We start from the raw sequence: 140,049 nt of genomic DNA on the forward strand, positions 1-140,049 counted from the left end.
TTGGATTCGTGAAAACTTTTTTTATGGTTTTTGTAAGATTCTTTGTTTTGCTCTTTTTTGGGTGTAAGTAGTATTGTAGTGTGGTGTCTGTATGTGAAGAAAAATCTGAGTTGTTCTCTCTCCTGCTCTCGTGCTATTTCTGGGTTTTTTTCTTTTTGGCAATTGTTTATGTTTTGGGAGTTTGTAAGGTGGTGTAATAATGTTAATTGTAGCATTTTTATGTCTAAAGTATAGGTTGTGTATAGCTTATTAGTAGTATCAATTGCACGAATGGTTTTTGCTTTTTAGTCATTAGTGACAAAATAATTGAGTAGGCATAATAATATAACTTACAACTTGATGATGAATTGATGGAACATAAGGGATTTTTTGTCCCATTATTGAGAATTTGAATTGTTATATCAATTGATGAAACATAATGTTTTTTTTGGTTTGTGTTAACTGGTTCAGGTGTCGGGAAAATTTGTTGCAAAAGACGTTTCGTACAACAAAGGGGAGGGGAGTGCACAAAATAAGCATGAATAATATAACTCGTGTTTTTTTCCTTGTTATTTTTGCAATTGAATCTGGTATTTCGTTTGATTCTATTTCTCAATTGTGTAGATTAAACTAGAGGTGATCATGGCCCTGGCCGGACTTTAGCCAAAAAAAAGTGGTTCATTTCGGGCTAAAGCTGCCGGACGAGCCAAGGTTCAGGCCATAAAAAACGCGCCAAAGCCCCGTGTTTTGGACCAGGTTGAAATTTGGCCTATTTTTCCAAATCTAGGTGACTCGTAGCTCAAATTTTTTGCCCAAAAAATGGCCAGGTTGAAAAAACGTGCTCAAAACCCACCCAAAATCGGGTCGATCTCGCGGCCTGGGCTAATTTTAATCACCTCTAGATTAAACCTTTTGTTTGATAGGAGGAATTTTCTGCATCTTTGCATCAATGAAGTTAGTTTCTATGGGAAATATTTTCTTTTTTGAAGGTCCACTTATTTCTCCGAATCCAAAGATTCCACAAGGCAAAGGAGAAGGAGTTTCCAGAGATGCCCCGAGGAGATAAAGTGGATTGATTGCTCATATTTTCTTTCAACTAAGATTTGAAGTTTGTTTTTTGGAAAAAATGAGGCAAGGGCCCAAAATTTAGTTGCCTTAATACACACTCGAAAGATATGATCCATAATTTATTGATTTGAGGGACTAAGGAGATAAGCACCATTAGTGAGATTCATTGTTTAGTTTAAGTTTGTATTACAAGACATTATTTTCTACTAGATTTACTATGTATGAAAATTTTCATCGTAGGTTAACCTGGGAGTCATTTGGTTAAACTTAATAAGTTAGTTTCATACCAATCTTATGTTTGCGTGCTTTGTGTTTTTATTTGATTGTGTGTTGATGCGTAAGCATTGTTTATTACTCTTGCTTTCGTCAAGATAAATTTGACCCCTTTCTTTCTTATTCTTACATATACCATATATTTTAAGAAGTGAATATCGTATTTAGTGGTAGGGTACGACGAAAGAATACAAAAGGTAATTTCACTATATATTTTTTCAGATGCAAAACCTATAACAAGAATATTTTTTTATTCGTGCGGTGCGGTAGTTCTGAAAAGAAAGATTTCCTATATTTTCTTTCATCTCTACATTGACGTGCGCACCATGAGGATATTAAATGGGGGTAATATCTTTAATAAAGTGTTTTTTTTTAATCTTATGCCTTATGAAATAGGATAGACGAATCCATATTAATCTGCACGAGTTAAAAATATAGTCACTATTCACCTTATGGATTAATCTCTAAATAGGAGAGGAAAAAAACCTTAATTTTCTCTATTCTCTCTCGGTGCCTCCTCTTTTCCTCCTTTTGTTCCCTCCTACATTTTTTTGTCGGGATACCATTAAGGATTCAAATGGATGATAGATCATCCACCACCCGCTTAACCCGATTTTATCAAGTGGGTAAAAACCAGAAATAAACGGATGAAAAACGGGTGACGGGTGAGATTTTTTTCATCTGTCGCCCAATCCATCACCCACTTAACACACACCCATCATTCATATTACCAATTACACATGTTTTATTTGAATTTCGAACCCGATCCATTTTCATCTCCATCTCCAGCTGCCATGGATAACAAAAAGTACAGAGAAAAGAAAAGGAAATTTTCACCTGCTACCTATTATTCACAACACCTCAATCTTAACCACTCGCCCCATGACCTTATGGATTGGCTTTACTAGACAGGAATCCTTGGGAATCATTATCACTTTTTTTTTTTTGGTGAAAAGGGTATTGCATTAATAAAGCTTATAAATCAGTCCTGGCTATGAAATAGCCTCATACAATCAAGTTCCACAAGTGTTTCACAAAAACTAGGCATGATAGGAATGTCTCTAGTTTCATTAAGCATACAAGCATTCTTCCTACAATCTTTAGCCATTTCATCTGCCACCCCATTATGCTCCCGCCTCACGAATACGAACTGGGAAGTTTGAAACCTCTTTTGCCACTCCCTGCATTCATTTACAACATGACAATAAAAATCTCGACTAGAATAGTCCATATTCATCAACGTAATTGCCTGCTTATTATCAGAGATAATGGTGATATTGTTGAGGTACTCCTTATGCGCAAACCGTAACCCCTCCAGGATAGCTAAGAGCTCGGCCATTAGTACATCTTTAGCATATATAGATTTTTGAAATCCCCCTAGCCATTCTCCCTTATGATTACGCAACACACCTGCAATACCCGTTAAATAGCTCTTGGCAAGAAAAGAGGCGTCAACATGTATGTAGAAGCAAGTAGGATCATTAAAGATAATGTTTCCAGGTTGTGTTGGTTCCAAGTTAACAATTTTATAAGATGTAAGGAAATCTCGAGCTGCATAGATAGCTTTTCTAAGAGTACAGAGCGGTTGCGGCACATTTTGTTTTTGAAAATGAACAAATTACGGTTTTTCCAAATCTCATAACAAATAAAGGGGAATAAGGTTGCCCACTCAATGTTCTGACTTTCTTTATAGCACAATACATTCTCTCTTACCCATACATGATCATTGTCTTTCCACACAATTGGGGTGCAGCACACTCCCAGACACACTGAGCATGGTCACAATCCTTGATGGCATGATACGAGGACTCCTCTTGCCTATTACATATGGGACAAACCGGGGAGGGAACAATCATTATCACTTTGTTCACTCTAATAATCTAATTTGTCTTCACCTTCTTCTGTGGATGCTCTTTCAGGATAATTCTCAATGACAAATCTTTACACAGGGCTAAAACTTAGTAAGGAAGAATCAGAAAGCGTATCCAAAGTTGCTGTGAATCCTCACCGCCCTAACCTCGAACTCAGCTTCTATGAAGATTTTACATTACGCGGTATTCGAGTTCACCGAGTTGAACCAGAACTCATCGTTTGTTCTTTCAAGGTTCCTCCTCGACTCACTGTAAGTCAATAAAAATCCCATTTTATTTTCAATTATTATGGCCTGATTACAATTTACAGGATTTGAATTGGAAATGTATGAAATATGAAAGTGGTTGTACAATTCTTAGTTTCTTAGTAGATGCATCATATTGATTTTTTACGCTATTTAGATATCAATTTCGACCATCTTTAATTACTGATTTATAATGATAAATGTGTCATAGTTTTAATGGGTGATTGGTTAAGCTCAATGTATATTTTCAAAAATATTTTTCACAATTTTTAATAATATATAAGCAAGGGGATGTTTGGTTCATATAGTGATATGAGTTTGGAATCGGGAATGAAATCTAGCCGGTATAGGTTTGGAACTTGATACCTAATATCATATGTTTGGTTTTATTTGGAAATGAAATTTTATCTTCTATTTAATACCTAAATGTATTGGTATGAGTCAAATTTACCTCCCTCGGGTTTCTAAATCCCATACCTTATGGGTTTAAGGTATGAGTTTTAAATTTATCAAATTATTAAACAAACACTAAGTATGGGTTTTGCTTATTCTAAACTCATACCTTATACCAAAATTATATGACCAAACACTCCCTAAAGGTATTGATGGTCAAATATGTGCATCTTGCTAGTCAATATGATGTATCTATCAAGAACAGATGATAACAAGTCCTTTCAATTGACAATTGATGATTTCATGAATATCATAATATATGTCATAGATGCTATATCGTAAGTAAATATCTTGGGAAATCTATGAAGATAGAGTTAAGTCTTAACCAAAGAATAAATATTTTACTATCAATCACAAGTTTCGTGTTGGGCATAGTATTCATGCCGGAAATTATGATCAAAACTAAAAGTTTGAAATGAATGTAAATTTTGAAGTCCTTTGTGCTGCAGGATAGGAATGGAAATTTGGCTTCAGGCGCGATTGCAAGCCTTGTTGATGATATTGGTGCTGTTGTGATTTACAGAGAAGGCCTCCCAATGAATGTATCTGTCACCATGTCTATCTCTTATGTCTCAACTGCCAAGGTTGATGTATGTAAGCCTTCAATTTTAGATCTTCATGCTATTCGTTATACTTTGTGGATGCGAGCTAATTTAATTGGTAGAGTTTTGTGGGGGGTGGTACCGGAAACTTGGGATTGAGTGTTGCCTACAAATTACAATACTGTCCTTTGGGGCTCATTCTACAGAAAAGACTTGTTATTAATTGTACTTTGATTTGTTTTTGTAGGGATAATTTTGTGTCATTTTACTTCGTTATGAATGTTGTTAGTAAATGCTTGCTCCTAGAGCTTTTCATGGGCCATTTTGGCTCGGAATGTGATGTCCGATCCTTGTATAATCGAGCTGGAGTAGATCAGGTAAGTGGCCTAAGAGTAGAGTAATTTAAGTACATCAGGCTGCGACGCTGACTAATTAGGATGTCCAGATTAGTAATCCACTGCCCTACTTGGCCAAATGAGCCAAGTCAGACTTGATCAGCTCATTGTTCCTTGCTTTTGCTTATCATGGTTTAGTCTGGTGTAAAAGTCTAAAAGACAAACATGCAACTCAAAAGCTGCATGAAGGATAAGTGGGGTACTTTTTTCAAACCAAGATTCTGCATATGATCGGTTCTGGTCTGGCATTTGTAAATGTTTATTTTATCAGCTGAAAACTTGAAGTTGATGGTGGCATTCTAATGGAAGTACAACAGTATCTTTCCTTTTCTATTACTATGTGAATGCACATTACAATCTAGTGATGCCGTGGCTTGTGAGATGATTTGGGAGTTAGCAAACCTATTGTTTGTGCATTAATTGATGGATATTGTTATGAAAAATTAACTTACAGCGTGACAAAGTTAACTATAAAATAGGCAACTTTTCTCCCTTTTAAAGCATGTTCATGGATTTGAAGAACTCCTCCCCCCCCCCCCTGGTTTAGCGTGAGGTCAATACTTTTAAGGGATGGTAATGACTATGTGCTATGTGTAACCTCTCATGCGAATATGCAATGATGCGAAAGTGTAATGAACTAGCTTAAGGGAGAGGAGTAGCGTAGGCAACACAATACTAGCTGTAAGTAAGCTTTTAGATGAAGCTAGTCACTTAGACATGGAAATGCTATATAAGGAGAAGATCAGTGAGAGAGAAAGGGACATGAATATTATTGGGAGTTCTCTTTAGTTTTGTCTTTCACTTTGGGAGAGAACAAGCCTCTCAAAAGCTTGTACTATCTTTATTTCCAACTTCTATTGCAAATTTCTGCGCAATTTTCCAGTTCATTATAGAATGTCCATAGTAAATCATTTCCTATTTAAAGTGGATGTGTTTCTTCATTGACTTTTATACTGTATATGACCCCTTTTCGTGGTGTCAATGAATCATAGTGAAAACCGATGAAGAAAATACACTGTCAGGATATGGAGATACACATGAGAATTCATGTAATATCAAACAGAAATTCACAATTAGCACACCATTCATGAGTCCTAACCAGCTAGAGAATGGACAATCATTGCAAATTAGGATTTCTATATGCAACTAAAACTCCCATGACTTTGACAGGATGAGCTGGAGATAACCTCAAGGCTTTTGGGACAGAAAGGGGCTGTTTTTGGAACTAGTGTCTTGCTCAAGAATAAAGCTACTGGGGAGACTATAGCTGAAGGTCGACACACACTCTTTAGCAAACATGCTAGCAAAATTTGATTGGAACGCGTGTATGTTATTTCAGGGATTGGTAAGGTTGAAAGACATATTGATGGCGATGGTTAAACAAAGATTATGAGATCCTCCATTACATACACCCAATGTTGTTAAAATCGAGATTCTACTTTGAATCGAAAACAACCTTTAGAATCGAATCGTATAATCGAATCGTAGAATCGTAAGATTCTACAAACATGTATAATAAAGATATTGCACTCAATCTTTATTGAATATGCTAAAATTATAAGTTAAAAGACCTAAAAATTGGAAAAAAATAGTTGTTTACCCACTATATTGGCAATAACTAACAATATATATCTTTTATTTTCTTTGTTAGCATGATTTAAACTTGCGAGGTTTTTGCTAGTCAACAGAAATGTATAGAATCGTCTAGAATCGCGAATCGAATTGTCTACCATATTTTGAATCGTAAAATCGTAAGATTTTAAGATTTGAATCGCGATTTTAATAACTTTGCATACACCTTCAAGTGGAGTGTAGATGGCTCATCTCTTGGCAATCCAAATAAGGCTGGCATTGGAGGTGTTTTGAGAGACTTATGGCTCTTGTGGCATATTTTCATCACATATTGGGGGTTTGAGACTCAAATGAAGCAGAGTTCACGGCAATTATCTTCACCTTGAAACAATACTCTTGACATTTTTTTTGCTAAGAACCGACAATTGTCATTTAATCAGATTCTTATTTTCGGTACAAGATAAAAATGCATGACCATGGAATATAGGCTTCATCTGGAACAAAATTAACAATTTTGGACAATGTGTCGTTTCAATATACAAGGAAAAAAGTGAATAAAGTTGTAGTTCTTTGAACATAGAAAGTTGGTCAAGAGGATTTATTGGTCTTTGTTGTGCTTACCTTGTTTGTTTTTGTTGGTATTGTTTATATGATTTAGTTTTGCTTTTGAGCCATGTACAATGTCCAAATTAAAGCTTTTAAGTCTTAATTATTAAAAAAAGAAAGTATAAAGTTGCATTTGGCTCAATGCATATCTTTGAACTATTAAACTTGCATAAAGATTCCTAATATCAATATATCATGTAACATGTAATCATATGCCACGTGGCAATCAACCCTCCCACAAATTTGGCAAAGTAGGAGAGGTTGGGGAATTTAATAAAATAAGAATAAAAAATGTACTTCTATTAATTTTTCGGTTTTTTCACCAGGTACCCCTGTACTTTAACAAAATTCATGGGGTACCCCTAACTTTAAACTAATGCACAAGGTACCCTTATTATTTAAGTTAAATGCACCAAATACCCTTAATGACTAATGGTGTCAAGTTTCCGTTAGTCATTAGGGTTAATTAACTCCTCTAATCCTAATTAAACCCTAATTAAGCCCTAATTAACTAACTAAACCCTAACTCCATAACTTGAAACCCTAACCCCCAACCACCACGCACCCAACCACCACCACCTCCCTTCCTCTCCCCTAACCCACCACCCCTCCAACAACCCCAACCCCCCCCACCCAGCCCCCCTCCCCCTCGCCGGCAACCCCTCTCCGTCGCCGGCAACCACCTCTGATCCCTCTCGCGCCGCCTTGCCGACAAACCCCTGCAGCAAGCCTCATTCCCCCTTGATTTCCCCAACCCACCGCCATCCCCCAGCCCCAACCCCACGCCCACCCCCAACCCCACGCCCATCCCCAGCCCCGACAGCGTACCCCCCTCCCCTAGCAGCAACCACCACCATTCTTGATTTCAAAACCTGTTTTCAAAAATCAATTTCAAAAACAATTTCGAAATCATTTTCGAAAATCAATTTCGAAAACATTTTCGAAAATCAATTTCGAAAACATTTTCGAAATCAAGAACCATTTTCGAAAAGGTTTTTGAAAATGGTTTTCGAAAACCTTTTGCGAAAATTTGCAAAAACCTTTTGAAATCATTTTCGAAATTAGTTTTGAAATCAGTTTTTGAAATCAAGAAAAGCAATAAAGAAGAAGGAGAGAGAAATTAAGAACAACATTTGCGGGGGTGGGGGAAATCGACGGGAATGGGGGAGGGGATAGGGCTGCGAGGGATGGGGGAGGGTGGCTGTCGTGGGGGTGTGGGAGGGGAGGGGTGATGCGGGGGCTGGGGGGAAGGGCGGCTGCTGCGAAGGGTGGGTAAAGGAGGGGAGGGGTGTTACAGGTGGTGGTGAGTGGGTGAGGGAGGGGCTGGGGAAGGTAGAAGGGGGATGTAGTGGGTGGGTGGTAGTTAGGGTTAGGGTTTAGGTTGGGGGTGGGTGTGGAGGTGTTAGGGTTAGAAGGCTTAATTAGAGTTAGAGGGCTAATTAGGGTTAATGACTAACGGAAACTTAACGCCGTTAGTCATTAAGGGCATTTGGTGCATTTTATTGAAACAATAAGGGTACCTTGTGCATTAGTTTAAAGTTAGGGGTACCCCATGAATTTTGTTAAAGTACAGGGGTACCTGGTGAAAAAACCGTTAATTTTTTGATCGATTTATGTGTAGTTGGTAAGACGTAAGACGTGCACTAACACATACACAAATTCATATGAAGACAACCATACTCACGATAAACATAAAAGAGTAGATTATGTAAAAAAATAGAGATTACATGTTCATTTGACCTGTTATCCATGTACATCTATTCATTTGACTTATTATTTATTTACATTTCCCCACCATACTCTATGTACTAGCGTGTGCACCATTTTAAGTAGATGAACAATATTTTAAAAAAAAAATTAAAAAAAATTGAAAGATCCCGTAAAAAAAAAAAAAAATTGAGAAAAAAATTTCTGGTCTGGGACATGCTCGATATTTCTCAGTCTACAGAAGCAGTTGAAAGACTAGTATACAACGAGGGTTGTGCAATTTTGAGACTGAATTAATGGAGAGAGTAAAACATGTTTTAGATTTGAGTGAAGACGAGTCAGAAAGCGTTTCACGACTCAGTGTTAACCCGCACGAGTTCCAAGTGGGACCCAGTTTCTATGAGGATTTTGCTCTCAGGGGTATCCGAGTTGACCGAGTCGAACCTGGGTTCATCTCTTGTACCTTCAAGGTTCCTCCTCGTCTTACTGTAAGACCTTTTTTTTTTATCTTCTCTTTAACATCTAGTTATTCATTTTATTATTGTTAATTATTTTTTTGCTTAGATTCTTCAAATTAATTATTATTGTTAAATGAAACAAGTCAATTTCACAAGACATTGTTCTTTTATGTAATTGATACTACGAGTGGCATAAAACAGAACTGGACTGAATAGTGATATGTGACAGTAAAAGCATTGTCTAGAGCCGCACCGAACCAAATCGAACTGAAAATAAGATGGGGACTGGAGAGAATAGGCCCTAAGTCTTATGTCCCCAAAAGAATAGAGGGTTACTTTACTTGTAAGGATTTATGAATAATGATCTTTTAAAATATTTTGATTGGCTTCGAGAAGGATTTACAGATGTTGTAGGGGATATTTTCTACTCCTTTCGTTTTCTTTTGTTGTTCCTATTTGGAATTTTTTGTGAGAGGAAAATTGGTGAAAGAACTTTCGGAAATGGAGGGGGTACTTTGTTTATGGGTGCATTTCAATTTATAAAAGAAATGATTGAAAGTAAATTCATTTCTTAGCTTGGTGGGTTCAAATTGATGAATTCTATTTTTGAGTTTGTGGGTGCATTTCAAATGAGATACTTTGTTGGCTTTCTTCACATTTTGGGGTTTGAACAAATATGCTGAAGTAATGGATTACGATTTGAGAGGTTAAAATGGTACTATGATTGAAAGTTGTTACGATGCGGGACGTTTGGGTCTTAGAGAAACATTTAGTTAGAAATTGCTGATAATTGAATCCATAATGGGACATTTTTTGTTGTATGAAGGTCGTAGTGGATTATAGTTGGTGATTTATTGTTGTGGTGCTTATGATTTGACGAGTATCGTGTTGGTGTGTTCTCCTTTGAAGCCAAAGGACATTTTAGTGGCCATTTCTTCTTTCGTGCGGCTTTAATGGTGGTGGCAAATGTTGGCTTTGATGGTCATGATAACCCTGAATGGTGCTTGGATCTTGGTCATATTGTGTATATGATTCAGAATGTATGACAACGTTTGAGGCCATAAGCAATCATATATTTGAATTATATGGTTCATATCTAAGTGACTGGAATATCATGACCAGATTAATTAATGATGATTGAGGCAAATACAGTAGGATGAGCATGAAGGCTGTGGTGGGATGATTCAGGCCATAAACTAAGAAATATATGAATTAGTTTTGGTATATATCTGGCGCGCAGTGATATGTTTGATCATGTTGATTAAATATTGTTTTCTATGTCTAATATATGTTTTTCTGTGCATGTAATAAGTTGTTGCAGAACATAATGCAACAATATGAGAATGATAAGGGTCCAGCTTTAAATCTTTAATGGACATTTGGGACAACCATGAAGCATATAACTTTCTTCTTGATTATATAGTGCCTAGTTGCAATACGATTAATCTATGACAAGTGTTACCTTGGTCTTTTGATATCCCTTGCTTGACATGCTTGTCATGTGAGCTTCTCAGTGCTTCACTGCACTACCTAAGATATTATATATCCATCCATATTCAAATTTAATGTTAAGAGGTAAGATTAGAGGACACTCATCTAGCATGGCTTACACAGAGTTATGCTTATCTGCAGCTGAGCTATGTTATGTAATCATTGGCTTCAATATTCATGTTATGTGTCATGATACCTTTCATGAGATGCACCAATTTCCGTAGGTGCCAACTCTTATTCAATTTGTATGAACAACTTGTCGCAGGATCGAACTGGAAACCTGGCGGGTGGTGCAATCGCCAATCTCATTGACATAGTTGGTAATGCATTGATTTACAGAGTTGGAAGACCTATGAATGTGTCTATCGATATGTCGATTTCATATTTGTCAAATGCAAAGCTTGATGTAAGTAAGCATTGATTTACATGATATGCATGCTTCATTTGATGATGAATTGATGAATTGATGACTTGGTGATTTCAAGTGTGAATTTATGCATCTGAAAAAGATATCAAGCTTCGTAATATTACAAAAGTCCATTTGTTGTTCAAATTATGTTGCTCAAGGTCTAATATCTAAGATGATTATTTGGCTTATCTTTAACCAAGTATCTTTCTTTTTCAACTTTTGTACTTTTGAACATTTTCGATCTTAATATTGGCAGGATGAGTTGGAAGTTACGTCAAGACTGCTAGGGAAAATTGGAGCTGTTTCTGGAACTTCGGTTATCATCAAGAAGAAGGCTTCTGAAGAAATTGTTGCTGAAGGACGACATTCATTGTTTAGCAGACCTAAGAGTAAAATCTGATACTTATACCATGACTTTATTGTTCTTGCATGTGAAAGACTAGTCTTTTTATTCTAGATTCACAGTCATGACTGCAGTGGATCTCACCATGTGACTGATATGTGTAAATAAGGAGTCACTAATGAATCACAATATTTTTTTTCGATGGGAAAATGAATCATAAGTTCGGAATCAAATAAAATCTGGTTTTTGTATGTAGATGCTTTCTGACTGCTGTTGTCTGAGTGTTCAATAAAGCTTGGACAAAAAACACTGTTAGTTTTTTCTTTATATATATGCAGAATTTTGATGTCGAGTAGGTAACCATAAGTAAGATACGAACTTGTCCAAGTAGAGATTTTTGACCATGAAGTTTTAGGAAGGCATTATTCATGATACTTTATTTACTTCTGATGAAGTGATAAAATTTTGGCTTTATAATACTTTATCACATTTTCTCAAGCTAACCGGTGTGTACAGAATGAAAAACGCATTTATGGTACAGTCATAAAATCGAAGACAACCTAATCGGAAGGATGCTTTTTTTCATTTGTGTGTGAGATTTCTCCCCCCTTTTTTGCTGGGTATGTAAGGAGATGTAGAAGTTTAAAGATGCATCTTGTGTTTGGAAATCAGGTCCTAGGGGAGGGGGCGACAAGAATCTGAAGATTCAAGGTGTACTCCAGCTGAGCCGTGCCACTCCCTCCTTGGCTCATTGCTCTGTTTTGTTATGCTTTGAATTGTGTCCATCCCTAGCTTTGAATTGATGTGCTGATGTGTGAGTTCTGTTATGATTGTATGATGTGTCAATAAGGAGTTATATATTCGATGCTTATGTCAATTACCTAAATGATATTGTAGTAGTATATTTTTGAAGATGTTTGTTTGACTACTGCTGTTTTGATGTAGAAAGGAGGGAAATAATATTACTCCCATAATCCAGATTTGACCATCTTATTTTGACTAGTTATGGTCTTTGAAAACGATTTTAACCATAAATTTACATCAAATGATAGTTTATACTATTATGGAAGTACTACCTTATAATATTTTTACTCCAAAAGAAACCCAATAATTGTATGTTTGAATTGAGTGTACAATTTGAATTGTTATCAATTGCATCTTCTAAGCTTTCAATATTGACTTTTGATTGGGATACGATAATCTAATACATGAATTGATGAGCACAAACTTTTTACTCGAAGGAATATGTCAATTGTTATGTGAAAACTTCAGCATTATGGAAAGGCTAGAGAAGTCGAGAAGAACTTAAATAGGGTGAAGTGTAAACCCTTGTATATCCAAGCTATGCTCGTGTTCCATCTCAAAGTATTTGAAAGATTGGTAATTAACTTGCTAGTTTACGTGCATTTGTAAGTAATCTAATTTGAGGAATGATAAGTGACTATGCTTTATTGATGTTGTTCATCTTTAGAGGATATGGGTTGAAGAGGTTTGGCTAAAGCGGTGAGTAACCGCATCTCCCAGGGACCTTGGTGCTGGGTTCGATTTGGCATACTTCCCTCCCCCCGCTGGATTTATTTCTTGTATTCTATTGAGGTAGGATCTGCAAAAACTTTTAGAGGTTATGGGTCAAAATAATATCCCTGCATTCTTTTGCAGTACAATTTCTTTGAGTTATGCCGTTCATTGCACCATGCACTCATGACTCAACATGCCTACACTTGAGGTATGTGACCGGTGTGTGCATCGCATACCAACACATGTATTGCACACTAACGCAACTGTCTGTATGTGTCGATGCATGTAATGTGTTATTTGGCTGCTGAGAACATGCTTGCGTGCGGTTGCGAGCAACATTGCAAAAATGTACAAACAACCTGGGATGGTCTTTTGTACCTTCAAGATTCCTTGTTGCATCATTATAAGCTCAACCCTATTAACACTGAATTCGTATGAATATATTGTTTTTTTTGGCAAATTGTTGTACATCCAATATAGTTTTATCTGTATAAACATGTCATTCATTGTAGGACTATGCATTATTGGCTGTCGGTTCAATCGTTAGTAGCATTGACATTGACACATTGTTGGCAACATCTCCAAGATGAGAAAAAAAGTTTATAATCTCGAAGACCTTGTTTCAACATTTTGACATACATAAGGGTGTTGGTGTTTATCGTTAGAGAAAATCTTCTATGATCGATATGGGATTAGTACCCTTGTAAAGTCCCGATTTATTTCAGAGACGTGCTTTGTTCGCGTATCTAGAGAGCAGAGTATTTGAGGTTATCGACTTTCTTTCTGGAAGGGAAAGGGAAGCGGAACTAGTACTTGCTACTTAGGACTTAGGAGTATTAGTTAACAGATATTGTCACGATGATTGTCTGATGAGGTATCATATTTAGTTGTTATACATCCATATCAATAGACCTAAAGCTTGTAACTGGGAAAACGATTTGATGGAAAGTAGTTTGAGAAACTTCTTTATAAGCAGGTTTGAGAATTGCAGTATTTACTTTTTATTTCCATTTTAAGTGTTTGTTGACGTATGTTCGTATTTGGTTGAAATATTGGCAAAATGAGTGGGAGATCTTGAAAGGATCGCTTGTGAAATAAGTATTTTTTTATAGAAGAGTAAAAAGAAAAGCATTAGGAGATCTTCCACTGGAGGAGAATTTCTAATCGGTTACAATAGAGTAACAACATTACAAATATTAAGTGTAAAAAAAGAATCTATAAGATGACCAACATTAGCAATACAGTCAATCGCTCTGTTAGTTTCTCAGTGGACTTGAGAAATTTGCCAAGATTGGAATTGTTGTAGGAGACTCTCTATGTCTGAATATTTATTTGAATTGCGAAATATATGGAGCTAAATTTTTGGAGTTTGTATATTTTTTGGTAGTTCTATCGTACACGAAATTAATGCACAAACTCTTAGGTTCTTCCATGAACACGTAGAAGTTAGAACTATGTGCTCTTCAAGCTCATTTGTTTACACATTTTGTTATGTATTTTTGTTCAAATGAACAAAATGTAAAATGTGAGAGGGAGTACCTAGTTCTAGATGCTTTTAGGAGCATTTGTAGAAGCTTTGAAATTAATGAGAGGAAAGAAATTAGGAACATACTTCATATATGATTCAATCATGTGACCTCGAGGGGTCCCCAAATCCCGCTTACTTCTTCTCACGGATTCCCGAAATTCATCTTATCACGGATTTTCAAGAGGGTGAGTGAGGCAAGGGTAGCCTAAAAGAAATTTATCTTACCACATACTTTCGGTGCAAATACAGTTGGAGGCGACAATACATGCAATGCAATATCTTCCATAAGAGAAATACCATTGACTGTGTGTGACTAACCCCGCTTACTTCGTCTCTTTCTCTCTCCTCTACCAACTTCATCAACCAACCATGAGCTCCTCTCTTCAAACCTTCAGCAACAAACTACATTTCCACTCAATTTCACCTTCTCAAAACCCTAATTTCTTCTTCTCTTCAAGTTCTTTTCGCTTCTCCTCTCAATCAACTCCATCTTCAATCACCAAACGCTCGATTCTTCCTCCTTTCTTCGCCGGTGCTCCTTCTCCGATTTCGCCTGTAATCAAGCTCCGCCATGGATTTCCGCCGTTATTCGCCGGAAAATCTCGAATTTCTTCCGGAGATTCTAACTTGTTCGCCGAAGGAGGAGAGTCATTACAAGCGCCGAGTTTTCTGGAATTTTTGACGTCTGAGAGAGTGAAGGTAGTGATGATGCTTGCTTTAGCTCTCGCTCTTTGTAATGCTGATCGCGTTGTTATGTCCGTCGCCATTGTTCCTCTTTCTCTCTCTCATGGCTGGAGTCGCGCATTTGCAGGCGTTGTTCAGGTATATCATCTTTATTTTAAAGCTTTTGCTCTTTTGCATTTCCGATTCTGTTTTGAAATTATGTTATTTTTTCTAGATTATCTTGATTTTCTTGCTTGTTTAAAACTCTACATGTTTCAATTTAATGACTTATTCTTGTATATGTATGTTTTGCAACATAGATGATTTTTTTTTATTGGCATTACTTTCACTTGTGATAAATTGAGTAGTTTTGTTGCTGCTAATCATACAGCAAATTTACTTGGACAGTGTAAGTGTTTATGAAGTTTCTACGTTGATTAAATATGTGTGTTGAAATTGTTCTTGAGTTAAGAATTCTGCAGGTTTGATCAATTCGTATTTAATGTGTTACTGGATTCGCGTATGCATGTTGAATATTATCAGGAATTTTGTTTGGTAGCTTGTGACGAAGTTGAGCAACTTTCCAAAAAAAATTATAAGGCGCTGCTGAATTTTTGTTTTGTTATCATCTCAATTCTCATGATGTTATTGTGCATTCGGGAAGTCCCTCCGAAGACGGGATTGATAAATATCTGATTTGTGGCTCACCTAGGATATGGCTTTTGATAACATTGATTTTGCACTCCAGGAAAGCCAATATACTTATATACTTCCCTCCTTTTCTCAATACTTGCAACCGTTTGACTTTTGCATTTTTAATCTATTACCTTTGACTATAAACATTTATATAAAACAAAAATGCTATTGAGTAAGTTGTTGGATTAATCTCATGTGGATTTTCTAAATATCAACTTTTTTTTTATAATTTTTACTAATTGAAAAGTTTAGATATCAATGATCAAAAGTGCCTTCGCAAGCGTGAAAGTCAAACTGTTGCAAGTATTGAGAATTAGAGGAAGTACTATATATTGGTCATGGTATATGTATTGCTATTTAATTTTTCCAATGCAATTACTATTTGGCTTCTGGTACCATTTATCTAGAGAAAATTAGGTCAAGAATTAGAACATTATGATTCAAGTGCAAAATATTTCTAGTATGTGGCAATTTTATACAATACAAATTGAGTAAGTTGCTGTATAGACAAACAGATGCATGGTGAAATGCCCCCTAGTCCCCTACATAGCTACATCACCTTTATCTTTCACCATATTCTCGTTGGTCTTTGCATCTCAACAATTTCCTGATGCAAATAAATGAAGATTGGCTTGTGCGCCTAAAGATGTAAATTTGTGACCCAATCAGTGGAAATGACAAGGCCCGTGACTTGCTAGCATTGTTACGACAATAAAATTCAGAAAGAGCCTGATGATAGCAGTTTATGACAGGTTCAGGATGAAATTTTAGTAGAATTATAAGTACTTGCTTGTTTTTGCTGTTGCTGATCCAAGTTGCTGTTGTGGATGGCAGTCATCTTTCTTGTGGGGTTACCTTGTATCACCAATAGCCGGAGGAGCTCTTGTGGATTACTATGGCGGTAAAGTTATCATGGGATGGGGCGTTGCTTTGTGGTCCTTTGCCACATTTTTTACTCCCTGGGCAGCTGAAACGTCTCTCTGGGCTCTGCTTGCTATGCGAGCTATGCTTGGCATTGCAGAAGGTGTAGCTCTTCCTTCGATGAATAACATGATATCAAAGTATGGACACCATATCTATTCTTCATGATACAATATTCTCTTTGTCTCTTGATGCAGCCACTAACTTTATGATTGCTTTTCTTGTTTATGGCTTTGTGCCTCAATTATGTGATTGTGAATAGTTTTTTGAGCTTCATTGTCTGAACTCTGAACCCCTTTTTTCTAGATGGTTTCCTCGAACAGAACGATCAAGAGCTGTTGGAATAGCAATGGCTGGGTTTCAGCTGGGAAGTGTTATTGGACTAGTTCTTTCTCCTATCCTTATGTTTAATGCTGGTGTGTTTGGACCATTTGTGATATTTGGATTATTTGGATTTCTCTGGGTTGTGGTGTGGCTGTCTGCTACTTCCAGTATTCCAGAGAGAAGCCCTCAAATTTCTGAGTACGAACTAAATTACATACTAACAAAGAGGCAACAGTCTCTTCCATCCATTGCCGGTAAGACACATAAAGCTAAAGTGATCCCACCTTTCAAGCGACTGCTCTCTAAGCTTCCTACTTGGTCACTTATGGTTGCCAATGCGATGCATAGTTGGGTAATGATCTATTGATCTATATCTGATCCACTCCTCTTGAATTTGTATATATGTCAAGAATTGCTTTACCTAATACAGCAAAAATTATGTATCTTCTGCTGTATTGAGACACATTTTTTTTTGTTATTGTCAATTGTGCAGGGGTTCTTTGTTCTTCTTTCCTGGATGCCCTTATATTTTAACAGTGTGAGGAACAAATTTTTTCTTTCTTTGTGTGAAGTCACATGTGTGATTGGTTTTTGAATGGTTATGTGAACGTTTGTTGCAGGTATATCATGTTGATCTTAGACAAGCTGCATGGTTCAGTGCTGTTCCTTGGAGTATGATGGCTCTAGTGGGATATTTTGGAGGTGCTTGGTCAGATATGTTGATCCAGCATGGTTTAAGTGTCACTTTGACCCGAAAATTAATGCAGGTCAGCTCTTATCTATTTATAAATTCCAACCATTTGGTGTAAGTGACTTCCATATTCTTGATGTAATTTTTTTTTTAAAATCGAGTGCCTATTTTTCCTCCTTATCTAGTTGGTTAATCCTTTGGGACTTTTTTCAACTTTTGAAGTGAAGTTGCCACCCATTTGCGAGATCATATAAGGGTGGAGCGTTCAAATATATATATTTAATCATAAACGTTTTATGGTCGTTCTTACACTAATCTACTCTTTAAGGAGTTCAGTGTTCATAAAAAGGCATTCGTGCTCATGTATGTTTAGTGCCTAAAAGGATGGTGAATGACTCATTGATGAACGTGTATATACTAATGAAATTTATTCATGTTCTGTATTTGTGCTTCCACCAATCTACTCTAGGTTAAGGGAGGATTTGGTGTTCATAAACAGGCATTGGCCATGATGTATGTCCAAATGTTGAATGCCTAGAGGGATACCTGTGGTCAATGACTCAACTCGATTTGACATTTTTCGTGATCTTCCATTTCTGTTCATATAATATTTGCTGTGCATGCGAACATTTGGGTACGACCTTGTATATTGGTAAGATAAGCTTGGTGTTGGACAGCTCCATTTTGTTAAAACGTTATGTTGGTTTGAAGTGTGCCAATATTTTCTTTCCCCTTTGTCTTGCCATGTTCGATAAAATGTTACTCCCACGAAAAGTGTATCTTGAAACTGCACAGGAGTTGTATTCTGATGCGAGGATTTATGTATTCTTTATATTAGCAGTAATCCTGTTATAACTCGTCATATGAATCTGCGTTTCATTCTCTTGCTCTTTTTGTTTGATTTTATGGACTATCTTAAGCTGTCTAAAAACTAATGCATTGATCTCTTCATTGTGTGCAGTCCATAGGATTTATTGGCCCTGGCATTGCTCTAATTGGCCTGACTACAGCAGCTAGCCCCTTAATAGCTTCTGCTTGGCTTACATTAGCTCTTGGACTAAAGTCATTCAGTCATTCTGGTTTCCTTGTCAATATACAGGTTTGTTGCTTTTGAAACTAAATGCTGAGTTCACAGTGGCAATTTATGTGCTGAGATTTTATTTGACCTCTTATTCTTGCTCTCTTCTGATGCTAGGAAATTGCTCCACAATATACCGGCATATTACATGGTGAATTTTTTTTAAATATTATATTTTTGGTTTGATGCGTTACTTTGGAAATTTCAAGACTAAGTTGGCAAAACGTCATGATAAGAATATTACTCCCTCCGTTTTTTTAAATTGTTACACTTACACTTTTCACTCATGCCAATGCAAAACTTTGATGACATATATCTCTAGTTTTGTATTTGTAAAAATTATAAAAAGCACATATTAATAAAAACACATATTAAGAAGAATCTAACAAGATCACACATGTCTATGTTTTTATTCACGTATAAATTACAAACGATGGTCAAAGTGAAATTTTTGAATAGTGTAAAATGTCAAGGTGTGAAATTAAAAAAAAAAAAAAAAAACCTAGGTAGTATATCACAGTGGATTTCTGAATTCTAGTTTGACGGAGTCAATATCTTGACAGGGTTGGCAAATACAGCAGGAACTTTTGCTGCTATTCTGGGAACAGTTGGGGCTGGTTTTTTTGTTGAATGGTTTGGGTCTTTCAGAGGATTTATATGGCTGACATCATTCTTGTATTTTCTTGCCGCTTTGTTCTGGAATCTATATTCAACCGGAGAGCTAGTAGATTTCGATGCATCAAGTAAGTGTCATGCAGTTGTTTAATGATTTATTAAGCACCCTTAACATTCTAGTTTCTATATTCTCCCTGATAAGAATCTGTAGTGCTGTATTAATGTGTTGCTATGCAACAGTATACAATGGTTTAGTTTTTTCTGTATGTCGCATATGAAGCAAACAATTTAACTGTGGCACCTCAACTCAGAAGAAATAGACAGTTCAACTGCGGGCTGGATCGATATTTGTCATTACATTATGCTTTGCTTTCTTCACAGTAGCAATTTCACTCACCGGCATTTTCATTTCTTTGACGTACGCTGTAAATTCTTGGAATTGCAGGTTCATGAACCAGATTCCGTAGGAGTGGTAATACCAGTCTGTACATATTGTGGATCTAGCATAATACTACTACAATTGAAGAGGAATATCAAAAGTGATAAAAATAGGTTCGGCTGCATCTGTTTTCATCCCAAAGCACAGAATTGTCTGAATATCTCTTGTTGTAATTAATGAACATCATGTTGTACATGAGCAATTGTGTATAGCGCAGTAATAGCTGTATAAATAGACTAGAATGGTTATCAATAATGACCTTGTTTGTAAACTCCCCAGCAACGATATATAAATCACTGGGAATCGACAAAATGATCGAACCTACGAAGTTTTTTTTTGTTATTGGTTAAAAGTCGAATATAAATTAATTTTAAGTAATAATATTGCCAAAATAAAAGCCCTTGGAAAAGGATTATTCTCTCTCAAAGATTAATCACATTTTTCTCTCCGCAGCCCTTACCCCATCAGGTGAGATATATTAAATTTGGAGCTGGTATAATAATTAATGCTCTAACATTAAATTCAAAGGTTTGTTTTCACTTCTTTCATTTGTTCTTTCGTATTCTGGATTAAGGGAAGTGCACAATCAATAAACATATTTTACATTCAATATTCTTATATGAACATCGGAAATCTAGTGGTCTGAAATAGTTTTGAAATCAAAATTGCGAGTTTGTATTAATTTTCAACCGCTAGATCTTCATAATTATTTACGGTTTTTTCACCATATACCCCTGACTTTTTCTTTCACCATAATTATTAGGGGGGTTAATGACTAACGGACATTAAAGCCGTTAGTCATTAAGGGCAAGTTGATGTATTTTTCGATAAGTGAGGGGGTATATGATGAATTTGGAAACTTAAAAGGGTATACGGTGCAAAAAAAATTATCAAGGTATATGGTGAAAAAACCATTATATTTAATATGATCGCCTAATAAAATCATAGGACTATAGGAGTCATTATGTTATGTATTCAAAGAGAGACCCTACTTCTGGTGGCCCTTTTACCATTGAAGTTCTTGGTCCCTTGACAGAGCACCCCATTGACTTAGTCCATTACACTTGTCTACGAGTATTATACATTGCTGTTAGAACATAAATTAAGTCGACCTTTCAACATCTTTGACTAGCTGGAGCTATAACTTCTACAACTTGAAACTAGTTGGCTTTGAATTCAGGATTGATCTAGTCTCTTTTTCACCACATTATAATTATCTACCTAATTGTTGAATAATTACAACATCAAGTTATTAGTTAGTATATCCCCTTCTTCTAGATCCAATATCTTATTACCAGTTGAATTTTATTTAGTTGCGGATGAAGAAATCACCTGTACCTTCATCTAATAGCTTACATCAACAAAATATATCGAGCTCTAATTCTCAATATGGTCATGCTGGTAGTAATTCTATGATGCAAAATCAGAAACAGAAGTCGCTTTTATACAGACTTATAAGGAAGATTACTATAATTTTTACAGCTTTTGGTTCTAAATCAAAGAAGTCTGCTCCTGAAACTGACCAAACTTATGTAAATAAAAACTCAAATCAGATCCATAGCAACTCATGTAAGTACTCCTATATTCATTTTTTTTGTGTCTTCTCTGTTTTGTTTTGGGTAGTTGTAGATGATATATGGTTCATTGATTGTGATATCTGTGGCAATATGATGTTCATGTGGTGTTCTTGATACTGTCTGAAACAATATTGTGATGTATTAATGGATAAATCCTATGTTACTCGGACTTGTGGACTTATGTCGGACATGGGTACATGAGGCTATATCTATATCGAATTGTTGAGGATCCGACATGGGTAGTTGAGGTGAAATGTGTAGTTCGAGTAACGTAGGCAAATCCTATTGAGAATTTGAGATGATGGTGCTGGTTGGAGAATTGAGCTTAAGACTGGATTTAAAGTGATGTCTATCTGCTGTTTCAGCTGGGTTTTCCTCAGGAAGCAAAAATAGAGGGTCGTCGAATAGACAACCGAATTCGTTCAATTCAGCAGAGTCAGCAAGTGGAGAGGTTTATGGCTCATTGAATTTTACTCTTCAGGATATCAAGAAAGCTACCAAGAATTTCTCTCAAAATAACATTCTTGGAGATGGTGGTTTTGGGACGGTGTACAAGGGACAGCTGAAGGATGGAACCCTTGTTGCAATAAAACGTGCCAAAAAGGTAATATTATGAGCTCTGATGATCAGCAGACAACTCAGAAACTCTAATGTAAGAGCATGTGCATATTGACTTGCTTGATATGTTGCAGGACCTGTGTGACAAGCGCACTGCACAAGAATTCAAGAGCGAAATCCTGGCATACTCAAAGATTGAACATCTAAATTTGGTGAAGTTCTACGGATACCTGGAGCACCCAGAAGAAAAAATCATTGTGGTTGAGTATGTTAGTAATGGAACACTTTACGACCTTTTACATGGTAAGTCTTATGTCATTTGCCAAAAAGTCTTCATATTTTAGTGCTCCAGTATTCAACAGATCGAAAGTAATTGAAAGGAATTTAAGGATGGCTGTTAAACATGGATTAATGTGGTGCTATGGTGCTGAAAATCTTAGCAATATAGCTTGTATAGAGTTGAAAGTGAAAATTTAGCTGTTGAACTCTTGCAATTGCTTCTAAAACCTTCACAACGAACTTTTTATGATCTTTATAACTGTAATGCAGGTAATCGAGGACTAGTACTTGAGCTTGCTGAAAGACTGATAATTGCAATTGATGTAGCTCATGCAATCACATATCTACATAGTTATAACGGTATGTGCAAATCAAGCTCCAAAATAACAATATTTGCTGTTTGAAAGATAATATGTAACCTGATTTCTATCGAAAATTACATTTTGGAAACATTTTCTTCTGCTTAATTTTTGTATGAAACTAAATTGTTGAAGCTTTCAAGTTTCAAGTAATCTTAGTCAATGGACAATGAGATACTATTCAAGAAATTACAGAAACAGGATTTTAGTACCACTGTCTGTCATCCAATCTCTTTGGCTTTATCTATCGCCTGAGTGCTTACTGGATTAATTCCTTTTGTATGTTGCTCCTGTAATTCACAGATCCTCCCATCATCCATAGAGACATAAAAGCATCAAACATTCTCATCACAGAGAAATTTCGAGCTAAAGTAACAGACTTTGGGCTTGCACGAATGGTACCTGATGGTCAAGATGTTACCCACATCTCAACTCAGATCAAAGGGACAGCTGGATACTTGGATCCTGAATATATGAAGTCCTACCAGTTGACTGAAAAAAGCGATGTCTACTCCTTTGGTGTATTACTCGTGGAACTGGTGACAGGAAGAAATCCAATTGAACCTTTTAAAGGGGTCAAAGAGAGAGTAACCACAAGATGGGTGAGTCTCTTAATCACCTCTTAGAACTTCCTTGCTTTAAGTGACTTATGCAAACATAATAAACAGAACCCAACACAGTAGAGTTTTGATGTCATCGTGCAAATCTCTTGGCTCTGCTATATTTCGACTCCTCTTGTGTACTGTCAATCATTTAAAGATAGTGCTTCTATATTTGCACTAAATAACAGAATTATGAAGGAATAATAGTACTATAAATATCTGTCTCTGCATCCTACGATGTTCACTTGTAGTCTTTCATTCGAGTTTTTAGTTTAAAGGTTTCATTGAAGGTACTTTGGGCAGGTTAATAGTTTTACTTACTAAATATTACAAGTGGCTCAGTATTTTGGGACCTTCCTGAAATAAAAACATGGCATATTATTTAGGCATGGAGGGAGTAACATGATTCTTGAATAGGAATGCAAAAATAACTAGCCTCTCAGGTTCTAAAACTTATTTTCCTTCTTTATCCAAGCTCCTTTTATGGGTCACCCACAATATCACATTCATCTGGTTAATGCAGCTTGAATCAAAATAAATCTGACTTCTATCTAGCTAAATTCATGCATCACTAGATATGAGAACTGATCAATAGTCTATGCCCCTGAATGTGCATATGAGCTGTTGCACTTCACTCGAATTTCACATGAACCCATCACAATGGCTTTATGATAAAAGCAAAAGATATAAACTCAACTTCTTTGATTCAGTATATTAATTATCTTTCACTTACTTCATGTGATGAAATAAAGATGCTAAGATATTGTCTTTGTTCAGGCAATGAACAAACTAAGAGAAGGTATGCCGGTGTTGGTGATGGATCCTAGGCTGCACAGAAGTCCAGCGTCCATCAAGGTAATTGAGAAGATTCTATCACTCGCCCAAAAATGCACTGGACCTGTTAGAAATTCCAGACCAGCAATGAAGGATTGTGTTGAGACTTTATGGGATATTAGGAAGGAATTCAAAGAGGGAACTCAGTTAAATTACTCTGCCTCCCATAGATCGGTTGATTTACATGCAAGTGAAGCAAGAAAGATACGCCAAGAATCTTTGGGGATTGAAGGAGAGACCTACTCTTTTATGTCTGCTTAGTCAAATTGTAATAGGGTGTCTGGTCGAAACGTTGATGCATGACGTGATCTTATGTAAATTTTTTGAGCTCTCAGCTTCTAGTATATACTGTAGTCTATCTATTGCTGCTTGCAGAAAGGTTCAATTTGAGCAGCTATAATTTTTTTGATGTATAGATGATTTGATTTGAAATGTAATCTAATGGTACCGCTTGATATATGTTGAAATTTTGAGAAGATGGCCGCTTCCAGTAGTAGTAGTAGTTGTTGTTGAGACTATTTGGCTTTCAACATCTTGATATCTAAATTTTGGAATGAGTATGTGAGGAGGTTCTATAAATGCACAAAATTTGAAAGCCATCATTTTACCAATTCGCAATCTTACAGTTAGATGCATAGCATTTCTCGTTTGGTTGGTGGGGCAAGATATACGAGTGTCGTTAGGTCCCAATGCATAGTCACGAAACGTCCTCACCATTAGACTCATGGGACAAAATTTAGTGAAATAGCCATACACCTATTCTAAATAAACTGTAAATTTGAAGCCCTTTCTTTTAAGTTCATTAACTTATGCTTAGAGCTCATTTTGTGCTTTATTCTGAAGAACTCTGCTGAAACTCACTACCAAACCGACGTGTTTGTGTTTATATTTCGAAATGCAAGTACTAGTCTAATACCATGGTTCTTTAAGAAAATTTTAAGAAGGTCAGAGGACAACCTTTTGAATTTACATCCTTACCAGAAAGTAGTACATGTTACAGGGCATAGGGTGCAGGAAATTAAACATAAGAATAAACTTCAATTGGTACATCTGAAGATCAATCTTTCAGCAGCTCTTGTTCTCCAAACTCGAAATTCTCTCTTGGTGTTGTAGGAGTTTGAGGATCTTGCAGATTGTCAGCACATTCGGCTTTTGGCGACGAGAAGTCTAAACAAAGCCCTTGGATAAGCGCTTGTTCATACGAGGCAGACAAATCTTCAGAGGCAAACTGATGATACTCGACAAGTTGTCGAAGGCACTGGTTTTCCCTCGTTAAATTTGCGTTCTCAGTTGCTAGTCTTGATTTCTCAGCAAGTAGTGCCTCAAATTGAAGTCTCACCTATTACACAAGAAACAACACATTACAATCCCTCCATTAAAAATACAAGTATTTGACAGCAAAATACAAGTAGTTGGTAATTTACCAAATCATCATCATCAGGTCTAACTCCTTTACCAAATCCATCTCTAAGTCTTTGGTTTTCCTCCTCCAGCAGAGCACACCTCTCTTGCAGAAAACTCATATCAGATTTTACTGATTTTAGTTCCCTGGCAACTGAGGCCGATTTCGCTGCCATTGCTACTGCGAGCTGGAAGACAGACAATAATGCACAAAATCAGTTCATTATTAATACTGACACAAGTAGACTTAAAACTGAGGATGTCATCTCGCTTAATTGGTAAAGTCTAAGAACTCGATCAAATCCCATCTACATCAATGCGCTTAGTGGCACATATACACCAGGAAAAAAAATTGAAGAAGACTTAAACTGGCAAATTTAAAGAAATGCAAACAAACAAGGGAAAATATCTAGTACATTTTTAACTTTGTTTAGGTGGTTCATATCTGTTTGGTGCTTGTGCTTCTTTTTGTTGTCAGAATCAGAATCTTCTTCAGTAGAGTTGGAACAATCTTGAGCTTCAAGCTTTCTCTTCACCCCTTTTCTCTCTTCATCCTTAACCAACTTTTCCTCTACATTATCATCATCCACTGTTTCCGTCGTATCGTTACAGCTACTGTGGGTTATCTCTGTCACTGCTGATGGTGTTCCTAGCTCTCTCGCTCCCTATAACAATGTGAGTTTCAAGTTATCATTCATAACTTAATGAATCAACACGATGTTACTCCGACTTAGGTACCCATGTCGAACACAGGTACATGTCCAAGTGTTCAACTCGGTCATTTTAGCCTAAATAAAGTGACAAAGTGTCCACACTTATGTCGAGGATCCCACACAGGTACTTGAGGTAAAATAAAGACGCGGGATATGGGTATAGAAGGTACCTGAAGAGCAGTTTCGATATTGGCAGTAAGATGAAAGAGTGAAGTAGCAATAGAATCAAAACCTCTCATCAAAAGCAAAGAATCCGCCTTCAATTTCTTAGATGCTGCATTATTATCACTCTGTTCCAAAAAACACATAACAATTTACAAAATGAATACAGAAAAAAATACACAAAATTGAAACTATGAATAATAACTTACTGTCAATGGTGAAGAATTTGAAGAGGTGGGTATATCAGATTTTCGAGTTTCTAGAAGAGATTCAACTCTTTCATGTAAATTGCTCCAAAAACGTTTATCTGATTCTGGGGTTTGGCTAATTTGAACAAGGGGTGATGCTAAACTTGCCATTCACAAAATTGGATCCTAAAAAATGAAGATTTGTATTAATGTGTGAAGATTTGATGGGAAATTTCGTCAACTTGTTGAAATGAAGGTTGAATTGGAAGAATCTAGAGAGATAGAGAGAGAGTTGTATACAAAGATTAGCCGTTAGAGTGTTCTTTTTTCGGATCTTATAATTTAAATGTAGCTAAGGAAGTTACCGTTATTGAACACCAACCTTGGTGGAAATTGTCTCTTCTTTTCTTTTCTGTTTTCCTTTTGCCCTTTTCGTGACTTGAGTGATGGGCCTGGCCGGCATGAGGGTGGTTTAGCCTACTATAGACCATTTAATTTTGACTCGAGCCTGGTATAGAGTATGATGGGTCGACCCATTTCTTAGATTATTGTCGATATGACATGTGGCCTGTGGGATATATTGTGTTTAAATTACTCTTTAGATTTTAACACGAACTTGACACGACATGATTTTCTCTTGGCTTATTTCAAACTCGACATGATGCAGCATGAGGCCTGTTAACTTTGCACGATTCGAATTGTGCCGCAACTGTACTTTCACCTTTCAAATTGTTTTCCCCTTCCTAACAATAACTAGGACTGAACGTATGTTATTTATATAAAACACAATATTCAATAAATACTAATTTCTCTGTTTCTTTTAGTTTTTCTATTCTAGAAATTTTAGAGAACAAAAAGTCAATATAAGAATAAAACATAGAATTGAAGGGAGCATGAAATGCATACTTACACAATGCACAAGATAAACAACTCGAAATAGTGGTAAATGATAATCAAAAATTGTCTAAACCAAATCACCAAAAACTATTTAGCATTATGGTAGACAACATCAAATTGTATGTATTCTTTTACAATTCACATAATGGTCAATTATTAATATCAAATGTACAATATACTTGGGCTTGTTTTCCCCAACTTATTTTCAGTTCAGTTCAGCTCCAATCAGTTCAGTTCAGTTCAGTTGAATCAATTTTGAAAATCAAATTAATTTTAAATCGATATTTTAATAACTCAGAGCCATATTTCAATATCAAAAATTACAAAAGTGATTTTTTAATCTAATTAAGAAGTTCTATATTTTTATACTCTTCTAAATGAACACGGTTTTCTTTTAATATTTTGTCCCCTTTAATGATGCACGCCTTTACTGTTTTTCAAAATAACTTGAATGGACCGGATTCACAATAACTAATTGTGCACCGAAAATCATAGATATAGTCAGTTTTCATTTAAGACAGTTGGTTTTCATTTGATATGAGTTTTTATATGATATAATCACCTTTATATAGTCAGTTTTTGTATGATATACTTAATTTTTCAGACATTTAGTTTTCACAGTTGGTCTTGTAAGAGACCGTCTACTTTTAATTTAAAAGTAGGCGCGGCCCAAGCCCAATATTAAGAAGAGAATAGATCATATTTCTTAATATAGTGACTACTTTAATCTATTTAGTGACCATTTTAATCTATTTAGTGACCAGTTTAATCTATTAATTAATAACATTCTTTAATTCATTTAGTGACTGATTTAATCCATTTAGTGACTAGCTTAATCCATTTTGTAAGACTGACGGACTATTTTTAAAAATTGTTTGTTCTGATTCGAAATTTAGAAGGGAGATAAAAGAAGGAGAAGAGAATGGACGACTAGGATGGTGCAAGATACCTAAAAATAGTGTTAGGTTAGAGAGAAATTGAATGGGCTTCTTAGGAGAACGTAGGTTTGCATTGTCTAATTTTATATTAAAATTAGACCGTCTATTATAATAATTTGTGTAGTTTTCATAGGATATAGTCATTTTTTCTAATGTAGTCAGTTTTTGTATAATAAAGTCAGTTTATGTACACAATAAATTTATATTCAATCTATCTAAGAGCACAACCAATAATTATTATATAGTTTCTGATAATTAATTATTTTATTAGTTCATCACTCTTCCACCTACCCCACCATATTTTATCTCTCCTCCAGTTCTTTCCTTGCTCCTTTTTTTAGTCCATCATAAAGAATTGGACATCAATTTTTTGGCTTCTCTCTTCTAACAAACTAATACTACCTCCGTTTCAAATTAATAGTTACACTTACACTTTTCAAGCATGCCGATGCACTACTTTGAGCCTTTATATCTCTAACTTTGTATTTGTAAAAAATATAAAAAGTCGATATTCTAAAACTACATATCAAACGAATCAAACAAGACTCCACATGACTATATATTCTCTTAACCATAACTCACAAATGATAGTCAAAGGAAAATTTGTGAATAGTGTCAAAAGTAAAAGTGTAACTATTAATATGAAACGGATATAGTATTACTTTTATACTTTTTCTCCTCAAAACCCACAAGGAAGACAACGGCTGACTACGACTTTTTTTTTTTTACCCATTTTGATCCATGGGCAGGAAGCCTCCTATATTGCCGGGTGCAGGATCCAATATGCGCTTTCCTTGTTCCTATTTCACTCAAATAATTATCGTTTAGCGCGCTCTTTCACAAGCTCTCCACGTGTCTCTTCTCAGAAGATATCTTTAAAAAAAGGAAAAATGGATGAAAATACCCCCAACTTTGGCCGGTCCGCTTTTAATACTCCCAACTATGACTTATTTTTAAATACCCCCAACTATGGGGGTGGTACGCCAAAAATACCCCGCTTTCACCTGTGACCTGCTGTTTGGGTAAAAAGAACCCATTTCCCTCCCTTTGCTTTACCTACCCCATTAATGCGTAATTTTCGAAACTCAGTACATGAAGAACAGTTACTGTACTCCATCTATTCATCTGCTGAACAAGTTAGGAGATTTATCATCAACACACAAGTTTTGATCTTTGGGGGAAAATTCTGCCACCTAAGTCTGCCAGAGAGGTAAATCTTCATCTTTGTTCTTCAATTTTGGATTTTTTCTTTTCCGTTTTAATTTGTTAAATTTAGGGTAAATTGGTTTGTATTTGGTGTAAATTGGTTATTCTGCTTGTGTTGTTGTTGTTTATTGTAATTCTATTGATAATTTATCATGCATTACATTAGGTACCATGAAAAAAACCATTACTGATGACACCATAGTTACTGTTAAGTTTTGGCATGGTGGGACTTTTACTAAGAATAGTTTAGGAGTAACACAATATGTTGGGGTGAAGCAAGAACATTCCCTGTAGACGCAGATGAGTTATGTTGGTTTTATTTGGAGGAATTAGCAGAGAAGTGTGGAAACTACTCAAAGGTTGATGAAATATACTACCTTGTACCTGGTAGTAGTAGTTTTGAAGAAGGTTTGAGAAGGGTTAAATTTGATGATGAAGTGAGGGTGATGATTGATCTTGTACTTAAAAGCAGATGTATTGACTGCTATGTGGTCCATGTAGTTGATGTTCCTGATGTTGTGTTGTTGTTAGAGGGTGGATCACAACCCAGTGGAATGCCTAAGTGTAGTAGTGCTGGACCAGAAACTGAGCCCACAAACACCCAACAAATTAGGCCCAATAAATTGACTCCTAGGAGGCCTAAAGGTGGGCCAAAAAGGGTGGGAAACTTCAGCAAAGGAGAAAGTTCAGCTGCACATCTTTCCACCTCACAACAGTTAGAACCTCCACCAGAAAACTCCAAAAAATCTGCACCTACTGATCCTCCTCCATTTATTAACACTCCCTCATCTACTCCTTTGACTACACCTGAACCTAATACAGAAACTGAACATAGGACACAAACTGAACCTAGTACACAACCAAGTACAGAACCCTCTGATTACCATCTATGGTATGATGACAGACCTGACAGCCCCCTGACCTGGAGACAGTTGTTAGATGGCTATGAGACAGATGATGAGTGCACCAAAGATCCACAATATTATCCCACAGATGATGAAAGTGATAGTGAATTTGAAGAAGGTGAATTAGAGGAAGAGCATATTGAATTGAATGAAGAAGGTGAGGCAGTAATAGATGATTTAGATGACTATGAGACAGATGATGAGTGCACCAAAGATCCACAATATTATCCCACAGATGATGAAAGTGATAGTGAATTTGAAGAAGGTGAATTAGAGGAAGAGCATATTGAATTGAATGAAGATGGTGAGGCAGTAATGATGATTTTGAGATTCCTGAGTGTCTTGTGGAGCAACTTGATGGAGTAGGGGATGACACCAGTGATGATGAGTATTGGGAGTCAAGAAAGAGAGTGAGTGGTGGAATGAAAAAATCATTGGCATAGCAAATCAGTTACAAAGAGATGCTGCTACTGGAATTATGTAATCAAGGGGAAGGACAACAAACTGATCCAACAGGTGATGCTGACAAGGAGTTTCTCAGTGAGTATGAAGCTTCAGAGGATGAAAATCACACCCAGATGAAGATGAACAAGATGAAATCCTATCTAGGAAGAGGAGGGTGAGGGTTCCAGTTGTTGATGAGAGCACAGATTTCAGTAAACTAGTTTGGAAGGTGGGGATCAGGTTTGAAAATAGGGAGAAATTTAGGGATGCTGTTGTGAGATTTGCTATTGCACAGGGTAGGAATTTGACCATTAGTGTCAGTCACAAGAATAGGCAGCAGAGGTTGGGTGTTAAATGTGTTGATAAATGCCCTTTTAGGTTGTATGCTAGCTGGGACAGTAGGAGGGCTAGCTTTGTGGTTAAATCAGTTGTGGAGGAACATAGTTGTAATAGGAACATGGAGCTCAACAGACAGATGAAATCTTCCTGGGTTGCAACCCAGTTCTTAGAGGTTTTCAAAACAAGACCCCATTGGCCTGCAAAGGAGATTGTGGAAACAATTAGGAGGGCCTACAAAGTGCTTGTTAAGAGGGATTATGCCTACAAAGTTAAGGTTCATGCTCATAGGAAGCTACATGGCAGCATGAAGGAGCATTATGGTAAATTAGGTAGTTATTTAGAGCTCTTATACAAGCAAATCCACAGAGCATTTTCAAGATAACTACTGACCCAAGCAAGGCTGTGTTTCCTCCTGTTTTCCAGAGGTTTTTTGTCTGTTTTAATGGAATTTTACATGGCTGGTTAGCTGGTGGGAGGAAGGTGTTATGTGTTGATGGGTGTTTCATCAAGACATTTCTAGGAGGGATGCTACTTTCAGCAGTGGGTAGAGACTCCAATGATCAGATGTACCACTGGCATGGGCAGTGGTGGAAGGTGAGAACACTGCCAGTTGGGAGTGGTTCTTTTATGAGCTGAAGAAAGTACTATGGTGGAAATGGGTCAGATTTAACCCTGATTTCAGATGAGGCTCAGGTATGTTTTGAAATATTATCCAGCTCATCTATATTAAATAATAGTATTAGTAGTTGTATTATGTATGGCTAACATGTATCCTACTTATTTAACAGGCTATATTAGGAGGTGTTGCTAAAATCTTCCCACAAGCAGAGCACAGACACGTGCTAGGCATGTGTATGCCCATTGGCATAAGACATACAAGGGTGATGAAATGAAGCTGCTGTTTTGGAAAGCAGCAAAGTCCTACAATGAGGCTGATTTGGGAGATGCTCTGACAGAAATGGAGAAGGTAAACCCTGAATCTGTTGTTGCATTCAAGAAGTATAATCCTAAGGTGTTTTGTAGAGCACATTGTTAAGACACATACAAAATGTGATGTCATTGTTAATAACATGGCTGAAACTTTTAATGGGTATATTATACATGCTAGAGCAAAACACATTATTTTCATGCTTGAGGATATTAGGACTGCTTTAATGCAAAGGATGGTTACTAAAAGGCAGCAGATGGAGAAGAGTACAGCTAAGATTTGTCCAGGATACAAAGTAGGCTAGAAAAGGAGAAAGATGAGGCAGCAAATTGCACCCACTGCCATCTAGTGCTACTTATTTCAAGTAGCTCACAAAATGGACACCTTAACTGTGATCTGGAAAAAAAATCTTGTACTTGCAGAAAATGGGATTTAAGTGGTGTGCCCTGTTGTCATGGGTTGCTTGTATTTTCTTCCTCCACCATGAAGCTGAAGACTATGTTGATGAATGCTATAAAAGAGAAGCTTACCTGAAGATGTACTGTGGGGGAGTAAGTCCATTGACTGGAGAGAGACATTGGCTAAAGTGGACATGCCTTTGGACCCTCCTCCCATTAAGATTGGTCCAGGCAGGCCAAGGAAGAACAGGATCAAAGATCCTCATGAAGACCCTAAAAAAGTGGCAAATTGACTAAGCATGGAGTGGAGATGTCCTGTAGTGTGTGCAAGAACACAGGGGCACAACAAAAGAACATGCCCTGACAAGGGTAAGGCAGTGGAGCCAGTACCAAAAAGCCATGTGGCAGACCTAGGAAAGACAGCACTCAACCAATAAACACTGCCAGTTATGCCCCTCCTCCTTCACACCATGAAACCACTGCACAACCATCAAGGATTGGTAAAAATGGCAGGGTGGTTGGAAAAGGAAGAAAGAAAACACTGCTCCAAAAAAAAGGGTGAGTTCATCAACATTTGTCCTTAAATAAACCTACATTAACTAACCCTACCTGAACTAAGTATATTTGTGTCTGTGCAGATGCCACAGGGAGTTGGTGTCCTTTTTGATGGTCATGGCAACACTCTAATCAATGTGAGTTTTTGACAACTGCTTTCATTTTCATTGTATTGAGATATTATGCCACCTTAACTAACCTTACCTGAACTGACAATTAGGCTCCTGGACAGAGTGGTGGACCAAGAGTGGTTTCCCAAATAAGAAGTCAAGCTGAATTAACTCAAGGAAGTCAAGCTTCAAGCACCACAACACATCTCAATTTAGGAAGTTAAAATTGTTGTATCCCATGTTTTGACTTCTGTTTTGAGGTTCAAACTTAGTTAAAATTGTCTTGTATCCCACAACACTGCTTTTCATCTTTGTTTATGGTTGTGTATTGAACTTATATCTCTTAATGACATATTTGGTTATTTGTATTGCTTATTAGCTAAGTTGTGCTTTTGGTTATTTGTATTTCCTCAACACTGTGAAGTAGCAGAAAAGCAAAAATAGTTGACATACAAGATTCCAATAGAATTCATGTTGATTTCAAGATCATTCAAAAACTTACATCATTGTCTTTGCTGTCTATTACACAAAAAGGGCCAAAAGACCAGCAACACACAACTTAAACTTTACCCCAACCAAAATTCTACCCCAACTTCACATACATTACACCTTCCTACCCAACCAAAAAACTGCCTTCTCCTACAACTCCACATACATTACTTCAACAAGAACATAATTGCAAAAAAAACCCAAGACATGAACACAAACAACAACTTCTTCTCAGTGGTGTTGGATTTCAACTCATACAGAGTTTCAGTTGTGGCAATACCCATTTCCTCAACTTCATCCACCAACTTTTCCTGCTTCATTTTCAACTTCTTTATTTTCTCTCTCAGCAAAATATTCTGATCTTCAAGTTCTTGAATAAACCCATCCCTTACAAATATCCCATGTTGGAGTTCACCCACATCATCCAACTCATCTGCCCATTTGAAGAACCCACAGGTTGCCTGCCAAAATTAAACAAAAAAATTAAGTATGCAAACCTAATTAAATACAAAATCCACAAAATTCAAATACTTACAGGCCAATAAGCGCAGCCATAAAACCGTTTGCCTTTTGTTGGCCCTTCAACCCTAACAACCCTAATGGGCGCAATTTGTTGATGATAACACACCATCTGACCACCACTTTTCGACCTTGTGGACCTAGACCTGTAAGAAGAAGAGCCAGTTGTGGTGTTCGACGCCATTGAAGAACGCAGGAAGAGATATGAGTAGAGAGAGGAGTAGAGAGATGAGGAGAGATGTGAGCAGGGAGATGAGGAGAGATGTGTGGGGGTGGGATTTTAATGGAGAAAATAACGGTCAAAAATTAAATATGGACAGTTGGTCCATTAACCAGGTAATTTTAGGCACGCCTAAGGCACGTGCCTTTTTTTACCAGTTCTTCCGGTGGTAATAGGTCACCGGGGTATTTTTGGCGTACCACCCCATAGTTGGGGGTATTTAAAAATAAGTCATAGTTGGGAGTATTAAAAGCGGACCGGCCAAAGTTGGGGGTATTTTCATCCATTTTTCCTTAAAAAAATCATATCAGTATATACATTTTCTGATTCTCAGTTTACTCCACTCTCTCTCTCACACACTCTCAATTTCTCTCTCTTCAATCAATTCTCGTGAATTGAACCAACGGTAGAGCTTTGAAGCAATCAAAATTCGGAAGTTAGCGAAAAGAAGTCCATCAAATTCGTGCGATTTATTGTAAATTTTCTCACTTTCATTTCTAAAATTCAATCAAATTCTGCCAAAAAATTTCAGTTTGTCTGCTATTTCTCCTGTCATTTTCGTCAACTTTCTTTCGCATATTCCTTTTCTATCGCTCTCTAAATTATTCAAAAATATCTCTGCAAATTGCTACTTTTTTCACAATTTCTTGATAAATAATGCTTCTTCTTACTTGTTTTTAGGTTTTGTTTATCATCTTCTCATCGCTTGGTGCTTGATTTTCTGTGGAATTACTTGTAAGTTTCTTTTCTCCTTTAATTATTGTGAATTTTTGATTAATTTGATTATTGTTGTAGTAGTTAATTTTTGTTCATCTGCGTATTTGTAGAATATATTATAGTGTTTCAGTTCTGTTTATGTAGTAAAATTTTGCACGATAAAGAAAATGTAGTAAATTGCAATTAATAATATTTTTCATTTTAGTTTATGATGTAAGAATTTATAGTGTTGCGACATTATATATGTATATGTGATGAATTGCATAAATCGAAAAGTTAGCTTCCAATCTATGTAAGTACTACATAAGGTAGCCGATTTTTGCTGATGAAGCTGGAATTTTAGGAGCTTTTATTTGTATTTTGTACTTCATAAGTTCATATCACACTATTTTTGATTTTTGTTTAGTATAGTAGTTGTTTTTGTGTTACGGAAAAATTGCTAAGAATAATCTCGAATTTAGGCGGTCTTCTTTTCTTGTTAGTCCTAGGCATGAGTTATCACATAATAATGCGAAGTTTTCGTCAATTTTTTTGCAAAATGGTTCCTTTGGTTCCAAAGGAGTTGATGTTGCGACTTAACTTGCGAGTGCTTATATTAGATCATTTAGATGCTCTGGTCGCTTGCATTAGAGAAAAAATATAAGATACATTATCTCACGGAGATTCAAATTTGATACTGGTGAACACGAACCATCTTTGAAGTGAATGGTGCAAGCTTCACATTATGCCAAGAGAGCCTAGACTTGAGATAATTTAATCTTGCAATATTTCTCGTTTAAATTACTTCATCTCATCTAAAAATTTGTTTGTCACAATTTTTTTTGAATTCAAGCAAAAATTTCAGACCTTTTCTTGTAATTTGATGAGTGATAAGACTTTCACCTCCAAGTTTAATTCAGATGTCGCTTGCTTCCTTTCAAGAAAAATCCCTTGGTCTTCATCATTGATAATCAGAGAATAGTTGATTTATTAAAATAATATCTGGTTTGTATGAGATTTCATGTAGAGTCAATTGTTTGTAGGAGCATCTAACTGCTGCTAATGGGGACGGAGAAGTCCAATGGTGTGTCAAAGCATGAGATTTCTTCGGAATTTCCAGCTGAAGCACATCCTTTGTCTGAGGAACCAACTGAAATTGCATCCAACATCAACTACCACGCTCAGTTCAGCCCTCATTTCTCCCCTCTGAAGTTTGAGCCAGAACAGGCTTTTTATGCCACTGCTGAGAGTGTTCGAGATCGTCTTATTCAGGTTCCAAATTATTAGCATTCATGCTATCAATTTATTGGTAGAAAGATTATTAGCTTGCATTTTGGAGATGTTACATCTGTTCCTTATATTTGTCCGTGGAGAATAATTATTGCTAACAAATAGTACTTGAGAGCATATCATATTCAAAAAGTTGATTGTGGGGTTGCATACACTTTAACCTACTCCTGAATTCCTGCCCATGAATAGACAGAAGCCTTATTTTGTGAACTATGGTAATGCCTAATGGTATGTGATAGCATGAATTAGCAATATTAAAGTACGGGAGTTGGGGCTTAGGATTCTCTTTGTACTCGATACAAGTTCATGATTACCTGGGAAGGAAAATGGATATGTTCTCTTCGACACCAGTACGCTATTAGGCTTCAGTTGTTCTTAGAGGTACAATAAAATATTGAAGTATTTGGCTCCATTTCTTGGCAGATATTGAAAGGCAAAGAGGGGCTTATGTATAGCCATTTGGGTTAGGGTTACTTGTAGACATACATCTAGCTGACTGACGTGCCTTTTATATACTTGAATCAATCTCTGCAGCAATGGAATGAGACCTATTTACACTTTCACAAGGCTAATCCAAAGCAGACATACTATTTATCCATGGAGTATCTGCAAGGACGAGCTTTGACAAATGCTGTTGGAAACTTGAACATCCAAGATGCTTATGCGGATGCTCTGAATAAACTTGGACATCAGCTTGAGGAAATTGTTGAGCAGGTAATTAGATGGACAAATGTTGGTCTAATCATAGAGTTACAAAGACCCATAATATTATTGTAATTCCTACTGTTAAATGTGCCGAGTCAGTGGTGCCTATTTATGTCTCCCTGCTGTCTTCATGTGCTTCCCTGATTACTGCACTTCTGCAACATATGTTTGCCAGGTCTGATATTTATTCTATCTCTGCTCGATCACCCAACATTTGGATTCTGAAAATCTTAATTTTCCATTCAACAATGATGCTGATAACCATTGCTAAGTTGCATTGGAAAAATGTTATTCTGAAATATTTATGGTCGTTTTTTGTTACGTTCAATACTAACGCAACTAGCATACTGAGCTAATAGCAATGGTCTTTTCAGGAAAAAGATGCAGCTCTAGGAAATGGTGGCCTGGGGAGACTTGCTTCCTGCTTTCTGGATTCCATGGCTACGTTGAATCTTCCTGCGTGGGGATATGGTTTAAGATATAGATATGGCCTTTTCAAGCAGCAGATTACCAAGGAGGGCCAAGCCGAGTCCGCTGAAGATTGGCTTGAGGTTCTATCTAAACCTATTATATGTCATGAAACTTTTTCTTTTACCCTAGAAAGATATTATGAAACTAGTTTGAGAGGTCCTATCATCTACATTTTGCAGAAGTTCAGTCCTTGGGAGATTGTCAGGCATGATGTTGTGTATCCTGTCAGATTTTTTGGTCATGTTCAAGTCAATCCTGATGGATCGTAAGTGTCTCTTCAAAATGTTCATCCCATATTAATATAAATGTTTGGTGGGTATACAAATCCATTCATTATTAGCAACCCGAACTTCATCCTATCATGGTCACCTGCTGAATCAACTCAGTGTCATTACTTTCATCTTTCTATTTGTTCCTTGTCCTCATACATGAGCTTTCTCTTGTGCATTTCAGACGAAAATGGGTTGATGGGGAGGTTATTCAGGCTTTGGCATATGATGTTCCCATCCCAGGTTACAAGACCAAGAACACTATCAGTCTTCGTCTTTGGGAAGCAAAAGCTTGTGCTGAGGACTTCAATCTGTTTCAATTTAATGATGGACAATATGAATCTTCTGTCCAACTTCATTCCGGAGCCCAGCAGGTGAGTTGCATCAATACTGTGCAGGATTTTGTAGCTGTACTCATATAAAATTGCATAATTTAAAGTTTAATGTTTCATTTTTTCATTCTCAGATTTGTGCTGTTCTCTATCCTGGAGATGCTACAGAAAGTGGAAAGCTATTGCGTCTAAAGCAACAGTTCTTTTTATGTAGTGCTTCTCTTCAGGTTAACTCTAGGGTTTCTTCTATCGATTGATGTGCACTTCTGATCCTCATCCATATTATCTCTATTATATAAGCCAAGGGGGGAGCAACGGTTCCTCCGTGGAATATACTTAAATGCCCCTCACAACATAGATTATACATTCCTATTTTCCACCAAATAACCTTATGGCAGCTAATCAACACCAATCTCATGCATAAACTTGCCAAAACAAATAAAATCAATCAAAAGGATTGGTGTTGTAATTAACGTTCTTTATATAAGGGAATGGGGGAGCTATGGTGTCCCCCAATAAATTTACTTAATTGTCCCTTAGTAAATCAACTACTCTACCAAAAAAAAAAGATGAAAAGAAAATCAAATTCAAATATAGCATCAAAAAATTAACAAAAAAAATTATATCAATCAAATATTTGATTAATCAATACACAATCAAGTTGTAAATCAAAAAGGAAAATACAATCAATTAACAAAGTGAAATGATTTAATTAAAACAAAATACTTTGTTGATAAAAATATAAGAAATACTTAGTAAAATCTGCGTAACATTCTTTTAACGCTCATCAGTTTTAATTTTAAAATCTTAAAGGAAGTGTAAATAAAATAAATGATAAAAAACGAGTTTGGTTAAGTGATATAGGCTTAATCAACAAAATTAGCTAGCCCAAAAAACAAGTCTAATATTCAAATTTTACCTTTGTTTATGCTAAAAAAAGTTATAAATTATGTTCTAAAAAAATGAGGCACGCATCGCGTGCATAAATTGCTAGTCCTTAATATATGATGTTCAACTTTGCATGTAAACCTTGTGGGCCGTGGCTACGGAAAATGCTGATAGACAACATATAAGCTTGTGATGCACAGCCATATTTCTATTTGACTGAGTCCCGCTGACATTCTCCACTGCGAGCTTTGGGCTATTCCATCGAATGGGTATCTAGAGAGTAGCTCTTAAGATTTGTCTATAAGAAATTGGTCCATAAGCCCAATATTTCTGCTCGTCTTTTGCAGCATACTTCAAACTTCATAGCCAGAGCTTCTGTAAAGTCTGATAAAGCAGTTCTGATGAACCAATATTACCTGTGAAGTTAAAAGTGTAAGGCTGTACACCGGGGGGGGAGGGGGGGGGGTGAAATTTTGCTAGTCACTCTACTGTCATACCATTTTGTGGCACTCATGAATTTTGTCACGTACTTGTGTGATTTCTTTGGTATGTATGTTTGACCTCTTATCTACTGTTACAGGACATCATTTTCAGATTTAAAGAGAGGAATGACGGAAATGCACCACTTGAGTGGTCTAAATTCCCAAGCAAAGTTGCGGTTCAGCTTAATGATACACACCCCACACTTGCAATTCCAGAGCTTATGCGTTTGCTTATGGATGATGAAGGGCTTGGCTGGGATGAAGCTTGGGATGTGACAACCAGGTGATTTACAAAATTTATTTGAGTCATGTTGTTTTTCCATATCAAGTACACTGTTATATATGACAGTGAAGCTGACTACAAACAGGGCTATTGCTTACACAAACCACACGGTTCTTCCTGAAGCTCTGGAGAAGTGGTCACAATCTGTAATGTGGAAACTTCTCCCACGTCATATGGAGATTATATCTGAAATTGACAAGCGGGTAGGTCTTTTTGTTTCTCTTTTGTGATACTGGGCTACTAGCACGTGCAACTTTATTCTTTATAAAACAGGAAATTGATTGGCCTATGCATGTCATGTTTTGATGTTTTTACATATTTGTGTAACTGTCAATTTAGACCACAATGTCATAGATCCTTATTTGAAAAAAGAGAAAAGGGACTTATCATGAAGGATTAGTACGAAAAGAATATTTATTTGTGTTTGGTCAGCGAACTACAAGTTTAACAAGTGTCCTAAACTCCTAATGGAAATTGAGACATTTATCTGGAGTTGAATTATAAAATGCTACTTGTGGTTTCTTATTTTTTTCACAGTTTGTGGAGATGGTACATTCCACTAGGAATGATCTTGAGGACAAGGTCAACTCTATGTGCATCTTGGACAACAATCCTCAAAAACCAGTAGTACGCATGGCAAATCTGTGCGTGGTGTCTGCTCATACGGTGAGCTTTATCATCCAATCTACATTGTGAAAAGTCGGCAGAAAGTAGATAATTTAGGTTGATATGGATGAAGCCAACTGACTTCACCTGGTTCTGTCTGATATTGCAGGTGAATGGTGTGGCACAGCTGCACAGTGACATTTTAACATCAGAGTTATTTGCAGACTATGTCTCTATATGGCCTAACAAGTTCCAAAATAAGACAAATGGTATTACTCCTCGCCGGTGGCTCCGGTTTTGCAATTCAGAGCTAAGTAACATTATCACAAAATGGTTGGAAACTGATGAATGGGTTACTAATCTTGATCTCCTTGTTAATCTGCGCAAAGTAAGTAGTACACTACTACTTAATATTGGGTTGCTTATACCACCACTTGAACTCAACAGTATATGATGCTGAATTACATATATTGGTGAACAGTTTGCTGACAATGAGGATCTCCAAGCTGAGTGGGCTTCTGCCAAAATGGCAAACAAACAGCGCTTAGCACAATATATACATGAAATAACGGGTGTATGCATAGATCCAAATAGCCTTTTTGACATACAAGTCAAGCGAATTCATGAATACAAAAGACAACTATTAAACATCCTGGGTGCAGTTTACAGGTACAAGAAGTTGAAGGTATGGGCTTCTTGTCTTCTTACATCTCTCCTTCTGAACTGGTCAGTCTAAGATTCTTGTAACTTAAGCTTTTGAACACTTTGTCACTATTTTAGAGTGAGAACAGACTGCAATGATGATAAACATACCAATTACATGAATACGCTCTCTAGTTAATATGACATTGTTATTAAGGTTGCAAACTCTTAAATGCAATTATTCTTAGCAAGGTTGCTCATGACAGGAGATGAGTCCAGATGATCGTAGTAAAACAACACCCAGGACCATCATGATTGGTGGAAAGGCCTTTGCAACATACACAAATGCTAAAAGAATAGTGAAATTGGTAACTGATGTGGGAGCTGTGGTTAACACGGATCCAGAAGTCAACAATTATCTCAAGGTAATGAACACAAGAAATTCCATCTCTATTTTAGATTGCACTTTAAATGTAGAATTTCTGCTGATATCTCTGTCAACTTTTTTCATTGATATTTCTCCTATTGATTAAAACCACCTGCATTACTTTTAGGAATTGACAGTCAACACTAAATATTCATCATTGTCTAAGTGACCAGCTTGCTGATTTACTAATCCAGACTTAGCTTCATGGAAATTTTCTGAAGCTCGGTGAGAACAGAAGGGACAATTTGTTGTGCCTCTCCTATGCTTTTTAGTGAACAGCATTATCACATTTTGCAGTAATGCTGAAACTAAATAATATTACAATGTGTTGATAACATGTTGAAACAGGGCATGGCCCAAAAAAAAGAATCCAAGTTTATACATTCTCCATCGAGGCGAGAATTCTTAGATTGCAAGAGAAAACCTAACCAGTGTGAAGATATATGGAGACATGTAGGATAGAGGAATTAATTCTCCTGACTTGTGCAATTTGCAGTGTCAACCCATTTGTTACCAGAAATAGCATGTCCTCTCTATCTCACAATCGATCATATATTTTGTCAGTGTGTCCTCATTTATCGATGACCTTTTCAAGGCTCTTACTTATTATCTTTTTTTCATAATATTTCAGGTTGTTTTTGTTCCGAACTACAATGTTTCTGTCGCGGAAATGCTTATTCCTGGTAGTGAACTATCACAGCATATAAGTACTGCTGGCATGGAAGCCAGTGGAACAAGTAACATGAAGTTTGCCCTCAATGGATGCCTCATTATAGGAACATTGGATGGAGCTAATGTAGAAATCAGAGAGGAAATTGGAGAAGAGAATTTCTTTCTCTTCGGAGCAACGGCAGATGAAGTACCAAAGCTTCGCAAGGATAGAGAGAATGGACTGGTATCTAGACTACCCACTTTTTCGAACTTTTTGCTGGATCTTTGTACAGTCTATCTATATGCAAGCTGCGAGGAATCAAAGCATGATTGCTTATGACTTCCATCTTTAGACCATACCAATTACGTTTAGCTTTTAGTTTTTATCTTGCTCAGATGCACAAGTTTAATACTACCAAATACAGAACAAAGGAAAAATAAGTTCTATGAATATCATTCTTACTTCAAAAAATATATACTCGTATTGAATATTCTTCTTAGTTGAATAGTATCATGTTTAATGCCTTGTTTTTGACATGAATTTATGGTATTTTCGGTGCAGTTTAAACCAGATCCTCGATATGAAGAGGCTAAACAATATATAAGATCAGGAGCTTTTGGAAGCTATGACTATAATCCTCTCCTTGATTCTCTTGAAGGCAATTCTGGCTATGGCCGTGGAGACTATTTCCTCGTTGGTCATGACTTTCCAAGTTACATGGATGCACAGGCTAAAGTTGATGAAGCATACAAGTAAGATTGCTCAAGTATCTCAAGTACTTGTCATTTCAAAAACTTTGTTAACTTCCTGGTCATTTGTCTAAATTTGCCAAGAAAAATGGAATCTATCAAGTTGTAATATGCAACTGATGCAACCACTAATTTCACATGTTGTAAATATGATAGCTTCTTGAAATTGTGGATGCTAGCTAGTTGATTAAGTCTTACGGAAGCGGTACGAGGTTGCTACCCTTTGTGGCTCTTTATACAACCTAGAAAACAGATGTGCAATGCCTCCTACCTATTGAATAATTCGTATATTTGCTCGCCTTCATATGCCTACACAACCCTCACTAACTCGGGTACCATTAACTCACTAGAGCCTTGAGAGTAGAATAAACTTGCCCCAAATGCACAACCCTTCTCGTCCCTGTTGGTAATTATATTAAGTCTCCCTTCTCATCCCTGTTGGTAAGTATATTAAGTCTCCCTTCTCATCCCTGTTGGTAAGTATATTTAGTCTCCCTTCTCATCCCTGTTGGTAAGTATATTTAGTCTTGATATTTGTCACGAGTTTCACCTCTTGGCTAAGCCTTGCATTTCTAGACATCAAAGTGGCCGCAGTTGCCACCCCACAAACATGGTGCCTTTAGTTTCTTCCAATGTTTGAACGACTTCTTAGATTTGCTGAGGTAGTATTCTTCTCTGCAGAGATCGGAAAAAATGGATGAAGATGTCTATATTAAGCACCGCGGGAAGTGGCAAATTCAGCAGTGACCGAACAATTGCACAATATGCAAAGGAGATATGGAACATAGAAGAATGCCCTGTGCCAAATAAAAAGGTACATATCTGATTTTGCAATCACACTTTTTTTATCTACTTTCCCCAATGTTAATGAAATATCTGTATTACCCTGCAGGCATAGATTCCACTCAAGACATTTGTAGTGCAGCAAGTGGGAAACATAGCAGACCATGCATTTTGCAACAGTGTACCAAGATATAGACATATACATAACTCCAGAAACTGAAGTGAACTAAAATAATTTCGTTTACTAATTCTTCTACCGTCTACACGCTTGTTTCATTGTATAAGATTTTTGCTTTGATATGTCGTCCAATTTTTTTTGCTTGATCTACTGAATAAACCGAGCAAAGTCGCTTCAGCTCTGTAAGCTATATTCATCCGGCACACCACAATGTATAATAACATACATTATATGTTAATTGCATGGATCCCTGGTTTAGGCCTGTTCATCATGTGTTCATGTCACATTGAAGTGCGTATCAGAAAAAATCAGAATGTTTCGAGCTTACTCCCATTGTACATTCCATATAATTCTACATGTGCATCTCTGCTGGATAGGTGGATATAGAGATAAATATTGGCGGTCATTGTATTATTTTTTTTCACTGGTCAGATTAATATTGAAAAACACAAAAAGGAACAGAAAAAAAAAGACAGAAAAGAATTGCAGTGTATGCGCGGGCATAGACCATATCGAATTTAATACATTCAAGAACAATTCCAAACAGTCTACAAGATCGCAACTCGCAAACATAGGTTCTAATTCATGCAGTCAGACTATTACAGCACAGCGAAGAGTTTATTAGCAACTTGTGCCACAACACCAACTTTGGGCATATAACTAAGAGTAAGATGATATAGATTAGTGACTAGGTAGACGGTGAAGCAGACCGAGGACTAGCAGTTTTTGAAAGAGACCTAGATCTAGAGGGAGCACTGTGCCCTGAATAGCTTCTTGATGAGTGACTATCAGGAGATAGTCCGCGCTTCTGTGGTGAATTGGAGAGACTCCTTCTCGGGCTTCTTGATAAACTGCGAGAGCAGCTTCTCCTTGAGCTCTTCCTCAGTCTTGGTGAGCAGCTGCGGGAGTAGCTCCTCCGGAAGCTTTTCTTTGGCCGAGGTGAGCAACTCCTAGAGTAACTTCTCCTGGAGCTTCTCCTTGGCCTAGGTGAATAACTCCGAGAATAACTTCTCCTTGAGCTTCTCCTCGGCCTAGGTGAAAAACTCCGAGAGTAACTTCTCCTTGAGCTCCTCCTTGGCCTAGGCGAGTAACTACGAGAATAGCTCCTTCCCCTTGGTGTATAGCTTTGAGAACGACTTTGATGCCTTCTTCTGTAGTATCGCTCATCAGGAGAATAATCATAGCGCGAGCGACGTCGACTGATTGGTGATCCACTGTGGTATGGCGTGTGGGACCTCGAGCGTGACCGACGACTATGACGCCTATAGTAGGGAGAATATGATCTATCTCGCCTGATATAAGGAGAGTATGATCTCTCACGATCAGATGAATAACGAGACGAGCGCCTACTATAGGGTGAATAAGTAGGGGAACGGCGGCGACCTGAAAAGAATATATAAAAGAAACAGTTGGAAACAGATTACAAAGGTAAGGATAGTAAACTCTCTAGACAAACAGAAGGATCTTACTGCGAGATGTCTTTAGCCCCAGGTATTTTCCAGGCGTTGGTGTACGACCCCTTCTCCTTCGGGCCTGAAATAGACGATTGACCAATTGTTAGCTGGCATTTAATAAAGCTGGAACTCTACATGTATTCTCACTTAGAAGATTAAAGATTTGGGAAACAAGACTACATGGCAAAAGGACCCAAAAAATGTAAGCATTAAATAGTTAATAGCAGAGGTAATATCAACAGCAAAGAGAGAAATGCAGGGCATACAACCCTCTGATATTTAAGTCTGATATTTGATTTCCTTGATTGATTTGATATTTTTGAAGTTTGGAGAAGAGCTGCTACACACAGCTAACCTGTTGCTGCCACAAAAACTTCAGGCGACAAGAAGCAAACTAGTTTCAATCTTAAAGTGCCAACAGGAACAAATGCCAATCTTCATACAACCATAAGCTCTAAATAGTAGCAAGACATCCACAAAAATTTAAATGACGAAAGTACCGGAAATAATACCAATCTTTGCGAAATGCTGAAGCTCCGCTGATGTTTTATTTTATCAGTTGAGGGGGAAGGGCCAGAAAATGGGAAAAAGAAAGCACAAACCAAATTAATACCTTCTCAACAGTTATGACACGCCCTTCAAGTACAGAGCGGTCTAAATACTTGATGCAACGATCCGCCTCCTGAAGAGAAGACATGGTCACAAAACCAAATCCTCGTGATTCTTTGGTCCATGGATCAGTCACAAGGTGAACATCCTCCACCTAAAAATGTCAATCAATTGATGGAGACTCAGTGAAAATAGTAACAGATAATTCTGAAATCCGAAATCAACTATATCTAACTACAAAAAATAGCTTGCAGAATAATGTAGTACCACCTTTCCCTCACTTGAGAAATGCTTTTCAAGCTCCCTCTTAGTCACACGTGTTGACAGTCCAGTCACATAAAGGTTATTTCCAGGATTCTCTACGCTACTTTCACGACTCCTGCAACATCAGAAGCACAAGATATCAGGACCGTGGCTGCAAGAACAATTAATACTTAGATGGTACAACAAGAAAAAATTTGAAACCAAGCTACACTTCGTAAAAGAAGATCACCTTGATCGGCTCCTTGATGATGACCAGGATCTTGACAAGGATCTCGAGACAGAGCGAACGTATCGCCTGTATGGGGATGGGGATGGTGATCGAGATTCTCCCCTTGAGTATGCCATCTGCAACAACAATATGAATTAAGCATTAAGAGAGTAAAACACAGTAAGTTTGCAAGTGATTAAGTCTAGGACAGCACCAACCAAGCATCCGCGTATGTGTGTGTGTGTGTGGGGGGGGGTATAAACAAGCTCTTGCGTAGTTTCATAACCTGGCCAAAGTCTCCTTCAAGGAGGGCGGGACAGGAGGAGATAAAGCTCACATACAAGAAATATTTTTGATACCTCAATCTTTATCTTGTTACGAAGCACATTGGTTATTCAAATTCTAACCAAAAAATTCAACAAGTCAATTAGACTTCAAAAATCCCCACCACGCAAATCAATTTATGAAAGAATTCAGATCATACTTCACCACAAAAATTTACTGATGTACTCCAGCAAACTGTTGGGGTTTCAAATATATGCAAATTGAGCCACCACAAGGTGACAAGTGATCGGGTTCAACAATGAGATACTCTGTTCAGCCAACCAATAATAAGACCGAAAAAAAAGTTCCTGAAATAAGCAGAGTCGACATCCATATTTCAGGACAACGTTTCAAAACTATTAGTTAAATGAAGTTTTTGATTCAGCTATTAACTATTAACTTCTTGTATCCAATCTACCGTTTCTCGACAAAAACAGCGAATAATGAAAGCTCGTCAGCAAGTTCTATAGCAATAACAATACGTCAATACCATCACAAACCTCACTCACCTTTTAATGTTTCCTTCACCCGATTGAAGGTAGGAACAACCTTTAGATACTTCTATCCAAAATCATATGTTAAATTAATCCTACCAAAGATCAAACCCTAAATCTACCACCTTCATGTTCAAATCTTTTCAATATTAAGAAAATTTTACAGTCTTACCATCTCAACAAAAGTTCAGAATCAAATGAATCAATTTGAAAACATTAATTAATCCGAAGCTCGTAATCCAAGCTCATATACATGAATTGTTTCTCCTATGTTTCATAATAACAAAAAAACTGCGGGGGAAAAATATCTCAACATAAAAATTTATCAGGAAAAAAAGGGACACAACATACAAAACATATTTTCCTTTCTCTTACGTTTCACAACAACAAAAAGTGCTGGAAAAAAAAAAAATTCTCATAATCAAAATTTATCAGGAAAAAAAAAACTATACAACATACAAAACATATTATCCTTTCTCTGATGATAACATGCAATTATCCATAAATCAAGAAACGAATAAAGTATTGGTATAAACTATAGTTGAACGAATTCTAAAAAAAAAAAAAAAAAAAACAAAAAAAAAAATACTACACAAACAAAAGAACAGAATCAAACATGACATTTAAGAATCACGAGATACAAAACCTAAACGAGTAATTGATTCCTGAAAAATTATCCAGGAAAATTAACAGTATTATCGATGAAACAATCAATCAAAATCAACCTAAACAAGCAAAAAAAAAAAAAAAAAACTAGAATAAAAAATGAGACTAAAGAATCACGAGATACAAAACCTAAACGAGATATTGAAACCTGAAAAATCATCCAGGAAAATTAAGAGTACATTGATGAAACAATCAATCAAAATCAAAAAATTAACTCACCGAAACTGATCGATATATCTCAGGTGCGGTTTTTTTCAATCGAAAGCTGGTAATATGAATCTCTCTTTTTTCTCTGTCTCTTTCTCTCTCTCTTTCTCGAATGTTTTGTGTGGAAAACTGTAAAAGGGGAAACAGCTTATAAGGTGCCGGAAGGTTCTAGAGGATGAAGATGCGAACGTCAAATCCAGAAAGAAATTAATTATTTTGGACCGCTTGTTTTTCTTTTTTTTTCTTCTTTTTTCTTTTTCATAATCAATCACCATTTGACACGTTTACGGTTTTTTTATTCTTCGTATTTCGAGAGTCTTTTGTTTAAAACCTTTTCGATGTCCACTAAATTGAATTGAGCTGAACAAGGCACATATGTTGTTTGTCATGCCACGTCATTTTTTCAAGCTACAATAAATTTAAGCTACATACTACTCCAATGGCAAGCAACAACTAGTTTTAGCTTGAATGCGACCCACTTTGCCAACTAAGCTCTTATTCTTGCATATCATTGGTAATTTAACAAATGGGTCCCACCACTTTTAAAGCAAGCTATATAGCTTGGTTGAACAACATTGCTCACCCAAGCTATATGTTAAATATGGGCCTGGGCCGCACCCATCACAAGGAGAGAGAGTCCACTTCACAACACAAAGGAGATTCAAACTTAAAACCATATGGCAATAAGGGGAGTAACCCCTTTGCATTATAAAGTGAACTCATCTCTCTTATCTAATCAATGTGGGACACTCACATGTGGTGTGCGCTGTACATCATAGCTTCAACACTCCCCCTCACATGTGAGGTCCCTTTTTCAATTGGCCCAGAGTAATTAACGGACCCTCTGTGGGCCTGGCTCTGATACCATGTCAAAGGACCAACTCAACCAAAAGCTTAAGCTGATGGTTGAGGCCCCAAGAATAGATTTATACTCTATCATGCCCCCTCACGCAAGAGCCCTTTGGGCTTGAAGTGTGGATGCAACACAGGCCTCCCTCATACCTGGCGCGAAATATTCCACTGAGAAAGGAGGGGCGGATGAGATTCGAACTCGTGACCTTTTTGTCACGCTGGCTCTGATACCATGTTAAATATGGGCCTGGGCCGCACCCATCACAAGGAGAGATAGTCCACTTCACAACACAAAGGAGATTCAACCTTAAAACCATATGGCAATAAGGGGAGTAACCCCTTTGCATTATAAAGTGAACTCATCTCTCTTATCTAATCAATGTGGGACACTCACATGTGGTGTGCGCTATACATCATAGCTTCAACACTATATTACTTGTTTTACTCCAATGGTTGGGCTACTAGCTAGAAACTTTTATGAATTACAAGCGAGTCCTATTTTGCAACCATTGGAGATAAGTTTCTAGCTAGTAGTCCAACCATTGGAGTAAAACAAGCAATATAGCTTGGGTGAGCAATGTTGCTCAACCAAGCTATATAGCTTGCTTTAAAAGTGGTGGGACCCACTTGTTAAATTACCAATGATATGCAAGCTATAACTAGTTGTTGCTTGCCATTGGAGTAGTATGTAGCTTGAAAAGATGATGTGGCATGACAAGCAACATATGGTTGTTGCTTGCCATTGGAGATGCTATAATCATAATAAGAAAATAATCTTAATAATAAGACAAATACTAACAAACGTTTACGAGGCATTAGATAACACTAGTGCTGCTATTTGTAAATTGCTAAGTGTTGTTTGCTAACTTCTAACTGTTAACTGTTATTTTCTATTTGTTAACTGTTAATTGCTATTTGCTAACTATTATTTGTTAATTGATACTTGTTATTTGCTAATTGTAATTGTTAATTGCTATCTGCTATTATATTATTGCTAGTTGTGCACTACTAGGACATGTTCTTTTCGACATAAAACAACTAAACTGAATCGAACCGAATTAATCTTATTGCAATTAAGTTGAACTGAAGTTAACTAAAATAAATTAAATTATAACTAAGAAATGATAGTTGGAGCGGAACTGAACTGGTTGCAACTGAACTGATTGCAACTGAATTGAATTGCACTAAAAATAAGTTGAGGAGAACATGCCCTTAGTTGTTGTTTGCTAATTGTTAACTGCTAATTTTTGTTGTTAATTGTTATTTGCTCATTGTTGATTGTTATTTGCTAATTACTAGCTATTTGCTAACTACTAACTGCTAATTGCTGACAGCTACTTGCTATCTACTATCTACTAATTGTTATTTGCTAATTGTTAATTGCTAACTGCAATCGTTGATTGTTATTTGCTATTTGTTAATCGCTATTTGCTAATTGGTATTTGCTAACTGCTAATTGCTAATTATTTTTTTGTTATTTGCTAGTTTCTATTTGTTAATTGCTACTCCATCCGTTCCAAAACACTTTTTACACTTTCCTTTTTTATCTGTCTCATAATACTATTTGCACTTCTATTTTGAGATATGATCCAATATTATTAAATCATTCTACCGTTTTACTATTGGTACACATACTCTCTCCTCAAAATAAAATAATAACACTCATATTATCTACCAACTCTAACCGTGGCCCGCATTCTTTCTCCTTTAAGTAAAATAATACTATTTTTACTAACTACAAACTCCTACCACATCTATTTTCCAATAAAATAACAATTGATAACAAAACAACAACTTATCATCTAAAATACGTGCTTTCATAAGTGTCAAAAGTATTATGGGACGGAGGGAGTATTTGCTAACTACTTAATGTGAATTGCCAATTGCTAACTGTTATTTGCTAATTGCTATTCTATTTGCTAATTGGAGTATTCTTAGCCATATTAGCCATCCTAGTCTCAGAATAAAGGACTTTCTTTTAATAAAAAATATTGGTTTTTACTTGTTGGTGAAAATATAATGACGACAACTCTAAATTTTCATCAGGATTGGCGGTGGCATCATGAAATGAAAATTTTGAGTTTTGCAGCACTCATGATGCACTATCATTTGATGGTGTAGAGTATAAAATATATCTTGAGAGGAATTTTGTCACAACTCATAACTAGCTACAATAAATTTTCATTTGTTATACCTTTTTTTTAGCATGCAATTTGTTTCCATTAAAAATCTGAGTGCTTTAAATAACCCGTTCTTCAAACTTGGGAAGATTAATGATAATAGATGAACGATTTGATCTAAAATATCATTGTTACTTTTGATCAAATTGTTCTTCGAACTTAGGGGAAAGCAATGATATATGAAAAATTATTCATACTATTAGAAATCTGAGTGCTTTAAATTTGATTAGTTGTCTAATCCAATCATTAATTTATAAAATATGAAATAATAAAATCTCAATTAACAATGTAGTTATTTAAACAAATAATTTAGATTGCTTTTATAGTAAGATCTTGATTTAGAGTAGTTACATTGAATACAAAACTATTGTAACTAATTTCCTAACATTGAAATGTTTCCTTCAATATATAATCTTCCGTTTTTCCTACTTTGACTTTGTGTGATATTTCATATACTTCAATCTAACCACGCTTTTGTACTCATATTTATAGAAATTGCTATTATAGAATCATCATACAATTTGTATCGATGATATAATAGGGGGTGTTTGGTTCACTAGTTTTAGGTATGAGGTATGGGTTTGGAATGAACAAAACCCATACCTAGTGTTTGTTTAATTTCTTTCTAAATTTTAAACCCATACCTCAAACCCATAAGGTATGGGGTTTAGAAACCCATGGGGGGAGGTGGGTATGGCTCATACCTTACCTCTAGGTATCAAATAAACGAAGATTTTTCAATCCTAAATGAAACCAAACACAAGGTATTAAGTTTCAAACCCATACCACTTTGGTTTCATTCCTGATTCCAAACCCATACCATTATATGAACCAAACGCCCCCTTAAAGGTTTATTGGGCACAAGTTTTTGATATAGCGTTTAGTGTTTTGACTTATTGAAAAAAAAGGAAGTGTTTGGTTAAGTAGTGATAGAAGTAGTAGTGTTTTAGCAACGTTTGTCAAAAGTTATAATTGTAGTTTATGGAGTAGTATTTAGTTGTGTTTCATTTGAGTTTTTAACTAGTTATTATAAACAACTACTTTGAAAACTTTTTTTTTTACTGAAAATCAATATATTATACCGCTACTTTTGCAGCTGACACCTAAAAACTACACACCAACCACTAACAACTACCAGCGCAACTAACAACCACTCTCACAGCTAAAAACTATTACCAAAACTACCATTACCGAACACACCCTTAAGCACACACTTTTGCAAACAACTAATTCAAAAAACCAATACATATAACCAATACTTAGAGTCAGTCGCCACCAGCCAACCGCAAACGGCTTATTGCCAAACAACCCCTTTGTTTTGTTATAAAAAAAATCACAAACAAGGTTTAATTTATGTCATTAAAGAGCCCGCCAAACCAAAATCAAGGTCCCAAAAAGCAAAAGCTTCAGCCATTACAGATTTACAGCAGTAGTATACTTGAACACATCAAAAGAAAGAAAAAAAAACACAGAGAAACCATTAGAAGAAGAAGAAAGAGTGAGATGAATGGATAGAATACCAGTAGGAAACGATTTGGCATTTCGGGTCGGGCTTACGGGCCACAGCGGCCATCTTTATATCGAGCCGCTTCCTCCTGTTGAGGCCCATAATCCTCTTCGCGACCTACCTGATTTCGTTCTTGTTAGTTCTCTTCTCGCTCTTTTAGTTGAATTCATTTGTTCATTTTTATGTTGTTTTTTGTCCAGTTTCGTTTTAGTTGAAGCAATTAAGGTCATGATTTTTCTTTGTTACCTTTAATTAGAAATGGAATTTGGAATTATGAATTGTTTTTGGTTTAGGGTTTATAGATTGATAATGTTATGCAGCTTTGATTGAGTTATAAGTGTAGTGTAGAATTGAAATGTATATGATTTTGAGTTTACGCGGAAATTTAGAAGAATGTTTATTTATGGGGTATGAGGAGCTGTATGAGGTGAAAATCTCATGTATCGTTTATGTATGCGGAAATTTAGAAGAAAGTTACCATAGTTGTAAATGAATCGATGATTTTGTCATTTTGCATTGATGAATTTTGATGAAGAGGGTTTGTTGCGTCGTGAGAATTGAATGAGGTGAAAATCTCATGTATCGTTTATGTAGAGCGGCAGTTGGGGTGACTTAATTTGGTAATTTGTACAATGTTTATTTATGGGGTATGAATGCTAACAACTGGTTATTTGCCATTTATTTATGGGGTATGTATGCTAACAACTGGTTACTTGCCATTTATAAAATCGTGTTATTTTACTGTTGCAGCAACATGCTCTTGTTTGCATCATCTTTTTGATTGCCTTCAGAGTGTACTTACTCGTTAGGGATATGAATCTAGAGAAGAAGCTAATATTCTTCTTGACCGGTCGCTTTTTTGGCTAGTGTTCTTTTTAACATGAACCTGTTTGGCAAAACTAGCGTTTTTGTAGCTGTTAGCTGTTGTTGTAGCTGTTAGCGATCCGAGTAGCTGTTAGCTGCCAACTAGTAGCTGTTATATGTCAAAGTAGTAATTCAAAGTATAAGTGTTTGGTAATAGTAGCTGTTGGAATTGTTAAAGACAACATTAAACATTCATTTAGTGATAAAATTGACTTCAAAAATTTTATTGATTAAAATCTATATTTAAATGTTATGTCTTATTTTTCATAAGAAAAATAATGTATGCGACCCTTAGGACTTCATGGGGTAAAAATATTAGAATATAACTAAACAATATAAACACGGACGAAAGCGAGATTTTGTCATTTTAGAAGTATTTTGAATTTTTATTATAAGACCTTGGAGTGCATATTTCACATCTTAAAAAGCACCACATGAAAAAGAAGTAAATAACCCTTACGTAATGATAATATATTTATTTATTCATTTATTTATTTATAAGACTTTAGTAATGATGGTGATATATATTACATATATTATACAAGAGCTTACAACTAAGTAGAAGATTGGAGTACAAAATCATACACCAAGTGATGAGCTATAACTTTAAGGAATTTTTTTATTTAAAAAAAGAAAAAAGAAAAGCAACAACAACCAAACCTTATGAAATAGCAGTAGGCAAGAAGATTGTATTTGCACCGCTATTTACATGGATGAAACGTTACATAATGTAACGTTCTACCAAAGCTAATCAACCTCTAGTCCAACCTCTATCTGCTATTACAACCGCTACCTTACCAAACACTCACACAATTATCAAGTAGCAGTTTAACCACGTCCAACCTCTACCCACTACCTAAAATGCTAGTGCCAAACAGGGCCGAAATGTGGAGTCTCCCTGCCCCCCAAGCTTCAAATTTTAATGGGTGAAAATGGGAAACTTGTAGGGGCTGATTTCTTTGTGTAAACGAAGTATATAAGTTCAATCACTTGAGTTTAAATTGTGTGGAATGTGCAGTTATATTAGTATATCTTATTTGAACGAGTTGTACAGAAAAAGGGAACAAAAGTTTGTCAACAAGGTTAGTCATGGTATGAATAACTGTTGAACATGAGAACCGGTGAGGTTGTCGGACATAACTAACAGTTGTTCAGTGTTAATTATCTATGTAGAATTTCAATGAATGGATATGATAGAAACTGTACATGCTCAATTTTTATGCTCTTCCTCCACCCACTAATTGCAAAACACTAGTTTTTCTAATATGACAAACCAGGGGGAGGGAGTGTGAGACAATGATATATTATAGAGGTAGTGCTGAATTATTTGTTGAGCCTTTTATTTTTTGATGGTTAGTGTTTCACTTTGTGCTCCAACATCAACAGTCCGTTTCAGGAAATTTTAGGTTCCCATGTGCTGCCAAATGACTATGTCAAAACATTCATCGTGACGACTGCTTTTAACTCTTATCTATTTCAGCCACCTGCCTTTCCTGAGGAAACAAGCGAATCTATCAAGGAATTTATAGAGGAAAAGTATTTAACACCGCGATTGGACCCTGATGAGTTTTCTCCTGAAAAAGCTGGAAGGGACTGGGATTTTGACTGGTTCAGTAAGGCCAAAATACCCGTGGAGCCATCATTACCTCGGACAGCTGTGTTTCCTGAATGGGAGCTACCATTTAGGCGCTCAAAGCAAGGAAAATGGGAGCCTCGATCAGTGCAGGTGTGTCCTCAGTTCTGCTATACACTTGGATGGCAACTGCCACTACTTGTTTGTTTGTTTGTTTGTTTGTTTGTTGCTCTTTTTTATATATATATATATATGTAATTTGTATTTAGTAGAGGACCCTTGGTAAAATGCTGTATTTAGTAGAGGACACTTGGATGGCAACTGCCACTACCTGAATGGGAGCTACCCTTTTATATAAAATTTGTTCAATTATATCACGTGAATTTGGTTGGATTTAGTAGAGGACCCTTGATAAAATGCTGTAGGTGTTAACTAGAAGTATATCACTTGGCTTTTGTTAATACTGAGTTGTTTGTAATATAACATTGAAGTTTTTGTCCATTCTACTATAGCTGGAGATATCAGAACTGATTGCAGGAGCAGAGGACTCTGGTGCTTTCCCACGAATTACAGGACCTGCAAAGGACTTTGTGAGAGGGAGCATTAACAGTCGCCCTTTTCATCCAGGTGGGATAGAGGGATCTCAATCTTTGCCAAGGGTTGTACCTGATGGTGCTTTGAATGGTGATTGGATACGTGAGGTTCTTGAGGGTGGTCCGGCTGAGAAAGTTCCTCCAAGCTTTAAGCAAGGAATGGATCTGGGCAATCTCAAGGTAAGGTGATTGCAGACTGTTCGATAAGTTAATTACACATTTAGATGATACAACTTTAAGAAATATTTTCTTGCATATCAGGTTTTTAGAACATTTTGATCAAGATGTGAAATCAAGAAGGAAAAATGAAGAAATATTAAAGGGGAATAGGGGATAATAAAGTAGCAAAGGAGATTTTATCATTTTTCTCTCTCTTTTTGTTGGGAAGGGGGTTGATGCAGAATTATATTGTCTTACAAGTCTGTTTATTTTACTTAGTCTGTATGCTGGAATTGTTACTATTTTTAAGACCTATTTTTATGTACTAAATTTAGGCATATCCTTCTTCATGGAATGTGACTAAGTGCCAAGTTACTCCGAAGGCTGTATCAGATGAGAAGCAGGTCAGTTGATGCTCAATGTGCTGTCTTTGAATATTGGTTTTGGGAGTTTCAGAGTTCTCATGATATGGTCTTACTATTGAGTAGGCTTCATTTCCTCGTCTCCTTCTTCTTCCTTTTTTCCTTTTTTCCTTTTTTTTTTTTGGGGGGGGGGGGCGTAAGGGGGTGCAATTACTTGATTTTATTCAATTGAGACTATATGTCTTAGCAAACTTAGCGTTTTTCTTAATGGCATTCGAATGTGACTGATGCTTCATTTTCCTTTCTATATATAGAGTACACTGTCTCTGCAGTTTGATGACTTGTTCAAGAAAGCATGGGAAGATGATATTGCTGAAAACGATGTATCTGATGGTATATACATATGCTATTTCTGTCTCTTATTTCCTCAGTACAAAGTGGCTGTATCAGATGCCTGAATTTGAGTGCCTGTCATCAAAATATTGCTGTTATTCTGACCTCAAAAAAGATTTAATGGGGTTGGGGAAAATCTGATTTATAAAATATATAAACAAGAGACAAGGCATCACACTGTTTAACGGAAATCAGAACACATTTTATATACAAAGACTACAAGTGATGGGGTATCAGTTGAGCGCTGGAGCCGCAAATAAAATTAGAAATGAGATACACTAAAAAATCTAGCACCAAATTTTGTTGTCAAAAGCAAATAATGAAACTCTCTGAACATAATTATTTCTGTCACAACCGTCTAACCTTTTGCTTTTGGTGATTTTTCAAATGCTTGTCTCAAACTTTATGGTTTGTTGATGGAGATATCAGCTGTCTTTAGAGAAGTAGAAGAGAGGGGACCCTTATTATTCTTAAAAGAATTTTTTGACCTAGTTATGTGGGATAGACGAGAGATGATTTAACTAAAAGTTACAATCATCTACTCAAAATTTTTAGTTCTGAGCTTTGTGCTACTAGGCTTTGTGCCTCCATGATCGTATTAAATCTTCTTGCTAAACAACCTTTTTGGAATGAGTGTAAATAGCATGTCATATAGTAGATAACAGAGAAGCGTTGTATCGGATGAAAGAAAGTACTAACCTATTCCCTTTATCAACTTTTGTCTCTGTATGCATATGTGTGCGCATCTGACATACCTTCTCATCCTCTTCAGCCTTTGTCCTTTATCTGGGTCATCAGAGGGATGTAGGCATAGATAGAAGCACTCAGCTGCATTTTCTTTTGCCATTGATGTCTCCGCATTCCGCTGCCTATGTCCATTGTCAAGAAATGGTGCGAAAGTCACTATGAGGGCAATTTTTAGCTCCGGGCTACAACAGCTAATTCTAGTATCTCAAGAACCGTCTTGGACATATTATTCGTTACGGAGTATAATTTTGATCCATCAATCAATTGACCTTTTGAGTTAGGGTCTTAGGCAAACAGCTTCTTTGCATGGACATATGTAGGTATTGCTGTATATACATCTGAGCTCTTTTGCTAGTTGTAGGCTTTAGGTAAGGTACTGTTTTAATTGTATAGCATATTAAATTATTTAGAGCTTCAATATTACTGTCATGGAGAAATTCAGCGGTTGTGTGTTGTTGCACCTGTCCACTATTCACCATTCTTCTTTTGTGTTGATATGTTTGATTTCATTCTGGTCTTCCCACTCCACATGTACTAACAGGATTACTTTTATGTAAGGTCATGAATCAGAAGCTGATAACAATGAATCAGAAATACAAGTCACTGAAGTTGAAGTCGAAGGTGATATTCCAGATGTTGAACTATCGGAATTAGATAAAATTTTGTCAGTGGACTCTGCAGCATTGGATTTAAAGGCGGACGTAAAGCACGAAGAAGGTGACAAACAGCGTAAAGAGGTAACCTTTTGCCTGTCCTATATCGACCTGCAACTCAAATGCTATTCCTACATTGCAGATAAAGTTCTCTGTATATTTATGCTGCTCTAATGAGGATTCTATCTGCAGTCTTGGGCTATTCGTGAAAGCAACGATGGTATCGCAGATCGTTTTCATGAACTTGTTCCTGATATGGCTCTCGAGTTTCCATTCGAACTAGATAGGTTCCAGAAGGAGGTATTGCATGATCTATCATCTTTTCTTTTCATTGTTCTCTATATTGTATAGTAATTTTACTTGGCAGTCATCGTGAAAACAAGTTTTCTAGCATTGAATTGGTGTTTAAGAAGTCTTGTGTTTTCCGTTAATTTTAAGCATACTTGATCAGATTGTAGGATATGCTGTACATCTTTAGCTTTTATTCCACCTGTGCTTTTGATGATGTGACGTGTTGGGGATTACAGATCTCCCCTTGCATGTGTTCTTTCCACAGTCTCACTTTTAATTATATTATACGACCTCCGGTCTTTATTACATTACCTGTATTCCTTTTTGGGATGTCCCTTATTAGTTTACCCATTTCTTTTGTTTCTATTTTTGGAATGGGACCACTAACTTTCCATCACACATACATTCAACATTAACATAAAATAATAGTTTCTCTTTCCTTCTATGTCCCACAACATTGTTTCTCGTAAAACTTTGTGCAAAATAAACGGGTAAACTAATAAAGACCGGAGGGAGTATATGTTAAATTTGGGTTGGGAGAATGATTTTCTCCATATAATGGGTGACATCTCCTGAATCATATCTTTTTTTTTTTGGAGAAAGGTCTGATTGCAACTCCCAGTGGTTTATAATATAGTGAAAGTGTTTTATGCTCCAGACCCCTACAACTTACTCAAAAAGAGGAGAGCTGAGTTTGGATGATCTGTGGCATGTTGGTTGATTTTGAACCTGAACTCACACTTGCTCCATGGAGAGCTTTGTGGAAAGAAAAATTTAAGGGCCTAGAAATTCAAAGACACTATGATGGGTGTTTAGACAAGAAATTTTCAATCTGTCATGATCCTCATGGACACAGTTGTGATTTGAGTTTAATTCATCACTTACGTTGGTTGACCTCTTCAGCTCTTCTTCTAATATCCTACTTTGGCCTCTTCAGCTCTTCTTCTAATACGCTTGTTTGGCTTATTCAACTCTTCTTCGAAAAGCTATTTGTGCATTTAGGCAAAGTTTTCATTGTCAATTCTGGTCCTCATGGATACTTTAGTGTTGCTGAGTTCGATTCATATGTAAAAATGCACGTCTGGCCTTCTTTTTCTTTTCAGCTTGTCTTCAATAAGCTTTCCGTATAAGGAATAGCTTGCCTATCAGTTCTGAGTTCTGCCTTTAAAACTATATTGCCGGTTGCCTGTAGAAAATATAAAGACAGATCTGTACGCTGCCGTGACTTTACTTTTGGATCATCTTCTTGTGTGCTACTGTCTGTTGTAGCTTACCTCACTCTTAGGCTCAGATAATTTTATGGTATGGCTATATTATATTGTGGATGTTGTGATTTTTCTTGGCTCCTGCAATATAGATGTTGCGTCATCGCTTTGTGTAGAGTTTAGGCTGGTCCAAGAGCGGCAATATAAATATTATCTAGGTGCATTCGGGATGATGTTAAGTGACTTGCCTTCTTCTTTCTTTCCTGCTGTATTGCAGGCTATCTACTATCTTGAACGAGGGGATACGGTTTTTGTGGCAGCTCATACATCAGCTGGAAAGACAGTCGTTGCAGAGTATGCATTTGCATTGGCGTCAAAGGTATGTAATACTTTGTTCGAGGATTTTCTCCTGTTGCTCTTATCGAAGAAAGGAACTCCTTTTCTGGTCTGTCTTCTTTATGATTTTGATAGTGCTAGATGTGTCAACCCATACATCTGTGAAGTTCAGGCAGTTTTTTACTTTGTTGTGGTCACTTCTGTTTCATATTCCATGTTTCGACACTGATTAAGTTCTGCGTGCAGCATTGTACTAGAGCCGTGTACACAGCTCCAATTAAGACAATCAGCAATCAGAAATACAGAGATTTCTGTGGGAAATTTGATGTAGGTCTTCTTACTGGTGATATCAGCTTGAGGCCAGAGGCCTCCTGTCTCATCATGACTACTGAAATATTGAGGTCAATGTTGTACAGAGGTGCTGATATAATCCGGGACATAGAATGGGTAAGAGGGCATATTTTCTTGTGGTATTGTGCAAAAGTAGGAATGTTTCTTATCTGCATTAGGTGCTTATGTTCTTTCACTTGGATGGTTGGTGTTATAGGTCATATTTGATGAAGTGCATTATGTCAATGATGCCGAAAGAGGTGTTGTCTGGGAAGAAGTTATAATAATGCTTCCACGGCACATTAATTTTGTCCTCCTCTCTGCCACAGTAAGTATTGTTTCACAAGATCCTTTTTATCAATCAGGATGATCAGCTTGCTTAGCAGCATTCGTATTTAAATAGATATAATGCAAGATTAAAGAACATGTGTGATTAACTATTTTGTTAAATGTGCTATTTGTCGCTCGATACTGTTGCTGCTTTTCTTCTTCTTTATTAATAAAATGCATGCATGTATTGTATTATGATATATAATTGATTGCAGAATTTTATTCGGCCTTTCTAGTGTGCTTGCTATGAATTGGAGTATTATCTATATCCTGCTATTTGATCATCCTGAATAGGGATTACGGTAGGTAATATGGTGATGGGTGATTATGTTTTGTGTTACAGACTTATTAGTTGATTCTCCATTATTAGATAGATTATGTTTGTTATTGCGTTGAATTTTAGAAATTAGTTGGTGTTCATACTCGAGTTTTATAAAACCTTCTAGAGTCTTGAAGTCATTCAGTGCTTAGTCTAATTTTATGGATACAATAGAAGTCTGTATAATCGTGTTCCTTTTCTAAGTGCGATCGTGTTTCCCACCACTACTTTTCTTAGTCTATCTTTAACTAGATGGCAAAGGTCTGCCATTCGTGCACTAAGATAGCCATCTTATACACAAAGTCACAAACGTATGAAGCTTTGGGTACTGTGAATTATCGTAAGTGTTAGACAAACTTGAAAAAGTGGTACATTGCTCACAGGGAAGCAGTTGGATACAAGTCTCATTGAATGAAATTGAGAAGGAAAATTTCCAGAGACCCGCTTTGAGTTTTTCGTGTGCCACCGGATACCCTGAACTTTTGTGTTTTCCCTACATGTCTACCCTAGTCATTGTGGTTTTCTAGAAGACCCATGTAGGGGGATCTTTGGGTGTGGGTCTGTGCCTCTGTGGGATGTCATCTAAATTCCATGTCCATTTCTTTCTTTATATATCTAGCCATCTAGGTGCACCTTTTTCCTAAAAGCTTCATAGATATAAAATTTTCATGATAGTTTGGATGCGAAGGGAAAAATTTCATGACAAGAAATTAAGTGACATGCAATATTTTGAATAGGAATTGTGGTTGCAATCACTGATGGAGCAGTGGTTGCAGGATTTTTCAAGGATTATGCTCATCGTGACTTAAAGCTTTTAAATCACTAATTGATCTATATGGCGAAATTCTAAGTTCTCTAATATTTAATATCTTTTATTGCCCACTTCACCTGTAATAGTAAATACACTTCCAATACTTCCAACTTCCAACTTAATTTTTGAGCAAATTAGAGGTATAGAAACTTTTAAAAATAAAATTTGGAGTTTGAAGTCTTTGTATTATGTCATATGAAATAATGAACACTGGTGTATGGCTTGTAAGTTCTAATTGCTGATAGCATCACATACTCTTCTATATCAGATATCTGATGTTTTTGGAATCATGTTTCTCTTTACGTTAATAAATTTAGAACTCTGAGAAACATGTTTGTTGACTGTCTTTTGTGTTACAATGGCTGATTTTGTTTTGTGATGACTGCTGAATTATGTAATGACTTACATGCTACGTTTGTTTCCATAATTAGTGTAGTGCAAATATAGAATGAAGGGAAAATATTTGGTTGTTTGTGCCTTTTGACCCCTGATTTTTTTGTTTTTGTTTTGCAAAGGTTGTTAGCTACATTTAAATGTTCAGAAACATTCTTTTTACTAGAGTAAATTGGTTAGTGGTATGACTTGCATACTTTTGAGATCTCAAACCCAACCATGTGATTGGATCTGTGTGGATGGTTACGTTATATTATTGCACAAATGAAATTGATCCTTTTCTTTTCCAAGGATTAAAAAGGTTTTTATCTGATATCTGATATTCTGCTGATTATATTGCAAACTTAGATAGTAGATACACGTAACGGAGTATTGTCAGAATACACACATTCACTACTTGTTACAGTTGCCCTTTTTTTCAGCACCTTTAGAATTTTGATGTTTTTTGCAAGTGTTATCTTGTAGGTTCCAAATACAATAGAATTTGCCGACTGGATTGGCAGAACAAAGCAGAAGACCATCCGTGTTACTGGGTGAGAAGCTACTCTGTGATATTTATTCTTTGTATCAAAACATAAGGCACTCACAATTTTTACAAACAAACTTAGACTATATTTCTCCCAAATATAGTGATAAAATTACAGAAACAATACACTATCTGGAAGATTTAATTGCCAAACCTCATCCTAGAATAATATGGGTGCCTTATATGTTGAAATGAAGGAGTACCATATTATAGGGTATAATTTTTTTATGGTACTGGGATATCCTATCATGTTCTTTGGTTAGGAAAGATATTGCATAGAATTTTCTATCTTGTATCCCATATTATCATTTTAGCTTCCTTGACATATGTTTTATTTATGTTTTGGATATCAGGACCTCAAAGAGACCAGTCCCGTTGGAGCACTGCCTGTTTTACTCCGGAGAACTTTACAGAATTTGTGAGAACGACACTTTTCTAACTCAAGGTCTAAAAGCGGCCAAAGATGCACACAAGAAAAAGAATTCGAATACAGCCAGAAGTGGCTCTGTAATGCATTCAGGTCCTGCAGCAGGTTCTGGTGGAGCGAATGCTCAGAATCGTGATAATTCTTCCCGTGGGAGACAAAAGCATTCTGGGTCGCGCAATACGGGGAGCTTCTATGAGACAGGTTCAGGGAACTTTACTAGTGGAAGCCAGACCCATTTGGGCATGAGAAGATCAGATGCTTCTTTATGGTTGCAACTTGTCACCAAACTTTCAAAAAATTCACTTTTACCAGTAAGTGGTATTGTGTTGACAAAAGACGCAGATACTTGCGTCTTTAAAAATCCTTTTCCTCTTTTATTTTGCTGTTTTCCATTATGTCAAGATGTTTAGTATATTGTGAACAATGGTCTAGCAATAAGCAATGTCTTTAACCGGGGTGGGGGGAGTATTAGAGTTCAGAGATATGAAACAGTCAGTTATTTGCCATATTGAGTTCTTGTGACCTATTTTTTTTGTCATAATTGTGTTTGTATTCTCTCTCAATCCCTGATGTTACTTTCCATGATCTTTTTTTTGTTTTTAGGTTATCATATTTTGCTTTTCAAAGAACCGTTGTGATAGGTCGGCTGATAGTATGACAAGTATTGACCTCACAAGTAGTTCAGAAAAAAGTGAAATCCGTGTTTTCTGTGACAAAGCTTTTTCACGGCTGAAGGGGTCTGACAGAAACCTGCCTCAGGTTTATAAAGCTCTACTTTTGTTATTTTATAGCGTTGTTCAGAACTTCAGATACGTCTCAGTATCTGTATGTGTTTTAACTTTTTCACAGATTCTCAGAGTTCAAAGTCTTCTTCTTAGAGGAATCGGTATCCATCATGCTGGGCTTCTCCCGATTGTGAAAGAAGTTATTGAAATGCTTTTTTGCCGTGGTGTAATCAAGGTAGGTGGTTCTGTGGCCAGGCTTTTCTCAATTGGATGTTGATGATTACTCCTTGTATCGATGTTGTCTTCTACAAGCTGGTTGAGTAGAATTCGTGCATGAATATCTAGAAAGATTGTTTTTGGTTAATGTTGTTTAGATATAGGTTCAAAATTATTGTTAAGTTATTAGGTGCCTATAATTTCTGAACAGAGGATATCTAACCACACTATATTACATGGGGTGTTTTCTCTGTGTGTTTTATGAGAGTATCTCGAAGCTTGCAGAAATAATAACTAATCTATTCTTGAGAATTAATATTGAAGATTGTGCCTGGGCAATGGCTTCTTAACTTGGAGTTGCTCTTTTTTTGGTCCTCTTCTTTTCCTTTTGGGTGGTCTTTCCGGCTTCTTTTGAGGGTCTCTTGTCGTTCTGATGTATTCTATATATTTGGTGCTCAAAGAATTTTCTTGTCTACAATTTATCCCACCATTTCCCCATGTTCACATTGTTTTTTGAGCTGAAAATGGACGCAATTGAATCTCTTCCCAATCTTTTAGCGTTTTGAATGATCTTTCGGTATTATTGCGGCAAACTTTGATATGGGCCTTGAGATTTTAGTTTAGCAGGAGGCTGATGCCTGATGTTGCCTAATTTTTATTTCCATCCTTATTTTAGGTTTTATTTTCAACCGAGACATTTGCTATGGGTGTTAACGCTCCTGCCAGAACGGTGAGTTGCTTTGTTGAACTTATTATTATCATGCATTCTGGAATTTGCTGTTTATTTCTGATTTTTCGTTTCCCTCTTCAGACTTGCATATTCTGATCTGGCAGTACCTTTTATTTTATTAGTTACATTTACCAACAGCAGCACCCTTTTGCCAACAAGGTATTTTGATCACAAAGGAATGTTAACTTTTCAATTTGTAGAAATTTGACGTTCCACCATTCCTTTCTAATCTTCTTCTTCCTAACTTTCTCTCTCTCCCCCCTTCTGATCTGAACCTCTGTTGCATGACAGCATGAAAGCACCGAAATAACTCCCCACCCCCCTAAAGAAAAAAGGGGGAATAAGACAAATGCAGTGATGTTTATGTTATTCGGAAAGACATAGTTATTACTGCATTTGGCAGCAAGGGTTAAAACACATGCAGGGGTTACAATTTTCCCAAAGCCCTGTAATACGATGCTGCGTGAATGATATTTCTTCATGGTAATATTCTTTCACTTTCCTTGAAGAAGTGGGGGGACACTGGCTAAATAGCAATATCGTGACTTGATGCATAAGCTTTAATATGCATGCTCATACCCTCTCTGGTATTTACCTTGTACACTTTTATTTTTGCAGGTCAGAAAGTAAAATGTTCGTTTTTCTTTCAGTGAGTAACTGTATTAACTTTTGACAAGTCTCTCGAAAAAGAATCAAATAGATGATTCCTTTCCAATATTTATTGCAGGTGGTTTTTGATACTCTAAGAAAGTTTGATGGAAAAGAATATAGACAGATAATTCCGGGTGAATATACGCAAATGGCTGGCCGGGCAGGCAGAAGAGGGCTCGATAAATTTGGAACTGTTATCATAATGTGTCGTGATGATATTCTGGAAGAAAGAGATTTGAAACATGTCATTGTTGGACATCCCACCAGACTTGAATCTCAGTTCCGACTAACTTTTATTATGATTTTGCATCTACTCCGTGTTGAAGAATTGAAGGTGGGTCATAACAAGTATGACTATTGACTATAGAAATATTTCAGATTTGCAATGATGTGCATGAGATATTTAGTTGGTAATTTACAGATTAAGAATGAAAATTTTAGATAATCAAGAGGAGAAAGTGTTCTTTTACACCAGTGCTTTAATCATGCAGGGATGTATAAAATTCTTGTTTATAGATGGTCCATTTTTCGTTTATTTATGACCCAAAATAGTGACTTTCATAGCACCTCCACAATGGTGACTGCAACTCCAGTCCTGAAAAGAATCCAATTTCGTATCTATATTGTTTTGTGTAATTAAAGTTCACCTGTGTTGATTATCAATATACCAGTTAGTAAAGAAACATACATACGGACCTCGTTGTCTAAAACTTTCCGAATGGAAGAAGGTTTATTTTGTTAGAATTTATCATTGATTTCTTATTTTCCACTGTTATATCATGTCCTCTGTTGGTAATGTGAGTTCATACTTTCGGTGTTTATAATTGCAGGTAGAAGACATGTTAAAGAGAAGCTTTGCTGAATTTCATGCTCAGAAAAAACTTCCTGAAAAACAACAACTTCTGATGCTAAAGCTTGCACAGCCCACAAAAACAATTGAGTATGTTTCTTCCCATGTTGAGAATCCTACACTTTCTAAAAGTTGGATTTCACTTACAAACTTGCTTTCACTCAAGCTCTTGCCTGATCTGGAGGTGCTGACTGGCAGTCATTTAATCTCCAAGGTTAAAGGCGTTCGATTGAGAATATGACATTTAATAATTTAATAATCATGATGATTTGTAGATCATCTTTTTTACATGCCTTTGTCACTTTCTATATTCTAGGTATGTGCATACTCATACTTATAAAATTTTTGCTTGGAAACTGCAACATACCTATGATCCACAATTGGTGAAAGAACCTTGAAATTGCCTTTAGTTTCATGGACTAGGCTAGGTTTTCTTGTCCAATAATCATGGAAATTGAGAAATCAAGTGGAGGTAAAAGAACGTAAGAGTGTAAGTTGGTATGGTTAATATATAAGCTTATAAGGTACATTTCCACTCAAAAATAAATATATAAGGTACATTGGTTAAACCTATAAGATACATAACCTTAATATATACTTCCTCCTTTATTGGTACTTGCAATTTTGAAATGTGCATATGGACCAATTAGAGGAGAGAGATAGAAAGAGATTAAAAGAACTCAAATGTGCTAGGAGGGAGAAAGGAAGAATATATTGCCAAAAATGGAACCGTTGCAAGTAATAGGAAACTTCTTAAAATGGAAAATGTTGCAAGTATTAAAAAGCGGAGGAAGTAAATTATATTGGCTAAACTGATAATGTTTATAACCTTAATTTATAAGCTACATTGGTTGGACATATAAGGTACATCACCTTGATATGTAAGGTCCTTTGCTTAAACCTGTAAGTTAAATTACCTTGATATGTAATACATTGCTTAATCCTAAGGTACTTCACCTTGATTCATAAGGCACATTGGTTAAGCCTGTAAGGTACAGTTAACTTAAACTGTAAGGTATATTTCTTTAACCTTTCAGGTATCACCTTAATGTGTAAGGTAATTGTTTAAACCAATAAGATACATGATAACATCCGGATCTGGATCAGAGAATCAGATATCCGAATTCGATCAGGCATAGTGTTTAATTCCAAATTTGCACTTCTTTTAAGTTTTTATTTTTTATCTTTTTGTATTTTTTTATTTTCACGCAGGCACTTTTTAACTTTGCCATCACTAACCTCTATAATTTGATTGTGTGAACTGCCTCACAAGTCGTAGCTCATAAATATGAAGCTCTGAGCATGGATAACATTCTGAGTTTCTGACCAGCTGTTAGTTGCTAAAAGAGAAAGAAAAACACTAATATGGGTATCCGCCCTGACCTTTTGCATAAACTTGAACTTGATTCACTATCATTTATACGATTATTACCTACTTCCTTTACCAGTGTTTCTTACACTTCTAATAGGCCCTTCTGCTAAGGAACTTGAACTCCATCTTCCACCTTAAGTTTAGTGGTATTCTCCGGTGCACCTCTGCTAACTTCTTATTCACATAGGTATAGTTATTGAATAATGAGTTTATCTGCATTGGGTTATGTGGATATAGATTATTGTTATTCTTCTTTTTTGATTCATATATTAACTGGCCATAGATGGCTGTAAGATGGGCGGTTTGGGGGGGGGGGGATAATTGGATCTCAACCCACGAGGAAAGTTCGGTCATTTAGAATGACAACTGGGAGTACCCAGAAGAAATCCACCACCATACCCGAAACTTGAGGGTGATGAGAATCGAATCCCAACCTCTTGGATGGTGAGGAGCTATACCATTGAGCTCCCACATGATTCTCATGTGGATAGAAATTATGATGATTAGAGAATAACATCTCTCTCCAGCCTGCTCCCTCTCTCAGTAATGCCTGATACAGTTTCCTTGAGCAGGAATTTTAACTTGAACAGCTTTCTTTATATTTCAAAATATGTTGTTTTTGTAGATGCATAAAAGGTGAACCAGCTATTGAGGAATATTATGAAATGTATGCGGAGGCTGAAATGTATCTGAACCAGATAACGGAGGGTGTCATGCAGTCTCATGTCGCAAATCAATTTCTTGTGCCTGGAAGAGTGGTGGTTGTTAAATCTCAAACGGTGAGTTCTTAGTGAGAAAACACAGCTTCTTTCCCTTCAGCTTGGATTTCTCTTGTGTGACTGCAAATACAATGTCTGGTGTATTAGTTATATTGTTACAAATTGGAGTCTCAGTTAGAGGTTCATTTTTGTCTGTCGTCTTCTTTGATACTTTTAATCTGTGAGGTGAGCTCTTTGTTATCTTCTCATTCTACTCAGAGTAATGTCTGGTGTCCACTTCAGCTGTCTGTTCTGCTATGAACTAACAGAATATGTGAACAAAATGAAACAAGTAAATATTTGAGGAAATAGAGGCTATCGCGGATGGAAGTTGTGTGTATATTGAAAATTGAAACTCATTAGAATCTTGTCTTTGTTGTCCTCTTACATACCGTGTACTTCGTAAAGCTCTGACATTAATATGTCTAGAAATTTGGTGTTTGAGCTAAGAATGTACATGACCTTCCAAGAAAAGGGTCAAGAAAGCAAACCCGTCTCAATATCTATGATGAAATTGTCTGCTCTAACTTTTCAGTTTCATGTTGTTTTGCAGCTTTTGTTCTCTCTATTATAATATATGCGTCATTGCTTAATCTGTTTTCTCTGTCTATGATCTACAGTCTCAGGACCATTTACTTGGGGTGGTGGTGAAAGCACCTTCAGCCAGCATTAAGAAGTACATTATTTTGGTGCTGAAACCTGATTTGCCTCCAATAATGCAATCATCCTCTGGTAGTGGTGCAACCCTTGAGAAAGGAAGTAGCAAATCTGATGAAGGTTTTTTTGTGTTGCCTAAGTCAAAACGTGCCTTGGATGATGAATATTATTCTGCTGCCACTTCTCGCAAAGGATCTGGTGTAATCAACATTACATTGCCTTACCAGGGGGTGGCTGCTGGTGTGACTTATGAAGTTAGAGAAGTGGACAATAAAGAGTTTCTTTGCATCTGCAATTGCAAAATAAAGATTGACCAAGTTCGCCTTCTTGAAGACGTTAGTGCTGCTGCCTATTCAAAAACTGTTCAGCAGCTTTCTGATCTGAAATCCAGTGGGAGTAAATATCCTCCAGCGTTAGATCCTTTGAAGGGTATGACTCTGTTGTAATCATTTATGATACTGGAAGTTTGATCTTTCACTCACCTATTCCCTGATAGGGAAAGGTATATACTAAAGAGGAGGGGGTTTGACGTTGAAACAAAGAGCCATTCAGCAATGCAATTATGAGCCTTACGTTTGTTACTCTGTGATTCAGATCTGAAGCTGAAAGATGTGGATCTTGTTCAAGCGTACTACAAATGGAACAAGCTATTACAGAAAATGGTTGCGAACAAGTGCCATGGATGTATAAAATTGGATGAGCATATGAAGTTAGTTAAGGATATTTTCAAGCACAGAGAGGAAGTCAATGAGTTGAAGTTTCAAATGTCTGACAAAGCACTTCAACAAATGCCTGACTTTCAGGGTCGGGTATGACTGGTTAACTGTGAAATAGTTTTGGTTAACAAAGTCAACTGTTCATTGTATTCTTCTTTTTGCTGTGTATACAGATAGATGTTCTCAAGGCTATTGGTTGTATAGATGATGACCTTGTAGTTCAGATCAAAGGCCGTGTTGCTTGTGAAATGAACTCTGGAGAGGAACTTATATGCACCGAGTGTTTGTTGGAGAATCAGTTAGAGGACCTGGAACCAGAAGAAGCAGTTGCCGTAATGTCAGCATTTGTTTTTCAGCAGAAGAATACTTCTGAGCCTTCATTAACACCCAAGCTATCTGCTGCAGTACAAAAGTAAGCATCTTCTTTGCTCATTCAGTCACCACCTTGTATACTTCTATGTTGTATCCTGTATGTATTAGGTTCCAGTTTAGATCAAGATTGATGGGGTAGGAAGGGGTGGTCTCAGCGGGATGGCTTATCAGATTTGATGCATGGAGTGATGGTTCATGGGAAGGAGAGAGAGAGAGAATGTGTCTCTGTGATAGAGCTGGCAATTTGGGTCAACGGGTTGGGTTCAAGTTGTTTTGGATCGTGGTCAACATATAATATACTAACCTCTGATTTTTAAATAAGTGCAACACTTTGACTTTCACGCTTGCCGACGCACAACTTTGACCATTAATATCTCTAATTATGTATTTGTTAAAGTTATAAAAAGTTGATATCATGGAAATATTCATTATAACAAATCCAATATCATTTTATATGATCATTTTTGTTTCTATTACTAGTAAAAAATTACAGTCAAAGTGAGGTGTGTGAATAGTACAAAAGTCAAAGTGTTGCACTTAAAAGGAAATAGAGGAAGTATATCATAAATAATGTGAAACATAAGATTATCACAAAATATGATAAATAAGTCAAATGGAGTTGATTTTAGGGTTGTTCCATGGGATTAAGAAAGGAAGGTGTCCCTTACACTGTTACTGCTGGTTAAGGGTTTTTTTTTTTTACTTCTCATAATAGTGTACACCTTATAACAATCTTTTTGCTTAAATACTCAAATTGATCTGTGTATATTCTTATATCCTTGGATTGATTTTTATATTAAAACTTCCTTTTGCAGATTATATGATACTGCTATCAGACTAGGGGAATTACAGGCAAACTTTCAACTCCCAGTAAGCCCTGAGGAGTATGCTCGAGAAAATCTCAAGTTTGGTCTTGTTGAAGTGGTTTATGAATGGGCAAAGGTAAATATTATTCTGTTGATGAGATTTTTGCTAGATGCTTCATTGCATGCTTCCTTTAGAGGCTGAACTTCTGACATATGTTGGTGGCAGGGCACAGAGTTTGCTGATATATGTGAGCTAACCGATGTTCCTGAGGGGTTGATAGTGAGGACCATTGTCCGACTTGATGAAACATGTCGAGAATTCAGAAATGCTGCGGCTATTATGGGAAACTCTGCTTTGTACAAAAAAATGGAAGCTGCTTCGAACGCTATAAAGCGAGACATCGTCTTTGCAGCTAGCTTGTACATCACAGGAGTTTAGCTATGTCATGTCACACTGGTATGATCTACTGACGTATCTAATTGACATGTATAGGAAGAAGTTGCTCTCTTGTTGAGTGTTTATGCCAAATTCTGATCAGGCAGAACTTAGCTGAGGATCTACAGCTAATGGAGATGCAATAACAAGGGATGCTAGCTACGAAATTAAAAGATGATGCAAAGAGAAAACAGAGACACCAAGAAATGGTGACGCGGAAAATCCCAAGAGGAGGGTAAAAACCGCGGGTGGAATTGAGTCCACCAATCCACTATGTAGGAAGATTACAACTTATAGCTAGCAGCTAGCAGCTTGTAGCTTATACTAAATACACTTGTTGATATTTGTGAAAGTAAATGGAAGTGTTCTAATGTAAGCAATGTTTATGAACTGCCTTTCCCCCAATACTTCTACTCCTATTTATATCCATACATTTATTGTAACGTTGCTTTACATGTTTACGTTGCATAACTAATCTCCTAATAGTGCCATGATCTCCTAATATCAAGGAGTATCTCCACTTCTGCTTAATGACTTTGTCAACCCTATTTTGTAGGCGCAACAGCATTATTTGACTTGATCTTGATCAGTATCCAATGCTCTTTGAATCAAATTTATTCAACTCCCTTCGTTTCCTTGCTGTAGCTGCTACCTGATAACTTCTAGCTGGGACGGATGCTATATCCTGCAGATTCAGCTTAGCAAATTTTTAGGACATAACAATTGCCCCAACTTGTGATGCCAACCTAGGCGCAACTGAGTTAAAATCGCAAGTTACCAATCAAAAACAAACTGTTAGCAAAAGGACTTAAGATTTAAACAAACTGGTATTTCAAAATTTTTCAATCTGAGGAATTAAAACGTGTGAAGATAATAACTTTTACTCTAAAAGATAAATCCCTTTAATCCGCTGAAAAGATAATTTTCTTGGGAAAAGAAAAAATTCATCAGATTAATGATTACTTATCAACAGCTAAAAGATAATTTTTCACGCATCAATAAATTTTTATCCGTTAGCCCAAACTACCGTTGAGCTACCTATTTAAAGGACTCCTCCTCTTTTCCTGAACTTCACTTTATTTTCTAGCGACTTCGTCTCCTTCTCAGGTAAAGCTTCTTTCTCTTTCTTTCTTCCTCAAGAACTCTGTAGATTTTTTCTTCCTTTCTAATGGGTAGAGCCATAGATGACGTTGCTTCGTCTGTCACTGAGAGAGATATCGAGGTGCTTAAGGTCCTGGGGGGCTTCCCTGAAAATGCTCAGATTATCCTCCCTACTCCCACATGCAGGCCCGAAACCTGCCCTGAAGATTACATTTGTTATTACGAGCACCCTTTTTACCTAGGATACAATTACACCTTTTCCCCCCTCACTAGATCTTTCATGGAAGTTTTGCACCTTTCCTCCTGGCCAGCTGATGCCAGCTTTTTGGAAAACCTGCCTAACCTTAGAAGCCCTAACTAAGAATGGCATAATCCTTTCTCTCTAAACGAACTACTGACTGCCTATAGCGTTAGAAAATCGGGTAAGGGTTTCATCACTTTTAGGGCTAAGGCTCCCTTCCCCCCATTAATAGAAGGTACAATTGCATCAGACTCTATTTGGAAAACTAGGTATTTTTTTGTAGTGAAAGATTCGCTGGGCGAAGCTGGGGGCCCTCTAGTTGGGGGTTGGTCTACTAAAGGTACCTAACTGTCCCATTTGTGCTTTGTTTCTAAAAATGAATTAACTAGGTTCTTACCTTGTTTCTCTTGCAGGTCTTGGCCCTATTATCTCCCAGATTCCTGAACAAGCTGAAAGGTTACCTGAATTGCTCAAGTTTCCTGTTGAGGAACGCACCTTCGCAGCTCCTACCGAGGTTCTACCCTTAGATTCCAGAGCATCTTCTCGCACTAACTCGATGTCGACAGGTAATTTTGATTTTTGGTGCAGATTATACTTTGCTCACAACTCTTAGATATTAGGCCAACTAATTTTTCTCATTCACGCAGCTCCAGCAAGATCCAGTAACTTATCCGACGAGGATGCAATGGACAGGCTCAAGAACAGGAAGAGATCAGCTGCTTCTTCTGGGCAGTCTCAGATTGAAAGAGTTCCTCGCAAGAATCTACGCTCATCCTCCATCCCAAGCACCATTGACATCACGACTGATTCTCCTAGGGATGAGGTCCTTGTGAGCTTTCCTGCTGACTTTCTAGCTGAAGAAGGTCTAGAAGGTGGGATCTGGCCTGCAGCTGACAAGCTCGTATTCCCGGCTGCACAAAAGAGGTTAAAGGGACAGGACCCTGAGGTCATCCTGAACCATGCTGTCCAGCTATCCCTACACGTTAGTAACATCTTTTGACCTACTTTAAATCAAGAAAATGATTAATGCTGCTTATACTTATGATTTTTATCGCTTCGCCAGCTTTCCCAGAGTTGCATAGCTGCCAGGGACAGCTTGCGGACTGTTGCTACCCTTCAGGATAAGGTGGCTCGTCTGCAAAAGGACAATTTGAGCCACCAAGCTAAGCTGGAGAGGGAGAAACAATCCCGGTTGGATGCTGAGAGCAAGCTAGCTGCTGAACAAAAATTGATGGAGAAAGAGAGGCTGGAAAAAGATGAGAAGATAGCTGAGGCGGAGAAGGAAAATGCACGCCTGGCTGCAGCTGTAAGAGAAGCAGAGGAGAGGGCTTTAGACATCCAAGCTGAAGCAAAAATTATCGAAACTGCGAAGCTAGCTTTCCTGATTAAGTTCAAGAACTAGATGACAAGGGTGTCAATTTCTACATTGACAGATTCCTCAAGCTGGATTCTATGACCTGCTCTGGAAGCTTTAGCTACAGGTGGCAAAACAAATGATCGGAGAAGTCTACAGCTGAATCCCTCCTTCTCTCAACCAGCCAGAAGGGTGTTATTCTTGGTGACAAGGACAAGGTTGCTGGCGATGACGCCAGCGTGATCTCTTAATTTCTTCAATACTTTCGTTAGCTTTTCTTTTGGAACAATTTAGTTTTAATTAGCTTGGATACTTTTACCATTGCCTATGGGGGAATGTGTTTTTGTAAGAACATATTTCTTTCAGCAATTTAATCGTTTGAACTTATGTCTTTGCCTTTTGATCTTAGCTATTGATACTTTGATGAGTACTTAAGTTACATGCATGCTTTGTTCTTAGATATTAGAACAACATATTTACCTGGGGTAAGGTTGTTCAACTTAGGTTGGGCCCGTTTCCTTGGTGCTACGACCACTCAGCTACGTTTGGGTGAACTAACCCTTAGCTGCTTGATGCTGGTGCTACGACCTTGCAGCTGGATCTCGAAATTCCAGCTACCCACCTGGGTGCTGCAACCCCTTGCGTTTACCTGCGTATGAAGTGGACTTTAGATGGCTTGCTGCTACGAGCATAAAATACTTAAGTCGTTAGACAAATTAAGTGGTTGTTTACCTGGTGGACCAATGCTTTGTGCAAAGCAGTGGTTGCCTTTAGAGATTCTGGCGTCTTTGGCCCGATAGTAACCTGGTAGGTGCCCCAGGTTAGAAATGATATAGCTTAAGGTGAGAAGCGTTCCAGCTTCTAGGTATTGCTTTTCCATCTTTAGTAGTTAGACGATAAGCTCCTTTTCCAACTACTTGATCGATTAGATAGGGGCCTTCCCAGCTGATCCCTAATTACCGCATTGACTTCTTGGGTATTCTGGAAAACTTTCCTTAGAACCCAATCTCCTACCTTGAATACTTTAGCTTTGACATTCTTGTTGAAGCTACGAGCCACTATTTGTTGTTGTGCAGCCATTCGTACTAATGCATTATCTCGCAATTCTTCGATGGAATCTAGGTCGTAGCTAAGCTCTTTGTCGTTGGCTTCAGGAGTCATCAATCCATATCTAGCTGTAGGGACAGCTACTTCCGCAGGTAGTACCGCCTCGCATCCATACACAAGTGAAAAAGGAGTTCTTCCTGTGGCGCCTCTTGGTGTTGTTCTGTTTGCCCACAGCACCTTAGGTAGCTCTTACCCATCTTCCCTTCTTAGCTTTTAGGCGCCTCTTGATGCCATTGATAATTACTTTATTGCTGGACTCAGCTTGTCCGTTAGCTTGCGGATATCTAGGTGTGGAAGTTATCAAGCTGATGTTCCATTCGTGACAGAATTGCCTTGTCTTGTCACTTATGAATTGTGATCCATTATCACAAATGATTTCGCTGGGTACTCCGAATCTGCAGATAATGTTAGTATGCAAAAAGGATATTACTTCTTTATCTCTCACCTGCTGGAATGCCCCAGCTTCGATCCATTTAGAGAAGTAGTCCGTGAGTGCTAACATGAAAACTTTTTGCCCTGGAGCTACAGGCAATTTCCCCACAATGTCCATGCCCCACCTCATGAAAGGCCAGGGTGTTAAGGTGGGGTGCAATATCTCAGCTGGCTGATGTGTCATGCCTGCGTGTTTTTGGCAGCTTTCGCATTTTTGCACATACTTCTTAGCATCAGCACGCATGGTTGGCCAATAATACCCGTATGCTAGGATTTTGTTTGATAAGCTTCTTCCAGCTGCATGAGACCCACATTCACCTTCGTGGAATTCCTTGAGGGTGGGCTCCCATTGGTCTTTGTCTAAGCACCTTTGTAATAGATCGTAGCTGGCGCAAGCTCTTTTGAATAGAGTGCCGAAATAACATGATATCTTGTGGCTTTCATTCGCAGCTTCCTAGCTTCCAGCTTATCTTCTGGCAAGATGCCCCTCTCCAGAAAATCGATGATTGGCTGGGTCCAGCTGTGCTTCCTGCCTGGTTGTCATCTGATTGCACCATGTTTACCTCTTTGCTGATAGCTGGCTCAGCTAGGTGGGCTATAGGTATTGATTTGAAATCGCATTTTCTGAGTGCTGATCCGAGGTTAGCTAGGGCGTCTGCCTTGGTATTCTGGTCCCTTGGGATCTGTTTATGCTGAACTCTTCGAATAACTTGGCTTTGTCTTTGGCTAGCTCTAGGTAAGAGGCCATTTTAGAATCTTTAGCTGCGTACTCTCCATTTACCTGGCTTACTATTAGCAACGAATCACTGAAGACACGCAAACTGTTAGCTTTTAAATCATGTGCTAGTGTCATACCTGCTATTAAGGCCTCATATTCAGCTTCATTGTTGGTAGCTTTAAAATCGCAGCAGATAGCGCGTACTATCATGTCCCCTTGTGGCGACTTTAGCACTATACCTAGACCATCCCTCTGAAGTTTGAAGATCCATCTACATACAGCTGCCATGAGCCTGATTTACCTACTTTGTTAACTGGCGCACTTCTTCTTCAGCGGTAGCAGCTAAGTCAGGGCTAAAGTCTGCCACAAAGTCAGCTAGGGCTTGCGATTTTATAGCTGTCCTGGGTAGATACCTAATGTCATGTGCACTCAGGGATATGGCCCATTTGGCCATTCTCCCTGAATGCTCAGGTTTTCGTAATACTGCTTTGATGGGGTAATTAGTCATAACATGAATGGGGTGAGACTCAAAATAGTGCCTCACTTACGAGATGCCATATATAAAGCTAATACTAACTTTTCAAGTGATGTGTACCTGGTTTCAGCATCCAGCAAGGATTTGCTAACGTAATAAACTGGGAGTTGTTGATTTTCAGCTTCCCTGGCTAGTACCGCACTTACCGCTTTGCTGCTAACAGCTAGATACAGCTGGAGAGTCTCTCCTGTGGTGGCTTTGATAGAGGGGAGGTTGAGCCAGGTAGGCCTTCAGATCCTGCAATGCAGCTTCATGCTCATCTGTCCAGTTGAATCCTTTATTCTTTTTTAGCACGTTGTAAAAAAGTGGCACTTGTCGGATGATCTGGATATGAATCTGTTCAGTGCAGCTACCCTTCCGTCAGCTTCTGGACCTCTTTCAGGTTTCGCGGTGACTGATGTTGATTAGTGCTTGCACTTGGCTGGGATTGGCTTCTATTCCTCGCTGGGTGACTATGTAGCCCAAAAACTTGCCTGCTGGGACACCAAGGAACACTTGCTAGGATTGAGCTTCATCCCATACTTCTTTAAGACTTCAAAGGTTTCTTGCAGGTGGTCCACATGATCCTCTGCTTTCTTTGTTTTGACCAGCATGTCATCTATATAGACTTCCATCGTGTCCCCCAGCTGCTTCTCGAACATCTTGTTGACTAGCCGCTGGTAGGTGGCACCCGCATTTTTTAGCCCAAAGGGCATTACCTTGTAACAATAGATGCCTCTTTCAGTCATGAAGGCGGTCTTTTCTTGGTCTGCAGGATCCATTAGTATCTGATTGTAACCTGAGTACGCATCTAGGAAGTTAGCCTTTCATGGCCAGCTGTAGCGTCCACTAATGCATCAATATGTGGCAGCGGGAATGGATCTTTGGGCACGCCTTATTGAGATCTGTAAAATCGATGCACACCCGCCATTTGCCATTTTTCTTTCCAACAACCACCACGTTAGCTAGCCAATCGGGATATTTGACTTCTCGGATTTTGCCAGCTTTGAGTAGCTTGTCCACCTCCTCGTTGACTATCAATTTTCTTTCTGGAGCAAACTTCCTTCTTTTCTGCTTCACGGGCTTTGAGTTGGGATCGACGTTTAGCTTATGGGTGATGATGTCAGGCTCAATGCCTACCATGTCTTCATGGCTCCATGCAAAACAGCTTACATTTTTCTTTAAGAATTCAATAATCGCTGCTTTCCTCAGCTGGAGGGATGCCCCAATCTGCACGGTCTGCTCTGGCTTTGCTGGGTCCAACGCCACTTCATCTACATCTTGATCTGTTGGCTTGGCTGGCGCTGGACCTTGCTGTAATTGCTAGATAGATTCCTTTTTTGCTTTTAGAGATATGCTATAGCATTCCCTAGCCAGCTTGCGATCGCCCCTGATTTCTTGTACTCCCCACTTGGTAGGGAATTTAATAGTCTGGTGATAGGTGGAAGGTACAGCTCGCATTTTGTGGATCCATGGTGTCCCCATTATGATGTTGTATGCTGAGGGACAATCTACCACATTGAACCTGGTTTGGAGGTTGACTCCTTTTGCATAGGTGGCAATACGATTTCTCCGAGCGTTGTAGCTGGCTCGCCATTGAACCCGAACAGAACGGTTGCTTTCCTGAGGATATCAGCTTCCTGCAGCCCCATGCTTTCTAGAGCACTTTTGAAAATGATATTAGCTGAGCTGCCATTGTCTATCAGGACTCGCTTCATGAGGCAATTGCTGACGGTGAGAGACACGACGAGGCCGTCATGATTATCAGCTTCTTCATCTCCATCTTCTTCGTCGAAGCTGATGGTCATGCTTCTGAGCTTTTTCTCTTCAGCACTCCTCAGCGGGCTAGGTGCATTTTGGAACCTTCTCGAGCAAACTCTTGGCTGCAGAGTATGTTAGTCCACATATTTCTGAACCTCCAGAGATAGAATTGATTACCTTATCGTGAGGGGCTCAGGTGGCGGACGAGGCTGTTGCTGGCTGGGGCCAGCTTTATCTTCTTGCTGCCCCTTTTTCCCATCAAGTGCTCGAGATAGCCCTTCTTGAGCAGCCATGCCACCTCCTTTTTGAGAGCATTGCATTCTTCTGTTCGATGGCCATGGTCGCCATGGTAGCTACACCACTTGGTGGTGTCCTTCTCGCTGTCTGGTCTGTCGTTTTGCGAGGCCACCTAACTGTGGTTCCCAGCTTTTCTAATGCGTTTACTACGCCTCCTGCATCCACGTTAAAACAGTAGGAAGCAATGGAAGGGTAATCATGTTAGATGTTTACCTGTGGCCTTGCTGGCTACGTTATTACTTTCGCGCTTCTGATATGGTGATGGCGCCAATCAGTCTTCTTCTGGTTCTGGGATTTCCGATCATAGCTAGGCTCGCTTACGTACCTGGACGCCTCGTCTCCTCGACACGTATCTCAGCCATAGCTCTGGCCCTGACCTCTTCGAATGTGCCACATGGGTACCTGGTCAATTCATAATACAATCTAGATTTATAGGTTAGTCCTCTCCTGAATGCTTCGATAGCTGTGGGAACATCCAGGTTCTTGACAGAGATCATTTCCTTGTTGAATCGATCTAGGTACTGCCTCACAGCTTCATTGGCTTTCTGGGTGATGCGGTACAAGTCGCCGGTGTGCTTCTCTAGGATTCTGCTGCTTGCAAACTGCATATAAAACTTGTTAATTAAAGCAGCAAAATTTTGAATGCTACCTGGCTTAAGACTTATCAGCCATTGTAAAGCAGGTCCAGATAGGGTGGCCCCGAAGGACTTGCACATGGTGGCTTCTAGCAGATGCTCAGGAATGGACAGAGTCCACATCTTCTGTTTATATTGAGCCACATGGTCATAGGGATCCGCAGCTCCATCATACAGCTTGTGAGGCTGGGTCACGTTGATCTTTTTGGGAATCCTGGCTCTTGCGATTTCTTCCACGAAGGGGGATTGGGCGTAGCCATCAGGAGATTCTTCAGCCACAGGGGTAGGTGCTCCAGGTAGCTTCGTCAGCATGCGAAGTATTTTCCTGTTCTGAGATTCTAGGAGCGCCATTTTCCTGGCTGTGGGATCAGCTTCATCTGCTTCATCGTCGGATCTAGCTGCTCCATCTTCACCTTCGCTGGCCTCGGAATCTTCGAGATTAAGCGCTTTAGGAATTATGTTCCGGATACGCTGTTTGGGTGTTTTGTTACTTTTGACAGAGTCCAACTCTTTCTGAGGCTGTCAATGGTCTGCTGGGCCTCAGATTGAGTGCGGTGAAGGTCCTCTGAGCCTTCAGCAAAGCCGCTTTCATTGCCTCAGCAGAATCGTCAGCCATTTCAAAGTTGGGTTGAAGTGTTTCTTTTGGGATTTTGATGAGAGTTTAGCTGTAGAGCCCCACGGTGGGCGCCAAACTGTTTATGCCAAATTCTGATCAGGCAGAACTTAGCTGAGGATCTACAGCTAATGGAGATGCAATAACAAGATGCTAGCTACGAAATTAAAGAGATGCAAGAGAAACAGAACACCAAGAAATGGTGACGCGGAAAACCCCAAGAAGAGGGTAAAAACCGCGGGTGGAATTGAGTCCACCAATCCACTATGTAGGAAGATTACAACTTATAGCTAGCAGCTAGCAGCTTGTAGCTTATACTAAATACACTTGTGAATATTTGTGAAAGTAAATGGAAGTGTTCTAATGTAAGCAATGTTAATGAACTGCCTTTCCCCAATACTTCTACTCCTATTTATATCCATACATTTATTGTAACGTTGCTTTACATGTTTACGTTGCATAACTAATCTCCTAATATGATGCCATGATCTCCTAATATCAAGGAGTATCTCCACTTCTGCTTAATGACTTTGTCAACCCTATTTTGTAGGCGCAACAGCATTATTTGACTTGATCTTGATCAGTATCCAATGCTCTTTGAATCAAATTTATTCAACTCCCTTCGTTCCTGCTTGCTGTAGCTGCTACCTGATAACTTCTAGCTGGGACGGATCTATATCCTGCAGATTCAGCTTAGCAAGATTTTTAGGACATAACATTGAGTTGTACATTAATGAAATTATTAGATGGAATTATCAGAAGATTCATTTTTGTTTCTTGGTAAATGGATGATAATTTGTCAATACACTAGAATGAAATAAATTTAATTTTGTCAATTCCCTATGATGAGAATATTACTAGAATAGCCATGGTATTGTTTAACTAGTCACTCCTATCTAGACTCAATACATACTAGAATTTATGTCGTCCTAAAGTAATACTCGCTATGTTCTTATTTGGTAGTTACACTTTTCCTTTCATGCTTACCCGTGTAAATTTTTGAGCATTCATATATTTAGTTATGTATCCGTAAAAATATAAAAAGTTTATTTTGAAAATATACAATATCAATGCAAGGTGAATCAATTAAGATCTCAAATGATTATTTTTCTACGTATAATACACCAATGATGGTCAAAGTAGCGAACGTTAATAGTGTTAAAATACCAATTATAACTTCTTAAAAACGCCGGGGGAGGACGAGAGATGGGGAGTAGATTGTTTTCAAGATTAACTTAACTTGATTTTTCCATATTACCCTTGATGATAGAATTCTAATGGCAGATTGCATTTGGACAAAATTGCGACAGAGACGTGTTTCCTCCATTCCACTATTATTGCAACATCACCCTTGGCATAACTTAAGAAAGTCAAGTTTTTTTTTTATTCATAGGAGCCACGAAGGCAGTACAAAGTCCACAACACTTCAATCTTAACCACTAGGCTAAGACATCCTTGGTACTTAAGAAAGTCAAGTAAAGAGGAGAGAGATTAAAGTAGATAAAAAAAAGTGGAACTCATATGGTAGGAGAAAAATAGAGTCAAGAAGTTACCAGATATGAGAAATGTTGCAATTAAAGTGAATTTTCCATCAAAAATATTAGCTAACACAATGAGGTGTATCATGGAAATTTACTCAATTCCTCAAAATTGACCCTTGATCAGATGTGACTTATCAGATCTTGCGAATAAAATCTCATGATGAGCTACTTGAAGGTAGTCTGCCAATAAATTTTTCACTTATATTTTGCAACTAGTAGCAAAAATGGCCATACTAAGAATTTTTATTTCATACAGTGGTTGTCTAAATCAGAAAATCATACTAATTCAATCTTTTACAAGAACTCTTTAGTAGCAGCAACTTCTTGAGCTCAAGTGATGAATAAGTTCTGATCTTCGACTTAACTGTCGCTTCGGTTCGGCTTGTCAGAAACAAGAGTGGCCTGTTTTCAGTTCCAATTCTGCTATTTAGAACTCTATAAATAAACAGTTAATAATATGCTTGAAATAAGGTATGTTTGGCTCAAATTTCTGAGGTTACCTGATCATCTGCAGATGGTATCCAGTCATTAGTTGCTGGATTTCCCTTGCTAGAAGCATGATGAGTAAGGTCTGTATCAGGGGAAATGTAGTATTTTTCCCCATTGTCATTTTCCATCTTGATGAACCCTTTTCCTGTCTGTAAATGTTCATATTTATCAGTTAATACTAAGAACTACTCGCTCTGTGCCATAATGTTATCGCATCTTTGTTTTTTCGATATCTTCAATACATGTAGACTCTTGAAATTCTCAATTACTTATTAGTAAAACTAAAATCAAAAGGTCATACTTCCTCCGTTTCATATTACTCGCTACACTTTTCAATTCACGGACTCCTAGGCAATATTTGGAGAAGAAAGAGATAGAGAGTAAAAAGAAACGGGATCCATGTGAGAGGAGAGAGAGAGTTTATTGGACAAAAAGGATGTGTAGCAAGTAATGTGAAACTTCCCATAATAGAAAGTGTAGCGAGTATTTTAAAACGGAGGAAGTATTTTACAAAAACACAAGGAAGCGAATTTTATAAGACCACTTTACTTATTTTACTCTTGTACGTATATTATCCACCATATACATTCAAAGTTTTTAAACTTTTATCAACTGAAAGAATAAAGGAAAAGAACATAATGTAACGACTAACTAGGGTGTTTCTTATTCTGAAAGTCGAAATTCAATCTGATTCAATCCAAATTTCAAATCTATTTGTTATAGAGCTAGATGATTCCGAAATAAATTGATAAAAAAAATCTATTACCGAAATTCCAATTATAGGTTACAAATAGAAATAACGCACCATCTAAAAGTCACATACCGTGTGATGTTGTTTATCCACACAATTTAGATCCTTGTAATAATCTGTCTCTGTAAACTCCTCACTCACTTGGCTTCCATCGTTAACCTCCTGTTTGCAACAACAACAACAACAAGATATTAAGGTGGCAAATTTTTTGTAAAACTATAATACATGATACTATCATAATTTTTTTTGATTAGGAAAGATAATTGGTACGAATACCAATCTCTGTTAGGCTACTAGCCTGCAGGAAAACACCAGCTCAGATGTACTCCACTAAGCTACCACCTCTCCTTCATACATGATACTACTATCATAATACTAGTATGCATTATACTCTCCGCCAAAACATTATACATTAGTGTAATTTAAACTAGCAACGTGACAACTATATTCGGACAAAACTTTGACGATCAAGCACCTGAGGATCATTTTCAAGCCGTTGAAACTCGACGTATTCCGGGATTAAGGTAGCAGTGTTGTTAGCATCAACATAATTGGAAGAATACTCGCTTCTTTGAGGCTTAGTGTGACGTTTTGGTGCTAATCCATCAAAATGTTCCTTGGTTTCTTCGGCTATTTTCTCTTCTTCCTCTTTACTCAAGTGTGTATCACTTCTATTTGGCCTGCTTGAAGACTCCATTCTCTGTCTCTCTCTTGAAAAGATAAATGATTTTATGATATGATACAAGTATGATGAAATAAGATAAGGTTCAAGGACTATATAATTGTAAGGAAGATATTTTGGATGGAGTTATGAAAATATCAAGGAACAACTTGTTGGAAGAAATTTATTTCAATGAAATGAAGTGAATAAGATGTCATTGTACGAGTGGCTGGCTTTGTTCATTGTTAAGTTTGGTTGGTGGGGTGGGGGTGATCTTGCTCTTTGTATCAGTCACGATCTTTGGTCCCATGTCTTCATGGTGATGATTTTGTGTGCTTGTTTTACATTTGATCGTTGTAAAGGAGGGATGATATTGATAGGAGATCAATATGGAAGGCAATTTTGTCATTTCGAATATTTTTTGGAGATAGATTGGAAAGTTAAAGCGACACTTTGAAAATCTTAGGAGTCGCATTTATATATAGGAGCGTAATGTAGAGGGCAATCTAGTTGTTTTAGTGATGATATTTAAAAAGTTCTAAAAAATTATATCTTCAACGTGTTCATAGTAGTTGAAGGTATGCTTAGGTTCTTGACCAAGTGAAAACCCATATGCTACTCGTAAGCATTAGTATGATTAGTAGGGCTATTACGGAGTTTTTAACACTCCAATAGAGCTAATGATAATATTGTCCATATTTTAATGGTTATTTTACAACATGGTTGCTAAACGCAGCTTCACTTTACTAACGTAGCCTTAAAAAAAACCCAAAAAACCCTTATTATCATATTCTTTCTAAAAAAAACCCTTTTTCTCTCTAAAAATATTCTCCTCCTCTCTAACTGTTATATAAAAAACTTCATCGAAGATCTACAAATTTTAATTTGATATTCAATGGACCATAATTTTGACCTAATCGAATTTCAATCTGATGTAAGTTGTGAATTTTTTTTCGTAATTATGATGCAGGTTGTGAATTTCTTTTCGCAGATTCAAGTTGTAAATTTTTTTTCGTAATGTCTGTTTCGTGTAGACTACACGAAACAGATGATTCCGTTTCGTGTAATTACACGAAACAATTGATTCTGTTTCGTGTGGACTATACGAAACAGATGATTCTGTTTCGTGTGGACTACATTCTGTTTCGTGCAATCTGCACGAAACAATTGGATCTGTTTCGTGCCACCTTGCACGAAATACCAGTATTCCCTTCGAAATTCTGAAAGAAAGTTGGACGAAATTAAAAAAACTTATTCGCTTGATATTGAACCCGAAATGGTATAAGATCTAGTCATTTATCAATTTTCCAACATTTTCGAAAAGATTGAAGAGCTTGGAAACGAATTTGGGGTATAATGGTGGACGAATTTGTGAAATTTCGTGAACCAGAAATCTTCGAAGAGGAAGAGGGTGATGAGAGAGGAGAGGAAGAGGAAGAAATGAGTTCTGAGTGAATAAGGGTAATTTTGGAATTTAGATGGGTTGTACATGGTAAATGAAAGTTGCATTTAGCAACCCCCTTTTACAATGACGGGTTTCAAAAATGAAAATGAAAATCAAGAGTTTTAACAAAAAAGTTTGATTGCATGAAAGTGTATGCGAGTTTGGTAAAGCATTCACGAGTTGCTTTATTTTTGCTAGAGATGGCCAATAGTGCGAGCCAATCCAGTCCAATCTATCTCGTGGGTCGTGTGGGTTGGGCCCATGAAAAGCCCGATCCAGCTCAACTCGAACCGTGAAATTGGTGGGTAGGTCGTGGGGCAGATTTTTGTAGCCCAACTCATCCCACTAAATCCTGCTACTAAAACCTCTCAGCCCAGACCACGAAACCGGTCCAGCTCGATCGATGAAACGGACCAGTTCAGGCCAAGTAAATATTCAACTAAATTGTGTATATTTTAATCGAATTGTATATATTTTGACCAAATTGCATACTTATATTATAATTCAATCAAATTCAAAAATAATGATATTATTCATTAAAATTGTATATATTTTAATTCATTTTAAAGGTTTTATGTAACAATAATGAAAAAATTCAATGATTTAATAATTTTGAAAAAAAAAAATCATGTCGGCCTGCTAAGCCCACGAAATGCCAGAATCACTTCGCGAACCGTGAAAATCTATAAGAGATCGGTGTGGGCCAAGATTTTTCAACCCATGAACCAGCCCGCCCAAACCATGAAATCCCAGCCCAGCCCACTACGACCCGTGGCTCGGCCCACCCAGCCCGCACTAGTGGCCATCACTAATTTCTTCCCCTGTCCCTTAAGGTACCAGCTGATAGAATTAGGTCCGCTTGTTCCTGCTCGATAAGGGTCATAACTCGATCCGGCAATTTCATTAGACCTCGAATGCACAAGCAAGACGAATCTCTTTATATACGCAATTTCGAATAGCGTAGCGTAAGAAAGGTGCATTAACGGTTAATATGTTGTAACCACTTTTACTTTTTTGTTGTTTCGCAATCTCCAGGGAATGATACCCTATAGCTTTACTGTTACAAGTCAATAGGAAATGATATCGAACACCCTGGCTGCCTTCTTCAAATCTAAATAGCCTCACTTTTCGCCTTGGCTCGGAGCATAGGTGGAAGCCAGTCGAAAGAACAATGAATAGAATTCTCTGCCATTAGATTACCTTCAATGAATTGACTTAGATCTTCTTAAGATCGATCTGTCTGAATTGCCTCAAAATGCCACCAAACCACCCATTTAAAATTTTGTGGTGCAACCACGGAGTGGCCCCGAAACAGTCGTAAAAGTTGTTCTTATACCCGTTCAAAATCGTGGAAGTCCTTAATATACCATCCCATGTCCTCTCGAGACATCCCACGAAATTCGGTGCACGGGTGTCGGGGACGTCTAAAACTTTGACTTATAGCCTTCAATTTTGAACCGTTTTAAGGCTCCTCCGGGCCCAGTCACATTTTTCGTCGAAAACCTTTCTACCGAGTGCGGCACAAATTATAATGCATCCCGGGTGTTTCACACCATCTGAATTGCCCCAGAATGCCATCAAACCACCCATTTATGATTTTGTGGTGCAGCCACGGAATGGCCCCGAAACGGTCGTAAAAGTTGTTCTTATGTCCGTTCAAAGTCGTGGAAGTCCTTAATATACCATCCCATGTCCCCTCGAGCTATCTCACGTCATTCGGTGCACGGGTCCCGATGACGTCTAAAACTGTGACTTAGCCTTTAATTTTGGCTGTTTTAGGGCTCCTCTGGGTCCAGTCATATTTTTAAGTGAAAACCTTTCTATGGGGTGCGACACGACTTATAATGCATTTCGGGTGCTTCGCACCATCTGAATTGCCTCAGAATGCAACCAAACTACCCATTAATTATTTTTGTCGTGCAACCATAGAATAACCCTGAAACAGTCGTAAAAGTTGTTCTTATACCTGTTCAAGGCCATGGAAGTCTTTAATATACCATCCCATTTTCCCTAGAGGCATGCCACAACATTCCGTGACCGGGTCTCGGGGACTTCTAAAATCGTAACTTAGAGCCATCAATTTTGACCATTTTAGGGCTCCTCCGGGCCCCGTCATATTTTTCGCCGAAAACTTTCCTATGAGGTACGACACGACTTATAATGTATCCCAGGTGCTTCGCACCATCTGAATTGCCCAAGAATGCTACCAAACGACTCTTTTATTATTTTTTCGTGCAGCCACGGAATGGCCCAAAACGGTCGTAAACGTTGTTTTTATGCCTGTTCAAAGTCATGGAAGTCCTTGATATACCATCTCATTTCCCCTCAAGGAATCCCACAAGATTCGGTGCACGGGTTCCGAGGCCTTCTAAAACCGTGACTATGGGGTGCGACACGAATTATAATGCATCCCGGGTGCTTTGCACCATCTGAATTGCCTCATAATGCAACCAAACCAACCATTAATTATTTTGTCGTGCAGCCACAGAATAATAACCCCGAAACGATCGTAAAAGTTGTTCTTATACCCGTTCAAGATCATGGAATTTTGACTTATAGCCTTGAATTTTGACCGTTTTAGGACTCCTCCTAACCCAGACATATTTTTCGCCGAAAACCTTCCTATAGGGTGCGGCACGAATTATAATGCATCCCGTGTGCTTCGTGATATGTCACATATATATATAGTTTTTAGATGCATTTTGATTGCATTTAGAACTCCTTTTAGAGCATTTAGGTGTATAATGGAATGAATTACGTAAGTTGTGCTCTACTACTCCCCGTTTGCGTGTTTTGATCATTTTCAGGTTACTTTGATGCAAATTGATTATGATTACCTAAGATCAAGCCTATTAATCATTGAAGATGAAGATATCTTGCACAAGGATCACAATGCATCATTTCGGGACAATTTCGAGTTAGAATGAAGCAAAGAGTTGGTGAAAGAAGTGTCAAAACTGACACTTGTTCACTATTTTGATCATAACTTTTGATAGAAAATTGATAATCAAGAAATTCCAGTTGGGTTGGAAACTAGACTTCAAGGGCTTTCCAATGATAGGTCACACGCCCAAATCCGACTTCTGGTTTGAGAGATACAGCCTTCGCAAGTTGACGCAAAATTGCAGTTTCTTCGCCCGGTCGACCGGGCGGATCCGCCCGACCGGGCGAAATCAAAATTTCTCTACAATGCAAGGCAAATTAGCCCGGTCAACCGGGCGAGAAAAGAGCCAAAATCGTTTACGCGCCCGACCGGGCGGATTTCGCCCGGTTGACCGGGCGGAATTTTTCCTTCGTCGTAAGTTTGCGATCACCGTCGCCCGACCGGGCGGATTTCGCCCGGTCGACCGGGCGGACTCTCAGGACGCGATTTTTCGGGTTTTTTAGCCGGTTTTGTATTTAGTATAAATAGGTTTTTAGTATTTTCGGGGAACCTATCTTATTTTCTACGTTTTTTAGGGCCAAACACTTAGTTTATTCTCTCTACTTTTGTTGAACTTTTACATTGGAAGATTATATAGATCGTCGATTTCCTTTTCCATCGTTCTTCAATCATTTGGTATTCTTCTCTACTTAGTTTAATTTCATGAATTCTTTTACTTTGATTATGTTTATCGTTTTCAATATCATCATGAGTGAGTAGTCTATTTCTAGGGTTTAGAGAGGGAAGCCATGTTTATACCTTTTTTATTGTGATTTGATGTTCTTCAATAATTGGATTGAATTAGAATAATTCCTATTGATTTGTTATACTTGCTTAATTCATGTAATTGCGCAATATCATGAGTTATGTTTAGCTAATAAGAATTAGAATCGAAAGATCATATTCATTAGAGGCTTATTACAATAGGTAGATTTGATTATGTTGAGCGACCGTACTGGCATATGTTAATCTAGGAGTTGTTAATGCCTGACCAAGGATTAGCGAAATACTTCATTTATTCGAACCTCAATCCAAGTGTTGTTGAACTTCATTATATTGATTAAACTGGTATAAGCATGGTGGACCGATCGATTGCCCTAGGTTTTTAATTATTTGATAAATTTCCATTTTTCTGCGTTCTAGTTTGTTCTAGTTTAGTTATTAATTCCTCAATTATTTTTCCTCTCTGGAAGTAGTTAGATAATTGAACATAAATCTGTAGAACTCCTCTCCCTGTGGATCGACCCGTATTTGCCAGTTTCTGCTAAACAGACACCGTGCACTTGCGGTATATTTTAAAACACATCACTTCGCACCATCTGAATTTGATAAATCAATTTTATATATAGTTTTTAGGCATATTTATGTTGCATTTTTAATGCATATTGATTTATATAGCTGCATTTTAGTTGCTATTAACCTGGATTATCTATTTTGGATGAATTGAATAATTCTTGTAAAAGGAGTTGATGAATGGTTGCTTTTGATCGATGAATTTATGTTCGTGGTTTATTCTCTTGTTCATTATAATCATATTAAGTGAAGTAGCTTCCATGAGGATCGCGGCATATCTCTCGAGAGTAAATTTGAGTTGAAAACGAAGAAATGCGTTAATTCCGAAGTGATAAAAACCGACACATGTTCACTCTTTAGATCATAACTTAAATTCTACAAATTGGATGGAAGTGATTCAAGTTGCGTTGGAAACTAGACTTGAAGATCTTCGCAACGATAAGTCACACGCCTATAGACGATGCCTAGAACGCAAGATACAGCTAGGGATGACAATATGGCGGGTCTGGGAAGGGTCCACCTGGACCCAGACCCGTTTATTTTTCAAAGATTTAGACCCGCCCCAGATCCTTTGGGTCTAGATTTTTCAGACCCATATCCAGATCCGTTGGGTCTAGATTTTTCTTCACATTTTTGAATGTATGTAATTAAAAATTTCGCCCTAATATATATAGGTTCCTGTATCCATGAGTAATGCATTCTCTAAACAAAATTTTAAGAATTAACTCATAAAATATTAAAAGGTTACAACTTACAAAGTTACAAGTCTTAGATGGAGTTACAATACTAACGAGTTCACAAGATCACAACTCATAAAACCTTAGAGTTTAGGTGAAAAAAAATTTCTAATATGTAAATGGGTCAGTGGGGCGCGTCTGGGTGTAGCATATGTGGACACGAACTCAAACCTGACTTATGCTCTCAGGGACCCAAACCCGACCCAGATCCATTGGGTCTGAAATTTCTGGACCCAGACCCTGATAAATGGGTCGGGTCTGGGACCCATTGCCATCTCTAGATACAGCCATCGAAAGTTGACCTTATGAATCTGCCTGCGAACCAGTGCCCAACGAGAGCTTCTTCATTTGTGCCTGAATTTATGATTTTGTGGTGCAACCACGGAGTGGCATGAAATGGTTGTAAAAGTTATTGTTAGGCCCATTCAAAGTTGTGGAAGTCCATAATATACCATCCCATGTCATCTTGAGGCATCCCACGACATTCGGTGCACGGGTCTCGGGGACGTCTAAAACGTGATTTATAGCATTCAATTTTGACCGTTTAAGGGTCCTCCGGGCCCAGTCATATTTTTCGCCGAAAACCTCCTATGGGGAGCGGCACGAATTATAATGCATCCCAGGTGCTTCCCACCATCTGAATTTCCCCAATATGCCCTTAAACCACCCATTTATGATTTTGTGGTGCAGCCACGAAATGGCTCCGAAACGGTTGTAAAAGTTGTTCTTATGCCCATTCAAAGTCGTGGGAGTTTTTAATATACCATCCCATGTCCCCTCGAGCCATCTCACAGCATTCAGTGCACGGGTCTGGGGACGTCTAAAGTCGTGACTTGGCCTTCAATTTTGACCGTTGTACAGCTCCTCCGGGCCTAGTCATATTTTTCGCCGAAAACCTTCTTATGGTGAGCGGCACGAACTATAATGCATACCGGGTGTTTCGCACCATCTAAATTGCCCCAGATGCAACCAAATGACCCATTTATTATTTTATCGTGCACCCGCGGAATGGCCCCAAATCGGTCGTAAACGGTGTTCTTATGCCTGTTCAAAGTCGTGGAAGTCCTTGATATACCATCCCATTTCCCCTTGAGGCATCCCATGACATTCGGTGCACGGGTTCCGAGGACGACTAAAACCGTGACTTGTAGCCTTCAATTTTGACCATTTTAGGGCTTCTCCGGGCCCGCTCATATTTTTCGTCGAAACCTTCCTATGGGTTATAACACGACTTACAATGCATCTCGGGTGTTTCGCATCATCTAAATTGCATCAGAATGCCACCAAACGACCAATTTTTTATTTTGTCGTGCAACTGCAGAATAACCCCGAAACGGTCGTAAAAGTTGTTCTTATGCTCGTTCAAAGTAGCGAAAGTCCTTAAAAAACCATCTCATGTTCCCTCTAGCATCCCACGGCATGCGGTGCACAGGTCCCGGAGACGTTTAAAACCGTGACTTATAACCTTCAATTTTGACCGTTTAAGGAATCCTCCGGGACCGCTCACATTTTTTACCGAAAACCTTCCTAAAAAGTGTGGCACAACTTATATTGAATCCTGGTGCCTCGCACCATCTGAATTGTCCCAGAAGGCCATCAAACGACCTATTTATGATTTTCTCGTGCACCCACATAATGGCCCAAAAACAGTTGTAAAAGTTGTTCTTATGTTCGTTCAAAGTCGTGGAAGTTCTTAATATACTATACCATGTCCCTCGAGCAATCCCACGACATTCGGTGCACAGGTGTCGGAGACATCTAAAACCGTGACTTACAACCTTCAATTTTGACCGTTTAAAGGCTCTTCCGGGCCCAATCATATTTTTCCCCGAAAACCTTCCTATGGGGTGCGACACGACTTATAATGCATCCCGGGTGATTCGCACCATCTGAATTGCCTCAGAATGCCACCAGACCACCCATTAATTAGTTTTTCGTGCACCCACGGAATAACCCCGAAACGGTCGTAAAAGTTGTTTTTATGTCCGTTCAAGGTCGTGGAAGTCTTTAATATACCATACCATTTCCCCTCGAGGCATCCCACGACATTCTGTACACGGGTCCTGGGACGTCTAAAACCGTGACTTATATATAGCCTTCAATTTTGACCGTTCTAAGCCTCCTCCGGGCCCACTCATATTTTCGCCGAAAACCTTCTTATGAGTTGCGGCACGACTTACAATGCATCTCGGGTGTTTTGCACCATTGGAATTGCCTCAGAATGCCACCAAACGACCAATTTATTATTTTGTCGTGCAACCACGGAATAACCCTAAAACGGTCGTAAAAGTTGTTCTTATGCCCGTTCAAAGTAGTGGAAGTCCTTAATATATCATCTCATGTCCCCTTGAGGCATCCCATGGCATGCGGTGCACAGGTGCTGGGGACGTCTAAAATTGTGACTTATAACCTTCAATTTTGACCATTTTAGGGTTCCTCCGGACCCGCTCATATTTTTCGCTGAAAACGTTCCCTTGGATGCGGCACGACTTATAATGCATCCCAGTTGCTTTGCAACATATGTATTGCCCCAAAATGCCACCAAACCACCCATTTATGATTGTGTGGTACAACCACGTAATGGCCCCAAAACAGTCGTAAAGGTTGTTCTTATGCCCGTTAAAAGTCATGGAAGTCCTTGATATACCATCCCATTTCCACTCGAGGCATCCAACGATATTCGGTGCACGGGTCCAGAGGACTTCTAAAATCATGACTTATAGCCTTCAATTTTGACCGTTTTAGGACACCTACAGGCCCGATTTTATTTTTCGTTGAAAACCTACCTATGGAGTGCGACACGACTTATAATTCATCCCATGTGCTTTGCACCATATGAATTGCATCAGAATGCCACCAGACCAACCATTAATTATTTTGTCGTGCACCCACTGAATAACCCCGCAATAATCGTAAAAGCTCTTCTTATGTCCGTTCAAGGTCGTGCAAGTCCTTAATATACCATCCCATTTCTGCTAGAGGCATCCCATGATATTCTGTACACGTTCCCCGGGACGTCTAAAATCGTGACTTATAACCTTCAATTTTGACCGTTTTAGGACTCCTTCGGGATCAATCATACTTTTTGCCGAAAACCTTGTTATAGGGTACGACACGACTTATAATGCATCACAAGTGATCAGCACCATCTGAATTACCCCAAAATGCCACTAAACACCCCAATTATTATTTTGTCGTGTAGCCACGGAGTGTCCCCAAAACGATCATAAAAGGTGTTCTTATGCCTGTTCAAAGTCGTGGAAGTCCTTGATATACCATCCCATTTCCCTCGAGGCATCCCACGACATTTGGTGCACGGGTTCGAGGACGTCTAAAATCGTGACTTATAGCCTTCATTTTTTACCGTTTTAGGGCTCCTCCAGGTCCGGTCATATTTTTCGCCGAAAACGTCTCTATCGGGCGCGGCGGGACTTATAATGCATCCCAAGTGGTTCGCACCATTGGAATTGCCTCAGAATGTCATCAAACCACCCATTTGTGATTTTGTGGTGCAACCACATAATAGCCTCGAAAGGGTCGTAAAAGATGTTCTTATGCCCGTTCAAAGTCATGAAAATCCTTAATATACCATCCCGTGTCCCCTCGAGGCATCCCACGGCATTCGGTGCATGCGTTCCGGGGACGTCCAAAACCGTGACTTATAGACTTCAATTTTGACCGTTTTAGGGCTCCTCCGGGCCCGGTCATATTTTTCACCGAAAACCTTCCTATGGGGTCGGCACAAGTTATAATGAATCATGGGTGCTTCAAATCATCTGAATTTCCCCACAATGCCAACAAACCACCCATTTATGATTTTGTGGTGCTGGCACAAAATGGCCCTGAAACGGTCGTAAAACTTATTTTATCCCCGTTCAAAGTCATGGAAGTCCTTAATATAATATCACATGTCCCCTCAAGGCATCCCACGACATTCGGTGCACGGGTCCCAGGGACGTCTAAAACTGTGACTATAGCCTTCAATTTTGACCGTATTATCGCTAATCCGGGCTGAGTCATATTTTTCGCCAAAAACCTTCCTATGGGGTGCAGCACGACTTATAATGCATCCGGGGTGATTCGCACCATCTGAATTGCCCAGAATGCCACCAAACGACCAATTTATTAGTTTGTCGTGCAACTACGGAATAACCTCGAAACGGTCGTAAAAGATGTTCTTAGGCCCGTTCTAAGTCGTGAAAATCCTTAATATACCATCCTATGTCCCCTCGAGGCATCCCACGACATTCGGTGCACGGGTCCTGGAGACGTCTAATACCGTGACTTATAGCCTTCAATTTTGACCGCTTTAGGGATGCTCCGGACCCAGTCAGATTTTTCGCCAAAAACCTTCCTATAGGGTGCAACACGACTTATAATGCATCCCGAGTGCTTTTCACCATCTGAATTGTCTCAGAATGCCACCAAACGACCAATTTATTATTTTGTCGTGCAACTACGGAATAACCTCGAAACGATCGTAAAAGATGTTCTTATGTCCGTTCTAAGTCGTGAAAGTCCTTAATATACCATCCCATGTCCCCTCAAGGCATACCACGACATTCGGTTCGTGCGTCCCGGATACGTCTAAAACCGCGACTTATAACCTTCAATTTTGACCGTTTTAGGGCTCCTCCTGGCCCGATCATATTTTTCGTCGAAAACCTTTCTATGGGGTCGGCATAACTTATAATGAATCCTGGGTGTTTCGCACCATCTGAATTGCCCCAGAATGCCATCAAACCAGCCATTTATGATTTTGTGGTGCTAGCACGGAATGGCCCCGAAACGGTCGTAAAAGTTGTTCTTATGCCGGTTTAAAGTCGTGGAATGCCTTAATATACCATCCCATGTCCCCTCGAGACATCCCACGGCATTCGGTGCACGAGTATCGGGGACGTCTAAAACCGTGACATAGCTTTCAATTTTGACCGTTTTCGGGCTCCTCTGGGCCCCGTCATATTTTTGGCCGAAAACCATTCTATGGGTGCGACGCAACTTATAATGCATCCTGGCTTATTCGCACCATATTAATTGCCCAGAATGCCACCAAACCACCCATTTATTATTTTGTCGTGCAACTACGGAATAACCTCGAAATGGTCGTAAAAGATGTTCTGATGCCCGTTCTAAGTCGTGAAAGTCCTTAATATACCATCGCATGTCCCCTCAAGGCATCCCATGGCATTCGGTGCACGCGTCCCGAGGACATCTCAAACCGTGACTTATAGCCATCAATTTTGACCGTTTTAAGGCTCCTCCGGGCCCGGTCATATTTTTCGTCGAAAACTTTTCTATGGGGTCGGCACAACTTATAATGAATCTCGGGTGCTTTGCACCATCTGAATTGCCCCAAAATACGTGTAAACAACCTATTTATGATTTTGTGGTGTAGTTACGAAATGTCATCGAAATGGTCGTAAAAGTTGTTTTTATGCATGTTGAAAGTTGTGGAAGTCTTTAATATACCATTTCATGTCCCCTCGAAAAATCCCACGGCATTCGGTGCATGGGTCCCTTGGGACGTCTAAAACCGTGACTTATAGCCTTCAATTTTAACCATTTTAGGGCTCCTCTGGACCCGGTCATATTTTTGGCCGAAAACCTTCCTATGGAGTGCAGCACGACTTCTAATGGCTCCCAGGTATTTCGCACCATGTGAATTGCCTTAAAATGCCTATAAACAACCCATTTATGATTTTGTGGTGTAGTTACGAAATGTCCTCGAAATGGTCGTAAACGTTTTTGTATGCCCGTTCAAAGTCGTGGAAGTCTTTGATATACTATCTTGTGTCCTCTCGTGGCATCCCACGACATTTGGTGCACGCTCCGGGGACGTCTAAAATTGTGACTTGTAGCCTTTCATTTTCACCGTTTTAGAGCTCCTTCGGGTTCGGTTACATTTTTCGCTAAAACCCTTCCTATGGGGTGCGACATGACTTACAATGCATCCAGAGTGCTTCGCACCATCTAAATTGCCCCAAAATGCCATCAAACCACCCATTTATGATTTTGTGGTGCAGCCACGGAATGGCCCGAAACGGTCGTAAAATTTGTTTTACGCCCGTTCAAAATTGTGGAAGTCCTTAATATACCATCCCATGTCCCCTCGAGGCATCCCACGGCATTCGGTGCACGGGTCTCGTGGACGTCTAAAACCGTGACTTACAGCCTTCAATTTTTACAGTTTTAGGGCTCCTCCGGGCCTCGTCATATTTTTCGCTGAAAACCTTCCTATGGGGTGCGACACGACTTATAATGCATCCCAGTGCACATCTGAATTGCCCAGAATGCCACCAAACGACCAATTTATTTTTGTCGTGCGGCCACGGAATTTCCCCGAAACGGTTGTAAGTTGTTCTTATGCCAGCTCAAAGTCGTGGAAGTCCTTAATATATAATTTCATGTCACCTCGTGGTATCTCACGGCATTTGATGCACGAGTCTCAAGGACCTCTAAAATTGTGACTAATAGCCTTCAATCTTGACAGTTTTAAGGCTCCTACGGGGCCGGTCATATTTTTCGCCGAAAACCTTCCTATGAGGTGCGACACGACTTATTATGCATCTCAGCCTTGAATTTCGGCTTTTTAGGACTCCTCTAGGTCTGGTCATATTTTCGCCGAAAATCTTCCTATGGGGTGCTGCACAACTTATAATCCATCGCAGGTGCTTCGCACCCTCTGCATTGCCCCTAAACCACTTATTTATGATCTTGTGGTGCAACCACGGAATGGCCCGAAAACGGTCGTAAAAACTGCTCTTATGCCCGTTCAAACCCTGGGGGTCCTTAATATAACCTCCCATGTCCTCATGAGGCATCTTACAAAATTCGGTGCACTGACCCAATGACGTCCAAAAACGTGACTTATAAAGTGGTCAAGGAAGTATAAATTATAGCAATTGCGCTTAGAGTATAAATGAAAGGAGTGAAACAAAGTGAAAAGACTCATACGTTAAATTCATAATTATTGTGAATATGAAGCTCTCATATAAAGATAATATTGGATTTTCTCTTGGAAGCGCAATCGTTTTGACTCTGGAATATGGTAGTCTCATTCCTAAGGGCAATGTATATTCAAGCATTCAAAGGTACTCTCCCGTGCCGATAAGTATGAAAACTTGAGAGTGACTGTTGTCACCCTCACCCGTCTCCAGGATGATCTAGTCACAGGTTTTCACTTCTCAGTGAGTGAAAGATTTTTCCTTGGTCAATACGTTCATAAAGGTGCACAGCAGCACGAGTTTTATCCATAATTAGGCGTGGCCCCCTGCGCGAGCCTTATTTTAAAAGTCAAGCTTTGGCTCCCTAAAGACTAAAGAAATGGATAGGGGGGCTTCTGCAACAGGCTATGCCACCCGAGTAAGGGGAGAGTCCAGCTGCATCCTTTTAATGGATGAACTTGATGAACGTAGTGATTTTTGTTGCCAGCGCTTTCCCGAGCCGAGCCGAAATTCTTGCAAAAGACAGAGTTATCTTTCTCTTTTCAACCCATTTCATGAATAAAATGTGACCAATTGGTTAACCAACAAAACGACTTGTTACAAATAATATCTTGTTGCATCGAAACATATAAATGTTGACTAATCTGGCTTGCATGGAACGATTCCAGTTATTTTTGCCCCCGCCCCTTTCTCGTACCCAAAAAGGCAGAGAAAGAGGGAAGATGCTTTTTGGCCAATAGCTACATAAACACATATTACATTTTGTCCTTGTTGATTGACCCTCATTACAGCTTGCGATGTGTCGTACAAAAAATGAGCAATTGAGATATTTTGCAACCACGGACAAAATGCATAACTCAAATGAAGCTAAATTTCACCTTCAAGTGCAACTCCACATTTTAAGAATTTTTGGACAACAAGGGAGCGCCAAGAGATCCTTCGCAGAAGGGCTCTTATCTTAGTGGTCCACACCTGAGTTACATGAAAAAGGATCCATGTACAGTTACAATATAGACATGAAATTTTGAAAGGAAAAAAAAAAAAACAGATGCAATTTTTATAAAAAGTAATTACATAACATGTTTTCTAATCATCTGAAACATAATCAATATATGTTTATATCAAATATAAACATGCCCCCCAACAAGAACTGTCTTACACAAGAATCGAACTTTTCATCACACCTGAATTCCAATGTATTGTTCAGATACTGAGTTGCATATCTGTTTTCTTGAGAAGAGGCCAGAGAAATATGATCAGGTGTACATGTTAAGGATAATTAGAACATTTCGCTTCCTGTTGTCAACCCAATTAGGCAAACAAACTTCTAAAATTAAAGATGCTTTAACTTGGGATGATGACCTTAGTAGTCTCAGGGCACATAATTACAAGCTCTAGATGTAATTAGCCAAAAAAAGCTTTCATAATAACATGACAGGCTAAAGATTAAGCCTTTGAGTTTGTTGAATTGCTAATATTGCTTATCTACTTGCTAGTCGCTATGCAGCAGTTTGTCATAGGCAACTCAAGATGCTTGTTTCATACTATACAAAAGCCATCTACAAGAGCAATCAATTACATATTAACAAAAGAGGAGAAATTACCAAGATTAAAGCGCCAAACGTCATGAAACAAGCATCTCCTGTAGTGTTAGATGCAAAAGACCAACTTCAAACACCATCAGCAAGCAATCTCATCATATTTTGCCATTTATCTTTCAGATCAATCTCTGTTCTATCCTGAAATATGTCCTCAAAAATTATGCTGGATTTCTTTCCATTTTCCTTTACCAAACTTTCTTACCCCAGTTGAATAGAACGCACCCTCAATGTGTCTACTTCCAAGTGGAGTCCAGAAGTTCCTCTCTCGCCTTAATGAAAATTTAAAGTCTTCATGCTTCTCTAGCAGGACACGAGGGTTGAACCTCTGCACAAATTACCGAACAAGCCCCATCCGACACAAATGTAGAGCTAGAACCATTGGGCTCCATTAGACTCAGCTTATGTTCTTGCTGCTTTTCTGGATCATGAGTCTCATTGCATCGGGGATCTCCTGTGAGCTTGTCAAACATATTCTGATTGAGCTCTCTAGGTGCAAGTACTCTTGATTGTGCCTGGATTAATGTCATCACAGATGACCAAGACTCAACTATTTGAGAAGGATGGAGACATTGAGTAAGACATTGCATTTAAATACTCTTCTAATTTCGAAGCCCATATTTATAAGAGAAAATAAATATACAATTGATTGCATTAATGCAGCCAAATAAACGCACTCAGGTCATATTAAAATATTCTCAAAACTTGATACAAAGCCTTTTGTTGAATCTTACCTCCACCGATTGTAGAGTTCAATCGAGATCATTCGTATACTGTTAGATATGTGTTGCATGTCAATTGGGCAGAGGAGTGCATGTGGTTAGGGAAGCACCATGAATGCAAATTACGCAATAGAAACACCACATATTAGATTTTCATTTTCTTTATTATTACATTGGTGCAATATGAATATGCCAAAGTGTCTGCAAAGCTTCAAGAAGAGGATCTGCCATAATAGCGTGCAGTTCACTAAAACTGCTTTTAATAGCTTCTTGCACCGTACATTTCAGGTGGTGCACGTATCTTACAACCTTTCTGGTTTTCTACCAAGATTCCATACTCATGTTTTCCGCTTTTGTAAATGACAGGCTATGAGCTGTTTGAGAAGCACCAGGACAAGGATCACTCACAGAGTGTTGCAGTAGCACGAAATTGGATTGAAGAACTTCTTCCGTTGTATTAGTAAGGATGAGGATGTAGACACGTAGTTGGCCATGTTTATGGAGTCCTCTACATCCTCATCATCCGCATATAGATCACTGGGTAGGATCTGAACAACAGCCAATAACATAATTAGGGGACGTTTGCTTTATGAAGGGGAAAGGGAAAGGGTTTAAAATTGTTGTTTGGGTAGAAAACCCCATCTCCTTTTCTTACCATTGCACCACCATATATCCACTTCCTCCTCTTTCTCAAGTTCCGCCGGCCACCACCCTTCCCCTCACCACCTGCCGCTGCCTCCTTAAGGCAGTCCATGACCACCGTGGCACCCCCTTGTACCACCACCCCCTCCTTTCTTTTCCTTCTCCACCACAATTAGATATGAAATTTGAGGTTTTAGAGGTCAAATTCGACCATTTTCACTCACTTTCGACTTTGATGTAGTGAGATTCATTAGATTGTTGAGGTAATTAAAGGGGTAGAGTAGTGAGTAGTGACTATATAGGGAATGAAATAGTAGTAACACAAAGGTCATGTTACTCCATTCATATTCAATATTGTACATAATAAAAGAATTTCTGAAAAGTGGACATCACATCCAAGGAAAAAGATGTCAAGACTTTTATAACTAATGAGCATGTACTTCGACAAAATCACAAACGCTCTATTAGACTAAACTCATCGTCCCCCACCCCAAGAAAAAGATAAAAGGCTGTAAGAAGTAAGAACTAAGAAGAAAGGGGGAAAAAATGCAGCTGGAGCAGAGACAGAACCAGCATCATAGCTGATAGAGCCTCGCATAGCACTCGCAATCCTTGAATGTGTCGTGTTCTGAATTTACTATCAGTTTAGGGGTTTTTAAATAGTACAAAATTGACATGGAAACTCAGATTATTACTTTACACCTCAACAAATTGGTCGAATCATTTCCAATTCAGATTAAATGTATTTTGCACTTTCTGTCTGTATAAGTGTACAGTTAGTTGGCTGGTGAAGTTCATATATTATCAAAACTTACCAACACAGGTCAGTCATTCCATTAAAGCAACAGGGCATTGCCCCCTCCATTTATATATAAATCGATGATATAGTATAGTAGTACTATCCAAGGAACCAAAGATATTTCAAAATACGAAAACTACTTGATTTTCTTAGCATCCTAAGCTTGTAATTTAACTTCTCTAATTACACTCCAAACAAGCTACTTTACCTCTTTAAGACGATTCCTCCGCCTGTATCCTAATGCAGGCGTATGAATTTTCCATTATTGTTTTACAACGTAAGTCACCCTACAAAACCAATGCACTATATAATACTTCAGTCCACGTCTGCCCTAATTTTCACTTAATATGGCTACTTTGTGCAGTTCCAATACAACATATATCAATCAACTAAACGAAAAGTCTAATGTGTCAGCTACAACCTTAAGCGCCCAAAATTAAAAGGCAAAGCGAATAACTTAATATGCATAAAGTTAACTAAAAATTCAATAGCACCATCCAAGAAAAATAATTTAGAAAAATTAAGCAAAATCTACCTGAAGTAGCAACCAGTTTACAACAAGGCAAATTCGAAGCCATCAAACTTCATTCCTTCTCATGTCTTCCAAACAAATAACTATAAACAATCAAACTAATATGCAAGATATATGCACAAAATTTCAATAACACGAGTACACGACCCAAAATAACAGCAATTACACAACAATTGAACAAATTATACCTTTAATGGCAAGAAAAAAAATTTAGAAAAATTAAGCAAAATCTACCTGAGGTAGCAACCAGTTTAGAACAAGGCAAATTCGAAGACATCAAACTTCATTCCTTCTCATGTCTTCCAAACAAATAACTATAAACAATCAAACTAATATGCAAGATATATGCACAAAAATTCAATAACACGAGTACACGACCCAAAATAACAGCAATTACCCAACAATTGAACAAATTATACCTTTGTCAAATATTAGGTTAAGCTTAGCTTTCATATCATCATAATGTGCAATATATACAAGAGAGATATTAGGAAACCCTTACAATAAGGAAACAAACTATCCTTTCCTAAATATCTTAACAATATTGCCGATAATATCTCTAACACCCCCCCTCAAGTTGGAGCATGGAGGTCACAAATGCCCAACTTGGAAAGTAAAAACTCAAATTGCATCTTCCCAAGTGCTTTGGTGAAAACATCAGCTAGTTGAGCAATAGTAGGGACATAAGAGGGAGCGATAATGCCCTCCTGAATAGCATCACGCAGAAAGTGACAGTCGACTTCTATATGTTTAGTTCGTTCATGAAAGACAGGGTTGTGAGCAATATGAAGAGTCGATTGACTATCGCAAAAGAGAGGGATAGCCTTAGGATGATGCACGCCGAGGCTCAACAAGAGACCCTTAAGCCATTTGAGCTCACAAGTAACAGATGCCATAGAACGATATTCCGCCTCTGCAGATGAACGAGAAACAGTATGCTGTTTCTTGGTCTTCCAAGAGATAGGGGAAGAGCCAAGAAAAACTAACCAGCCAGTGAGGGACCGACGAGTAAGGGGACAGGCCGCCCAGTCAGAATCACACCATCCTTGAAGAGACAAATCACAATCAGAAGCTAGGAGAATGCCTTGACCCGGACAACCTTTAAGATAGCGCACAATACGGTGCGCGCCATCCAAATGAGTCTGCGTAGGAGCATGCATAAATTGAGACAAAACATGAACTGCATAAGTGAGGTCAGGGCGAGTAACAGCTAGGTAAATCAAGCGGCCCATGAGACGCCGATAAGGCTCTGGATCGGCAAGGAGAGGACCGTCGTCGCGACCGAAATGATGGTTCTGCTCAATGGGGGTGGCGGCAGGCTTCGAGCCAAGTAAGCCGGATTCGGCAACAATATCGAGGGCATATTTCCTTTGACACAAGAAAATACCGGAAGAGCTACGGGCAACCTCAAGACCCAGAAAATACTTGAGAACGCCGAGATCCTTCATATGAAAGCAAGTACCCAAATAGTCTTTAAAGGCTTGAATAGCAGCGGAATCATTACCAGAGAGAATAAGATCATCGACATAAACCAGAACATTAATCTGTACACCCGACTTAGTATATGTAAACAGAGAATAATCAGAGTAGGACTGACAAAAACCATAAGTTTTGAGTGCAGAGATCAGTTTTGCAAACCAGCAACGAGGGGCTTGTTTCAAGCCATAGAGAGATTTGCGTAGTCTGCAAACCATATTCGAAGAGGGAGACTGAAAACCGGGGGGAAGCTTCATGTAAACTTCCTCGCTGAGATCACCATGAAGAAAGGCATTGTGAACATCCATCTGATGCAACTCCCAATTCTTGGAGGCAGCAATAGCTAGAAAAGCCCGGACAGTAACCATCTTGGCGACCGGAGCAAAGGTCTCAGTATAATCAAGACCCTCAGTTTGATGATTACCGAATACCACCAGACGAGCCTTAAACCGCTCAATACTCCCATCAGAGTTGTATTTAATTTTGTACACCCATTTGCTCCCAAGAGCCTTTTTACCTGCAGGGAGAGGTTCCATAGTCCATGTGCCATTTTTTTCAAGAGCAGAAATTTCATTAGTCATAGCCTGTTGCCATTCAGGATGTCGCATAGCCTCTTTGAAAGAGTGAGGTTCGGTACCTGCAGTGATAGCCGCCAAGAAGTGGCGGTGTTTCATAGAGAACTTGTCACAACTAACGTAATGTGCTATAGGAAATGGCGTACCTGAGGAAGCTGACGGAGAAGGCGAAGAGAGAGATGGACTTAAGGAACCGGTGGGAGCACTAGAAGCCAGAGTGGTGCAAGTAATAAAATCCTTCAAGCGAGTGGAGGGCACCTTAGCCCTCATACCGCGACCCAAAACCGAGGTAGCATCACTCGAAGACTCGGGCGGCCCAGCCGAGGGCGAGGCAGCAGGTGGCCCATCATTGGGCGGGGCTGTAGGAGACCCAGCAGTGGGCGTGGCAGCAGGTGGCCCAGCTGGGGGCGGAGAGGAAGCAGGCGGCTCGGCCGCAGGTGTGTCGGGGCCCGAATCAACATCGACGGGAGCAAGGTAGGCATCCCAATCAAGGCAAGGAGTCGAGATATCAATAGGAGCAGCAGTAGACTCAGGTTAGGAGCCGAATAGGGAAAAACATCTTCAATAAATTTCACATCCCGGGACACAAAATACTGACGAGACTCCAGATCATACAATAACCAACCTTTTTTAGCAAATGGATACCCCACAAAAACACACTGCCGACTACGTCTAGCAAACTTATCACCCTTAGAACGTTGATTGTGAGCAAAACACAAGCAACCAAACACCTTCAAATCATCAAAATGAGGGGAGACACCGAAAAGAAGCTCATAAGGGGTTTTCTTATTAAGCAACATGGAGGGGGTACGATTAATAAGATGGGCAGCAGCTAAGGTACATTCACCCCAAAAATCAATAGGAAGATGAGCTTGGAAGCGTAGAGCGCGAGCAACATTAAGGATATGTTGATGCTTGCGTTCTACCCTGCCATTTTGCTGAGGGGTGCCTACACATGATTTCTGAAAAATAATTCCCATAGTCTCAAAAAATGGCTCAAGACACAAAAACTCTGTGCCATTATCACTACGCACAATCTTAATCTCCTGAGAAAATTGACGTTTAATCATAGCAATGAAAGACATGAATAAACGCAAAACTTCAGTTTTATCAACCATTAAATAAATCCATACAGCACGGGAATAATCATCAACCAAAGTCAAAAAATACCGAGAACCACAAGAAGAAGGTGTTGAATAAGGACCCCACAAATCACAATGAACCATCTCAAAAATCCGAGAGGCTTTATTGTCACTCAAAGAAAAACTACACTTAGGCTGCTTAGCTTTATGACAAACGACACATCCTTTATCTAAATGAGGGGTAGAAGAAACAAAAGGTAGTAACTTCACCACAGCCTCAGAAGGGTGCCCCAATCGCGAGTGCCACAGAGCCAAAGTCGAAGCCTCAGAGCTAGAAATAGAAACCGCAAGAGCAGAATGTTGTTGCCGAAAATAATATAGTCCATCCCGTCTCTCACCCGTTCCAATCAGCGCCCTCGAATGAAGGTCCTGAATAGCACAAATGTTAGTGGAAAAAGTGACAAAACAAGATAACGCATCACTAAGCTGAGTGACAGAAATCAAATTACACTGCAGATTAGGAACATATAATACATCGTTTAAGACAAGAGTGGCACTCAAATGAACATTGCCGGAGCTCGTAGCAAGAACCGTAGCCCCGTTAGGGAGACCCACAGGACAATCAACAATAGACTTAATATTACGGAGATGAGAAAGATCACCCGTGACATGATGTGAGCAACCAGTATCAATAATCCATGAAGAAAGCACAAACTTACCACTTAGACGATTAGTCGGAGTAGTAGAAGAGTTACCAAAGGTAGCAAACAAAGCTTGCCACTGTTCTGGAGTTATGGCGGGGATAGGGCTGCTCGGACCCGGAGCAGGAGTAGGTTCGGCAGGCGTGGCATTAGCACGAACAGGACCGCGACCGCGGCTAGTAGAGGCAGGTGGTGTGGGGTTGCGACCACGGCCACGAGAGATGTTATTTTCAGCTTTGTTGCCATATCTTTCATACCACCAATCAGGAGTCCCATGAAGAGAGAAACAGGTGGAGTCATCATGACCCGTTTTATGGCAATGAGAACAAGTGAGACCGGATTTGTCCGGACGGGCGGAGGACCCAGCCCCCCCTCGGCCACGGCCATTCGCGCGAGAATCAGTGCGCACCGCGAAACCGAGGACCTCGGGTTTTTCATCCTTGATGCGAGTGAACCCCCGAACACGTTCCTCTTGTGAAACTTGTTGATAAGCTTTATTAAGCGTAGGTAACGGATCATGAGACAAGATAGAGGAACGAAGAGTGCCATAGTAGTCTGAATATAAGCCGAAAAGAAATTGATGAAGTTGATCATTGTCGCGGCGTTTAAGAAGGGCCGGACCGAGATCACCACACTGACACACAAGGGGAGGTTCATGCAAAGCTAATTCATCCCATAAAACCTTCAATTTGCCATAATAAGTGGCCACAGGCATAGTCTTAGATTGCTCACAACGGATAATATCGGATTTAAGTTGATGAATTCTAGGCCCATTAACGACAGAATAACGTTCATGAAGGTCATCCCACAAAACTTTCGCATTATCATAATAGGAGAGAGTTGAACTTACCTCGGGATCAATAGTATTCGTGATCCACGAGACGAGCATGTAGTGAATAGTGTTCCAGTCATCCTCGGTACACGGCGGCGTAGGAGCGGTGAGAGTGCCGTCAAGAAAGCCAAATTTCCGGCGAGAGCACAGGGCAATACGAATAGCACGGGCCCAAGAATCGAAGTTATCGGATTTGAGACGCATGGGAGTGATGAAGTCCCCTGGGCGATCCTGTGGGCCGAGAAAAAACGGAGAGTTTATGGTGATTTTGGTGGCGCCAGCCGGTGGCGGGGTGGCGTCGTCGCCGGCCATGAGGCGACGGCAGTAGGTAAAAAAAATTGGTTTAGGGTTTGGAAAAGAGATTGGCTCTTGATACCATGTCAAATATTAGGTTATGTAGCTCAGGGAGCTTCTGTTATCTCTCTGGTGTCTGTTATAGCTTTTCACTTTCTGTTATTACTCAATGATGAGCTGTCATAAAGTTGTTAGAGTTAGTTTTAGTTTGTTACAATTAGCTTCTCCTACACTCTAAACTTTCTCTCTTGTATATATAGTTCTTCTATGTGTTTCTCAGATTAAAAAAACACATTTCTGCTCCTAAATGTTTCTTTCTTTTCTGTGAGATAAACTTGAATATCTCAACATGGTATCAGAGCTTCAGGCTTATATCTGATCATTTTTTGATCTTTGATGATTGATTGCAATCATTGTTAATCTGAAATCAAGACAAATTCCAGAATTTTTCTGTTTCTTTTGATCTAAATCAACGATTTAAGTTGATTTTCTTACATTTTTTGTCCAAATTCGATTCAAATCAACAATCTAAAGTTGATTGTTCTTGAAATTTTCGTCTGATTTCATCCTAAATTCCGCAAATACAACAGTTCAATCTGTTCTTAAAACTCTTCTGAATCACTTCTTGATCTTCAATTCTTTGAAAATGACAGAAACTTCACAAAACTCAGTTTCACAGCCTCAGAATAGCCTTGTAGGTTATACTGATAAATATTTTTTAGGATCAGGAGATCAACCTGATCAGAATCTTGGAGCTCATAAACTCAATGGTGATAATTTCCTTACATGGAATCGAGGTATTAGATTAGCATTAGGTGCTAAAAATAAACTGACATTCATTGATGGTAAGACTGTCAGACCTCCATCAGATTCAGTAGAATTACAGAAGTGGTTGAGGAATGATTACATGATTCAATCATGGTTATTGAATTCAATGGACAAAATCATAGCTGAAGGATTCATATTACAGCAATCTACACAACAATTATATGAAGAAATTGTTGAGAGGTATGGCCAATCTAATGCACCTCAATTCTTTGAATTACATAAACAACTTTCTTCAATTCAACAAGGATCTGATTCTATTGTGCAATATTATTCAAAATTGAAAAGAGTTTGGGATGAAATACAATTGTTAGATGGATTTCCTGATTGTGATTGTGGAGCTTTAGATAAATGTTCTTGTGGTATTCTGAAAAAGGTTCTTAGTGCTGATCAAAAACAGAAGTTAATACAACTTCTTGTTGGTTTAGATAGGGGTTATGACACAGTCACTAATAATATACTCAGTATGGATCCTTTGCCAAATGTTAATCGTGCATATTATATGTTACTACAAGTTGAAAGGCAGAATAGACTCACTATTCAGCAAGATTCTTCACTTCAAACCAGTGCTTTTGTTTCCATGAAACAATCATCCTTTCAAAACAACACCTCTCATGTTCATCCTTCCACTGACAAAAGAGATGGTAAAAGGTTTAAATATGATAAAAACCTTAGAAAATGTGACTATTACAAGAAGAATGGTCACACTATGGACCAGTGCTTCAAATTGACTGGAGTATATCCTGAGTGGTTTCTCAACATGAAGAATAAGTCTACTGCTTCTGGTTCTGCTCCTAAGATGGCTGCTCATGTTAGTGATACTGCTGGAGGGAATTTGTTTAGTGATACACCACTAGACCTTCCTACTCATCCTTCCACTTCACCATCTCAAGTTGATTCTGCCTTAGTCCAAGCTGTTTATAAAGAGATGATGAAAATGGTTCAAACTCATGGTCCAGCTTCAGACCTTCATTCATCTGTGAATTTTGCAGGTATTCTTACTGCTTCCACAGTTAATTCAGTATCTCTTTTTACTGATAAAATGGCTTGGATAGTTGACACTGGTGCTACAGATCATATGATCTGGGATATAGCTTTATTTGCTTCTTATAGCACTTTATCTACTCCTGTTAAAGTTGGATTACCTGATGGTTCCACCAAATTTGTTACTATATCTGGTACTGTTAATCTTACAGACAAGATCATTCTTCAACATGTTCTTTTAATCCCACATTTTACTCATAACCTCTTATCTGTCAGTAAACTTTTGTCTCAAAATCATTTAATTGCTTTATTCACTGCTTCTTCATATCATTTACAGGACCCTACCACTAAAGAAATTCAGGCTAGTGGATATCAACAGGCTGGCTTATACAAGTTCAGTTCTGTTTCTTCTTTGAATTCTGCTGTTAATACATCTTCTTTGTCACATACTAGCAATCATGTTAGCACTACTCTTCCTACACTTAGTATTTTACATGCTAGGTTAGGTCATTTGTCTGTTCAGAAGATGTCAAAGTTGTCTATACCACATAAACATAATAATACAGCAGATTTCTCTTGTGAACCTTGTATTTTTGCCAAATCTCATAATTCTTTTTTCCTATTTCTATTTCTCATGCTGGTGCTCTTTTTCAATTAGTCCATGTGGATCTTTGGGGTCCTTACAGACATTCTTCTTTATCAGGAGCTAATTATTTCCTTACTATTCTTGATGATTTTTCAAGAACTACTTGGACTCATTTGGTTTCTACCAAACTCAAGTCCCTAAATTAATGACTGAATTCATAGCTTATGTTGAAAATCAGTTTAACACTTCTATTAAGATCATTAGAAGTGATAATGGTACTGAAATTTTTCAAGAAGTTTGCACTAACTTGTTTGCTAGCAAAGGTATATTGCATCAAAGAAGTTTACCTGGCAAGCCTCAGCAGAATGGTAGAGTGGAAAGGAAGCATAGGCATTTGCTTGAAACAGCCAGGGCCATCAAGTTTCATGCTGCTCTTCCTAATAAGTTTTGGGGAGAATGCCTATTAGCTTCTACATACTTGATCAACTTGATGCCTTCTTCTGTTTTACAGTGGAAAACCATATGAGTGTTTAATGCAACATGTTCCCTCTTATGATCATTTGAGAGTCCTTGGATGTTTGTGTTATGCTTCCTACAAATCCTCTGATAAATTTGCACCTAGGGCAAGAAAGTGTGTTTTCCTAGGCTATCCCTATGGTCAAAAAGGTTATAAACTTTTTGATCTTGAAACTCACAAATTGTTTGTCAGTAGAGATGTTCTTTTTCAAGAACATATTTTTCCTTATAAAGAAGTTTCTTCTTCTCTTGATGTTTCTTCAACCTCATCTCCTCCTAAGTTGGTTAGTCCTTCTATTCATGATGATGATATCCCTACTTTCTTTCACCTTCTTCCTCTACTTTACCTGTCACTTCTGTTTCTCCTTCACTGCCTTCAATTTCACCTATTTCTAATTCTAGGCCTGTTACTTCTACAGAATCTACTTCTGTTATTTCTTCTCCTCCTTCTATTTCTACTCATCCTCCTACTGTTTCTCCTATCATAAGAAGGTCTACTAGACCTCATATTCCTTCTACTAAGTTTAAAGACTTTGTTGTTCCTACCTCTATTGTTCCTTCTACTAATTCTCTTTCTTCTTCTTCAATGCTTACTCTTGCCCTGAATTATCTCATTTACCTCATTCTCATCTTGCTAGCTTAGCTAATGTTCTCTCTCATATTGAGCCTTCTTCTTATGCTCAAGCTAAAAATGATCCTAGATGGGTAGATGCTATGGATAAGGAGATTGAGGCACTTGAGAAGAATGGTACATGGACAATTGTTGATCTACCTCCTAATGTCAAACCCATTGGCTGTAAGTGGGTTTTTAAAACAAAATTTAATCCTGATGGTTCTGTTGAAAGGTGCAAAGGTAGGCTGGTTGCCAGGGGAGATAGGCAAATCAAGGGTAAAGATTTTAAACACACATTTAGTCCAGTTGCTAAATTCACAACTGTTAGGACTATTCTTGCTGTTGCTGCTGCATGTAACATGGAATTGCATCAATTAGACATTAATAATGCTTTCCTACATGGGTTTATTGAAGAAGATTTTACATGACACCTCCTTTGGGTTACAAGAAGTTAAACCAGGTCAGGTATGCAAGTTACAGAGGTCTTTGTATGGTTTAAGACAGGCATCTAGGCAGTGGAACTTGGAGTTAACTAAGTTTCTTCTCAAACTTGGTTTTCAGCAATCCAAGTATGATTATTCAATGTTCACTTTGCATTCTGGTGATAGTTACACAATTGTTGTAGCCTATGTTGATGATCTTCTAGTTGCTGGAACACATCTTGCTTCTATCCAAACTTTGAAATCACAACTTCATGCTGAATTCACTATTAAAGACTTAGGCCCTTTAAAGTACTTCTTGGGGATAGAAGTAACTCGAGATTCTTCTGGTATTCTCCTCAATCAAAGGAAGTATATCTTAGATCTTCTTCACAATACTTCCATGACTGATTGCAAGATTGCAGATTGTCCTTTTCCTCCAGGACTCAAGCTTAGCAAACATGATGGTGCTCTTATGACAGATCCTGAATGCTATAGAAGGATCATTGGCAAGCTTTTATATTTGAACATGACAAGACCTGACATCTCTTTTGCTGTTCAGCAACTTAGTCAGTTCTTATGTGCTCCTAGAGTTTCACACTTTCTTGCTGCTCAACATGTTCTTAGATACCTCAAGGGCACCTTACATCATGGTTTGTTTTATTCTGCTGATACTACACTACAAGTTCATGCCTACTGTGATGCAGACTGGGGTAATTGCATTGATTCTGCTAGATCATTAACTGGCTACTGTGTGTTCCTTGGTACTTCACTTATTTCTTGGAAAACCAAGAAACAGAAAGTTGTTTCTAAGAGTTCTACAGAAGCTGAGTATAGAAGTATGAGCCACACTACCAGTGAACTCACTTGGGTTTCCAATTTGCTGTCTGATCTTAAAATTGTTATTCCTACTCCAGTTCCTTTGTTTTGTGATAACAAAGCAGCTCAGCATATTGCAGCTAACCCTTGCTTACATGAGAGGACAAAACATCTTCACATTGATGTTCATTATATCAGGGAGAATGTTGAATCTGGTTTCATTGCTACACACCATGTTAGTTCTCATATGCAGCTAGCTGATCTTTTAACCAAGTCTCTTGGTGCTTCTCATCATAAATTATTATCCTTCAAGCTTGGCCTTGTTTCTTCCTCTTCTCCAAGTCCAGCTTGAGAGGGGGCTGTAGCTCAGGGAGCTTCTGTTATCTCTCTGGTGTCTGTTATAGCTTTTCACTTTCTGTTATTACTCAATGATGAGCTGTCATAAAGTTGTTAGAGTTAGTTTTAGTTTGTTACAATTAGCTTCTCCTACACTCTAAACTTTCTCTCTTGTATATATAGTTCTTCTAGTGCTGTAATCTTCTCTCAGATTAAAAAAACACATTTCTGCTCCTAAATGTTTCTTTCTTTTCTGTGAGATAAACTTGAATATCTCAACAGGTTAAGCTTAGCTTTCATATCATCATAATGTGCAATATATACAAGAGAGATATTAGGAAACCCTTACAATAAGGAAACAAACTATCCTTTCCTAAATATCTTAACAATATTGCCGATAATATCTCTAACAACCTTTAATGGCAAGAAAAATAATTTAGAAAAATTAAGCAAAATCTACCTGAGGTAGCAACCAGTTTAGAACAAGGCAAATTCGAAGCCATCAAACTTCATTCCTTCTCATTGTCTTTCAAACAAATCACTATTAAAAAATCAAACTAATGTGCAAGATATAGGCACAAAAATTCAATAACACGAGTACACGACCCAAAATAACAGCAATTACCCAACAATTGAACAAATTATACCTTTAATGGCAACAAAATTGATACAAGGAAGTCTCTCCACCTCGTCCCCCGCCAATTCGATAAAGGAAGATCCCACAATCATCCAAGCTTCCTTCATATAAGCCTGAAAACTTTCAAAAGACTCATTTCTAGCGTTCCTCATCAAAATCTTCTTAACAAACACTCGAATCAGAAATGGCAGTCTCAATATCAGCCTACTAACGGTTATATTTTCCGCTGATTTCAAAACCTTCGTTTCACAAACCCTAGTTGTCTGCACACTCTCCACTACTTCGAGGCAATCTTCATTTTCCTCCATATTTTCCTCCAAAAATCTTACCGTACGATCAGCAGGAATCGCACAGTAAGCTTCTTTCATGGAACTCGATGCCGTTTTCCCCTTTCTATGATCAATTCGTCGATAATTTCCAGAATTTCGAGAACATTCTAGGAGATGGAACCATTTGATTTCGTCTCTGGTTCAATTTTTCGCAACAATAACATCTTGCTCAAGAAGTAATCGTTGTCATAGAGAGAAGAAAGTGCGCCATTGATGATTTTCTCGTTAATTCGTGTTTGCAGAAAAATTTGGGGGGTACAATTTGAGATTTTTGTGCCCATTTCATCGCAGAAGAGAGAACCCTATAGATTGAATTTAAAAGGAAATCTGATTATAGTCTCAAAAGTGGAGTGCTTTTTTGAAGAGTTTCAACTTCGATGACGGAAATATGGGGGCGGGAAAGCGTCTTATACTACTAATCAACGAGTTGTATATGCCATGTCGCGATGCGTCCGTCAACAACCTTATGAAATGAATGTACATATTTATTTTAATCTTAAATTATTTTGGTAGTGAGGTAAATTATTGAGGTTTTTTTGTACATGTTATTATCTTTCTAAATTGAAAATAATCGATTTTTTAACAGTTCAATACCGTCGATGAAAAATTTGGTCGATGATTAAATAATTTCTTGTAAGCGGCTTTATTATAGTTCTTTAACGATTGTAAATATTAATAAACAATATTGTTTTGAGCTTTGTAAATACGGAGTATTATGTTGTCAGGATATATCGCTAACTTTTATTTCTATTGAAGATTCTAATTAATTTCGTGAATTGATTGTGTCAATCTGTTTTGTCAAATTACTAATGATGATTTCATATTACATTTTTGACTTATTTTATATGGCAAGTTGCATTAATTCTCATTTTTTTATTTTTTATAAAAATAAAACATTGTTTTAATTTATTAGAGGGTGTTTTGATCATTTCAAAGGGGACACCACACCTCCTCCTAAAACTTATAAAATAGAGATTAACTCAATACCATTAATTATTCTCAATTCATTTTGTTTTGTTATTACAATAATTCTACAATCATAAAAGGGTTTACATTATAGTTGAACTACTTGTCAAAAAAATATATAATTAACCTAAAACTTCATCCTAAACTAAAGAAGATGAAATTAGATAATCACAATTAACAATCCATTTAATTGTATAATTTCCTTCATGGTGAACATGATTCATAAATAATATGTGCTTTGTAAATCCAACATATCACCTATGAATTATTGTGTGTCATCCACAGGTGTAAAGATGGGCCTAATCAAGGCCCAAGGGGTTTCAAAAGGAACACTTGGCCACCTTCATGTTCATAAGTTACCACTATTACTAATTATGAACGCTTGAGGTCGAATCAGACTCAAGCTCAACTCAACTTGTAAACTAGTGAGAAACTCAAATACTCAATTTTCAAGCAAAAAAAAAAACAAAATACCTAAACCTAGCATATTATCTACCTTAAAGGTGCTAATAAGATGAGACACTTACGAGCTATTAAAGATTGGCTTGATAAAAAATCTACTTAGTTAAAATCTAACTTAAGTATACTCGACTCAACTCGAGTTCGACTTAAAATGCTAACAAGTTGAGTTGAGCTATCAAATTTAAACTCGACTCTTATTAATTACACACCCCTGATCACAATCAGTGAAAAGCTATACTTTGGAATTTTTTCCTTCAATAATGCCAAAAAGGGGATTAATTCCCAAAATGTGCCACAAAAAATTTTATTTCCCTGCGTACCGTCCACGTAGGACGGCACGCGAAAAAAAGTTTTTTTTTGTTTTAACGGAGGTAAACCGCTACTCGGAGTAGCGGTTTACTTCAAAAAAAACCGCTACTCCGAGTAGCGATTCATTCACATACACCGCTACTCAGAGTAGCGGTTTTAATGAATGAACCGCTACTCAGAGTAGCGGTTTTAATGAATGAACCGCTACTCGGAGTAGCGGTTTTGTTCCCCGGGTCCAAGACACCTGTAAACCGCTACTCGGAGTAGCGGTTTTGTACCCATTACACAACTCACTGCATTGTTTCCACATAACTGGCCAAGTGCCAGAAAGTCAAAAAAAATCCAGCAATCTCAAACAAGCATCCAACCTGCAATTCCAGCAATTCCAAACAATTATCCAACCTCCAATTTTAACATTATCCAACCTGCAATTCCAGCAATTCCAAACAATTATCCAACCTCCAATTTCAACATTATCCAACCTGCAATTCCAGCACCAAATTCCATTCAACAACACCAAATATAAGCCACACATTGATCACCCATCACCAAGTTCATACACATTCAAATGTATGTAAAAAAATTTTAGTTACAAGTTAGATTGAGAAAATAATGTTAACTAACTACATAAACAATAAATGAAACTGCTAAAACCCTCTTTTCTTCTTTTGTGAAGGTGTAGATGAGCTAGGTGTGGTCTCATGAGTCTCTGCAATGGCATCAAGAGAAGGGGGAGTAGTGTCAAAACGTCGTCGATAGGCCCTCTGACTGACTGGAGGTGAAAGCAAAGCTGTCGTGGTAGATATATGGGCAGCAGACGTAGAAGATGTAGAAGTCGATGTATATCCAGCAGAAGTAGGCACGCCCTGTACGATGTGGCCATGTCCAGCTCGGCCAACAGCATCAACACACAGTCCCCTCATAGTCTGCAATGTCTGCGCATACAACTCACGCACCATATCTGGAGGCAATGACTCAGAAGCCTCTAGTACAGTACCGCACCTATGAGCAATATCAGATAAAGTATGTGCCTGAATAGAAAGAAAAAAATACATATTATATAGTTGTATAAATAAATAAAAGTGCAACTAAAAATCAGTGAACTTACCAGTATTATATCTGCAGACGCAGGCTGATAATGTGTAGAAGGTGGTCGCCTCGATGGATTCGTCAGGCGTAATCTCGTGATGCGACGAAACCATATCATATACTCCTCAATGGCATGAGTACGACCACTAAAAGGAGTGCCCAAACTATGTGTCCCTCGCGCTCACCCAATGTGCAATGTAAGGTCGATGTCTGAGCGGATAGTTCTTGTTCTTCGACCTCCGATCTATGGCATGAAGTGTTGTGCTCGTATCAGAAGGTGCTGGAATCGTCTGCTCGAATCCAAACTGGCGCATAACTCGACCAGGGAAATGGAACTCTATAATGTCGAAACAGATAAGTGGGGCCACTGTGCGCCATACATGTCGATCAGCTCGACATATAGCAGGTAACAACGCCAGTCTCGCATCAGTATATGGCTGCCAAGTCATCTACAAAAAATAGAATCTTACAAATATTAGGCAAAAGAATAGTCTACCAATGTATATAAGTTAGGCAAGTACGAGCCTATGTACCTGCTCGTCCGTCTGATGGTCAAGTGCATCCCTGTAGTAAGGAAGCCCACCTGCTGTGTGGGACCTAGTGATGTGTACTCGAAGCCAACTGAAAAGAAATATACGTTATTATCCATGAGAAAAATGAAACTAAATAATGTCAACAAATGTGAGACATTGAATATTACCTGACAGCTAAGGGGTCAAGCCCCGGAACATGCTGGGAGCCTAAAATAGGAACGGCCTCGTCAAACTGTGGAGGTGGGTCCCGCACCCTCGAAATCCGAGGTCTGCCAATGTGTATGTGCTCCCATGCCCAAACCTGTAACAACAACACAGAGCCACCTAACTCCCTCGCACCCTTCTGTGATGCCCGACATAGCTGCCGATACAGGTTTGCAAGGGTCGCACTACCCCCAACTATATGTCCCTGCTACGTCGAGATCAGCTAAAAGTGGGAGATAAAGAACCTGGACTGCATCTCCACTCTTGTCGGCAAAAAGAATGGACCCCATCAACGCAAGAATGTAAGCCTGGGCAAATCGTTGTACAGTCACCTCATCAGCATCATTCGGCAACAAGAAAAAATGTTGCCGAAGCCATGTCAATCTCAAAGACGAACCCTGTAGAACTTTGGGCTCGTTCTCGGGTGTGTTGGGCCAAATCCCTAACAACTCGAGAACTAATGTAGCCCAGTTACCCTCGCCTCGACCAGTAACAGGTGCCCCGTGCACTCTAAGTCCAAGGATAACAGCGACATCCTCCAAAGTAATCGTCGCCTCCCCAACAGTCAAATGAAATGTAGGGTCTCCTGCCTCCATCGCTCCACTAATGCCGTCAGAAGTGGTCTATCAATCTCCAAACCTCCCCCTACCAAACGATGTATGCCGAGAAAACCAGCACGCTCGACATACCGAAGAACCCTATCGTGAATCTCCCAGTCAAGATAGAGACTGTGATGATGCAACCGACACGATAGTACCGTGTCCGCTACTCCCCTCCAGTCCGATGCTGGTCCTGGAGGGTGAGAACGCTGCGATCAGTGGGGCCGGGAAAGATGGACTGCGCCATCAGACCTAATAAGAAAAAAAAATATATACCGGTTAGTAACACAATGACGACTATGAAAATAATATAAATTTATGAAATTTAAAAAATATGAAAACATTTACCCAAATGTTCCTTCACCGTTCTTATTAGGACATCTTTGCTTATTGTGTCCTGAAACCTTACAAATGCTACATCTATATTTGCCAGACCTATCAGCTGCATCCATTTCATTTTGTATTCGAGTGGACCGTGGACGTCCAGCTCCACGTTTTAGCCTCTCATCAGCTATAATTCTCGGACCATCATATGGAGAACAATTATGCATATCAGGCACATATTTTCCCGACATCGGATATCTCATAAACAATTTCAGTTCCACATACATACGATCACATCCAACAACGTCATATACCCTATTCAGAATCTCTTGAAACATCATACTGGAATTGATGAACAAAAACTTTTTCCTTCCACCTCTATACACAATATCAACATCATTTTGAGATAATTCACCATTCCAATAAAGGTATAGAGGATATTTAGGTTGTTCCATATTCTACATACAAAAAACATAATGTTTAATTAAGTTATTCTTATTCTACATATTCAAACAATATGAACACTATTTTTCACCTATACTAGTAGTATTTACAACATAAACACAACAATTCATGCAAAATCAACCATCACAAAATGCTCAAATCCATTTTTAACCAACCAACAACTAAATTATACTAATCAAGCAACTAAACAATATGCTAATAACCTTCGAATTATACTAATCACCTTCCAATTATACTAACCTTCCAATTGATACAAAATCAACCATCACAATATCCTAAATTTTTAATCATCAACAACTAAATTATACTAATCAAACTAAACAATTTCCATCTAACAGTTACAAACCTAAAATACATAACAAATATGGCATGCTAAACAAATTAAATTAAAAAAAAAAAACAAAAAAGAAAACAAAAAAAAATACTCACAAAGATGGCTGTGGTCAGAAGAGAGAGAGGGAGAAGTGACGGAATCCGGTGAGGTGGTGCGCTGTCGTCGGAAGAGAGAGAGGGAGAAGTGACGGACTGTCGTCGGAAGCGAGCTCCGGTCGCCGTGTGCGGTGAGGCTCGTGCGGCGCTGTCGTCGGAAGAGAGAGAGGGAGAAGTGAGTGTGAGAGAATTTTTTTTTCGAACGTTAGTTGACAGGCTAAAGTCGTATCACCTTATCAAAAGTAATCCTAAGTCCTCTAACAAACAGTAGTCAGGGAAGTAGGGTCGAATCCACAGAGAAACAGTGTTCTTTTCCTAATTGTCAGTCAAATCTAGAGTATAGGAACGAGTGTTTGTGTGTAATTATACTAAACTAAACTATAACTAATTCAAGAATTATCAATAATAAAAAGGTCTAGGGCATAGGTTCACCAATGATCAATAATTTGGGATGAAACACTAAAATCAACAATTAATAATGCAGTTAAACAGATTGATTCGCTCTCTCAAGTCTAAATCAAGCATAGAACGATATTAACAGGCTCTCGCAATTTATTAACACCAATTCTACCTATTGAAACTAGCCTTAATATCAAGTTTATACCTCTCGGCGCATAACCTAATATTGCAACACTATAACAATCAAATCTGGCCAAATTGGATTGAATAGACATAAAAACATTCAATAGGAATCAACATGCATCAATAAAAATCAATACTTTAATAAACATCCCTTCCTAATTGATCATGGATCCCCCTAAACCCTAGAAATAGACTACTCAATCATAATTGGGGAAAACATATTCATAATTAAATAAGCAAACATGAATTAATATAAAGGATTGAATAGAATAAGAAAGAAGAGAAATAATACCAATTGTAGAACCAATCTTGCAAAAATCAAAGCTTCTATTGAAAATTCAATGTAAATGGAGAAAAAGCAAAACTAGGGTTCTTCAATAATTGAGAGAAAAAGAAAATAATCTTTATGAATTAATGACGGAAAAACAAAATAGAAAATAAGATAGGAAATAATAATATTCCCTTGAGTCTTTATACCTTTCTATTTCCTAAAACAACTAGAAAAATAGAGTCAATTCGTCAAAAGATAAAGCCTTATTCGACTAGGAAACCCGGAATAATCCGCGGCCGCGGATTTTCGGGCTGCAAAACAGCGTCAACTTGCAAAGACCATATCTCCCAAACTAGAAGTCGTATCGGGGCGTGTAATATACCGTTGGAAAGCTCTTCAAGTCTAGTTTCCAACCCCACTGGAATCACGAATTCCGATCTCTGGATAATAGTTATGATCAAAAGAGTGCACATGACTCAATTTCCATACTTCTTTTAATACGTTTCCGCTATGTTTGAGTTGCAATCCGACTTGAAGATGCCCTTTGGACTTCTCATTTGACTTAGCTCCTTCCTAGATGCTTCTCATGCTTAAGCTTATCCAATAATACTCCAATTGTGTTCTCAATACCTGAAAACTATCAAAAACACCGAAAACAACACAAGAGTAATATCTTCTCAACTTAAGTAACTATGCAATTATGGACTAAATGCAACTAAATGATCCTAAAATGCAACCTAAATGCATCATGAAATGCCTATATTAATATGACTCATCAAACTCCCCCAAGCTAAACTGTTGCTTGTCCTCAAGCAATCAAACAATAGACACGGGAAGAAAATGATAACCTACAATATGGGACTAAAACAGGGTCAAGCACACAATCCAAAACACGAGAGATATCAATCCTACATGAACCAAGCATCGAGTATCAATGAAACAAAGCCGCATAGCACGTCATGTGACCAATCAACTCAACAATCTTACCACAGACCCTTTCCCCCAAGCTGGACTTAACAACACTTGACAGACCTCACTATAGGTATGTGAATAATACTCTCTTGTGTTTAGGGCGAAAATCAATGACACTCAATGATCTCAACCTATATATATCAACTCAGAAGAAGCAATACTCTTTAACTTTGACCTTTTGACTCACTTTCAACACGAAAAATGTAACACACAAAGATCAAGAGGACTTTCAAGGGTTGTAATGAGGCTAGGGTTAAGGGTATGGATCATATTTTGGGAAATGTGGTGGAAAAGCCAAGAAGGGAGCAAATATCAATGTAAAACGGCCTAACAAGGCATTCATCACAACTTCATATAACACCATCATTACCACAATATCTTTCATGCATAGAACCCATATATAATCTTTTCACTTTTCTTTCAAAATATGTTCACTTTCTTTGTTCTTTCATTTCTTTTTCTTCACTCTTTTTCATATTGCCAAAATCTCTTTGCACCACATTCAAATTGATGAAAGCTCATTAATAACACTTTCCTTCAACATAACCATGCATTAACTACATCCATGTAATACAGTATGACCAAAACTAACACTTGCTCCCCCAAGCTAGGCTTGGGACAATAATCAAATGAGTTCGGGTTTAATATGGGTGTAAGTAGCAAGCAAGGGTCAAGAAAGCTCAGCGGGGCTAGAGACGGGAAATATGTGAACAAAAAGAACTCTGGAGCTAAAATCGTGAAATGAACGCTCAATCATATCAAATAGTGTACACAATCAAGTATCAAGGACGTACCAGGTCAAAATCAAGATCAATACATCAACTGAGGAACTAATCACTCATGAAAGAACATAACTGACACAGATTCGTCAGTTTATTAGGCACAGAAGCTCACATGGGTCAATTTTGTCTGCACAGTAAAGTTAAAGCCAGCCAGAGAGATCAAACAGTCTTACCACAACCAATCAATCGTATCACAATTATGCTATGAAGAATCATGAAACCACTGTACAACAAAGCTGTAGAGCTGTAGTAGAGATATCCACAAAATTCTCGAAGGTGTGCCAACAATAGTCCCATAGATGAAAACTATAATGAAATGAGCTAGCTAAAATGCAACTATGATGCAACTAAGAAGCAGTACATTTTTTGGTTACACGTAAACTCCCACTCCTAAAAGCAGTACAAACCGTGCAACATCCTATGAAAGCAATGAAATCTACACTAAAAAGCCATAAAAGATAGAATATTCCTCCCCCAAGCTAGAATTTGCAGTGTCCTCACTGCATAGACTAGTTTAGAAAAAGAATCAGAACCAACCCCGACAATCATCCAACACCAAAGTCTCCCACTAACAACCATAACACATCACAAAACCATACACAAACCCAATAATCTAAAAATTCAATCAATGGTGCAAAAGATTCTCACAAGAGGCATTAAAACAAAATTCAAGCGAGTAGAAGTGAGAATAAATGCTTACTACCCAATTAATGGGGAAGAGGCAAATATGCGCAAAATCCATGTCGTAATGCTTCACAAAGACGAACTTGAATCTAGTTGGTGCGCAAATAAGGAACATTGGGTTGCTGGTGGTCCGCCGAATAGGAGGGGAACAGGAGTGATTGGGTTTTGCGGCTGTTGCTGGTGGGAGGTCAAGAGGACGGGTTGACCGTCGGCGAAGCTGTGCGGGCAGGAGACGCGAGGGGGGGTGGTGCTGAAAGTTTGTGAGGGCGAGAGGGGTGGTCACAGCGCCGGCAGGTGTGGGGCTGTGAGGAGTTCGAAAGGCGAGAGGGAGGCGTCGCGTCGCCGGCGGGTCGGGGGTGGTCGGAGGGTCGCCGGTCGTCGGATGCTGGTGAGAGAGGTCGAGAGGGTGGGGGTGTTGTTGGTTTTTTTTTTTGTTTTGTTTTATGTTTTGGTTTGGGGTTGGGCGAATGGTATTTGGACCCTCGAAATCCCGCGGGCGCGGGTTATACCCCGCGGGCTGGCAGAGTGTTTGTGATGTGGGGGGGATTGGTGCTGCGGGCGCGGGTTTTCGGATGGGGGCGCAGGCTGTACCCCGCGGGCGCGGGTTTTACCCCGCGGGCTGGCAGAACAGTGGTGAGGGAGTGGTCGTGGCTGGCCGCGGGCGCTGTTTTACCCCGCGGGCGGAGAAAAAAGGGTGATAGTGGAGCCAAATTCCCGCGGGCGCATGTTGGAGCTTGTGCTTTCACCTATAGTCAAAAATTATACACCAAAACACTAAACAACACTTGTTAGCATGGTTAGTCTAATAAAAAATGAAGCTTGAATTCAAGTGAATTCAAAAACTAAAAGAAACTACGAAAAAAACTAACTAAACTAAAAAAAAAAGAAACGAATTCAAGTGAATTCAAAAACACAAAAATAAAAATAAATTGAATTCAAGTAAATTCAATATGCAAATATTTTTGTTCTTTTCTTTTGTTTAGAGAAATGAAGAGTAAAAAGAAAAGAAAAAAAAAAAAAGAGTTAGAGATTCGGGTTGCCTCCCGAATAGCGCTGGTTTATGCAGGTCCCGCACGACCGTTTACCTCTACATTACACACAGATTGATCGAACCTCTTTACATGTTGGCATCCATCAAGGTCGAATTCTTCACTTTCGAGCATCTTCTCAATAGCAGCTACCTCATTGCTCCATATACTGCCATCACCTGTGAAGACTCAAGACAAAGTACCGCCTCCAAGGGGTCTCTATAGAGAGCTTGGGGCATGTTATCATGGCAAATTACATCAACCACATCAATACTCCAACACTTTTCCTCTAGCATAGGACTTTTCAAAGCAGTGCTTAGATTAAAAGTGACCTCATCATCTCCAACAGATAGTGTAAGCTTACCATTTTTCACATCAATGACGGCACCTGCAGTTGAAGGAATGGCCACCCAAAATGATTGGAATTTGCCTATCTTCCTCCATATCAAGTACAACAAAGTCCACGGGAATAAAAAATTTACCTACTCTAACAGGTACATCCTCTAAAATACCTAGGGGGTATTTAACAGAACGGTCAGCCATTTGTAGAGTAATATTGGTAACTTTCAAACTTCCCATATTCAATTTTGAGGAACAGACAATGGCATAACACTCACACTAGCCCCCAAATCACATAAAGCTTTTCAATGAACAAACTACCAATGTGACAAGGTATAGAGAAACTACCAGGGTCTTTTAATTTTGGTGGAGATTTATTTTGTAAAATGGCACTACATTCTTCAGTAAAAGCAACTGTCTCCACCTCGTTAAAAGCCCTTTTCCTAGTCAAGATATCTTTCATAAATTTAGCATAAGCAGGCACTTGAGTAATTAATTCCGTGAAAGGAACTGTTACCTGAAGATTCTTGACGACTTCCAAAAACTTACCAAATTGCTTGTCCAGCTTACTCTTGAGGTGACGATTGGGGAAAGGAAGTTTGATAGGAGGAATCTCAATAGCAGGCTTTTTGGCTTCATTGGTCTCTTCATGTTCAGTGGCTTGCTGAGAGTTCTCCTTGTCATTTGTAGCTTCAGCTGGGACCTGTTCCTCATCATTTTTCACCTCAAAGTATCATCAATAGGCATGGGTGGTCCATTGTAGTGAGAACCACTTCGGAGAGTGATGGCATTTGCCGAATCTGTAGGCTGAACAGGTTGTGCTGGAAGAGCACCTTGTTGTCGAGTGGATTCGAAGTAGCCAATTGTGCCAACTGATTCTCCAACATCTTATTGTGAGCAAGAATGGACTCAATTTGTGCCTTGTCAGCTTGTCGATCCTTTTGCATTTGTAGCATCATGTTTCTCATCTCAACCATCATTGGATCGGCAGGAGGTGCTTGTTGAGATGGATTGAAAGGTGGTCTAGAGAAACCAGGAGGGTGTTGGGAGGTGGTTGGTAGTATCTTGGTTCAATTGTTGTGCTTGTGGTTGTGGTGCAGGAGGATTCAGGACATTAGTGCTCTTGTAAGACAAGTTAGGATGATTTCTCAACCTGGATTGTATGTGTTGGAGTATGGGTTGTTCGGCGGATATGTTTGAAAAGCATTAACTTGTTCGAGAGAACTCCGACACTCTTGTGCCCAATGTCCAACTATGCCACAGTTATCACACAATAATCACGGATGTAGTACCCAAAGCAGCAACACTTGCAGGAGAGGAGAGTTGCATATTGTCAAGTTATTGCTGATTGCATTCATCTGTGCAGCTAATAAGGATATAGAATCTATCTCATGCTTTCCACCCTTGTTAGCTAGTCCTCGAGGATTACCATATTGAGAGTTGTGGATAGCCATCTCCTCGATCAAATCATGGCAGCATCAATTTCAGTTTCATGAATCTCCCATTTGCTGCAGAGTCAAGGATAAGTCTCGAGTTGTTCCCCAAACCATTGTAGAATCCTTGAACTAGGAACCATTTTTGTAGACCATGATGGGGACATTCTCTCTGAAGATCTTTAAATCTTTCCCATGCCTCATGTAAAGACTCATCAGTCCCTTGGGTGAAGTTTGTAATCTGACTACGCAACCTAGCAGTCTTCTCTGGAGGGTAGTACTTTCTGTAGAAAGCTAGAGCCAAGGTATTCCAATCAGTGATCCCAAGAGTGGCTCGATTAATCCCATTGTACCACATCTTTGCCTTGTCTCGAAGTGAAAATGGGAAAAGAATCTCCCGAATCTGATCTTGTGTCACTCCCTGCTGCTTAATGGTAGAGCAATATTGGCAGAAATCTTGATAATGAAGATTGGGGCTTCATTAGGTCCACCACCAAATTGTTTTCTTTCGATCATGTTTAGCAATGCAGGTTTGATCTCGAAATTTACAGCTTCGATTTCAGGCATTTGATTGCTCTTGGGAAGTTCAGCCAAAGAGGGTTGGGAAAAGTCAGTAAGCCTCGAGCCATCTCTGATTCTGGTGGGAATAGAGACAATGCTGTAGAATCAGAGTCAGAATCCAAAGGATTATCTTCCCTTGGATTATCTCGCAACTGTCTGGAAAAGTTCTTCTGTCTATGAAAGGATCTTTCGATTTCAGGATCAAATTGTAGGCAATCTGAACTCAAACTCCTGCGCATAGAAGAACTAAAGAACAAACAATTAAGAGATTTTGTCCCAAAGAACAAGTGTTCTCTGAGACGAGAGTATATAATCTAGACTCTAAAACAATTAAAGAAAATGGAACAAAACCGTTTCCCCGGCAACGGCGCCAAATTTTGACAGGCTAAAGTCGTATCACCTTATCAAAAGTAATCCTAAGTCCTCTAACAAATAGTAGTCAGGGAAGTAGGGTCGAATCCACAGAGAAACAGTGTTCTTTTCCTAATTGTCAGTCAAATCTAGAGTATAGGAACGAGTGTTTGTGTGTAATTATACTAAACTAATATAACTAATTCAAGAATTATCAATAATAAAAAGTCTAGGGCATAGGTTCACCAATGATCAATATTTGGGATGAAACACTAAAATCAACAATTAATAATGCAGTTAAACAGATTGATTCGCTCTCTCAAGTCTAAATCAAGCATAGAACGATATTAACAGGCTCTCGCAATTTATTAACACCAATTCTACCTATTGAAACTAGCCTTAATATCAAGTTTATACCTCTCGGCGCATAACCTAATATTGCAACACTATAACAATCAAATCTGGCCAAATTGGATTGAATAGACATAAAAACATTCAATAGGAATCAACATGCATCAATAAAAATCAATACTTTAATAAACATCCCTTCCTAATTGATCATGGATCCCCTAAACCCTAGAAATAGACTACTCAATCATAATTGGGGAAAACATATTCATAATTAAATAAGCAAACATGAATTATAATAAAGGATTGAATAGAATAAGAAAGAAGAGAAATAATACCAATTGTAGAACCAATCTTGCAAAAATCAAAGCTTCTATTGAAAATTCAATGTAAATGGAGAAAAAGCAAAACTAGGGTTCTTCAATAATTGAGAGAAAAAGAAAAATAATCTTTTATGAATTAATGACGGAAAAACAAAATAGAAAATAAGATAGGAAATAATAATATTCCCTTGAGTCTTTATACCTTTCTATTTCCTAAAACAACTAGAAAAATAGAGTCAATTCGTCAAAAGATAAAGCCTTATTCGACTAGGAAACCCGGAATAATCGCGGCCGCGGATTTTCGGGCTGCAAAACAGCGTCAACTTGCAAAGACCATATCTCCCAAACTAGAAGTCGTATCGGGGCGTGTAATATACCGTTGGAAAGCTCTTCAAGTCTAGTTTCCAACCCCACTGGAATCACGAATTCCGATCTCTGGATAATAAGTTATGATCAAAAGAGTGCACATGACTCAATTTCATACTTCTTTTAATACGTTTCCGCTATGTTTGAGTTGCAATCCGACTTGAAGATGCCCTTTGGACTTCTCATTGACTTAGCTCCTTCCTAGATGCTTCTCATGCTTAAGCTTATCCAATAATACTCCAATTGTGTTCTCAATACCTGAAAACTATCAAAAACACCGAAAACACACAAAGAGTAATATCTTCTCAACTTAAGTACTATGTGCAATTATGGACTAATAATGCAACTAAATGATCCTAAAATGCAACCTAAATGCATCATGAAATGCCTATATTAATATGACTCATCATTAGTAAATTGGGAAATTGGGGATTTTTATAAACCGCTACTCGGAGTAGCGGTTTTCTTTAATGAACCGCTACTCCGAGTAGCGGTTTATAGGGGCGGGTCCAAAATCTTGTAAACCGCTACTCAGAGTAGCGGTCAATTCTTATGAACCGCTAGTCCAAGTAGCGGTTAATTTTAAATATAACCGCTACTCAGAGTAGTGGTTTTTATGCGTTAACCGCTACTCTGAGTAGCGGTTTTACTGCAGTTTAAAAAAAAATAAAATTTCGCGTGCCGTCCTACGTGGACGGTACGCAGGGAAATAAAATTTTTTGTGGCACATTTTGGGAATTAATCCCCTTTTTGGCATTATTCAAGGAAAAAATTCCTATACTTTGAGACAAAGAATTATAATTCCATTTTCTCATAAGCCTCTACACATCAAATAGTAGTATGAATTTTTTTTTAGCAAGTGTAATGTTAGCTTTATCTTCTAAGGAAGACCACAACTCCCTTAAGTTTTGTCAGTTTGGACTTTGGTGAAAAACGTTAACAAAACGATTTTCTCCATTTTTCATTGTTTAGTTGGACACAAGATTTACAAAGAAAAATTACGATGAAAAATATTTTTTTTATCCTCTTATAAACATGTGCGTTCATATAGAAGTTTGAAGAAAAATCATTTTCCTCCACTCTTTTCATTATTTCCTTTTAATTTAATAGTTTCTCATCAAACCAACCAAAAAAAATTCATATTTGTTTGCATTTTTCAACGAAATATATATTTCCATAAAAAATTATTTCCATCAAATCAATTAGACTTTTAAATTTCAAAAAAAAAAGGTGCAAATTAAATAGTTGCCCAAAAACAAAGTTGCATATGAAAACTATGAACACCACAAATACACAATGGAGGACACTTTCACATAATTACCATGGAAAGTAGATAAGTGCCACTTTTTAGATCTAACAATTTCCCACAATTAAGTCAAACAAAGACCAATCAATTAATTAATCATCAACCCATAAATAATATACCTCTCTAGTACATCACTAATTAATACTAACATATATACTAATAATTAATCAACAAACTTTATAATAAATTTCCCAAATTTTTGTCCCACTTTCCTACCCCTCATGTGCCTCCATAATTAACTTTCTGTACTTCTTATCAAACCAAAAATAAAACCCACTGCACATCCATTTATTTTCCCTCACTTTCTCTCTCCTCTTTCACTCTTTCTCTCTCTAAAATGGCAAAGAAGGTGACAAACTTCTCTGATCTGATCCAAAGAGTAACAGCTTCTTGCTTACTCCATCCTTTAGGGAGTAACAGATTTCATAACCAAGTTCAAATGACCCCGGATCGAATCCTACATCCAACAAATAACCAGTTAAAATCAAAACTATCAAACCCAGAAAATGATGAAGATTATGATTCAAGTTCTTCTACTGATGAAGAAGAAGAAGAAGGAAGTGGAGAAATCTTCGAAGATGCAAGAGAAACAGAGGGTGAAGAAATAGTAACAATGCAGAATAATGATAGTAGCTATAACAATAATAATAGTAGTAGTGGTGGTAAAAGATATTGGGTAAAAGAGGAGAGAGAAAATGAGGTGTGTATGATAATGGGGCAAATATTTGACTCAATTTCAGCAATGAAGAAGGCATATTTGAAATTACAAGGGGCCCACAATCCGTGGGACCCAGAAAAGATGAAGGAAGCTGACGTGGAGGTGGTGGCGGAGCTCCGGCGATTGGGGGTGTTGAGAGAGAGGTTTAGGAGAGGAGGAGAGAGAAAGAATGCCGTGCCGAGGGCGGCGGATACGGTGATTGAGGTGGTAGCACCGTATGAGGCGGCGATGGCGGAGTTGAAGAAAGAGGTGAAAGATAAGGAGGTAGAGTTGGAGGATTTGAGACAAAAGGTGAGTATATTGAGTGTGAATGGTGGGAGTGGTAATAATGGGAAGAAAAATGGGAGGGCTTTGTCTCGGAAGAAAGGTGGTGGTAATTTTATTCAACATCAAGGTAAATTTTTCTAATTCTAGTGATGGGTGTGTTTTTTTCCGAATATATTTTTATTGAACTTAGGGCTGTTCTATTCGTATAAAATGGTTGAATTGAATTAAACTGAATTGAAATGAATAGTGATATGTGAGAGTAAAAATATTGTCTAGAGCTGAATTGAATCGAATTGAGCTGAAATGAAAATAAGCTGGAGAGAACATACCCTTAATTTACTTAAATTTTACCAAACTTATATGTGAGAGTTTTTTGCGGAGATTATCTCACAAATTTTATTTTTTTATATACCAAGCTAAATTTAAGTTTATGTTAAAAGTTACCAAAAAGCATTATTTTTGGCAAGAAAGTCAAATTTTCGATATTTGACTTGGTAGGATCTCGCAAGTGAGCCGCAAAGTGACATCGAGAAAGTTGGAGGGAAATGAATGTAGTAGAAGAAATTGAATATCACGCACTATACAAAGAGTAATTAAGCAAGTCAAAGGCTGAAAATTTTACTTTTTCATTAAAAATAGTGTTTTTGGTATCTTTTAACAAAACTTAAATTTAAGTTGATACACCCTAAAAAAAAAAAGTTTAGTGAGATATATCCACAAAATTTTCTATTATCCTAATATATTCCAAAAAAAACTCTATATTTGATATATATTAGAAAAAGGAAGTTTACTTAAGTTTAGGTCCTGTTCTTTTATATTTATTTTTAGTTTAGTTCAGTTTAATTTAGTTTTTATTTAATTTAGTTCAAATTAGATTCACAAAATCTAAAAGAATGGGACCTTAATAAGTTATAAAAATAAGTCTTTGATAATTACAAATAAGTTAAAATCGGTTTAGTTGGTGCGGAGAAGTGACAATAGCCTTTGTTAATTAGTTATACTTTTGCTAGGGTGACATTTCATGATCAATTAATTAGTTATATGTGTCGTTTCTATTATGGTTGTGGATTATGAATGACGCATAATGTTGGTCCTAATGAATTAATCATGTAAATATTAGATATACTTCTAATGATTGGGTTTGACATAAGGTAAGGACCATTTATGTTCGAATTTCAATTGTCATGTTAGTAGTTCAAATTTCACCATTACACGTGATATACTTCTAAGACATAAGGTAGGAAGGAGTATTGGAATATATTATGAGTTGCACTATTCAACTAATTATGAGGGTGAGGGATAGTTCAGTTGATTACGAATTCTCTCACTGTTCCGAGATTTTGGAATCGATTCTCGTTACTTGCCCTTGTGTGTCGCTCTCTAAACACCAAAAAGAAAAACTATTCAGCTAATTATTCTGTGGAGAACAAAAGGATCTATGAACTTCAATGTTCTAACTACCAAAAATTATGGTCTAAACAACTGGCTATTAAGAGTAAAGAATAAAAGAAAGTATTGTCAGTATAAACTTTGTCCTCTAGCAAACAAATAGTAGTTGTTTAGTGTTTTTCCATGTATAAAGTGAAGTATATTCTGGATAAATCGAGTCTGTCAAGATTAGAAAAGAAGAATCTAAGACAAGATTTATGGTTTGTATAAAGTTGCTAATCTTTAAAAAGGGTTCAATGATCAAAAGCAAAAGCAAAAAAAAAAAAGTTCCTACAATAAGCACCAGCTTTTTTCTTTTTTGATTTTGATCTCTATCATTAAATGCATAATTTAGCTCCACAAGAAAGTAGAATTTAGATCTTTCATCCGTTTTAAAATAAATGAAACGTTTCTCTTTTTTATGTGAGAGTTTTGTAAGAGAAGTTTCATTTTGTTTTAGACGGAGGAAGTATGTTGGAAAAGTATATTGTAGTCATTTAAGGTTTTCCATTTCTTTTGCAGTCCCAGCTTCTCCTACACCAGACATGTTTGAAGCAACAATGAAGCAAGTGAGGGAAACCTCGAAATCTTTTACGTCTTGCCTTGTATCACTCATGCGCTCTGCTCACTGGGACCTCCACGCTGCCATCCGGTCTATTGAAGCTGCTATCTCCACCAATGGATCAACCATGACAAGCACCAACCCTCATCAACACCAAACCAAACATGCCCTTGAATCATATGTCCTCCGCAAGATCTTCCAAGGCTTTGATCATGAAACATTCTACATGGATGGCACCCTTTCCTCTCTCCTCAACCCCTTACAGTTCCGAAATGAATGCTTCTCCAAATTCCGGGACATGAAATCCATGGACCCTTCTGAGTTGCTTGGCCTTTTACCTAGCTCTCCATTTGGGGTTTTTTGTAGTAAGAAGTACCAAGAAATAGTTCATCCCAAAATGGAAGAGTCACTTTTTGGTAATCTGGACCAAAGAAATCAGCTTCTGAATGGGACACATCCGAGGACCGAGTTTTACATCGAGTTCCTTGGGTTGGCCAAGGCAGTTTGGTTGCTCCATTTGCTTGCATTCTCACTCGACCCACCTCCAAGCCACTTCGAGGCAAGTCGTGGGGCTGAGTTTCACCCAGTTTATATGGAGAGTGTTGTAAGGTATCCTGGTGGCAAAGTCCCCTCAGGTCAGGTTGTCGGATTCCCTGTAAGTCCTGGATTTAAGTTAGGAAACGGGTCTGTGGTTAAGGCTCGAGTTTATCTTGTGCCAAGGTAGTAAAATGGTTGATGAGTTTTGTGTGCTCTACCTGTAGTTTAGTCTGTACAATGTGGTAGGTCTGAAATGAATGGACTTTGATTTTCTTTCCAGCTGTAATTCAGTGGACTAGTTCAGAAGAAGAAAAAAGAGTTGTTCTCTTCCAATTTCGATAAGTTTAGAAGGAAAGGCTAATCACCAAACTGTTTTGTTGCCAAAGGAAGAAAGGACATTTTGGTAACTACACATGTAGGTCTATTCTCTCGCCTCACTTGCTTGGTAACAAACAGTTTAAATATTTAATGAATGATCATACACAAAAAATTCAAAAATTGTTAAAAGTATCATATGCTCTTCAAGAATAAAGGATATAATATATAGTGTGACATTCCTTGAGAATTCAATAACAATACAAATAGAAAGAATATGGTGTACAATTTACCTATATGGTGCAAAATTACAAGGCAATCCTATACTAGTGGAACTTGTTACAACACAATGAATCGATATATATACTACTGGAACTTCGTCAATGTTGTCATTTTCCCTTCCAACTTCTTAGAAGCAGCTCTGTATATGCGAAATTAATCAAACATATGAATCTCCATGTAAAATCAAGGGGCCGGTCTTAACTCTTAAAACATGTCGGTTTGTGCCATCTCTTGTTATGGCTATGCTGATGCCTGATGATTAAGAAAACGGAGGAACTCCTATGCATGCCCTTGCAACATCTTCTTGACCTGTGTCATGCAGAAACGCAATGATAAGCAAGAATGTGGCATATTTTATGTAGAATTATAAATTATTGAACATCAGTATTGATAACAAAATCACGAGATGAGGTTTATATGTGTATGATCCAAAGGTATGAAGTTGATGAACCAAGCCAATTAGTTCGACATCAAAACAGTGAAACACGCTAAAAGTTCCAGTGTCCCACATTCTTGAGATTCTTCAGCAAAGTGAGAAAAAAATTTGAAGTAACTCGTTTATATGGAGTTGACATGGTAAAATTTCTTGATGCACGTTGCACTAATTCAAATGAGTATCTAGTAACACATGCCAATGTCAATCCCATTCCGATGTCATACCAACTGAAGAGGGAGGTTAAAGATTTTGTTATTTGCATCCCTATCTGCTTAACTATCAAAGCGGAGAAAGTGAAATCAATGTACTCTCCTCCACTTCTCTCTAAATCACACAGCGAAATATGGACAACTTCTAGATACAAGGATCGACGTACATGCCACTATGACAGACTCTGCTACTAGTTACATTGTCAAAAATTGCTTCAAGAGGCTTTAAGTGCCCACTATGACCCAGAATCCCAGATCAGTAACTAGGAATATGGCAGTTTCCTTTGGGATAATGGTAATATAGGTATCGTGAATGGGTTTTGTTATAGAGTACAAGAATTGCTACAATAGCCACTGGTTGTGCAGAGTAAAATTTATGATGGGAGATTGAAAGATTGCTATACTTCTAAGACACACCCAGGGCATGTTCAGCGATAATTTATGTTTTAACTAAGTCCAAACACTAATAATACCGAACATTAATGTCTGTTAAAGTAGTGGCGACCACTACTTTTTAGAGTTCAGGATAGTATTTTGCAAGAAAACCAGAATTAGCTTTTCAATTAGCAATTTGCTTACAGAGTATAGGTTAGTAGTTTCTCAAAATAACATAAAGATTAGCTTCAAGTGCTACTTTTACCAGATGAGCACCTTGCAATACCAATTAGCAACATTTCAAAAAAAACAGAAAATCAACACACATGCAAAAGCTAAAAACAACTGGTAAAAATGTCTCCATGCAGTTTAGCTGCCACTCTCTTACCTAATGTCATTGTAAACAAATCAAAAAATCCACTAAAACAAGCATTAACTCTCTTAATTTTAGAACTACCAAATAAAATGGCAATATCCAGGCCATGCCAAAAAAGGCAAAAAGTAAGGGCACATGATGGCTAGGATAAGCTAGGTCAGAAGTTCAGGCTAAGGGTGAACTCACTATAGATTGTTCTAGGCTTACTGGTCTAGACTGTTCCTTTAATAAATAAATAAATAACTTCAACAACTGGTTACCCTCCTGGCCTTACATGCTCCAGTCAAGGCCAAAAGTATTGGAAGTATGGCCATGCCCCACAAGTGTCAATACCTTCTGGAGAATACAAAATTAGGCCTTGATCAGAGCTGGGTCCGATTGACTGGCCAGATCTATAGACCACCATACAACTGTAGTATATGTGAAAGTATAGGATACTACTCTCAAGGAAGGGCATGTGAGCATAGAATTGCAAAAGGGCAACAAACCCAAAGCTTTAGTATTGCACTTGTTGAAAGCATATGGCAAAGGGGATATGAAAAGAAAGCTTAGTACAATGTGAAGTTTATAATTACATGTTTAGAACATTCTTCAGGCAAGAAAAAAAATCATCTAGAAAGGAGGGGAACAAACATCATCTCAGAGAGGAGTGGGAGAAAGATCATAGAAATAAAGCTCATCTGAACCGAATAAATGACCATGTACATGGAACGAACACAAAGATATCATGATATAAATAATATCCTTACTTGTTCCAATGTCAAAAACATGACCACATTCCAAGATCCTAATCTGCCAAAATTCGGGAGAAATCCTTTATAAAATGCCAATGGTCCCTGCATATTAATAAGTTAAGACTGTAAACATCAGATCTGTCAAAATTATAGCATCCCCTACTATCCAGAAGTTTCAGCATTAGTACCATATGTCATCCTAATTGCAGAAACAAGAGATCTAATAAAAAAGAAACAATTAAAACAGATCATTTCTCTAAGAATATTACAGTAACAAATGGCAAGTTGAAGAGTACTTGGTACCTCATTCTTCAATGTCTTGACGAAACAATCAACCGTGCTTTTATATGTTGTATCTCCCATCATTCTTGATTTCACCTGGTAGTATTAATCAATAACAAAATTCTAAAAAAAAAACACACAATCCAAGCTGATATTGAGTGACTAAGCAGTATGTATTATATTAAATCATAGTAATTAGTAAATATCTATCTGACTGAGCCTCGTTATAGATTTATAGCATGCACTATATTACTAGACAGTAGACACCTTTGTCCATAGTGATGAATCTAAAAAGTTGCATATCATCAGATAATGTCAAGAGTCAAGACCATAAAATTGATGTGATTTACACCATTCTGTAGTTCTGTATTCTTCCACACTATCATATATGCTTTTCAAGATATTCATTATTCATAGTGTAACAACTACGAACAACTAAGAAACTGAAAACGGAATTAATTTAAATACACAGTGCATGCTCACCACATCCACAGGAGATCCAATGCACACTGCAAAAAACCCTGCACCTAAACCAGCCAGGATGTGAGTAAGTGCATTATCAGTGAATCCTGGGAGCGCCAATATAGTCTGCATATGCATACAACTATAAGAAGGGAACCAGATACAAAAAGACTCCTCAAGTTGCTAAAACTAAAATGATATTATGAAATTACCAGTTTCACTTGATCATAACTGGCTAGTTCAGCAGCATTTATTATTGCATTCCTGGCAATGTTGGGTCCGAGCCCAGTCCAAAGAGCCAAGAGTCCTTCCTAGTAGCATAAGATTCATGAATCAAGTGTCCTAAACAATAATATTGAGAAGTAAGCTCTTTCAAAGAACTACCTGTCTTATTATGGAACTATAAGCATCTAGGGCTCCTGAATAGCGCCTTGGCACTCCAGGTGGCAATTTTCCTTCAGCTTGAAGTCGAACTTTAACAAGATCAGTTGGATTGGCAACAAGTATTGCAATTGCACCTGTATAACACATAAATTGCCAACTAAGATGCTTAGACAATGAAATTGATAAAATTATATAGGCAAAGATCAATCCGCAAAAATGGGGAATTTTAAGAATGTAATTCAAAGATGATTCTGATGGTTTAGATGCCTGATAAAACAACTGACCAGTTAATAGAGCAGCTAATATCTTTTGAAATAAAGGAAAATCTCCAAAAAGAAAAGCTCCCATAAAGAACATCTTGAACTGCAAGATAGGAGGATGAGCAGATACATAGATATTATAATAGATAAGCGCTAAGAAACTATATATATATACATCTAAAGGAAGATGTCTCGAACTCACAGGATCATACAGGCTAATTCTCAAGCCACCATAGATACATTGGCGATGCAACCCTGGCACAATTCCCTTCCAAAGCGCAGGTAAACCTTCTTCCTTTGCAATCGTAACTATAGTGCCCAACATGCCTCTATATCTGACTGAAACAGCTCCATCAGCTGAAGATGCTTTCTTTTGAAGTTGAAGCTTCACTTTAGCAGTGTCTAATGGCAACGTACAAAACTGCATATTAGTCCGATCACACCAAAAATACCAAATTAGTAGAAAACTTAGCATACCATATCAGTATGCCTTGAACATGGTCAGGGGGATTCAGCTCAAGAGTCCAAAGTTAACAATCTCTTTGCTATACCAAGAGCGGAACATCTTAACCCCCCGCCTCGCCTCCCCTGAACACCCATTTAGGTCAAATTCCCGACAGAGGCATTATCAAACCCCATAAGCAAAAACTGTGACATGTTTCCAATTCACCAACCACACACTTGACAGTTGACAACCCAAATTTAAGCATTTTGACCTAGTGGTTAAGAGCTTCGAATATCTCTCCCCTTCTATGTATTTTATACTGCCTTCGAGGTTCATACGCATCAAAAAAATATCAAAATACTCGTGTTAGATACTCACACTTAAAAGTGGTGGTAGAGACTTTAAAAACCTCATTTTGGAAACAAAAAAACATAAAAATTACTCCGACCGACACTAATAGCCAAGTTCCAGTAACATAGATCAAAGTCACAGATAATCACAAATGTATCCTCAGCATTAGTTTCACAGCAAACCAAATCCATAATTACGCCGTTAATTCAATTCATTAAAGCATCAAATATCATAAATATACAAAAAATAACAAAAAAGAGTCGTAATTGACGATACTTTTACTTGAATTTAGCTTCAAATTTTCAACTTGAAACAATTTAAATCAGAATAATGCACGATAGCAACATTGAACATTTATTTTTATTTATTAAAAAAAAAAAAAAAAAAGTGGAAGATCGTGAATTACCTCGGCAAAACAAGCAGCAATTGCGCTACTAATGAAGGTTCCAGCGAATGAGATCTCGGTTTGAGGACCGAGATTTGGCATTGGAAATGAAGGAAAAAAGATCGGAAAATCGAAATCCAGAAAATATTTGTGAGTGGGGTTTTTGTGCAGTAAGAATTAAGATTCGATTTGATAAAGTTATAACGCTTTTACTTATTTTAGTTTTGTTATGTCATATGTGTACCTATTTTATGAGAATTGATGACTTCAATAGTGAATAAAGATGGAATGTTTAGTTAGAATGTTAGATGACGCTAAAATGAATTCGTTAATTAATTGCCAAAAACACATAGAGAAATGGTTCTATGATTTTTTGACGTGGTCTATGAAATTAGTACAAGGAGGATGACCACTAATAAATACACCCTGGATTGGGCAAGTTTTTAATAGCAAAAGGCTACTTGAATCAAATTTTTCAATAGTTCGATGATCATGGACTCATGGTAACTATAAAATACTAGTTTTTTTTTTGTCCGGACGATGTCTCAGGTCAATTACAATAAAAAAAATATGTTATTTATTTTTAAATTTTATAATTTATTTTGTGACTTTTTGTTTTGTCCATTAAAAAAATGAAAAATTCAAGTCGAGACATGATAAGTAAAAAAAAATTGAAAGTTTTGAGTTTGAAAACAATACCTAAAAAGGAATTAAGTTACATAATAAGAGTGTTAGGACTTGTTCTCCCCAACTTATATTCAGTTCAGTTCAGCTCTATTCTTTTATAACCATTTTGTTAAATATTAATATTATGTTGGTCTAATTTATTTTGCTAATTACTCTTATTATTATTATTATTTATTTTTATATCATTTTTATTAAGTATTATTATTATTATTATTATTATTATTTGTATATATTATTTTGTTTATTATAATTTTACTCACTATTATTACTATTATTAATAGGAGAGACATGGTTTAGGTCAAAAGCACAAATAAATTCACGTTTTTTAGCCCATAAACCAATCAAATCGCATCAAAACGGTTTATGATGCAATTTTGCACGGTCCGACCTAATCATTATTTTTACTACTAAGTATTATTATATTATTAAATTTAATTATTAAAATAGTAATATTAATTTACTTCTTAGATATTATTGTTATATAATCATCATCAATTATTAATATATTAATACAAATAATATAAAATATTTATTATTAATTATCATTATTATCATTAATTATTATTATTATTATTTTATGATTATTGATAGTATTTATTTATAACTATCTTTTAAAAATATCCAAAATACTATTATTATTCATTATTATTACTTATCATTAAATATTTATTATTATTACTTATCATTAATTATTATTTAATATTCATATTGTTATGTTAAAATATTATCTATATAATTATTACATTCAATTTAATTCAATTCAATTCAATTTAATTCTATTCAATTCAATTCAATTTAGTTCAGCTGTTTATTTTATGCCGAAGAGAACAGGCCCTTAGAGATGTATATACTTGTTTAAGTCCTTTTAGTTATTTATAATTATTACAAGACATCATCATATTTTATTTGAAACATTACACAACAAAGTAATAGTTTATTGATGGTTAAGCTCTTACTTTTCATTTCAAATGTCACGTGTTCGATACCTTGCACTTTCTCATTTTTTTAATGAGATCTACACATAGACATAAAACATTTGCATTAGAAATTTGAAGAGAGTGTTACGTGGCACATAGATTTTTTTCCGCACGTCTTATATATATATATATATATTCCGTAATAAAATAGATGTTACACTTTCAAAAATACATTTTCAAGCAATTTTTTTGAAGATGAGAGAAATAGAGAGAAAGATAAAAGGGATATATGTGATAGGAGAGAGATAGAGAGAAATTGCTGCCTAAAAAAAAAGTGTACCATCTATTTTGTTACAACCATAATTAGAAAATATAACATTTATTTTGTTACAGAGATAGTGGAAAAGCGCGGAAAATATGTAAAATGTAGTCGAGATAAAATCAAAATGGGTCATTTTTCAAGTGAAATGAATCAATCTTAAGTTAAAATGGGTCATATTTTAAGTAAAAAATATCACTTATAAATAAATGGTGGTACCATTTAACTAGAAGTGATCATGGATTGGGTCGAACCTGCCAAACTTAGTCCGCATGATATGGTCCGTTTCGGGCCAAATCTCGGCCCCCCGAGGTGAAATTCCCGTGCCTAAACCCGTTGAATCAGGTTGGGTCATGCGAGCTGTTTGGGCTCATTCGAAAAAAATAGCCTACTTTTCATATTTATGTTGCATGTGGCCCGGATTTCTTGCCCAAAAAATCGGACATTCATGCCCAAAACCTGACCATTTTCAGGATGGACCCATGTTGATCACCTCTACATTTTACTTTGAATGGGTCACTAAAGTGCAAAAAACTTACTTTGATTTATTAAGTGATTTTTCACGGTCACTAACTCACTTTTATAAAAGTGACTTATTTAAAGTAAAATATTACCCTTGTAGCCCTATCTCACAATAATTTATAGTACACCAATCTCATCTGAGAATTTTTGTTACCTAAATAGGAAAAAAAAAGTTGAGTAATTATTAAAAAGAATGATTCAAAAAGAAAGTCGAAGTATATATCGAAAAATAACATTTAGGTTTCTTTGTCGATTTTATTTATTTATTATTAATAGGTAAGAAAAAATCTTATGGGTTGGTCTCGCACATACTCCATTAATAGATCCTTTACAAGCCACATACCACCCAACTAGTTATTAGGCCCGGATAATGCCTCGGGTAAGCATATAAACTTAATTTTTTTTTATACTTTTAAATGAGAACCATTAAATACAAACTTGGCATAATGGTATATCAACTTGAGGTCACGGGAATCAAAACATATACTATGCACTTTCTAATTTTTTTATTATGCATGGATTATATGAACTAAAATTCTATTAGAGAGAGTGTCACATAACACCGTTTCTTGATTAGGAACGTCTTTTTAATATATTTTAATAGATTTGCTAAATCTGCTTGCTTGGTTGGTCACATGATATATAGGTAACATAACTACATAAGATAACAATTTGGATTTAGTAGGGGTGTCTCACGGGCGTGTCACACCTCATTGGGGGGCCCTTGGGGATCACTTGGTAAGAAGAAGGACTATACTGGACCATCATCTTGCTCAGGTCAGTCATCCCAACTACACAGGTCCCAATCATAAATATGTAGTCCATACTCCCAAGCACAAGTAGATAGCGGGGTTCAAACTTGTGACATCTAAGTCCCAAGATGAGTTCCCCACCACCTCCACCAAACAAGCTTATTTTGCTTCTACCTTTACTTAATAATAGAATCTTTGTTCATAGTCCATGAATTTATTTTTCCTACGATAGTTCAAAGGGATATAAATTGTAACCTATGGTTGAGTTAGTTCAACGATTTTGTTTCTTTCATTAATTACCAATAAATAATTACGGGTGCCATAGCAAAGCGATATATAGTTGAGTTACTACAGATAATGAGGAAAAGCGGGTTAGGAAAAGAAAACAATAGCAAAGCGAAGAAGACTTATGCCCTTTGTGTGGCATAAAATATACTGCTTGATTAACCTCCTTGAAATAATGATTAATAAAGACGAAATAAAACTTCTTTAAGTCTTCACTTGCATCCCAAAACAAACAAGCTAATTTCCCATGGGATATTCCTACTATATTTGAGGGAATTGATCATCACCCTCAATCTCAACGTTTTTAGTTCATAAATAAAGGCAATTTAATTTAAGCCCTCAAGTTTTCGCCACAAGAATGTTGCAAGAGGAAGGGGTGTGCAAAAATATCCGATCCAAAAACCCGCAGACCGATCCGAAATTTCGGATATCTGATCCGATTTTAAGATTTCGGATATTTCGGATCGGATATCCGGAAAAAATTCCGGATTTTCGGATCGGATACGGATCGGGATTTATCAAAAATCTCAACGAACCCGATATTCGATCCGAGAACCCGGTGACCCGATACGAAAAGTTCGGATATCCGAAAATTTCAGATCGGATTCGGATCGCAATTCCTCCGATCCGAAATTTTCGGATATCCGGATTTTCGGATCGGATCCGATATCCGACATTGAACACCCCTAGCAAGAGGAGGAAATCGCACTAACTCCTAAAAGACACCCTCACCCATATTATCTGTAATGACAAAACCGAACGAAGATTTTCATTAGCAAGTATGGAACCATCAAAATTAATTTTGAGGTGATTATGACTAGGTGGGGATCACCAA

At 37.8% G+C, this 140,049-nt stretch overlaps 14 protein-coding genes and 1 non-coding gene across 38 annotated transcripts in view; 8 read left to right on the top strand and 7 right to left on the bottom strand.

The window, feature by feature from the left end:
* The window catches only part of LOC104900005 (protein OCTOPUS), a 2,333-nt gene extending 2,119 nt beyond the window's left edge, over positions 1 to 214 (bottom strand). Inside the window, exon 1 of the mRNA XM_010687317.4 lies at positions 1 to 214. This exon is cut by the window's left edge and continues 2,119 nt beyond it. The gene's annotated coding sequence lies outside the window, so the exon portion shown is untranslated.
* Positions 215 to 3,146: 2,932 nt separating this feature from the next.
* LOC104900006 (uncharacterized) lies at positions 3,147 to 6,235 on the top strand. Its single transcript, XM_010687318.4, has 3 exons — positions 3,147 to 3,442; positions 4,339 to 4,479; positions 5,997 to 6,235. Exons 1-3 carry the CDS (start codon positions 3,251 to 3,253, stop codon positions 6,138 to 6,140), a joined length of 477 nt encoding a protein of 158 aa, XP_010685620.2. The 5' UTR covers positions 3,147 to 3,250; the 3' UTR covers positions 6,141 to 6,235.
* Positions 6,236 to 8,431: 2,196 nt separating this feature from the next.
* On the top strand, positions 8,432 to 13,390 carry LOC104900008 (putative esterase C31F10.02). Of its 5 annotated transcripts, XR_008970475.1 has the most exons (5): positions 8,672 to 9,199; positions 10,926 to 11,066; positions 11,326 to 11,458; positions 12,654 to 12,792; positions 12,884 to 13,390. XR_008970475.1 is itself a non-coding variant. In XM_057396420.1 (4 exons), exons 1-4 carry the CDS (start codon positions 9,008 to 9,010, stop codon positions 12,213 to 12,215), a joined length of 597 nt encoding a protein of 198 aa, XP_057252403.1. In that variant the 5' UTR covers positions 8,671 to 9,007; the 3' UTR covers positions 12,216 to 12,390. The 5 variants fall into 5 exon arrangements, 4 of the variants coding, with proteins under 4 accessions (XP_057252405.1, XP_057252403.1, XP_057252404.1 ...); XM_057396420.1 differs by lacking the exons at positions 12,654 to 12,792; positions 12,884 to 13,390 and adding an exon at positions 12,085 to 12,390 and having other exon boundaries at positions 8,671 to 9,199; XM_057396421.1 differs by having other exon boundaries at positions 8,673 to 9,199; positions 12,654 to 13,390.
* Positions 13,391 to 14,079: 689 nt separating this feature from the next.
* LOC104900007 (probable anion transporter 4, chloroplastic) lies at positions 14,080 to 20,227 on the top strand. Of its 3 annotated transcripts, XM_010687322.4 has the most exons (10): positions 15,146 to 15,280; positions 16,487 to 16,569; positions 16,652 to 16,878; positions 17,045 to 17,414; positions 17,556 to 17,600; positions 17,683 to 17,829; positions 18,715 to 18,852; positions 18,949 to 18,982; positions 19,395 to 19,574; positions 19,892 to 20,227. In XM_010687322.4, the coding sequence occupies exons 3-10, from the start codon at positions 16,730 to 16,732 to the stop codon at positions 19,897 to 19,899; spliced, it is 1,071 nt and encodes a 356-aa protein (XP_010685624.2). In that variant the 5' UTR covers positions 15,146 to 15,280; positions 16,487 to 16,569; positions 16,652 to 16,729; the 3' UTR covers positions 19,900 to 20,227. The 3 variants fall into 3 exon arrangements, with proteins under 3 accessions (XP_048504666.1, XP_010685624.2, XP_048504667.1); XM_048648709.2 differs by lacking the exon at positions 16,487 to 16,569 and having other exon boundaries at positions 14,080 to 15,280; XM_048648710.2 differs by lacking the exon at positions 15,146 to 15,280 and having other exon boundaries at positions 15,319 to 16,569.
* Positions 20,228 to 20,990: 763 nt separating this feature from the next.
* On the top strand, positions 20,991 to 24,570 carry LOC104900009 (calmodulin-binding receptor-like cytoplasmic kinase 2). Its single transcript, XM_010687324.4, has 6 exons — positions 20,991 to 21,454; positions 21,828 to 22,066; positions 22,155 to 22,323; positions 22,570 to 22,659; positions 22,962 to 23,260; positions 24,038 to 24,570. Exons 1-6 carry the CDS (start codon positions 21,205 to 21,207, stop codon positions 24,353 to 24,355), a joined length of 1,365 nt encoding a protein of 454 aa, XP_010685626.2. The 5' UTR covers positions 20,991 to 21,204; the 3' UTR covers positions 24,356 to 24,570.
* Positions 24,571 to 25,015: 445 nt separating this feature from the next.
* LOC104900010 (hypothetical protein) lies at positions 25,016 to 26,885 on the bottom strand. Its single transcript, XM_010687325.4, has 5 exons — positions 26,580 to 26,885; positions 26,379 to 26,498; positions 25,912 to 26,160; positions 25,519 to 25,683; positions 25,016 to 25,433 (listed from the first exon to the last, which is right to left on the bottom strand). Exons 1-5 carry the CDS (start codon positions 26,727 to 26,729, stop codon positions 25,152 to 25,154), a joined length of 966 nt encoding a protein of 321 aa, XP_010685627.2. The 5' UTR covers positions 26,730 to 26,885; the 3' UTR covers positions 25,016 to 25,151.
* Positions 26,886 to 33,934: 7,049 nt separating this feature from the next.
* On the bottom strand, positions 33,935 to 34,686 carry LOC109135267 (uncharacterized). Its single transcript, XM_019250005.3, has 2 exons — positions 34,303 to 34,686; positions 33,935 to 34,228 (listed from the first exon to the last, which is right to left on the bottom strand). Exons 1-2 carry the CDS (start codon positions 34,468 to 34,470, stop codon positions 33,935 to 33,937), a joined length of 462 nt encoding a protein of 153 aa, XP_019105550.3. The 5' UTR covers positions 34,471 to 34,686.
* A 154-nt stretch (positions 34,687 to 34,840) lies between these two features.
* Positions 34,841 to 44,227, top strand: LOC104900011 (alpha-glucan phosphorylase, H isozyme). 2 transcript variants are annotated; one of them, XM_048648017.1, is made up of 18 exons: positions 34,841 to 34,981; positions 35,188 to 35,241; positions 36,246 to 36,474; positions 37,027 to 37,206; positions 37,572 to 37,748; positions 37,848 to 37,933; positions 38,122 to 38,311; positions 38,404 to 38,496; positions 39,738 to 39,922; positions 40,008 to 40,125; positions 40,460 to 40,588; positions 40,698 to 40,916; positions 41,010 to 41,213; positions 41,437 to 41,595; positions 42,229 to 42,492; positions 42,811 to 43,001; positions 43,680 to 43,812; positions 43,891 to 44,227. In XM_048648017.1, the coding sequence occupies exons 3-18, from the start codon at positions 36,265 to 36,267 to the stop codon at positions 43,894 to 43,896; spliced, it is 2,544 nt and encodes an 847-aa protein (XP_048503974.1). In that variant the 5' UTR covers positions 34,841 to 34,981; positions 35,188 to 35,241; positions 36,246 to 36,264; the 3' UTR covers positions 43,897 to 44,227. The 2 variants fall into 2 exon arrangements, with proteins under 2 accessions (XP_048503974.1, XP_010685628.2); XM_010687326.3 differs by lacking the exon at positions 34,841 to 34,981 and adding an exon at positions 34,988 to 35,037.
* A 207-nt stretch (positions 44,228 to 44,434) lies between these two features.
* Positions 44,435 to 48,358, bottom strand: LOC104900012 (serine/arginine-rich splicing factor SR45a). 9 transcript variants are annotated; one of them, XR_008970282.1, is made up of 7 exons: positions 48,198 to 48,358; positions 46,516 to 46,631; positions 46,293 to 46,401; positions 46,027 to 46,176; positions 45,683 to 45,768; positions 45,429 to 45,492; positions 45,266 to 45,342 (listed from the first exon to the last, which is right to left on the bottom strand). XR_008970282.1 is itself a non-coding variant. In XM_010687327.4 (6 exons), exons 2-6 carry the CDS (start codon positions 46,629 to 46,631, stop codon positions 44,648 to 44,650), a joined length of 1,134 nt encoding a protein of 377 aa, XP_010685629.2. In that variant the 5' UTR covers positions 48,198 to 48,358; the 3' UTR covers positions 44,435 to 44,647. The 9 variants fall into 9 exon arrangements, 2 of the variants coding, with proteins under 2 accessions (XP_010685629.2, XP_048503976.1); XR_008970280.1 differs by having other exon boundaries at positions 45,683 to 45,774; XR_008970278.1 differs by having other exon boundaries at positions 45,683 to 45,786.
* A 4,209-nt stretch (positions 48,359 to 52,567) lies between these two features.
* On the top strand, positions 52,568 to 71,768 carry LOC104900014 (DExH-box ATP-dependent RNA helicase DExH11). 4 transcript variants are annotated; one of them, XM_048648405.2, is made up of 24 exons: positions 52,569 to 52,859; positions 55,069 to 55,314; positions 55,674 to 55,934; positions 56,249 to 56,317; positions 56,590 to 56,668; positions 57,974 to 58,152; positions 58,261 to 58,368; positions 59,842 to 59,943; positions 60,147 to 60,347; positions 60,448 to 60,558; positions 62,549 to 62,616; positions 62,963 to 63,347; positions 63,640 to 63,795; positions 63,886 to 63,996; positions 64,654 to 64,707; positions 65,435 to 65,692; positions 66,189 to 66,298; positions 68,206 to 68,359; positions 68,959 to 69,424; positions 69,590 to 69,804; positions 69,885 to 70,123; positions 70,899 to 71,025; positions 71,116 to 71,346; positions 71,429 to 71,768. In XM_048648405.2, the coding sequence occupies exons 1-23, from the start codon at positions 52,725 to 52,727 to the stop codon at positions 71,326 to 71,328; spliced, it is 4,047 nt and encodes a 1,348-aa protein (XP_048504362.1). In that variant the 5' UTR covers positions 52,569 to 52,724; the 3' UTR covers positions 71,329 to 71,346; positions 71,429 to 71,768. The 4 variants fall into 4 exon arrangements, with proteins under 4 accessions (XP_048504364.1, XP_048504362.1, XP_048504363.1 ...); XM_048648406.2 differs by having other exon boundaries at positions 71,433 to 71,768; XM_048648407.2 differs by having other exon boundaries at positions 52,568 to 52,859; positions 57,986 to 58,152; positions 71,116 to 71,768.
* A 9,879-nt stretch (positions 71,769 to 81,647) lies between these two features.
* Positions 81,648 to 83,680, bottom strand: LOC104900015 (uncharacterized). Of its 3 annotated transcripts, none has more exons than XM_048648409.2 (4): positions 83,355 to 83,680; positions 82,952 to 83,041; positions 82,140 to 82,277; positions 81,648 to 82,062 (listed from the first exon to the last, which is right to left on the bottom strand). In XM_048648409.2, the coding sequence occupies exons 1-4, from the start codon at positions 83,574 to 83,576 to the stop codon at positions 82,048 to 82,050; spliced, it is 465 nt and encodes a 154-aa protein (XP_048504366.1). In that variant the 5' UTR covers positions 83,577 to 83,680; the 3' UTR covers positions 81,648 to 82,047. The 3 variants fall into 3 exon arrangements, with proteins under 3 accessions (XP_048504366.1, XP_048504367.1, XP_048504365.1); XM_048648410.2 differs by having other exon boundaries at positions 81,648 to 82,059; positions 83,355 to 83,678; XM_048648408.2 differs by having other exon boundaries at positions 81,648 to 82,041; positions 83,355 to 83,677.
* Positions 83,681 to 97,475: 13,795 nt separating this feature from the next.
* LOC104900016 (retrovirus-related Pol polyprotein from transposon RE1) lies at positions 97,476 to 112,625 on the bottom strand. 3 transcript variants are annotated; one of them, XR_008970264.1, is made up of 5 exons: positions 111,647 to 112,604; positions 99,857 to 101,593; positions 99,214 to 99,749; positions 98,486 to 98,994; positions 97,476 to 97,853 (listed from the first exon to the last, which is right to left on the bottom strand). XR_008970264.1 is itself a non-coding variant. In XM_057396242.1 (5 exons), exon 2 carries the CDS (start codon positions 103,493 to 103,495, stop codon positions 101,747 to 101,749), a length of 1,749 nt encoding a protein of 582 aa, XP_057252225.1. In that variant the 5' UTR covers positions 103,496 to 104,736; positions 111,880 to 112,625; the 3' UTR covers positions 97,476 to 97,853; positions 98,486 to 98,994; positions 99,214 to 99,749; positions 99,857 to 101,746. The 3 variants fall into 3 exon arrangements, 2 of the variants coding, with proteins under 2 accessions (XP_057252225.1, XP_057252226.1); XM_057396242.1 differs by having other exon boundaries at positions 99,857 to 104,736; positions 111,880 to 112,625; XM_057396243.1 differs by lacking the exon at positions 99,214 to 99,749 and having other exon boundaries at positions 100,851 to 104,736; positions 111,880 to 112,625.
* An 11,193-nt stretch (positions 112,626 to 123,818) lies between these two features.
* Positions 123,819 to 123,925, top strand: LOC125492118 (small nucleolar RNA R71). Its single transcript, XR_007268564.2, has one exon. It is a non-coding gene; the product is annotated as a small nucleolar RNA R71 (small nucleolar RNA).
* A 3,234-nt stretch (positions 123,926 to 127,159) lies between these two features.
* LOC104900017 (hypothetical protein) lies at positions 127,160 to 130,715 on the top strand. Its single transcript, XM_010687333.4, has 2 exons — positions 127,160 to 128,036; positions 129,860 to 130,715. Exons 1-2 carry the CDS (start codon positions 127,262 to 127,264, stop codon positions 130,621 to 130,623), a joined length of 1,539 nt encoding a protein of 512 aa, XP_010685635.2. The 5' UTR covers positions 127,160 to 127,261; the 3' UTR covers positions 130,624 to 130,715.
* Positions 130,716 to 130,951: 236 nt separating this feature from the next.
* LOC104900018 (mitochondrial uncoupling protein 1) lies at positions 130,952 to 135,987 on the bottom strand. 2 transcript variants are annotated; one of them, XM_010687334.4, is made up of 9 exons: positions 135,754 to 135,987; positions 134,754 to 134,972; positions 134,576 to 134,654; positions 134,292 to 134,425; positions 134,120 to 134,218; positions 133,929 to 134,033; positions 133,467 to 133,541; positions 133,179 to 133,265; positions 130,952 to 131,342 (listed from the first exon to the last, which is right to left on the bottom strand). In XM_010687334.4, exons 1-9 carry the CDS (start codon positions 135,832 to 135,834, stop codon positions 131,313 to 131,315), a joined length of 909 nt encoding a protein of 302 aa, XP_010685636.1. In that variant the 5' UTR covers positions 135,835 to 135,987; the 3' UTR covers positions 130,952 to 131,312. The 2 variants fall into 2 exon arrangements, with proteins under 2 accessions (XP_010685636.1, XP_010685637.1); XM_010687335.4 differs by having other exon boundaries at positions 134,754 to 134,953; positions 135,754 to 135,915.
* Positions 135,988 to 140,049: the final 4,062 nt, after the last annotated feature.

This window comes from Beta vulgaris, chromosome 7 (genome assembly GCF_026745355.1).
Source record: "Beta vulgaris subsp. vulgaris cultivar EL10 chromosome 7, EL10.2, whole genome shotgun sequence".
NCBI lineage: Eukaryota > Viridiplantae > Streptophyta > Magnoliopsida > Caryophyllales > Amaranthaceae > Beta > Beta vulgaris.

Bases quoted from the DNA above. Each gene is read 5' to 3' on its own strand.
- LOC104900009 (XM_010687324.4), top strand. From the start codon at position 21,205: ATGAAGAAATCACCTGTACCTTCATCTAATAGCTTACATCAACAAAAT. The intron at 22,324-22,569 runs GTAAGTCTTATG...ACTGTAATGCAG, and splicing joins ACTTTACGACCTTTTACATG to GTAATCGAGGACTAGTACTT. The intron at 22,660-22,961 runs GTATGTGCAAAT...TGTAATTCACAG, and splicing joins ATATCTACATAGTTATAACG to ATCCTCCCATCATCCATAGA.
- LOC104900011 (XM_048648017.1), top strand. From the start codon at position 36,265: ATGGGGACGGAGAAGTCCAATGGTGTGTCAAAGCATGAGATTTCTTCG. The intron at 36,475-37,026 runs GTTCCAAATTAT...CAATCTCTGCAG, and splicing joins TTCGAGATCGTCTTATTCAG to CAATGGAATGAGACCTATTT. The intron at 38,312-38,403 runs GTGAGTTGCATC...TTTCATTCTCAG, and splicing joins TTCATTCCGGAGCCCAGCAG to ATTTGTGCTGTTCTCTATCC.
- LOC104900008 (XM_057396420.1), top strand. From the start codon at position 9,008: ATGGAGAGAGTAAAACATGTTTTAGATTTGAGTGAAGACGAGTCAGAA. The intron at 9,200-10,925 runs GTAAGACCTTTT...AACTTGTCGCAG, and splicing joins AGGTTCCTCCTCGTCTTACT to GATCGAACTGGAAACCTGGC. The intron at 11,067-11,325 runs GTAAGTAAGCAT...TAATATTGGCAG, and splicing joins TGTCAAATGCAAAGCTTGAT to GATGAGTTGGAAGTTACGTC.
- LOC104900018 (XM_010687334.4), bottom strand. From the start codon at position 135,834: ATGCCAAATCTCGGTCCTCAAACCGAGATCTCATTCGCTGGAACCTTC. The intron at 133,542-133,928 runs GTGAGCATGCAC...TAATACTACCAG, and splicing joins TTGGATCTCCTGTGGATGTG to GTGAAATCAAGAATGATGGG. The intron at 133,266-133,466 runs GTACCAAGTACT...ATTAATATGCAG, and splicing joins TCAAGACATTGAAGAATGAG to GGACCATTGGCATTTTATAA.
- LOC104900015 (XM_048648408.2), bottom strand. From the start codon at position 83,576: ATGGAGTCTTCAAGCAGGCCAAATAGAAGTGATACACACTTGAGTAAA. The intron at 83,042-83,354 runs GTGCTTGATCGT...TGTTGCAAACAG, and splicing joins GGCTTGAAAATGATCCTCAG to GAGGTTAACGATGGAAGCCA. The intron at 82,278-82,951 runs GTATGTGACTTT...GAACATTTACAG, and splicing joins TGGATAAACAACATCACACG to ACAGGAAAAGGGTTCATCAA.
- LOC104900010 (XM_010687325.4), bottom strand. From the start codon at position 26,729: ATGGCAAGTTTAGCATCACCCCTTGTTCAAATTAGCCAAACCCCAGAA. The intron at 25,684-25,911 runs GTACTAGATATT...TCTGTCTTCCAG, and splicing joins ACCTAAACAAAGTTAAAAAT to CTCGCAGTAGCAATGGCAGC. The intron at 25,434-25,518 runs GTAAATTACCAA...CTTGTGTAATAG, and splicing joins GACCTGATGATGATGATTTG to GTGAGACTTCAATTTGAGGC.
- LOC104900017 (XM_010687333.4), top strand. From the start codon at position 127,262: ATGGCAAAGAAGGTGACAAACTTCTCTGATCTGATCCAAAGAGTAACA. The intron at 128,037-129,859 runs GTAAATTTTTCT...TTTCTTTTGCAG, and splicing joins TAATTTTATTCAACATCAAG to TCCCAGCTTCTCCTACACCA.
- LOC104900012 (XM_010687327.4), bottom strand. From the start codon at position 46,631: ATGGCATACTCAAGGGGAGAATCTCGATCACCATCCCCATCCCCATAC. The intron at 45,493-46,026 runs GTATTAATTTGG...CGTCTATTTCAG, and splicing joins GTGTCATAACTGTTGAGAAG to GCCCGAAGGAGAAGGGGTCG. The intron at 45,343-45,428 runs GTAAGATCCTTC...TATTCTTTTCAG, and splicing joins GGGGCTAAAGACATCTCGCA to GTCGCCGCCGTTCCCCTACT.
- LOC109135267 (XM_019250005.3), bottom strand. From the start codon at position 34,470: ATGGCGTCGAACACCACAACTGGCTCTTCTTCTTACAGGTCTAGGTCC. The intron at 34,229-34,302 runs GTAAGTATTTGA...TAATTTTGGCAG, and splicing joins ATGGCTGCGCTTATTGGCCT to GCAACCTGTGGGTTCTTCAA.
- LOC104900016 (XM_057396243.1), bottom strand. From the start codon at position 103,495: ATGAGGGCTAAGGTGCCCTCCACTCGCTTGAAGGATTTTATTACTTGC.
- LOC104900006 (XM_010687318.4), top strand. From the start codon at position 3,251: ATGACAAATCTTTACACAGGGCTAAAACTTAGTAAGGAAGAATCAGAA. The intron at 3,443-4,338 runs GTAAGTCAATAA...TTTGTGCTGCAG, and splicing joins AGGTTCCTCCTCGACTCACT to GATAGGAATGGAAATTTGGC. The intron at 4,480-5,996 runs GTATGTAAGCCT...TGACTTTGACAG, and splicing joins TCTCAACTGCCAAGGTTGAT to GATGAGCTGGAGATAACCTC.
- LOC104900014 (XM_010687328.4), top strand. From the start codon at position 52,725: ATGGATAGAATACCAGTAGGAAACGATTTGGCATTTCGGGTCGGGCTT. The intron at 62,617-62,962 runs GTGAGAAGCTAC...TTTGGATATCAG, and splicing joins AAGACCATCCGTGTTACTGG to GACCTCAAAGAGACCAGTCC. The intron at 66,299-68,205 runs GTATGTTTCTTC...TTGTTTTTGTAG, and splicing joins CAGCCCACAAAAACAATTGA to ATGCATAAAAGGTGAACCAG.
- LOC104900007 (XM_048648709.2), top strand. From the start codon at position 14,828: ATGAGCTCCTCTCTTCAAACCTTCAGCAACAAACTACATTTCCACTCA. The intron at 17,415-17,555 runs GTAATGATCTAT...TCAATTGTGCAG, and splicing joins CCAATGCGATGCATAGTTGG to GGGTTCTTTGTTCTTCTTTC. The intron at 17,830-18,714 runs GTCAGCTCTTAT...CATTGTGTGCAG, and splicing joins TGACCCGAAAATTAATGCAG to TCCATAGGATTTATTGGCCC.